The sequence below is a fragment of the Sorex araneus genome, chromosome 3, assembly GCF_027595985.1.
Source record: "Sorex araneus isolate mSorAra2 chromosome 3, mSorAra2.pri, whole genome shotgun sequence".
In the NCBI taxonomy this organism is placed as follows: Eukaryota; Metazoa; Chordata; class Mammalia; order Eulipotyphla; family Soricidae; genus Sorex; species Sorex araneus.
In genome coordinates, this window is record NC_073304.1 from 188,389,447 (window position 1) to 188,533,625 (window position 144,179).

Here is a 144,179-nt window from a genome sequence, read left to right on the forward strand (position 1 = left end):
ACCTGCCTTTCTGAGGCTTCTGAGGCCTCACTCCCAGCATTTCCCTGGGCTATGTCTTTCTTCTTATATTCTTATATATTTTCTGTCTTTTAGTGTTTTTTAGTTTTTTATCCACTCAGGCTTACATACACACACACACACACACACACACACACACATACACACTTTTAACCATTGTCATATATGTGATTCAAGGAAGGAAAAAATATAATGGAAGTACTTGCTTAATCTATTATCATGAAAACTACATCCTTGATTATGAATATCAAATCTTTGATAATCTTAGATGACTAAAAGCACCCAGTCTTGGTTTCCAAATGTTAATTTGGAGAAAGAGGACGTGGATTCTATTCTAGAAGTACAATATACTTGTGAGCGAGTAACTCCCCCTCAAAATCTCAATTTAGGACTGGAGAAATAGTATAGGAGGTAAGACTGTTGCCTTGCATGTAGTCAATCCCTGTTCAATTTTCCAGGACTGCAGATGATTCCCTGAGCACTACCAGGGGTCACCCCAAGCATGTAGCCAAAAATATTCCCTGAGGGGCTGGAGAGATAGCACAGCGGATAGGGCGTTTGCCTTGCACGCGGCCGACCCGGGTTCAAATCCCAGCATCCCATATGGTCCCCTGAGCATGGCCAGGGGTAATTCCTGAGTGCAGAGCCAGGAGTAACCCCTGTGCATCGCCAGGTGTGACCCAAAAAGCAAAAAAAAAAAAATATATTCCCTAAGCATGGCTGGGTGTGTCCCAGAAACAACAAAAGCAGGGAGAAACTCAGTTTATTCACTTTTATTTTAATTTTGATTTGGAAGCCACACTTGGTGGAACTCAGAGGACCATATGCAGTGCTAGGAATCAAACCTGAATCAGCCGTGTGCAAGGCAAACACCTTATGCATTGTACAATCACACCAATCCCTCAACTTACTCATTGTTATTTTTTTTAACTCAATCACCATGAGATACACAGTTACAAAGTTGTTTATGATTGGTTTCAGTCATACAATGTTCCAACACCCATACCTTCACCAGTGTACATTTCCCACCACCGATGTCCTAGTTTCCCTCTGCCCCCCACCCCCCATCCCCATCCTGCATCTATGGGAGACACTTTTCTTTTCTCTCTCTCTCTCTCTCCCTCCTTCCCTCCCTTTCTCTCTCTCCCTCCCTCCCTTCCTCTCTCTCTCTCCCTCCCTCTCTTCCTCTCTCTCTCTTCCTCCTTCCCTCCCTCTCTCTCCCTCCCTCCCTTCCTCTCTCTCTCCCTCCCTCTCTTCCTCTCTCTCTTACTCCTTCCCTCCCTCTCTTCCTCTCTCTCTCTTCCTCCTTCCCTCCCTCTCTCTCTCTCCCTCCCTCCCTTCCTCTCTCTCTCTTTCTCTCTCTCTCCCCCCTCCCTTTTCGGCACTATGGTTTGAAATATAGGCATTGAAAAGTATTATGCATATCATGTATATCCCTTTATCTCCTTTGAGTACTTTGAGTATTCAAATCTTGTCTAGAGTGATCATTTCCAATTATCATTATTGTTGTGGTTTCTTTGTCCTAACGGCCCTTCTCCCTCCATTAATGACAAACCTCCAATTGTGGACCAGTCATCCTGACCTTCCTTTCTACTGTCCTTGGTATTAGTCTCATACTGGGTTTTTTTTTGGTTTTTTTTTTTTTTTTGCTTTTTGGGTCACACCCGGCGATGCACAGGGGTCACTCCTGGCTCATGCATTCAGGAATCACCCCTGGCCGTGCTCAGGGGACCATATGGGATGCTGGGATTTGAACCTGGGTCAGCCGCGTGCAAGGCAAACGCCCTACCTGCTGTGCTATCGCTCCAGCCCCTCATACTGTTTTTTAATATCCCGCAAATGAGTACAGTCATTCTATGTCTTTCCCTGTACCTTTGACTCATTTCACTCAGCACAATACTCTTCATATTCATTCATTTATAAGCAAATTTTATGACTTCATTTTTCCTGGGGGCTGTATAGCATTCTATTGTGTAGATGTACCATAGTTTCTTTATCCATTCATCTGTTCTCGGACACTCAGGTTGTTTCCAGATTCTTGCTATTGTAAATAGTACTGCAATGAACATAGAAGTGCAGGTGGCTTTTCTGCAGTGTGTATTTAGACCCTTAGAGTTTATTCTCAGGAGTGGTATTGCTGAGTCATATGGACGCTCAATTTCTAGTTTTTTGAGGAATGCCATATTGTTTTCCAAAAAGGCTGGAACAGTTTGCTTTCCCACCAATAATAAATGAAACTCTCTTTCTCCCCTGCATCAGTGCCAGCAGTCATTTTTAAAAATATTTGAAACCAGTGTCTAGTGTTGTGACCCCCATCTTGAATCTACCTGGAGTCTAATATTATAACATGTGCTATTGCTGTTTGTCTGAGACAAGTGGGGAACTGTAACTCCCTCCCCAAGTTCTGTAGCTCACCAGCTAAAGTTAATCATTAAACCAATAGCAATATTTTTCTTCTAAGCAAAAACCTCCTTCCTATTTTATATTTTGGACATCATGCTATAACATAGAATACCCTCTCCCCACTTTTCATTCTCCTGAGAGCAATAGAGAAGGGATGTTACGTCAAGGAGAGGGAAGATTTCCTCCCCTAGATCCACTAATATAGCCTGCTCAGACAAGGAAAGATAAAGTTTTCTCTTCAGTCTAATGCTGGAACTGGAACAGGTGGTAAAGCCTTTCTCTGCATGAGATGGGGGCAAGGGTGAAAGGTTCAGAGAGAGAGAGCAAGCAAAATATTTTGGATTCTCCAATACACTAAGCAGCATCTTAGTCTAAAGTTCACTATATTACCCATCTCTATGTAATGAATTATGTCCCAAATGTAGGCATAACTTTAATCTTCAACTTAAAATAGCATTCATTAACTCACAGTTTCTGTAAATCAGGAATCCAGGCAACAACTAGGTCCTCCCACTTGAGCACTTTGATGAGGCTGTATCTAGGAAGCTCGCCATTGTCCTTTGATCCAAAGGTTGGAGTCTGGGAAAACCCAGTGCCAGGCTTGCTCACGAATTATCTCCCTGGCTAGTGAGTGGCCAGAGGCTACCCTCATTTCTTGCTATGGGACCTCTCCATAAGGCATCTCACATCATGGCAGCTTGGTTTATCAGAATAAGAAAGAGTAAGGGAGAAGATAGAGACTGGGGAGACAGCTCAAAGAGGAAGACCACATGTCTTGTTTGAGAAAGACCCCCAATGAAGTCATGGCACTGCCAGGTATAGTCCTGGTGGCACCAGGTGGCACTGCCCCACTAGCACAAGTAATCATCAGATCTATACTGCTAGGACTGGGTATAGTGCCCATAAGCACAACTTGAAAAAAAGAAAGAGAGTAAGACTAAAGTATATGCTTTGTAATCTGATATTAGAAGATTCCCTCACTTCTACTGCATTGTATTTAGACATGTTAGAAGCAAGTCACTAAGTTCAGCCCCCATCTAGGAGAGGAGATTAGATGGAGATATGATACCAGAAAGTAGAGATCACTTTTGTAATTTCTTTCATATCCTAATTGAGCATCTCCTAGAGTCAGTTATCATCAATAGTCACCCTATGGCTTCATGGAATTGTAACATAGCCCTCTGCAACCTTAGCAATGCTTCTGCAGACTTATAGGATCCCATAATAGAAACTGCCAGCATCACTGCTAAGGCTGAGGGTTTGTTTTCTGTAGTCACGTCCCTTACAACTGTGGCCACAACTTTTATACAAAGGACAACTAGCCTGAGTCCCCACATTCTACTTGACAGGGAGTCAGTAGGGCAAGAAAACCCTGGATGATATCCTAATCAGATTGCCCACTCCATGGGTTCACCTAGGGAACCTGCTCTTAGCTTCATCCATCATTCCCCATTCTGCCCAGACTTCCCCCGTTTCATAGCCATATTAACCTCCATCAGATAATTAAGGGCTTGGCTTTTCTTAAGAGACCTTAAATGTCACCTTTCTGCCACCCAATACATCTTTGAATGACACCGACTCTAATGAGATGTTCAAATATAGAAAACTGAACGACTCCTTGCTTTCGTCCTGACATTTATTCAACTGAAGTGATCAGACTGCACCACTACATTACTTATAATTTCCACCTGACCTTGGGTGACGAAGTGTAATCTTTAAGGAAACTATCCATTTAATCTCTCTTGCCTTATTAGCATTTAATTATATGACAAATTTCCAGTTGTACAAAGGATGTTAGGATTACAACTCCATTTTTCCTTCAAATAGCCTAGTAGTCAAGGGTGGTAGGATATCCTGACACCACCGAATTCTGATTGAAAAATATCCTGGACGTGGCTTGGTCTTGTGGCCCTTGACACACTGGACAGGGCTCATCCCAACCACAGCTTCTCAGGTTCCTCTGCCTGGAAAAGGGACTGAGACTCTATCTCTCTGTCTCTCCCTCCCTCCCCCCCCCTCTCTCTCTCTCACACACACACACACACACACACACACACATGCACTTTTGAGTCAGGCCAAGACATAGACCAGAAATAGAATGTGTGACATGCGGAATGTCACCACACCATCTACTGGGAGCTAATGCAGTGAATCCTCCATGGGGACTGTTGCATGCAGAGTTACCAATGCAAACTAATAGGTAAAAGTAATTGAGACATCCTCACCTATTATCTTTCCCTTAAAAAGTAGCTCTATCGGGGCTGGAGCTATAGCACAGCGGGTAGGGCGTTTGCCTTGCACGCGGCCGACCCAGGTTCGATTTCCAGCATCCCATATGGTCCCCTGAGCACCGCCAGGAGTGATTCCTGAGTGCAGAATCAGGAGTCATCCCTGAGCATTGCCAGGTGTGACCCAAAAAGAAAAAAAAAACAACCAAAAAAGTAGCTCTCATTTTCAACAGAAGTTCCCCCGCTTTGACCCCTCTGGCCTATCCTAATCCTATAAATCATAGTGAATCCTGCATAGGTTCCCCATGCTTTGGATGTGGGGAAAGAGACAGACAGTGCAAGCAGTGTAAACATCAGACTGAGACATGAAATATTCATTTTTAGAACTCTGTTACTCACTACCCATGGTGAGAATTTGGCTTTTTTCTCCATGAGAGGCAATGTAGCTGACATTGGGGTTTACCTGATGCCCTTGTCTCCCTGGTGAGAGCTTACTGGGTTAACCTAACTCAAGCCAAGTTAATAATCAGACTTTCTCAGTTTAGCAGACTTGTATCTGAAGGATACTAGCCTGTCATACCTTCTTTGTGTGAGCGAACATGGAATCTATGGAACATTGCACAGGCACACAGAGAGACCAGTGAATGATGTTATGTGTAGAGAGACAGAGAACCTACAAGTAAATATCCCAACAGAGAGCTGAGATGGGAGTTGTTAATACTAATGTTAAGAAGACAAGCAAACCCCAAGACAACAATTGTGCTCCAAATCAAATCAGTATTTCATTTGTCTGAGGTTATTTTCCAGTCATTTTTCATATGCTAATTTCCTTTTTCCCTATGTGAACTAAAGTAATATATGATTATTTTTTATTTTTTCCATTTAGTATTATGTTATGAATATTTTCCCATTTTATCATAGTTTTAATATTTTTCCCGAATTCCTTTGCTCTTATCACTTGACTATTTAGGTCCCTTATATAGAATGCACAGTGACAGTCTGGTATTATCCATTCACACCACTGTCTAAATTTCTATAACCATATAAAAAGATGTATGTGCATGTCTATATCTAGCTAAAATAGATATGAATATAATAACGTGTAGAATCAGCATTCATTTAGCAAAAACATGACCATATAATGCACATATTTTATGTAAATTACTTTCCACTTTATGGTTCATTGATTTGTTCCTTTGGAAACAGAAATTTCCAAAATGGGGTGCTCATACCTCACCAGAATGAGGAAAAAAATGATCAAAGTTATACCTGTTTATTTTTAATCCCCTCTCTATAACATTTTTATTTTGTGTTTGCTTATATTAGCACTGCTAGCACTGTTGTCCCATTGTTCATTGATTTGCTCAAATGGGCACCAGTAATGTCTCCATTGTGAGACTTGTTACTGTTTTTGGCATATCGAATATGCCACGGGTAGTTTGCCAGGCTCTGCCATCATAAGGGCGGGATACTCTTGATAGCTTGCCGGGCTTTCCGAGAGGGACAAAGGAATCGAACCTGGGTCGTCCACGTGCAAGGCAAATGCCCTACCCGCTGTGCTATACTTAGAAATCTACAGAATTAGGGAATTATTTATTCACATTCCTTATGGGTATACAAACTATTTCTAGTTGGGGTTATCTCTAGCAATGCTGCAACAAACACAACTTTACATAGTCATTTATGTATGAATATTTTTTTAGATCTGTAGGGGACAGGCTCCTCCAAACAAAAAATTATGGTTGATTCAAAGTTATGATATATTATAATATATGTGTAGTTTTAATTCTCATAAGGATTAGTGGCCTACACTCCAAAAAATTATTAGTATTTTATTTTCCCACCAGCAATGTATGAAATGCTTATTTCCCTTGAACCTTGGGAGCTATTACTCTTTTCAACTTTTGCAAGTCCAGTAAATGAATTGAAAAATGAAACCCACTCTTTAAGGCTACTTCTTACATAAATGAAGGCTTTGCACAAATGACCTGCAAGCTCCTTGTCCATGATCATGTAATGACATGTAACTCAAGTGTCCATGATCTTCTAATTATCTGTTTTCAAACTTTACCTGCTACCTGTTAAATATGGCTTTAGTACCTCTTAACTTGGTGTCCCATCAATGGCCAAGAACCAGAGACTATAAAACAAAGCTCTTGGAAGCTCTTATTGTCTAGTTCTCCCCCTCGGAGAACCTGGCAATCTATGAAGAGTACCCTGCCCTCACGCTGTATACTCTTGCAAGCTCCCCGTGGCATATTCGATATACCAAAAACAGTAACAATGATGGGTCTCATTCCCATGACCCTGAAAGATCCTAATGTGGCACCATTGGGAAGGATGAGTAAAGAGAGGCTTCTAAAATCTCAGGGCTAGAACGAATGGAGACATTACTGGCACCAACTCGAGCAAATTTATGAACAACGGGATGACAGTGATTCGGTGATATTTTGTGTCTGTGAATCTGAGAGACATCTGTGGTACAAGAAACCAACAAATGAAGGGCAGGAAGAAAGAAAGATGAACGCAATCTAGATGATATTCTTGCCATTACTTTTCAGCTTGTAAAATATCATTGAGTCCAAGATCCTGTGATTTCATCCAGAACAAATAATAAAAAGCCGTGTGTAATATTTGCAGGATGAGCATATTCATAGTAAATATTTTAAGCTCAATGGCTATACAAAATGCATTTCCTTGCTTTTCACTTTTCAAATGGCTTTGTATTAAAAGTGCTACTTCAATAAATATTCATGGAGAAATTCATTGATGTGTTCTACCACTTATAGCAACAACTTAAAGGTCCTGGGAAAAAAGTATGTATGATGGTTATTTCACCCTCTAAGGAGAGATAAGTGGTTAAAAAAAGAAAAAGCATGATATGCATGTCTTCCTTCCTTCCTTCCTTCCTTCCTTCCTTCCTTCCTTCCTTCCTTCCTTCCTTCCTTCCTTCCTTCCTTCCTTTCTTTCTTTCTTTCTTTCTTTCTTTCTTCGTTCCTATCTTTCTTTCCCTCTTTCTCTCTTTCTCCCTTTCTCTCTCTCTTTCTCTCTTTCTTTCTTTCCCACACTCAGCTGCAGCCAGGGCTTACTCCTGTAATAAAAGCACATTCCTGCCTTTCTCTATCCAGCTCTGGCTCCATGGATTGTGCAGAGCAAAACAACAAGAAGGGCTAGGGAGGAGATCTTGCCTGGCCTTTGTGCCTGAAATATTCCACATGTTCTTCCACCACAATCCTGTGGAACAGCTAACAATTCTCCCATTTTACAGGTGAGGAAACCAGACTTCATAAAAGGTAAGTGATATTCCTTCAAGATTACACAGCTAGTTGAATGTTGAAACAAGAACTCAGATTTCAGTGCATTTGACTCCAGTTTACCCTGTTATTAGGCCACCTGTATGCTTTGGTTTCTTAGGTTCACTAGACGTAAGGGAGTCTTGGGACCATGGAGACTGGGAAGAAGCTGTTGTGGCATCTCAGCCTCTTCTGCTTCTTAATTCCTGGCCAGTGCAAATGAACCTGTGATGTCATCCTTTCTGGCCTCTTAGCCTGTGTCAGGAAGCAAACTTACATGTGCTAAGAACTGAAAATCTGGCTGCATATTCCTGCCAACTTTACCAGAGTTCATGGTAAACTTACTTCCTTTTATAATGGGAGGTCTTACCCTGCACAGTGATCAAATCCCTTTGCTTCCTTGTTTAAGATAGAATGAACTTCTACAGAGAAGGGGTTGTCTATTATTACTTCTCCAACAATCCACTCAATGGCTGTCTCCAAGTTATGGCAACAATGACACCACCACCAATAGTTATAGTAACTAATAATCACAGTGAGTTTAAAACATGATTTTAGAGGTTGGAATTTGGCTTATTGGTAGAGCACATGCCTCATCTTGGCACTGAAAAAAGTTATTTTATAGAATCCCTGATAACATCTCTTAAGGAAAATGATATATTTAATCCTATTTTACAGATAAGGAAATGTAGGTATAGAGAAATTGTGTAAAATAATGAAACTTGGATTTATTATATTTAAAAAAAATTAGGGCAGAAGCGATAGCACAGCGGATAGGGCATGTGCCTTGCGCATGGCCAACCTGGGTTCAATTCCTCCGCCCCTCTCGGAGATCCTGGCAAGCTACCAAGAGTGTACCACCTGCACGGCAGAGCCTGGCAAGCTGCCTGTGGCATATTTGATATGCCAAAGAGTAACAACAAGTCTCACAATGGAGATGTTACTGGTGCCCGCTCCAGCGAATCAATGAGAAATGGGATGACAGTGACAGTGATACAGTGAAAAAAAATTAGGCAATGATTTTTCAATACTGTCAATAGTGTTTCAGGAATAAAAAATAATGTCATACAACACCTATTACCAGAGTGTCAGTGTCCATCAACCACTGACTCTAGGACCCCTCTCATTCCTTCAGCCTTCTTCAAACTAAAAAACCTAGTCTTAAAGCCTAATTCTCAGGGTCTTTAACTATTGGTTATTATTTACTCCCTTTATTCATAATCACACATAAGTGAGATCATTCAGCATTTGTCCTCCTCCCTTTGACTCACTTTGCTTAGTATGACACCCTCTAGTTCCTTCCAAGTTGCAACTAGCTGTAGAATTTTAACTTTCTTTATAGCTAAGTAGTGTTCATATATATATATATATATATGCATATATATCACAATTTCTTTGTCCACTCCACTGTTCTTGTGTTCTTGGGTTGTTTCCACATCTTGGCTATTATTAAGAGTGATACAATAAATGAAGGAGCGCAAATATCTTGTTTAGTATTTCTGTACTCAAAGTAGATGACAAGAATTTGAATCATATGAAAGATCAATTCTTAGTTTTTTGAGACATCTCATACTGTTTCTCATAGAGGCTGAGCCATATTTTATATATATATAAATACATATATATTTAGAAAGAGAGAGAGATCCTGTATATCTTGTTATTGAGGAAGTACCTGTTCAGCTTTCTCCCCATATTTTAAAGGGAATTTTGTTCTTTGTTGCTGTTTAGTTTTATGAGTGTTATATAGTTCTTGGATATTAGCACTTTGTCAGATGTATGATGAAAAAATTTGTATCCTCTTAGTAGAGTGTCTTTATATGTCAGCCATTGTTTCTTTTGTACTACAGAAACGACCTAGTTTGATGTAATCTCGTTTGTTTATTTTGCTTCTTTTTTTCTTAGCCAGTGTCATTAAATCACTCAAGATGCCTCAGAAATAAGTATCATGGAGAATGCTATCTATGTTTTCCTCAAAATATGTATGAATTCTTCTGTAAAATTGAGGTATTTGATCCACTTTGAAATAACCTTCATGTATGGTGTGAGATAGGGATCCAGGGTTAACTTCTTTTTTTTTTAGCTTGTAGCTAGTCAATTTTCACAATAACACCTGTTGAAAAGAATTTCCTTTCTCTACCTCACATACCTAGTTCCTTTGTCATAGATTAACTATCCTTGTACCCAAAGATTTATCTCTAAAAATCTCAGTTCTATCCCATTGGTCTTTTTACCAGTTCTGCACAGTTTTGATTACTATAGCTTAATACTATAATATAAAGTCAGGGAATGAGAAGCCTCCCATATTCTTTGACCTCAGGATAGCTTTGGCTATTTGGGGAGTTTCATTATTTAATATAACTTTAAATAGTGTTTGATCCAAGTCCCTAAAACAATTCCATGGGGATTTTCATGACAATGCATTGAGTCTATACAGTGTTTTGGGAAAGATGAAAGATGGTCATTTTAGCTAATTTTTTAATTCATGAAAGTGGAATATATTTTCAACTTGTTGTCTTACATGTACTTTAACAGTGGGTTATAGTTTTGTTTGCATTAATCTTTTATTTCTTTTGTGTTATTTGGGTTTGTTTTTGTTTTTGGGGGGCCACACTTGTTTGTGCGCAGGGCTTGCTCCTGCCTCTGTTCTCAGAATCCTAATAGTGTTCAGGGGAACACTATCTGTGCCAGGATCAAATCCAGGTCAGCTGGGTCAGCTACATACAAGGGAGGTGCCTTATTGCTATACTATCCCTCTCCCATTAATCCCCTATGTTCAGTTGATTCCAGGTATTTGAGTTTTGAGAGTTCAATCATAAACGGGATTGTGTTTTTTCTTTCTTTTTAATTTCATTGCTTGCATGTATCCAATTTCTGCATATTGATTTTGTGGACTGCCACTTTATTATATAAATTGATTATTTAAGAAATTCTTTGTTGGAATGTTTGGTGTTTTCTATGTATATTATCATGTCATCTGCAAATAGTGACACTTTGAGTTCCTTGCCAATTTAAATCCACTTAGTGCCTCTTTATTGCCTAACTGTTGTGGCAAAGAGTTCTAACCCTATGTTGAATAATGATAATGAGTGTGGATACCCCTGTCTTATATGTGATCTTAAAGTAAAGCTACCTTGTTTTTCTCCATTGGTTATGGTGTTGTCTATAACTTTGTGGCATATGGCCTTTAGTGTGTTGATGAAAGTTTCTTCTATCCCCATCTGGATCAGAGTATTTTTTAAATCATAAATTGGCATTGGATCTTGTACAAAGATTTCTCTGCATCTATTGATATCATATTATTTTTAACCTTTCCTATATTAATGTAGTATATCATATTAATTGACTTGCATATTGAACTACACTGGCATTTCTGAGATAAATCCCACTTGATTGTAATGTATGATCATTCTAATGTTTTGTTAAATTTGATTTTCAAAGCTCTTGTTGAGGATTATTGTATCTATATTAATGAAAGATATTAGCCTGTAATTTGCTTTTATTTTTCTTTTTTGCATCACATCTGACAATGCTCAGGGGTCACTCCTGGCTCTGCACTCAGGAATTACACCTGGCAGTGGTCAGGGTACCATATGTGGTTTCGGAGATGTAATCCAGGTTGGCCACATGAAAGGTTAATGTCCTACCTGTTGTACTGTTCCTCTGGCCCCTTTCTTTCTTTCTTTCTTTCTTTCTTTCTTTCTTTCTTTCTTTCTTTCTTTCTTTCTTTCTTTCTTTCTTTCTTTCTTTCTTTCTTTCTCTCTCTCTTTCTTTCTCTCTTTCTTTCTTTCTTTCTTTCTTTCTCTCTTTTTTCTCTCTTTCTTTCTTTCTTTCTTTTTCTCTTTCTCTCTTTCTTTCTCTCTCTCTTTCATTTCTTTCTTTCTTTCTTTCTTTCTTTCTTTCTTTCTTTCTTTCTTTCTTTCTTTCTCTCTCTCTCTCTTTGTCTTTCTTTCTCTTTCTCTCTCTGTCTTTCTCTCTCTTTCTTTCATTCTCTTTCTTTCTCTCTCCCTTCCTTCCTTCCTTTCTCTCTCTCTCTTTCTTTCTTTCTCTCTTCCTTCCTTTCTTTCTTTCTCTTTCTTTCTTTCTTTCTTCTTCTTCTTCCTTCCTTCCTTCCTTCCTTCCTTCCTTCCTTCCTTCCTTCCTTTCTTTCTTTCTTTCTTTCTTTCTTTCTTTCTTTCTTCCTTTCTTTCTTTCTTTTTTTCTTTCTTTTTCTTCCTTGTAAAGTAACATCTCTGCTTTTGTTTTCAGGATAGTGTTGGCTCCATAGAAGCTATTTGGCATAATTCCTGTTTTTCTGGCCTTCTGGAAGTGCCCATGAAGAAAAGGGGATATGCCTTTTTTGAAGGCTTGGGAGAACTCACCAGCGAATTCTTCCTAAATGGGTCTGGGCTTTTGTTGGTGGGGAAACTTGATCTCTGTGTTAGTAATTGGTCTTTCCAGGAACTGGGGTTGAATCCAGGGTCCCTTGAACCAATTGAATCCAGAGCTGACCACTCTGACCCACTGGATTCATTTCATGCTCATTAAATGTTTGCTGAAGAAAACACATTAAAAAGTAAATGAAGGGGACAGAGACTTCATACAGAGATAGGATGCTTATCTTTCATCTCGGGTTTAATTCCTAGCACACATATAGTCCCTCAATCCCATCAGACGATTCCTGATCACAGAATCAGGAAAAAGCCCTGAGCACTGCTGAGTGCGGCCCAGAAACCTACCCAAAACAAAACAATAAAGAAGTGAATGCTCAATGAGAGTAAGTCACACAAATGAAATTGGGCGTCCGCACTAAAGTCACCTCTTCCCACTTAGGAAAATCCTATTAATATATCTGTGACACCCTGAGGACACAGAGAAGAATGTTCTGAACAACACTGGGAACCAGCAACTTAGGGCTGCTCCTAGGCAAACAGAGATAATGGTATAGGTTCATTCTTTCCTCCTCACATGATCCTCCAGAGATAAACACTAATTCCAAGGCAGCAGCACAATAACAGGGATGAGCAGTACTACCAAGAATTTTTGGAGGGAAGGTGAGATGTAAGAAAAGAAAAGAAGGGCAGATGGAGAACAGGCTCTAGCAGCATGGATGCCAGGCAATAGCTGCAACTTTGCTTGTGGGAACCACAGGTGCTGGTGGAAAGGAAGTCATTAGTGCAGGAGTGTGGGAAGAATTTCCAGTATCTCAACACCAGAGAAATCTTGGGTGCTGGACAAGCACATGGAAGACCTGTTTAGCTCAGGGAGAATCCACATTCATCTGGGACTCAGCCAGGAGAAAATGTGTAGACTGAGATTTAGATCTCTTGCCAATTGACAGCTACCCAGTCCTACATGTTGCTCAGAATGAGGAGGGGGCAAGGGGAAGAGCTAAGTCATTTCCCATCCTTCATTTTCCGTTTCCTCTTTCTTTCCTCTTTCAAAGGGAGAATTCTGGAGACAAAGAAGTACACAGACATGTAGTAGCTCATGCACAAATGCACACAAGCACACACATACTTGAAAGGGTTTGCCAGGCTTCCAAGCACTTCAGAGCACAAGTGCTGGTCTTGTTTCTGGAAAGAAACCAGTAAGTCCTAAAGGCTGGTGAGCTGCATTTCTCCCTCTGAGAAACTGCCAATTGTCTCTTCCATCTCCATTTTCATCCCTGATGGTTTGCTGGCCTTGCACCAGCATAGACAAGTGGACGCTGCGGCCAATCAGTCAGGGGCCAGAAATCAGATTTTTATGGCCAGAGGAGCAAGCAAGAAGGAAAGAAGAAGATATTTCATATGGAAGATTTTTATTTATATTTAGTAAGATTGAAGTAATTTCCTAAGGTATTTTTGAAAACTTGTGAAGCACTTTACTCTCTAAATTCAAGTCGGGGGTCTAGGGTATTTTAGGTGTCCAAAAGCCCGGTTATCTTTCTATGACAGCTAAAAACCAGCACCAATGGAAAGTATTGTCTCTACTAGAACTACCAAGGATGAGTGTGGAGTCCTAGTCAATTAAAGTGACCCCACCATCAATCCAACTAACATTCAATTAGCCAGCCTCTTTGGGTGACTCACTCATATAGCTTCTACTCATTACCACTTTCTATGAGTCCTTCTTATTCTGGAAACCAGGTCCTCTGAAAGACCTGAGTTTCCCCTTAATTATCTATGGAAAGGAAGGGATACTAATTATAAGAATCAACCTGTTCTAATTCAAATGCAAAACAGAGACTAAAGCCTCTCAGGTGTGAAAACTCTTTTGGCTTGAAGACAGTGCAATAGTGTAGGCCTGGCCAGGTCAGATTCTCAAGAAGGACCTGCTGATTCAGGAATACTTATGCCACCTACTTTAATGCCCTTGATGAATGTGGCATTTTCTGTCTTTGAATATTTTTCATTTAGGTTTAGTGATGGAAGTAAGGCTGAGCAGTTATATAAGAATTTTTTTTTGGTGGCAAGTTTATGGGTATATTTTGAAGGAAGCAAACATATGCCTATTAAACATGGAGAGAATTGTCAGTGAATTTTAAAATGACTAATAAAAATGAAATTATCATTGCTCATTGTTTTTTATAGATCATAATATGTTGGGAATTTTTTTCTGATGGAAATATCCAACAAACTCCTCTTCTCAACACAGGTTTACAATTACGTATTTAGTACACAGTAATCCATGCAACTGGGTTCTTGCCTATCTTAATTCATTTTCATAAATGTAATTGGCCCAATGAAAGAGCTTACAAAATAATTCTGCAAAGTGGTAAAAGATTCAATATACACTGGTTTTACTCTTTTCAAAAACTGCAAGCTTTGGATAGGAGTTTTTAAGAACACCATCAGAATTCTTCCCAGATTTCCTTATTTATTACTCAACTGGTTGTTTAGGTCCAATTTTATTCAACATATTAAGTAAACATTGGGTTAAATTACCTTTATCACCTGTTGTCCCATTGCTCATTGATTTGCTCAAGTGGGTGCCAGTAACATCTCCATTAGTCCCTGTTGCATGCTAGTATAGCCCAGTGGCGTCTGCTTGCTCCACAAACACGAAGAGCATCAAACCATTCATTCAGGGTCTTGATAAAGTAGTCTCATAGGTGAGCGGCCAGGCATTCTTTTGATGTCCTGTGGAATCCAGTCGGTAATGACTCTAGTCCAATGGTCATCTCCAAATCGCATTACATGTCTGGCCCATCTAAAGAAGTTGTTAAGAGGACAAAGAACCCCCGGATCCAGGCACATCTTTTCAACTTCACCATTCTTTCTGCACTAACATACACCTCAGAGACCTGGGCCCTACGGAAACAGGATGAGAACGCTATTCGGGTCTCCCAAAGAAGAATTGAAAGAGCTATCCTTGGAGTATCATGTTTCACTAAAGTAAGAGAAGGAATCCAGAGTTCTGACCTCCTTCAAAGATCAAGGATCAGGGATGCTGCCTCGGTTGCCAAGGTGTCTAAAACTGGGTTAAATATAAAAAGTTTAAACAAATGTTGCACTGCAAGAAAGTGGTGATCGGGTATGGAAATGTATGAGTAACAACAATGTAGGATAGAAGAATGTTCTCCAATATATGCAGAGAAAAGGCTAGAGGAGTTGAGGCAAAAAGCTTGCTCCCTGCATGGAAATCAGTAAGACTGAAAGGAAGAAGTTGCATTTGAGTGAAATTCTGAACCATGAATAATACAGCAGCTATGGAGGCGCCATTAAAAAAGTTAAGACACCACAGTAGGTGCATTCAGACTAAAATAAGACAATTTTAGGAGAATGCAGACAAGTAAAGGGTGAGAGAGGGAGAGAGAGAGAAAGAGAGAGAAGCTAGAGAGAATCTGAGCATCCTTTCTGTATATGTAATAACTATTAACTTGATTTAATCAATACAGTGTGTCTACCATTGAGAGACCCTATTCTAGGACTTCCATGGAAATCAGAAGATTTTGGTTCAAGACCAAAGACCTCAGAAATGTTGTTGTAGCCAATACTGGCTTGAGTTCATACCACATTATTATTAGTAGGTAAAGGGTCTCACTGTTCAAATGAATCCAGGAGTTCACCGTCCAACAAATTCCAATCATAGCATGTATTATTAGCATGAGGCTAGTCATTTCTAAGGCAAAGATTTTTTTATTTTTTAATTCTTTAATTAGTGAGTCACCATAAGGGTACAGATACAGATTTACACATTTTCGAGCTTGTTTTTCCCTCATACAATGTTCACAAACCCATCCCTCCACCAGTGCCCATTCTCCACCACCAATAAACCCAGTATCCCTCCCACCCCCAATCCCATCTCCTCCCCAACCCACCCTGCCTCTGTGGCAAGGTATTCCCTTTTGATCTCTCTCTCCAATTGGGTGTTGTGGTTTGCAATAGAGATATTGAGTGACCATTGTGTTCAGATTCTAGTCTACTTTCAGCAAGCATCTCCCTTCCCGTGCAGGATCTCCAACCACATTTTACTTGGTGTTCCCTTCTCTATCTGAGCTGCCTTTTTCCCCAGCATGTGAGACCAGCTTCCAAGCCATGGAGCCAACCTACGGGTACTTATTTCTACTATTCTTGGATATTAGTCTCCTACTCTGTTACTTTATATTCCACAGATAAGTGCAATCTTTCTATGTCTGTCTCTTTCTTTCTGACTCATTTCATATAGCATGATACTTTCCATGTTGATCCACTTATATATAAAGTTCATGACTTTATTTTTTCTAACAGCTTCATAGTATTCCATTGTATAGATATACCAGAGTTTCTTTAACCAGTCATCTGTTCTCAGGCACTCGGGTTTTTTCCAGATTCTGGCTATTGTAAACAGTGCCACGATGAACATATAAGTGCAGATTTCGACTATGCTTTTTGCAGGCTATAAAATCAATACCCAAAAATCCATGGCCTTCCTATATTCAAACAATGAGACAGAGGAAAGGGACATGAAAAAAGCAATCCCATTCACAATTGTGCCCCAGAAAATCAAGTACCTTGGAATCAGCTTAACTAAGGAAGTAAAAGACCTCTACAAAGAAAACTATAAGACACTACTCCATGAAATAAAAGAGGACATGAGGAAATGAAAACATATCCCCTGCTCATGGTTAGGGAGAATCAACATTGTCAAAATGGCAATACTCCCCAAAGCATTATACAGATTCAACATGATCCCTATAAGGATACCCATAACATTCTTCAATGAAATGGATCAAGCAATCCTGAAATTCATATGGAACAACAAATGCCCACAGAGTGCTAAAACAATTCTTGGGAAAAAGACGATGGGAGGCATCACCCTCCCCAACCTCAAACTTTATTACAAAGCGGTAACAATTAAAACAGCATGGTACTGGAACAAAGGCAGAGCCTCAGACCAATGGAACAGGGTGGAGTAACCCTACACACAACCCCAAATGTATGATCATCTTATCTTTGATAAGGGAGCAAGAGATGTGAAGTGGAGCAAGGAAAGCCTCTTTAACAAATGGTGCTGGCACAACTGGACAACCACATGCAAAAGAATGGGCTTAGACCTTGACCTGACACCATGCACAAAAGTCAGATCAAAATGGTTTAAAGACCTCAACATCAGACCACAAACCATAAGGTACATTGAAGACAAGGTTGGCAAAACCCTCCATGATATTGAAGCTAAAGGTATCTTCAAAGATGACACACAACTGACCAACCAAGAGGAAACAGAGATCAACAGATGGGACTACACTAAACTAAGAAGCTTCTGCACTGCAAAAGATACAGTGACCAGAATACAAAGACAATCTATAGAATGGGAAAGGGTATTCACCCAATACCCATCAGATAAGGGGTTGATATCAAGGGTATATAAGGCACTGGTTGAACTCTACAAGAAGAAAACATCCACCCCATCAGAAAATGGGGCAAAGAAATGAACAGAAACTTTCCCAAGGAAGAGATACGAATGGCCAAAAAGCACATGAAAAAGTGCTCTACATCACTAATCATCAGGGAGATGCAGATCAAAACAACCATGAGATACCACCTCACACCACAGAGACTGGCACATAACCAACAGAACAAAAGCAACCGCTGTTGGAGAGGATGTGGGGAGAAAGGGACCTTTCTACACTGCTGGTGGGAATGCCAACTGGTTCAGCCCTTTTGGAAAACAATACAGACGCTTCTCAAAAAATTAGAAATTGAGCTCCCATTTGACCCAACAATACCGCTTCTGGGAATATACCCCGGATAAGGCAAAGATTTTTTATACTATTTACTGCCAAGTACTCCTTTTCTTTGTCTCCATTACCAACATTTCCTCGCTGGAAATATAAATGAGTCAGTAAAAAAAAAGAATAAATATAAATATTTAGTGTTATGGAAGGGAAATGCAAATGAGAATCACAAAGCAATGGAAAAGGGAGCTTTAGGGAAGAAAAAAAGTGATAGTGTTACACACTGTATAGATTAATAGGAGTACTTGCAAGTGTCAATTATATTTGTCCTGGAGATAATCATCAATGACTTGGTGAGGTGAGAGGCATGTCACATAAAGGGTATAAAGGGAAAAGAAGAAACCAGGTGAGACACTAGACTGAGGAATGAGAGGGCAGCATGAAGAATGAGCCACATATCTGATTCAGCGAGAGTTAAATGCCTTTTATCTGCACTTCCACTTGGTTCTTTGAGTTTTCACTTTTATCAACAGATATGTTATATATGACTAATTTTTTTAGCTATATGTAGCACTGTAGCACTGTCATCCCGTTGTTCATCGATTTGTTCAAGCGAGCACCAGTAATGTCTCCATTGTGAGACTTGTATCTGTGACAATTTTAATTGGATGATCTTTAGTGCTCCTTATATTGTGAAAATTGGAAACAGTCAACTGTGGTATTTCTCACCTCTTCCATGGGACTAAAATTCCAATTTACTATTCAAGTAATGTATTGTAAAGTCTTCCCCTTCTCAGTCTACTCACATTTCTCTCTGCTCCCAACTTCAGTTTATTCTGCTTGTATCAATTATTTTTCCCTATAGCTTCCTTTGTGGGAACTGACTGGTTCCAACGTTTTGTTGCTTTGTAATGAATTTCGCTTTCATGCCCTTCACATTGTCCTATGATCATTTCCACTCCCTGACTTTTGATTTATTTGAGTCAGTAAAATGTTAGTGAATATGACCCAGTCAGGGTCTTGAAATGGTGTAATGCAACTGAGTTTACATGTATACAGTCCATGGATACTCAAGTAATCAACCTGAGTAGATTAATTACCAAGTAGTTATTGTCACTTTAAATTGGGTTCCAATTTAAAGAAGAAACAAGTTGAAGTAGACCTAAGTGTTCCCTAGAGATTGAAGCCATGCTTGGTGACATGTAGCCTGAGACAGAGACATCCAAGCACATAGTTTTACTTTATGTTACAATTAAGATTTGCCAAATTGTAACTAATTTAAATATCTTTGATTATGAGAAGAAATACAATTTCAGTCACTCGGTTTTGGGGAGTTTTATTATGCAGCATTGCAACCGCAGTAACTGACTACACAACCTTACCTGTTTAAGTCCTCCATATTTACTATGGAGGATAGCAAATATGGAGGACTTGAATAGGATAAGCCCAACACCAACTGTTATATAAGCTCAATTATCATTATCAACAAGAATGCCTTCTCCTTCTGGATTTTTTTTCAATACTTCTTCCAGGAGATTTATTTATTTATTTATTCATTTACAAACTCTAAAAATGGAGACTTGTGCTAATCCTTAGCAAGGGCAATGCTAGGGGAACCATGAAAGGGTAGCTATAAATTAGAAGCAGATACATTCCATTTCTTTGAATTAGACAGACATGTGAGTAAATAATTGCATCCCAGGGTACCATATTTTTTATCCTAAAGCAAACCAAGTGGAGATAAAATAATTATTCTTGAAATGCCTTCATTTATACTAAAAAGCAATTATCTGTAGATATTTTTAAAATATAAAATCTATAGTAATTATGTTTGCCTTTTGCTTCTTTACATATCACATGAGGCAGTAGAGAAGTGAAATGCAAGACAGTCTTACCATATGTCAATATCAAATACATTTTTCTTTAAAGTGTGTTTTGTGTATATCCTTATGGAAGATGGGGAATGAAATATACTTGTAAACAGACAGAAATGATTCATGGATCATGATTGCTTTTCATAATCTGCATCAATTATATACAGCAATGGGATTTGGTTAAATACATTTACAACTTGTTAAAAACACTCCTTGAAACAATTCAAACCTTGTTAAGTCCTGGTGTGCTGAACAAAGCATAGCTAGACTAGAAGTTGAAAGAATTTATTCCTTATACCAAATCCACCCTGACCTTAGATAAGAAGAATTACATGCAAGGATGAGACTCTGATCGTTATGTGGAGAACAGGGAAGCCAGCTATGAGTACAGATTTTAATCATGTTGTCAATAAGGCATCCAAACAAATTAATACAATGTCAGGTAGTGGAGATATAAGAATACATGTAAAACAACAAAAACAGGCTCTATAACTAGTTGCTTGTGATTTCATAGGATATGACAATTAAACATGCATCTCCAGTTATTCCATGTCCTATATAAAATATTATCTTGCTATAAATCTAAATAAAATTGTTATATAAAAATCATCTTTCTTAAAAAATAAACATCTCCATGTTCAATCTTCTAATACATTAACCATAATAATAATAATAATAATAACAAAAATATGTAGTCAAACTACAAACTATATACTACATACTACAAACTACATACAGTGGAACTAAATAAGTTAGTACATTTGAAGGCAAACACAGCTAGTTCTTATGCAATACCCATAATCCCCATTGTTTTACTAACAACAACTGATTTTTGAGAGTAGATATGCATCCTGAAGAAAGACTCACCTTACTGTACTCCTTTTCAAATATGGTGGTCTCAGTTCTGGCCAATGAAAAAACAGTATTTCTTGGTAAGAATATATCTTCTTTTTTTTTTCCTTTTTGGGTCACACCGGCAATGCACAGGGAAATCTCCTGTCTGCATTCAGGAATTACTCCTGACAGTGCTCAGGGGACCATATGGGATGCTGGGAATCGAACCCGGGTCAGTCACGTGCAAGGCAAATGCCCTATCCACTGTGCTATCGCTCCAGCTCCAGAACATATCTTCTTGAATAAAAGGACAAAGCTTCATGAGAAATTCACGATTCATCTTCTTGCGAGACACATATATAAAATGTCATCTGTGAGACCATGAGAACTTGAGACTATGAGGATTAAACTATATGCTTGGATTGATAGAACAAAAAACCAAGAAGAACTTCAGATTCAAATGACAAATGGGCACCAGCATAAATCTTAATCTACTTCTAAACTCGTCATAGGAAGAATTGCTCTTGCCTAAACTACTTTCTTATGTAACTTTTCTCTTTGGGACTTCTATTCTATACAGGTAGATATATTTCTAATATAGAAGGAGTGCTCAGAATGAATAAAGTATTCCACAAATATCATCAATATGGCTGTTGTTATGACCATGCAGTGTGATGGTTAGATAATGAGGGAAACCTGGGAAAGCTCTCAGACTACTTAGGAGACATTGTGACTCACAACAAATCGAAAATTTCTATAGAAAGAGACATCAGTGTAGAGACCAGAAGGTAAGATAGGAGTATTTCCACCTCACATTTTGATAAATATTGTCAAGTGTCTCCTCTTCTTATCCTCACCATTCTCCCTTTCTGTAGAACTTCATTTTGTACATACCACAAGACTGAACAAACAACCTGCTTCTTTTTATTTTGTCCAGATCATCTTCCACACTTGTTTCTAAAGAATTATTTTAAGGGGCTGGAGCGACAGCACAGCAGTTAGGAAGTTTGCCTTGCACGCAACTGACCTGGGTTCGATTCACAGCATCCCATATGGTCCCCCGCGCACCGCCAGGAGTATTTCTTGAGTGCATGAGCCAGTAGTCAGGAGTAACCCCTGTGCATCCCCGGGTATGACCCAAAAAGGAAAAAAAAAGAATTATTTTAAAACCCGTTTTTGTCACATCACACCTCCTACTGGAAATGGCCAGAGAGAAGCCCTTCATGTACACAAAGCTTCTCAAGGTTTCCATCAAAAGTTTTCCTGAACAATAAATATGTGCCTCCATAGAAGTCACAGCAAGGCTTACAAAGATTAAAAAATATATTTGAACTTTCCAAATTCAATCTTGATTAGTCATATAATTTCTGCATTTTTGTTATGTAATATATTTTTGTGGATTTTATTTTTTTTCAAATTCCTAATAAGCCTAGTTCACATCATAGGAAGATGCATTGTCTTCAATCAGTGGTTCCAAACACCCCTCTGTGCAATGTTCTCCACGTTTGAGGATATGCCAGAGATCTTCTTCTGGACATTAAGGTACTTCTAAGTAAGCACAGTGGTAAAGCATCTACCTTTAATAGATGATTAAAGGTATCTAGTATCTGACCAAATTACAAGTCTGTCAAAGGATATATTCCATCAAAGTAAATATTCATCACTGAATATTTTTTCCATTCATCACTGTGTAGCAATTTACCTAAAATTATGAAGCCCTAAAACAATCATTTAATTTTATTCCCAATTTTATAGGTCAGAAATTTTGTATCTGCTCCACTGGAAAGTTCTTGCTGAAGTCTCTCATGCAATTTTCAGTTCAGATATAAGCTGAACTCAGCTGAACTGGAAAGTCCAAAATAGTGGATCCACATGGCTAGCAAGCAATTCATGCTAGCTCTTAACAGGTGTTCATGTGGTGCTGCTGACTGGAGCACCTATCGATGTGTGATCTCTCTAGTCAGATTTCCCAAGATGGCTGACTTCTCTGTGAGCAAATATCTCACAAGACCAGGTATATGCTGCATTAGGTCCCACAAGTCCAGTGGGCTCACATCTAGTGACAATCTATTTATTGCAAGTAAGTCATAGAACAGCAGAGTCTCCACCCCCGCGCCAGGCTGTCCTCTCCTGCCCCTCCCCATCCCAAGCAGAGCCCCAGCAGCCAAAAACCTCCGGAACGTAGCCACAGCCATGCTCAAGGCCACTCTCCACATGCCTGGACTAGCCTCATGTATGAAGGAAGAGGCAGAGAAACCCAGGTACGTGGGACCCAGGGCTGATATCTCCAAGCCTTCTTGGAGCGAATGGGGCCACGCAAACTCCAATAGTCTAGCCCACTGATGTGCCTAAAGCAGCACACTTGTGTTTGATTTTAACATACTTGCTTGTATTCTCTTATATACATTCTCCATCCTTCTCAGAGAGCCCAGCAAGCTCCCAAGAGTATCCTGCCCTCACAGCAGAGCCTGGCAAGGTCCCCATGGCGTAGTCCATATGCCAAATACAGTAATAGTTACGGGTCTCATTCCCCTGATCTTTAAAGAGCCTCTAATATGGCACCATTTGGAAGGACAAGTAAGGAGAAGCTGCTAAAATCTCGGGGCTGGGATGAATGGAGATGTTGCTGGCGCCTGCTCAAGCAAATCAATGAACAACGGGATGACAGTGATACAGTGATACAGTGAAGTCATAGAACATAGAATTCAAATAGTGAAAAGTTGGGTTCTACTTCTTAATAGTGTCACACTAAATAAGGTAAGTGGGATATACACTATTGTCACATTCAACTTTGAAAAACACTGTCATAGTAAGTATCTCCACATTTAACCCAATTTATGGTGAATGAATAAATTAGGATCATATGCTCTTGGGATGAAGACCATACGGCACATTTTTTGGCAAGATTTCTCTATATTTTTCTTTATAAACCTTCCTTCAATTGGTATCCTCTTTGTTTCTTCTTACTTGGTAAGTGATGCAGAAAGAACAATAGAGGAAGGAAAATAGGGAGGATGAGAGGGAAGGAAAAAAGGGAGTGGAGATGTCAACTTCTTGGAAATGTGAAAAATAAATTCTCCTCCCCTGATATTTCCCACTCCCACTGCCCTTAGTTATTCTGAAATAGAATTACATGATTTGGATTCATTTTGAACATGGACTAATGGTTTGTAAAAGAAATATAAATCAAACTATTTTTATCCCCCCGTCCTTCAATGCCTCAGACTCCTTCCCTTCCCCTTAGGACAGAGGGGGCGTTGGCCCAGCTCATCTCTTAAGAGTCTCTCCTGCTGTTAAACCCTGTTATTTCATATTAGCCACCCCCACCCTTCCCAGCATGGTATTGGCCTCCCAGGGAGAGGCAGCCTGTCATTCAGGGAACTCTCCTTCTCCAAAATCTAATATCCCCTCATCTCCCATTATGAGTTCAGTTATGGGAGCCTTCATAGCAGGTGTCATTAAATAGACATTAAGACCCAACAGGGCATGTTTTACGGGACCATTACCATATGCCTGATGTTTGCTGTGACAAATGGAGATCCAACCAACCACGCCATGTGATAATGGTCTGGGAAACACCCCCTGGGGTGAGATAATGTGATTAGGAGATGAGGCTCTTATTGTTTAATGCCATCTATCCCTTCGGAAGGGTACTGATTTCTCTTTGCTGACTCAGCCCTGACATTAGACATGACTTGTTTTCCTGGGTCTCTCAGGCACTCACACCAGGAGAGATGGATATCACTTTCTGGCCAGTGTAAACCAGTCTGAATGTATGAGTTTGTCTCATAATTTAAAGTCAAATGACTGTGCTGCCTCAATTTCCTCCAAACTGATTGGTCATTGGGAGTCAAAGATCAAGCAGTAAAAGTGAAATGAACTCATTTATCCTTCTGTTTATCTAAAAAGAAGTCAGTTCTATCCAGGAGTAGAGAACTCACCTTTGTTTAAATATTCCGTCATCACAGGTGACCAGGCATGGCTAACATACTCTATGAGCTGGAACCCTCTATGACCTGCAGGCAGCCTGGCATAAATTGGGCATGGGCACAAGCTTTGAATTCTGATGTCTCTGTGTTTGAACCCAGGTCTGCCATTTAATTTCAGAAGGATTATATGGAATAACTCACAGGAAGTACTGAGCACAAGAAGGGTCTAATTTATAAACAATTTTGCTATCTTTCCTCCGTTTCTTTTCAATTTGAAAGTCCCATGCTTGATTTTTCATTTAAGAATTTGGAAAGAGAGGGTCTAATATCTGCTTGAGTCTATTTGAGATAGGGAAGAGAAATCCCAAGGTCAGGGTCCATCCGTTGATGAGTGTTGCCACATCATACCCACATTCTCCAGAATCTCTACTGTCTGCTCCTCAAGACTGCACCTCAATGATAGAGCATTGCTGGGAACAGTTCTCAAATCTACTAACCTGCTGCTAGCAAATCCCTCACTCCCCGACTAATCCGCACTGACCCCAGCAGAGCCTAGTGATGTGTCTAGCAGTTGCCCTGCCTGACTGGAAGCCCTACACCCTGAATAGACATTTATTTAATACTTTTCCCCATCCCAACCCGCCCCCGGCTCCAATGGCCGCATAGGTCTGTTTCCTTGACACCTTACACACCCTGCCCTCATATCCTCTTCACCATATTCTCTCCTTCTTTATCCTCATTCCTCCATTACCTCTACCGAGCCCTCTCCCTGGGAAGCTTCTTCTAAGCTAACCAACAAATTCAGATTAATCTCACCCCAAAGGTTCCCTTCTCAGTGCCTTCCATTCTGCATGAAGGCAGGAAAATCTACCTTTTGCCCTTCTCTTCCTCCTCTGTTCTTTGACATCTGAGTCCCACTGCTGCTGCTCCTACTCTAAATTGCTTCTTCAATCATGTGCTCCAGTGTCTAATCAGCAAATCATCTAACTGCCTTTTCTGCTACTACAACTTAGCAATGTCTGAGAGCTTCCAGCACCTCCTCTGCCTGCAGATTTGTGAATACCCATGACTGGTCCTTTTTCTACCTGCCTTCACAGACCACCTCTGTTTCCTTCACCAGCTCCTTCTTTTTTAGGCACCGCCTCAAAGTCCTATTTTTTACAGTTTTTCCTTTCTGTCTTTAAATTCCCTCTTATCACTTGTAGTAGCCCCCAGGAATATATTCCAAAATCCCCAGTAGTTTCTGAAATCACAGAACTGTAGACATATTACATTTCTCTAATACATGTTTACTCATTATAAAGCTTAATTAATAAATTTGGCATGCAAGAGATTAATATAAACAAATAATAGAATATAATTATTTGATAAAAATGTATATGTGGACTTTATCAAAATATCTTACTGCACAACATTCTTCTTTTTAATTTTTAAAAAATTTTTAAAATTATTTTTAGATTGTTCACATAATTTATTACATTGAATATTTCAACTCCAATCTCACTGCCATTACACCTTTCCACCACCCTTATTTTGAATTTTTCCACCACCACCTAAGCCTCCTTCAAAGGTATATACTAAATAATTAATTTTGTATTGATAGTTTGTTTTGAATGATTGACTGAAAATGATCCAAAAAGGTTTCCTTAAAGAAAAGTGTGTGACGTCCAAAAGAACAACCACTGTTGGAGAGGATGTGGGGAGAAAGGGACCCTCCTACACTGCTGGTAGGAATGCCAACTGGTTCAACCCTTCTGGAAAACAATATGGTCTCTCCTCAAAAAATTAGAAATCGAGCTCCCATTTGACCCAGCAATACCACCTCTGGGAATATACTCCGGAGAGGCAAAAAGATATAGCCAAAATGACATCTGTACATGTATGTTCATCGCAGCACTATTTACTATAGCCAAAATCTGGGAAAAAGACGAATGCCCAAGAACAGATGACTGGCTAAAGAAACTTTGGTACATCTACACAATGGAATACTATGCAGCTGTCAGAAGAGATGAAGTCATGAACTTTGTATACAAGTGGATCAACATGGAAAGTATCATGCTAAATGAAATGAGTCAAAAAGAGAGAGACAGACATAGAAGAATTGCACTCATCTGCGGAATATAAAACAACAGAATGGAGGCCTAACACCCAAGAATAACATAAATAAGTACCAGACTTGCTCCATGGCTTGGAGACCAGCCTCACATGCTGGGGGAAAGGGCAGCTCAGATAGAGAAGGAAATACCAAGCAAAAATGTGGTGGGAGGACCCGTTCAGGATGGGAGAGGCGTGCACAGAGCAGACTATAGACCGAACACATTGGCCACCCAAGACCTCCATTACTAACCACAATGCCCAAAGGGAGAGAAGGAACAGAGGGGAATGCTCTGCCAACAATGAGGAGTGGGGAGGGGATTGGGATGGGAGAGGTTGGGAGGGATGATGGGGTCATCAGTGGAGAACAGGTACTGATGGAAGGATAGATACTCAAATTGTATATGACTGAAACACAAGCATGATAATATGTAAGCCTGTATTTGTACCCCCACGGTGATTCATTAATAAAAAAATTAAAATTTAAAAACAAAAAAATAATAAAAATTAAAATTTGGAATATTTTTACTATTGTACCTTGAAAAATTTTCCACATAAACAAGATTTCTGGAAAATAAATACACTGTCAATCAGTTTTAAAGATTAAAAAAAAATTGTGTGAAAATTGTTGTAGCTCACCTTGGAGCCATTAAGCCCCTATATGAGATCACTTACATGTTGGTATAAGTTAAGCTCTGTGTGCTTATATATATATCACTGTATCACTGTATCACTGTCATCCCGTTGTTCATCGATTTGCTTGAGTGAGCACCAGCAATGTCTCCATTCATCCCAGCTCTGAAATCTTAATAGCCTCTCCTATTCATCTTTCTCAATGATTGGAGGCTCTTTCAGGGTCAGGGAAATGAAACCTGCTATTGTTACTGTATTTGGCATATCGAATACGCCACAGGAAGTTTGCTAGGCTTTTCCGTCCGGACAGGATATTCTCGGTAGCTTGTCAGGCTCTCCAAGAGGGATGGAGAATGTATGTCAGAGAATACAAGCAAGTATGTTAAAACCAAACACATGTGTGCTTCTTTAGGCACATCAGTGGGTGAGACTATAAAAGGTCATTCAACCGCATTCGCTCCTGAGAGCTTTATTTTATATAGTCTCTGGATCTTGGCCGTAGATGGGATTACATGGTGCCAGGGGCAGTTTGTGGGTGTGACAGCCAAGCTAATAGAGAATGGGGGATCTGGGTGGAGGAGGCCCAATCCCCATCTGAGCAGGCTTGGAGATCTCAGCCCTGGGTCCTGCATGCTTGGGTTCCTCTGCTGGTTCCTTCATACAGGGTCATCCAAGCGTGTGGAGAGTGGCCTTGAGCATGGCTGTGACTGGATTCTGGAAATTTTTGGCTACTGGAACTCTACTTGGGGCAGGGAGGGAAACTCAACCCTCCCCCCTTTGAGGGGCCCCAATGAAGAAAGCCTGGTGTGGGGGTAGGAGATTCTGCATCACTCTCTTCCGGGAGCTTTGTTTTATATAGTCTCTGGATCTTGGCCATTGATGGCCATATATAATATATATTATATAATATGTACCATATATAATATATTATAATATTGATAATTTATGACACACACACTGACACAATGTCATCCTATTGCTCATCAGTTTGATCGAGTGAGCACCAATAACATCTCCATTGTGAGACAAGTTGTTACTGTTTTTGGCATATTGAATACGCCACGGGTAGCTTTCTAGGCTTTGCCGTGTGGACGGGATACTCTCGGTAGCTTGCTGGGCTCTCCGAGAGGGATGGAGGAACCGAACCTGGGTCGGCTCTGTGCAAGGCAAACGTCCTACCCGCTGTGATATTGTCCAGTCCAATTTATGACAATATATAATATTTATAATATATATTATATGTAACATTATATAATATATACATATCGATCAAGGTCAGTTGCCTTTTACCTTATACCTCTTCAAATGTGGTGTGGTACTCTTGGTATATCAGTTGCATAAAGTACGAGATGTGGCACAACCATTCCAGGAATTCTAAAATTTTAAATAGGGTGCTAAAGCTGAAGTTATATTTTTAACTGGATGATGATTTGGGGGTCCAGAGGCATTTCTGCAGTGAGTTGCTTTCTCCTGAGATTTATTTGTGAGTCTCTGGATTATGGCCATTAATGAGATTATATGGTGTCCAGTGGCAGTTCATGGGCATATTTCTACACAGTGAAATGGGAGGAGAGAGCCAATTCCAATTTCTGCGAGGCTGGACATTTCAGTCACAAAACCCACATACGTGGGTTTTTCAGTGGATTCATTCTCATGAGTAAGGGGCTTGTCCCAAGCTGTGAATATAGGCTGTGATCATGGCAGCGATTGGGTTCTGAACATTTGCGGCTGCTGGGGTTCTGTTGGGCCAGGATAAGGGACACACCTGCCCCCCTCTGAGGTATCCGGATGAAGTCATCCTGGTGTGGGGTGAGGAGACATCTCTGCAATGTATTGCTCTCTTCTGAGATTTATTGGTGAGTCCCCTGCATAACACTATTTTGCAGATCATTACATCACTGGTAACTGAAAACAGAGAGAAATACTACAAATAATATGACACTATCTGTACTGAACCCTATTCCTATGGCCTTAACCATTTTTGCTCCAATCTCTTTCTCCAACTCTTTTTTTCATGGTCCAGGGAAGGGTGCCAGATGGCTTCTAGACCTTTCCCATTTTTCCATTTCTTTCCAATGTTCTTCCACTAAGGCTGTTGAAAATGGCCTCCCACCTCAGATGCAGCGGGCATGCCCTCTCTGCCCACTCCAGATGAAACCCTGGCAGCCACGAGCTTCCAGAAGCAAAACCCAGGTATGCAGGTTCAGGGACTATGACTTCAGGCCACATGGCGACAGCAGAGATGGGCCGGCCCTTTCCTTCTCCCTGCCCGCTTGGGGTCCTGGCTGTCACTCCCACAATCTGCCCCTGGGAGCCATCTCAGTGCATCAACGGCCTTGATCCAGAGACTCCCAAATGAATTTCAAAATGTATTAGCTCACTACAGAGATGTCTCTGGACCCCAACCATTTACAATTTTAGAATTCCAGGAGCACACAGCCACTTTCACGGCCACACTACCTCTAATGGTATTCATAATAAGCAATAGAAAATAAATTATCTAGCATCTGCCCCTGGCAGGCAGGCTTGAAAGGTGGTGGGAAAATGAAATAATGATGGTGGGAAGATGTAATGGTGGTGGGATTAGTTTTAAATATTGAGTGTAATCAATTAATGTGAACAACCTTATGAAAATAAAATTTAAAAAATAAAAAAAATCTTACAAAGAATGAATTAAAAGACATTTCTTGTCCTTAGTTACTTCACAAGTTTATTCAATCACAATTATTCTGGCTAGAATCTTCTTCAGAGACAGAATATGCCTTCAGTCTTGCAGGCTCTAAAGATCTAGCTTCATGACAGGTTTTTCAGTTTTATCTTGACTTTTTCTTTCTGGAACTTTACGTGTCCAGTCTTAACACTCACCCAGGTCCTCAAAAAACCCAAGTCTGCTCATCTCTGGTTATGTCCAATGTCCTTTCCTTAGCAAAGACTGCCAGGTCTCCCAGACTAAATCTGATCCCCTCCATCATATGCCATGGCACCAGGCTTCTTCCTTTATTGCATCTGTCATGGCTTCAGCATGTGTGCTTCGGTTTACTCACATAGAGCCATCTCCCCTACTTGACTGTACACAAAGTCAGGACGCTCTATAAGGTCAGGAGTAAGGTCATGTTCTTGCTGGACCCCCACCACGTAACCCCAGGCCTGGGACACAGTGAGCATCCAACAGATAACATTGAACTTCAAAGGCAAGAAAGATAGTATAACTGAGTGCACCAAATATCAGTACCAACAAACAAAACTGAACTGAACATAGTTATTTGGCTCAGTCCAGAATCTACACCAATATTCTGTTCCATGATCAAATCTAAGACATCGCTTTTAATTCAGAGAGGTTATTTTTGAAATCTTAATTGTCAAAACCAACTCCACTACACCTAGAAGCTTGGGATTGATCTTTATTATATTTCATCTTATTTTCACCCACTTCCACCTCACTCCCACTCCCAGTTCCCATACAGCAAACTCTTATCCAAAGGAGAGGTTCCACTGGACCTTGAACACTTCATACAGCACCAAGAAGTTGGAGGAGTGTAGTTGATTCCAATACATCCTCTACCCTAAGTCATAAAACAACAAAAATGTCCTGCTTTTGCCAAATTTGGGTGACAAAGTCATCCCTGGGTGAGCACTGCTGCCAAAGGTGTAGTGAAAAAACAGATTTTGAGTCTCTTGAAGGAGCAGCCTCTTTATAGCTGGATATAGACCTAGTCTTTAAGTCTGAAACTGTAGAGCTGTCAGGCAAGTGACCTTTAGTAAGGTTTTCAGAGACCTTCCTGTCTTGGGAGAAGGCAGGCAGTACATTAAGCAAATGGATGTTTAGTGTGGGATAACATGCCTGGAACCCCAACTCTACCTCTGAACTGTTCCATATCGGTAAATGGGAATTACATTCAACTTCACAGTGTGACAGCAGACATTAAGTGTTATAGGTGCTAACAGGTCTTAGAGGTAAGGAGATTCACAGAGCGTTCAGCACAGAGTCATTATTCAGTCAATAGAGGTTATTACTACCTGCTCTATTATTCTGACCCCAGTCAGGGATACTTGACCCATAAAGGGTTACAAGACAAAAGCAACTAATTATTAATGACTGCATAGACCCCAGATCAAATCAGAGGATCTTTGATGGCCACTGTCAGATAAAACACACACACACACAAACACACACACACACACACACACAGGAGGAGGATGGAAGCCTGATGTGTAGTGTAATTTAAAGGAGTGTCTTCACCAAGGCAGAAGAAAATTGTAAGAGATTTACATTAATATGACAAAGGTTCCCAAAAGCAGCAGCTCTCCCAAGGCCCTGAAATGATATTTGCTATTGGAAGATGAAGTTGAATTGAAAAGAGAGAGACCACAAGCACAGATTGTCACTTCATTTAATCCACCCATGGCTAATGTCCAAAAGGCTGAAGTGAGTACTTATCCATATGGGTATTCCCAAGATTGTACAGTCTGCTTCTGCTATATCCCTTAGCTGCCAAAGGTGTGTGGAAGGTGCGAAAGAAAAGACCAAGACATTGGTGTTAGGAGGCCTGAGTTTTCAATAAATTTCTACAACTAGCTGTGTGGTTCTATAACTACAACTATGGCCTAAGTAAGTGACTCCTTACGAGGCACTTCTCTCATCTGTTGAAGAGGAAATAAAATATATTAATTTTTTTAATTCCTCCAGAGAGGAATAGAAAGAGCTATGCTTGGAGTATCATGTTTCACTCAAGTGAGAGAAGGAATCCGGAGTTCCGACCTCCATCAACAATCAAGAATCAGGGATGCTGTCTTGTTTGGCAAGGTGTCAAAAATCAGATGGGCTGATTATCCTCAACGGGGAAAAACTAAGGGCCTTTCCTCTGAGATCAGGCACAAGACAAGGATGCCCACTCTCACCACTCCTCTTCAATATAGTACTGGAAGTACTTGCGATAGCTATTAGACAAGAAAAAGAGATTAAGGGCATCCAGATAGGAAGGGAAGAAATCAAACTCTCACTATTTGCAGACGACATGATACTATATCTAGAGAAGCCTAAAACCTCTACTAAGAAACTCTTAGAAACAATAGACTTATACAGTAAAGTTGCAGGCTACAAAATCAATACCCAAAAATCCATGGCCTTCATATATGCAAACAATGAGGCAGAGGAAAGGGACATGAAAAAAGCAATCCCATTCACAATCGTGCCCCAGAAAATCAGGTACCTCGGAATCAGCTTAACCAAGGAAGTAAAAGACCTTTACAAAGAAAACTACATAACGCTACTCCATGAAATCAAAGAGGACATGAGGAAATGGAAACATATACCCTGCTCGTGGATAGGGAGAATCAATGTTGTCAAAATGGCAATACTCCCTAAAGCATTATACAGATTCAATGCGATCCCTATAAGTATACCCATGACATTCTTCAAAGAAATGGATCAAGCAATCCTAAAATTCATATGGAATAACAAACGTCCAAGGATAGCTAAAACAATTCTTGGGAAAAAGATGATGGGAGGCATCACCATCCCCAACCTCAAACTTTACTACCAAGCAGTAACAATTAAAACAGCATGGTACTGGAACAAAGGCAGAGCCGTAGACCAATGGAACAGGGTGGAATATCCCTACACACAACCCCAAATGTATGACCATCTAATCTTTGATAAGGGAGCAAGAGATGTGAAGTGGAGCAAGGAAAGCCTCTTTAACAAATGGTGCTGGCACAACTGGACAACCACATGCAAAAAAATGGGTTTAGACCTTGACCTGACACCATGCACAAAAGTCAGATCAAAATGGATTAAAGACCTCAACATTAGACCACAAACCATAAGGTACATTGAAGACAAGGTCGGCGAAACCCTCCACGATATTGAAGATAAAGGTATCTTCAAAGGTGACACGGAACTAAGCAATCTAGTAAAAACAGAGATCAACAAATGGGACTACATTAAACTAAAAAGCTTCTGCACCGCAAGAGATACAGTGACCAGAATACAAAGACCATCCACAGAATGGGAAAGGATATTTACACAATACCCATCAGATAAGGGGTTGATATCAATGGTATATAAAGCACTGGTTGAACTCTACAAGAAGAAAACATCCAACCCCATCAAAAAATGGGGCGAAGAAATGAACAGAAACTTTACCAAGGAAGAAATACGAATGGCCAAAAGGCACATGAAAAAGTGCTCTGCATCACTAATCATCAGAGAGATGCAGATCAAAACAACTTTGAGATACCACCTCACACCACAGAGACTAGCACACATCCAAAAGAACAAAAGCAACCGCTGTTGGAGAGGATGTGGGGAGAAAGGGACCCTTCTTCACTGCTGGTGGGAATGCCGACTGGTTCAGCCCTTCTGGAAAACAATTTGGACGACTCTCAAAAAATTAGATATTGAATTCCCATTTGACCCAGCAATACCACTGCTGGGAATATATCCCAGAAAGGCAAAAAAGTACAATGGAAACAACATCTGCACATGTATGTTCATCGCAGCACTGTTTACAATAGCCAGAATCTGGAAAAAACCCGAATGCCCCAGAACGGATGACTGGTTGAGGAAACTTTGGTACATCTATACAATGGAATACTATGCAGCTGTTAGAAAAAAGGAGGTCAAGAATTTTGTATTCAAGTGGATGGGCATGAAAAGTTTCATGCTGAGTGAAATGAGTCAGAAAGAGAGAGACAGACATAGAAAGATTGCACTCATCTATGGTATATAGAATAACAGAGTGGGAGACTAACACCCAAGAACTGTAGAAATAAGTACCAGGAGGTTGACTCCATGGCTTCGAGGCTGGCCTCACGTTCCGGGGAAAGGTCAACTCAGAGAAGCGATCACCAACTACATTGTAGTCGAAGGCCATGTGGGGGAAGGGAGTTGCGGGCTGAATGAGGGCTAGAGACTGAGCACAGCGGCCACTCAACACCTTTATTGCAAACCACAACAGCTAATTAGAGAGAGAAAACAGAAGGGAATGCCTTGCCACAGTGGCAGGGTGGGGTGGGGGGGAGATGGGATTGGGGAGGGTGGGAGGGACACTGGGTTTACGAGTGGTGGAGAATGGGCACTGGTGAAGTGATGGGTTCCCAAACTTTGTATGAGGGAAGTATAAGCACAAAAGTGTATAAATCTGTAACTGTACCCTCACGGTGATTCTCTAATTAAAAATAAATAAATTTAAAAAAAAAAAAGAAATTTCAGGATTGGGGCTGGAGTGATAGCATAGCAGGTAGGGTGTTTGCCTTGCACGTGCCGACCCAGCATGCCATATGGTCCCCTGAGCACTGCCAGGAGTAATTTCTGAGTGTATGAACCAGGAATAACCCCTGTGCATCGTCAGGTGTGAAAAAAAATCAATCAGGGTTTTGAAGACATTATGGTATAAACAAAAAATGCATATATATTTATTATTATAAATCAAATATCACAATGCTGAAGTTCTGTTGTTTGTCTTCTTGATTATAAATTTAAATCTTCTATTCCTCTAAAAATTTGTCTTGACATTTTCTTGAGCTTAATTGTTTTCATTGTATGGCATAACTTTTCAGATATTTTTCTTTTTTATATGGTGACTTTGCATGTAAAGTGTATTTCTTCTACACTATATGAAGTCAATGCTGTTTTGAAAGGTCTGACAATATTGTCGTATTTGAGCCAGAGAGATATTCCAATGAGCTAACTGCATGTTTTCCATGAAGGAAGACAAGGTTGGATCCCCAGCATTGCATGGTATCCAGAGCAGAACCAGAAGCAATTCCAAGCACTGAACCAAGAATAGCCTCAGAGTGCTGCTAGATATTCTTCCAAAAGAAAAATAAAACTAAAATTATTAACATGAAAAAAAAAATCAGATGGGCTGGACATGTAATGCAATTTAAAGATGACTGCTGGACTAGAGCTGTTACCGACTGGATTCCACGGGACGTCAAAAGACCTTTTGGGTGCCCACCTACGAGATGGTCAGACTTCTTTGTCAAGACCCTGAATAAACAGTTTGAGGCTCTTCTTGTTCCTGGAGCGAGCAGATACCATTGGGCTACACTAGCATACGACAGGGACAAATGGAGACATTACTGGCACCCGCTTGAGCAAATTGAAGATCAACAGGATGACAAGTGATACAAGTGATACAAATGATATATATAAAAAGCAGAGCCCCGGCAGTTGAAGACCTCCAGAACCCAGCCACAGCCATGCTCAAGGGCACTCTCCACACGTTCGAACAAGCCTCACACATGAAGGAACCAGCAGAGGAACCCAGGTGTGTGGGACCCGGGACCGAGATCTCCAAGGCTGCTTGGATCAGGACTGGGTCTCTTCTACCCAGATACCCCATTTTCCAGTTGCTAGGAAGTCACACCCAGAAACTGCCCCCGGCGCCATGTAATCCTATCAACGGCCAACATTCAGAGACTATAAAACCATGCTCTCCCCAGAAGTTCTTTGATGGCCTTAATGCAGCCGTGCGACCTCTGATAGCCTAGTTCTCCCTCTTGGAGTACCTAGCAAGCCACCAAGAGTTTACTGCCCGCATGGGAGATCCTGGCAAGCTCCCCATGACATATTCATATGCCAAATACAGTAACAATGATGGGTCTCATTCCCTTAACCCTGAAGACCCTCTAATGTGGCACCATTGGGAAGGATGAGTAAAGAGAGGCTCTAAAATGTCAGGGCTAGATTGAATGGAGACGTTACTGGGCCCACTCGAGCAAATCATTGATCAATGGGATGACAGTATATACAAATCTCTCAGAGAGCTAGGCAAGCTACAGAGAGTATCCTGCCAGCACGGGCAGAGTCTGGCAAGCTACCCATGGCATATTCGATATGCCAAAAACAGTAACAATCAGTCTCATTTCCCTGACCTGAAAGAGCCTTCAATTGTTGGGAAAGATGAGTAGGGAAAGGCTGCTAAAATCTCAGGGCTGAGAGGAAAAGAGACATCACTGGTGCCTGCTCAAGTAAATTGACAAACAATGGGATGACAGTGACAGTGAATTTTTTTTTTAAGTACACAAGGGGTAGAGAGATAGTATAAGGCTTAAGGCAATTTCCTTGCATGTTAACAATCTTGGTTCAAATTCTGGCTCAGCATATCGCCTCCCAAGCAACAAAGGAGTGATCCCTGAGCAGAGTCAGGAGTAAGCCATGAGCACAGTTGGGTCTGGCCCCCAAATCATACGGTAATAAAACAATAACAACAAAGTACTTGAAATACCTGTCGCTGGCAATGAGACTGTGTGCTGTCATTTGCCTAGTGTGTCTCACTTTGCTCTCCAAAGCCTACTGCCACCCTTTCATCCTCAGATTTGGTTTCACACTGTGGTCTCCTTTACAAGTGTTACAGATTCATCTTGAAAGAAAGAAGAAACTTTAATCTGACTTGTAGCTTCTGATGTGAAGGGAGCACATTTCACAAAGAGCTAAGTCACCGTGTAGCTGTTTGGCCACACAGGACTTTATGGCAGTGTCGCAGGACTTTATGGCAGTGTCAAAGCACCTTTATGAGAACAATGGCAGCAGGTTCAACAGGAACAGTCACCATTTGTTATTTACTCCAGAGCTCAAAGTCAAATTGTAAGATTAAAATCCTCAAGAAAGCAATCTGGGGAAGGTATCCGTTCCTTTTGTAGAAGAAATAAAGGCATTGTCCATGGCCAAGCAGTTCAAAAAGACCACCCTCTATGGCTTTTCACATGCTACATGGAATAAGAGGACTAAATCTAAGATGGTGATTCTTTCACTGGTGAAGGAATAGTGGCACTTTGGTGGTGGATGTGATGTGGTAACATTGTACCTCTAGAACATTAACTCATTAACTCATACTCTGGTAACATTAACTCATACTCTGGTAAGCAAAAGGTACCTCAAAAAAGTTTAAAACAAATAGCAAATTGCCCGCAGTAAATAAGTATTTCCATTGTTTTCTGCCTTAGTACAGTAAGATTTTGTTCAAGTAACCCATTGCTGAAACGTTTTACAATGCCTTCTTGTTCTTAGTGCCTTTACATTTTTACTTTAAGCAACAGCAGATTGCAAATTTGAAAAAGCTGTATTATCACTTTTTAATAGAACAGGGTAGTTTTCTTTTTGTTAAATGTGTATTTTAGTTGTTTTCTTCATGGGAGAATGAAGGTTCTCTATGAACACATTTTAAGTCACACTTTCTGATTACACTATTAAAACTGAGCCCTATAGTGAAAAAGATGAAGATATTTACGTTGTAGACAAATACTAGTGCACAAGACAGCCATGATGTGGTCATGGTCCTTCCAGGTCTCCTAGACCCAGCCGAGAGCATCCAGAACAACATAAACCCACTCACACCCCTGCTATCTGCTATGAAGTCTCCATACAGGAGCGAAGGAGCTCACGTACTAGCAGTATACCCAGTGCAGCTGCACTAGGTCCTGAGCACCCTTAGACCTTCCTCCCACCCTGAGGCTGCTTCTTTCATTGTGCTGTCCTGCATCTCTGTGACCTGATTCCGTTTCCAGCAGCCTCTGAGTCAGCCACAATGCCTTGCTGAAGTCCTAGAGCTGGGTACGCAAGGTCAATCACACATGACCCAAGAGAGCAGGACTGTGCACAAGAAGCTCGGGCATGATTCCTACACAGATTTTTCTTTACCCTGAGCTCCCCAAGCTCAGAACCTAAGAAGCAACTTTTGTGTGAGCATTGTATTAAAGCATATGATTGATGCTAGAGAGCATACAGGGTATTCTGTCGTCATTGGAACAAATCACAAGAAACATAGTGGTTTAAAACTACTTCCATCTGTTCTCTTCAAATTTGAAGATCAGAGCTCCAAAGTCAATTTCACTGTGTCAAAATCAAGGACTCAACACAGCCCTTTCTATCCACTGTCCCTCCGCCCCCATCCATCTAGGAGAATTCATTTTCTGGACTTTTCCAGCTTCTAGAGCTGCATTCCTTTTTAACTTGGCTGAGGATCATTTCCATCCTCTCTGTGTTTTCTTATATCATCAAAATTCCCTTGAGATTGCATCTAGGCCTATCTGGATAATCCAGGCAAACTACCCATCTCAAGGTCCTTAACTCAATCCATCTGCAATGCTTCTTTGCCTAAAAAAAAAATTCACAGGTTCCAGGATTAGGATCTTGGAATATTTGGGGATTGTTAAGAGGAGGAGAGAGGGCTACAAAAGAGGGGTGCATGGTCTATTTGGTCATCCCCACAGAAGGCTGGTGAGACACTGAGGAGCTGTATAAGCTGTATCTCAGGACTCTATGGACTGTATCAGAAAAGAGGGGACCATGAAAAGAGATCAGTTCACCCCACAATGCATGCATATGTTCCCACTTCTAGATACTGCTCGAATCAATACCTACCTATGCTACACTCAGCTGGGAAGGAGATAATGTGGGTGTGGGCTGGGGTGAGACCTTGTTAAACTGTACAGCTCAAAGATTACAGGCTTTGAGCACCAGAGCAGAGGCTACAACAGGACAGAGGGGAAATTCAAGAGTTTTTAAAGAGATACACGTGCTCTGGCATGGTGTATCACAAAAAGTCAGAATTTAGGGAGTGGAGCTCATGCAAATGTAAGCGGGTTAGCTACCAGCTACCCCACAGAACACACAGCAACACCCCCCCAACCAGAGTCTGTTTCCCTTGCCTCCTACTTCTTACACTTTCAGGGACTCTTAAAGGAATGGCCGGTGGTGACCATTCCTATAGCCAGAGGAGATCCCTGCTCCATTCTGTGCATGGGGTGATTATCGTAACACTTTAGGAAATATACACTATAGGGGTATTGTTTTATGGTAGAGACTTATCTGCCAGTATTCATTGTTTTAACCCTATTCACATTATTTTGTCATTTGAAGAAAGGATGTTGTTTTGTCTTGTTTTGACTTTTTGTTTGTAATTTGCATGAATGTTTCCTTTCGGTTGGCCAGAAGCCATTCAGTTTGCAGAACCCAAATGAGATTTAAACCCAGATGTGACCATTGCAAAACCCAAGCTATACAAATCATCAACTTGAATACCCAGCTTCTTCCCAGATTTCACAAAGATAATAGGGTAATATTCTCCCTGTTCTTTGATCCCAGGCATCCAAAAATTAACAGTGAAGTTCTGGGAGCCTCATAGAAGAGTTGGAGGCACAGAAGTTGGAAGTAGGGAACTCCCCATGGTCAAGAGCAGTGGGCTGGAGGTAGTGGGGGTGGAAGGGTCTTGCAGGCAGCACTGGGGCACTAGGAGCCATTGATTTGTGTGTGGGGAGATTCTGGAAGGAATCCAGTAAGTGCATTTAAGAAGAGCAAAGTGTAAGAAACTGTGTCTACTGTGAGTTTGGCTAAATGTTAAATGTACCTGCCTTAGAGATGGGAAGCCCAAGACAACTGCTAATCTTTCCTCCAAGGCTCAGGACCAAGGGGAAGGTTCAGACCTAAATGATAACTTCCTTCTGCCCTGCTTCTCTTGATTCATGTACCCTTCTTAGGTAGATTCATTTGCACTTCTTTTCCATCCTGCTTTTGTCTCATAATTCTTCTGGGCCTGGATCATGAGTCTGCTCTCCTCTGACTTTGGCAAGCCTCTTCGAGGATTCTGTATAATTATTCTTCCCACTTCCATCTTCTAGAACATCTGCAGAGGCAATCCTTCTGACCTGCAGTCTGGGCCTCACTCTGTAACAAGAAGACGAAGGTACTTTTAGCAAATTCAGCATGAAAAACTTTCTGCTTCCCCTCGACAGGCTAAGCCTCAACCCAAACTTGATCACTCTGTCTGAGAGTTCTATTCTAGACTGAGCCCAATACTCATGCTCACCTCTGCCCATAATGTACCTTCACCCCAGACTGAGTTCTTAGCTTTACACTCTGGTTGAGCTTCAGACAGGGTCCCCCACCTAAGTAGTTCATCAAAGCAAATAATTAGTTTTAATATTTTTTTAAAAATACAAAGTAAGTGGAAATTAGAGTGGGTTGGTTTATCAGTAGCATCGGTGTCATAAGCCTTGTCACTTGCCAGCTAAGCCTGAGAAGTTGTAAGAGATTGTTTGCTGGTCCTTGTTTCCCCTTCTCACCACGAATGCTTGTGCTTAGGGCTCTACAGCCCGGTGCCTAGGTGTCCTTTGCAAACTGTGGAATTGCACGTGGCTTCACAATCAGGGCTTCTAGGACACTGATCTTTATGCCCCTCCCTTGCCTAAGTAGGCAGTCCTTTTCCCAACACTAGAGGTGCAGGCCCTCTGGACCTCCCACAAACCTCAGGCTGCCAACAGGATGTTTAAACAAGGCTTTTGCGAGCCCTGGCCCCTCTGCCATCCCCGACCTAGATTCATTTCAGCTCCCTGAAAAGAGAGCGTCTGCACAGCTCACTCTGTGTAGTCTGACAAATGTGTCTCTTTATTAGGGTGAACCCAGTCCTCAGAGGCAGCAGAGGCAGTCACATGCTGGAAAGGTTGCCATGGAAATGATTCACTTTCGCTGAATTATTCATTTCTGCAGTCCACCTAGAGGGTTTCCCCAGCTGTGACAGACGCTGGACAGAGGCAGCAGCCAAGGACGCCACCACACCAGCAGCTCTTCCCAGAGCCTTGACCCAAGGGCAGGACAGTGAGCAAAGAATGTGGGTGAAAGATCCTGGCTGTCCCCTCCACCGCATCCTTAAGTTTCAGGGGACAGAGAAGCCACAGTGGTATGAAGACCCCCACAACAGACTGCCAGGGCTCATATCTCCTCCCACACCCAATTTCATAGCTGGAAAGGGGGGAGCAGAACATTGTCCACCTCGCAGGGTTCTAATTACGCTTTTGACTTATATAGGTAGAAGAAAACTAAAAGTTAGTTTGGTTGTTGCTTATAAATTGACTTAAAAATTTCTAAGTTTTCTTCCAAATTACCAGATAATGGGCCTCAGTTTTCCCAACCTGTAAAATGATGATGCCAGAGATGAATTAATTTCCATAGTCTCCCAGTCTTCATATTCCCGTGACTATAATCATCATCATCATTCCATTGATCGTCGAATTTCTTGAGTGGTCTCAGTAACGTCTCCATTTGTCCTAGCCCTGAGATTTTAGAAGCCTCTATTTACTCATCCTTCTCAACGATGCTGCATTGGAGGCTCTTTCAGGGTCAGGTGAATGAGACCCAGCTTGTTACTGTTTTTGGCATATTAATACACCATGGGGACCTTGTGAGGCTCTCCCATGTGGGCAGGAAACTCTCCGTTGTTTGCCAGGTTCTCCCAGAGGAGAAATAGGCTATAAAATATCCTTAAGCTCGCTTCCAGGAGCTTGCTTTTAAGTCTCTGGATGCTGGCCGTGGATGGGATTACACAGTGCCAGGGGCAGTCCCTGGATGTGACCGCCTAGCTACTGGGAAATGGGAAATCTGGGCGGAGGCGGCCCAGTCCCAATCTGAGCAGGCTTGGAGGTCTCAGCCCTGGGTCCCACACACCTGGGTTCCTCTGCCGGTACCTTCATGCGTGAGGCTTGTCCAAAAGTGTGGAGAGGGGCCTTGAGCATGGCTGTGGCTAAGTTCCAGAGGTCTTCAACCACTGGGAGCTCTGCTCGGGATGGGGAGGGAAGCTGGAGCCCATCCCCTCCGAGGGGCCCCAGGAAAGACAGCCAGGCACACAGGCAAGAAACTGTCTGCCCCATGATTATAATAAAATGACAATTTTATTTATTTGTTGCTTGACTTGGTATATTGTACAGAGTCGGGAATTTCACAACAATCATTTCCTCAGTAGACTTTGTCCTTTTCCCTGCAGCGGTGGTCAAGGTGTGAAGTGAATATGTGCTGAAAACCTAAACTGGCTCAGGTTCAATGTGGAAGTCAAGAAAACATTGGTTGTGAGTTTCACTGCCTTCCAGCTGGAGGTGGTTTAATCCCTGGGAGTCTGTTGTGTCATCAACAGCAACCTACCACTGACCGCCACAGTGCAGGGATCAAAAGTCAGGCCTTGCACATAAGAGTCTTGTGTTCTGCCACTAAGTCACATCATCCCCTAGATCTAAAATCCCCACCACCAATCTCCAACCCACCAGACTTATCCAAACAACTGATTCTTGGTAGAAACAATGTGATCTTGGGGGTTGGGTGTTCTAACTTGAGACTATTTTTAAGTGGCTACCTCAACAGATGTACATGTGGGGGTGTTCTCACAGAACTATTAGAAATCTACGAAATACCTAGCCATCAACAGTGACTGCATGCACTGCTAGTTTCTCTCCCACCATTTACCACCTAGACTGATGAGAGAGTTCAATACACGCTAACTCACTAGCCATGACACATAAGGCACAAGTGTTGAGTGAAAGAAGACATAAACAGCAAGTATAATAAAACTTCATTTGAGTGAGCCTTATAAACATAACTGCACGTCTGGGCGAACCTGGCTTTACATCAAGCTGACTTGAACCCTCATCCCCAAATGAAAGAACCCCCAATCCTAGTATTTTCATGAATCCCTAAAGGCCTTTTTTCACATGTTCACATCTGGATACCCATTCCTTCCTCACCACCAATCCTTTATGGCCCAGGTGATTTTATGCCACAACAACTCAATAGATTCAAGGATCTTCCTCATGCTACCCCAACAAAACCCTCACACCAACACTGTGTATGCAGTTGGTGTGTATAGTCAACCCTTGGTCTTGTAGTCAAAGACCTGTTGCAGGTTTTTTCATAGCTACAAAACAAGGTCCTGAAATCCAGCAATTGGGCTCCCTTTTTCTCAAAAATACCTTGACTGCTCCATGGGGGGACTGGGGGGTGTGTTATAGCCCCCTACTGGTTCATGCTTCTCTTCTTTATTTTTCTTTCTATTTTTAGTCCTATTGCTCTTTCTAGTTTTTGATTGGCCCCGGGAGCCCCAAGCTCCTTTCACTTTATGAGGCAATAAAATTCAGTCCTGTGCTGCCCTTGCCCTCAAATTTGGATCTAGGGCGCTTTTTCAAGATCCAGAACCATCAGGAAAACTCAGGAGCAGGAACAACTCACCATGGACTAAATAAAAACTTCCTTCACCTCCTATTCCCTTTTCTCACCTACCCATCCCCTCCCCTAACACAAGCATGAGCACGCAAATGCAAAGACCAGGATGTGAATATAGGTCATTTCTGGGTAATGATATTATTGGTGATACTTTCGTGCGTGTCTTTTATTCTTTATATTTTTGCATTACTTTAATTTCCAAAAATGAGTCTATATTGGCTTCATAAAAGGAGCAAAGAGCAGAGAAATAAAATTTTATTTTTGCTAGGGGGAAACAATATCCTCAGTGTCACAGACAATTCACATACTCACTACTGTCTTCACCCAGTCAATATGCACACCTCGTTCTTGACCTTTGAGCCACTTTTCTCAGCATCATCCTACTTGTTCAAGACTGTGACATTACAGTGGGTGGCCAGCGGCCACCGGTCAGGAGTCCAGCACTTGTGAAGAAACTGCCCCACCTGAGTTCACAAACATCTGAACAACCATAGAAAGTTCCATGAACCAGGCAGCTTGCATCCTTTTTGTGAGCACCAGCCTTTCCCCATTTTTTGCAGAAATACTTGAATTAATATTAAATAATTGGATTTTACAGGAGCAAGACGATATGAGGTAGCACCTAGTGATCCAAGCCCTGGAGAAGAGGAACAGAGAAAGAGGGGCCAGGAGAGGTATTCAGAGCTGACCTCTCCCTGGCACTCCTTTAGCTCACACACATGGCATGACTGCCTTAACCATGTCCTGTAGGTGAAATGTCACAAGTGTTCACTGGCTGAAGCAACAGGAAAATGGCAACTCTGCGTTTGTTACCAAAATTCTCTTAAAGGAGAAAGTCTCCCCAGGATCAAGAAGGAAGGATGTAATTAGGTGTGTTCATGATTAGGTGTGAGGTTTGAGATGGTTAAGGTTTCAGTCTCTTCTCTACACCATTCTGACCTGGTTTTTGCCCGAAGGCCCCCATCCGAGGGCAATGTGAGTCACGTGGCAGATAAGGGAGCTCTGACTTCTGGGGTGCCTAAACTCAGTCACTCACAGCAGACACTCCAGACCTTTATATCAAATTGACATATGACCCTTCCCTCTTTTTAAAATCCTTGTTTATCTGATCTTGGGGAATCAATCAAGTGGCAAAGCATATACCTATCATATGCGAGACCTTGAGATCTAGCCCAGCCCCGCACCCTCTTCAAGTGCTGCCAAGTGAGGGCCCAGGAACCTTGAACAAGACCAAGATGATCCTGTATGATCCTGTCGAGGCTCCAAGTATGATCTTGATGGGCTCCAAATACCACACATCCAAGCTCTGCCAGAAATGAGTACCACTGGTTATGATCCTTATTAAAGCAAGGCCCTATTCATCTATTAACCAGCTATTGTGGCAATAATGTGGTATTACGAATAATCCACAAACAGTATGCACCAGCAAATTTTTTCTTGTCCCTGACAGCTGGTGCTATGCTGGGCTTGATGCTAAAAATGCCTTGGTTGAGGTGTTTGAGGAGTCACCTCACTCTTCTGAGACCAATGGTTAACTGGAACACATTGCCTCTCAGGGCAAGTGGTAGGAGAGCAAACTACCAAGACAAGGCATACCAATGCCTAAAGTTAGGCTGTCAGGGAAACTAGCCTTCAGGCCAAGCTCTCCATCAACCAGAGAGGAACATGCGTTTCACCTCATCTGCTGAGAACTACTGTGAGGTCTCATTACAAGGAATAAAGTTGTTTGAGGAGTGGGAGGTTTGTTCGATTTTGGTTTTGGCTTTGATTTGGGGGCCACACCTGCACTACTAGGAGACTATTTTAAATTCAGTGCTCGGGGTTGCTGCCAGTAGTGCAAATTTTATATTGAGTAGCCAAAACAAACAAGAAAAAAAAAAGAGTAGGAGCGGCTTTTCTTAAATGATGTTCAAGGAACTACATGTTTCTGGGGATGTGCTACAGCCCACTGAGCTATCTTTCTTGCCCAAATAGTTTAGCTGGTGTTGTTGTTTGGGGCCACAACCAGCAGTAGTTGAGGGCTACTTCTAATTCTTTACTCAGGGATATATATGGTTCTGGAGGACAAAACCCAGACCTCCCATGTGAAAGGCTTGTGCTCAGTCCATTTATCTTTCTCCCTCCTTCCAGAGGTTACAATTTTAGTGGTAGGAATAAAGGAATGGAAAAATTGCAATCAAGGTACATAGCTGACTGAGAGGTAAAATCAGGCTCAAACTCAGCTCCTTCTAATGCCAAAGCTCAGAGTAACCTCCACTTCCCCCACATGTGCGGACTGAGCTTGAAGTTTGCAAGTGTTGGTAGCACAATTGGAGAAATTCAGGGGAGTTAAAAATCCTGGATCCTGGGGCTGTAGTGATAGCACAGCGGGTAGGGCATTTGCCTTGCATGCGGCCAACCTGGGTTCGATTCCCAGCATCCCATATGGTCCCCTGAGCACCACCAGATTCCTGAGTGCAGAGCCAGGAGTAGCCCCTGTGCATCGCCAGGTGTGACCCCCCCAAAAAAATCCTGGGTCTTACATACTTAATGAATCTTGCTGAGCAATTCATTGCAATGGGAAGATTGCTGATATGACCCCCAGGGATCCCGTGGGTGAGAACCAGTGGAGGTCATCAAAGAAATTCAGTGGTGCTTATCACCTGGCATTGAAACTATCCACTCTCTCCCAACCAACTTCTGGGTGCCAGAATGCTCCACCCCCAACATCTGGGACAATGCACCCTTAAATTTGTATTTGGGGGCAGCATATTCTACAATATTAAATTCAGTGTACCCCAACATTTGGAACATTAGTGAAGGACAACATTAGTAATATCTGGAACTTTCTCAAGTTCCAAACACTCTCAGGTCCACCTGAGAGACACCAGAAAGATCCAGAATCTAGGGTAGGATCTGTTGTCCTGAGGTCTGATGTTGACTTGCTAATTTCTGGGTGCAAATTCCTGACCTGTGAGATGTGATGAGGGATAAAGGTGGGCTATTGTGCAGGACTGTTTTAGTCTGCAGATTGCCAGGTGCCAGGCTGCCAGTCCACGATGCTGTTTTCTAGGCTATTTGCTGTATGCTGTGAGTGCCTATCGCTCCTTTGTCTCTCCATCTTCATCTCTCCTGGGCACTCAGTGTCCACATCACCAAATCTTCAGTTCTATGTGAAGACAATCAGGAGTAGCGATGGCTTTGGGGAGGGCCCTGACCATCCCTCACTGTCCCCCAGATGCGAGGCAGAGCTGAACCTGAACAGTTCAGTCTGAATGATAGTCACCCACCCAGTTCTGCAGCTTCCCATCAAAGACCTCACATCTGTCAGGCTGGAGAGCCCACAAGCATCCCAGAGCCTCTGTGAGCATGGAAAGTAGGATGACTGACTTCCCAGAGGACAGGAGTAGCTCTTAGGGCTCTGGGTGGAGACACAAACCAGCAACAGCCTTCCCCAGGAACCAGTTTAAATGCAGACTCTATCTGGATTACTGGCTGGACTCTGCGTTTAACATTTCACAGCTCTGTGCATGACTGTGTGGAGCTCTGATGTCCCAGACACACTTCTCCGCCCTCACCACTCAGGTTCTCTTTCCATTTTTCCCACAGGCTGACTGCAGCACTGCCTTCATCTCAGCAGCCTTGTCTCTTTGCTGGAGGGTTGCCCCCAGGCTGCTCGAGGCCCTTTGCCTATGGCACAGACAGCCAGATGGGCCTGGAAATTTACATCCTCCCAAGGGCATCCCTTAACCCAGAGGTTCCAGAACTTTCACAGTTCATGGAGCCTTGATGTCTCAGTAATTTTTTCATGACATTTACTCTGAGCCAAAAGAAAAATACCTATCCATTTATTTAGTTCCATTTCCTAAAGTAGCAAGGCCCAAACAATCTAACAAGTATTTATATCCTAATCATTTAGCAGTTGTTTGGAAACAGAATACATAGGAAATAAGACCAAAAATAATATTAAGAATAATATTCTTGCTCCATTCACAAATAACCACAATACCTTACTCATGCAAAACAACACATTATGCCTGCACTACTTCTTGATTCTTAGAGTCAGATCAGACACCACCATCCCCATTTTCCAGTCCACACTGATATTTGCATAGTACTTGCTTTTTATCACGGTTGCCACTCAATTCCCAGTTTGGCAAAGATATGACATCATCCACAGCAATGTAGGGCAAGCTAATGTCGAAAGTGTAAACTATGCTGTGTGGTGTCTGACAGCTATAGCTGTGTTGGTTTTAAAAATTAAAATACCTGCAGCATGCAGGGTAGCTTGTCACATGGGTTGATGACTAGGACCTAACCTTTGACTGGGGGCATTAAGAGTTGACATACCCCAGCAACGGTGCTCTACTGCTTGACTGAGCCAAAGTTATTCTCTATGGGATTTCCAGAGAGATTCCTATTTCCCCTTCCCTTCTCTTTCCTTCCCAGGTTCACTGCTCTGCTCTGAGTACTTCCTTGCTAAGGACATTTCTTCTATGGAGACCTGTCTCAGGTCCTGCTGATGGAGAGTCTGACCTAAGGAAAAGGGAAACCGGAAGTGAGGTGGGGGTGAGGGTCAGTGAGGAGGCAATGTAGGGGAGAATGTGGGGATTTCACTTGGGCTTGAGTGGGGAGTCTCAAGGACTGCAAGGTTCAGAAGACCAAGCCAAGAAGCAGGAAAGAAGTAGAATGAACAGCCTTGGTTACCAACCAGACTGGGCAGCTGAGAAAAATATCAGACTTTCTGAGTTTTCTCCTGTATGGAGAGGCCCTAAAGCGCCAGCAGGACTCCAGAGTTCAGACATTCCGAGTGAAGGAAGCAAAGCTGACTTTTTCTGATGGGCTGAGTTCAACCCCTAAAATTCCAGTTCTAAAAAAAAAAAAAAGAAGAAAGTGGAGCAGGCAAACTTCTCCACCCACTTTTTTCAAAGGTTCTGTTTAAATGTGCACTTGAAGTGCTGTTTCCAGCTTCATTAACCCCCTAATAATTACACTAATTACTGCACGCTCTGCATGAGGATATGCTCTGAAGCCCTAGCTCCCGCTCGGTTTCACGAGCAGACAATGTGTTCTTCCAGCGGAGTACACCCTGAAATGTTTTAGGCAAACAGAGGAGGCACCTGTTGGAAGTCAGCTCCGGGGGTGGTAAAGCTTAAGCAGATGGCAAGGGCTGGCAGCAACAGACCCCAGGCCCTCAAAACAGGGTCCATGGAGCTGTGGTTCCCCTGAGGCCCTGGGAGGGATGAGAGTACCATCTGCCCAGAGCCCACTGGGGACAGGTGCTTTGCCAGCTGCGTTCCCACCTAGCACCTCAGAGCCTTGTCTCATGGCTGTGGGCTGCCTCTGGAGCTGCACCAGGAAAGGTCGAGCAGAGGCTCTGTACTCCCGGTAGGGACACCACACTGAGGCTCTCATGGGCTAGAGATTCTGCTTCTTCCCTGGATCTGGGCCAAAGTCATATTTTAAGCAAGATTTTGCTCCTGCCAGTCACCTACAGCTGGGGGAAATCTGGAGAAGACGGGAAATTTTAATAAGAGGCTTTAAAAGGGGTCTGCACTGAGGCTGGCACAGAGGTCTGCTCCTGGAGACTGTCCCCCACCCCCTGCCACCACCTACAAAACACTCTGGAAGCATGGTGGGGAAAGAACCACTCTGGAAGCGTGGTGGGGAAAGCACCTGCAAGCAGGACTGATGCTAACTGGGAAGGAGACCCCTGGTAGAGTGGAGCAGAGATTAGGAGATGCTGCCCCACCGGGTAGACACAACCTGTCAGGGCAGTAAATGGCAGGATGCTCTAGGACAAAGGGAACAGCGTCCCCCGCCTGTGAATAGATCAGGAGCCGACTGCAGCTTCCACTTCTTTGTGTGGACACAGATATATGGGATAAAAGTGCACGACTGCAGGGGCAACTCACCAAGGATGGCCCATGGACTCAGGTGGAAACAAATAGCTCTTTTCAGAAGCCTAAAAGGGGGAGAGCAACTCATAAAGCAAACTCAGCTGGGACATCACAATGCAGGAAGAGTTGGCAAGAGGATGGAGTATGATACTTGGACCAGGAGCCACTGAAGCAAAGGTGAAAAGGAGGGTCTTCTGCAGAAGGAGCAGCAATGAGTGTGTGTGTGGGGGGGGGGGCATGTGCCAGGAGGGTGGGTATTTGGGAAAGCTCTTCTCATTCCACTTCAGTACTGCCACCTCTTGTTGTAGATTGAGACCAAGTTCATCTACCTTACCAGAACTTAATGTCCCATGGCTGGGGCCCTACCTACAGAAGCCCCCCTCACGTTGAGCCCCAAACTGTGGGTCCCAAACCCAATCCCAGGAAACTGCACTCAGCCTGGCCTGCAGGGAAGAGAGGCTCATGGCCATATCCATTCCAGAATATGTTTCACCTTCAGTCCCCAACTTTCTGTTCACACAGGACCCAGCCTTCAAACTGTTGAGGAATGGTCCGAAGCACTCTAGAAACTTTTGGCAAATTTCAGAACTGCAATCTATAGCTCAGCAAAAAGGTGGACTATTGGAGAGGGAGGACGGAGGAGTCCAGCTGGCTGCCTCGCCCATCATAATGCCCTGGATGATGAATCTGACACCAGGAAAAAAGAAATAAATCTGCCAGCATGTTTCCCCTTGAGGACGGGCAACGACAAAATTGTAATGAATGAGAATGTTTCTGGGTTATGTGTTGGAAAATTAGTGCGAGCTTGCATTAATTGAAATTCAGTTCTTTATGTATATCAATTCCCTTTTATCCTTCTGGGATTTGCAGCAGCCACAAAGACGCTGAGCAACAGATTAATCCAAGTGTTTGTCAGCGGCAATGATAAATTGAGGTTTAAAAGCCTACATTGAGATAAATTACTATTAAAACGCAGGCCTCCCCTCTCTTGTTATGTCTGTAGAAGCAAGAATTTGTTAAACTCCTGAATTGCCTTTCATTATGCTCACTTTAGACTTTGGAGGATGGATCTCAGTCAACAAAGGGTATTTCTTTACCTTAAGTAACTGTTAACTCCAGCATTGCTCTCCTCCCTCCCTCGCCCTCTCTGCACACCCTTGAGCCAGTGAACACCTTTCTCTGTCATGACCTCAAATACTATGTCACCTTATTGACCCTAGTACCTGCGCCTGTACCAAGCATCTGTGTCCTGAGTTCTGCAGCCAAGGGCACAGCCCAAGACCTTGGACTCTTCTCAGCTAAGTCTGTGCATGGAATCTTCCCAAACTGGCTATCAACCTCAATCCATACAGAAAACATATCTCCAGAGTTCTCCCTCAGTCAGTCCTTCCTCCATCAGTTTCCCTAGTCCCACTCTACCCACTTCCCTGATCCAGATGCTCACTTCTGGGTGGTTATAACTGCTCCTTCGGGGTCTCTGTCCTGGGGTTGCCTTTCAACTGCCTCCCAGTCTCCAAATCCATGCTCATCCTGTCACACCTCCCACCTACAACCACCTCCCCCCAAAATAAAACAACACACAAGGACTGTCCAAGCTTTAAGGTCACCTGAGCAACTGTGAGTAAGCCAACAGGCTGATCATTTAGTCAATACAATATCACTCCCCACCCTGGCTCCCAGCATGTGAGTCTTTGTTTAAGCTGACAGACACATTAAGGACAGTTGAAGGCACATCAAAATGTACTAGGTACATTAAGAGCAGAGGCTGGGATATTTATTTAGCCAATTGACAAGCACCTTTAAAGTATAGGATACAGCCATGATAATTTCCTATTCTATTCTTGCCTTGAATATCTCAACTACCCTAAACTTATTTATTTTTTTTTCCCTGGGAGCACATCTGCTACTCTTATGTTTTAATTAGCCAAACTAGTTCTACCCAACCTTAAGGTTTTCATTAGGGGTATAATTTTCTGCAACACTTGTCTGCCTCATCTTTCTTGCTGCAAGGCCTCTAGGATGCCCCACAATGATTAGCATGAACTCTAAACTTTGAGGTCTATATAATCTAGCCCCCGGGCTCCTGCAGAATCATATCCCACCATCAGTCTTGCAAAATCCTTGATGATTTTAGGACACAGCACACTGTTTCTTACATCTTGACTTTGTACCTTCACCTGAGACTATCATCTCCGCCCTTCTCTAGAAGCAGGCTTCATACTCCAAGGCATGGAGATTTGGTTTCATTTTTATTTTTATTTTTGTTTTATTTTATTTTTTGCAGCATGGCACACTGGCTTGTATGCTTATTGGTACTTTCCTAATTAGTACTGTCCTTATTAGTATTTTTATGCAACTGTGAATCCTGAGCTGAGTCTGTTTAAGGAATGATAGTGAGCTGACTGTTGACTGATAGCAGAAAGACTTTCAAGCCACAGAAAGAGAAGGCCATCCTCCTGGACATTTGCAATCTCATGGGTGGCCATATCATGAGATCTGAGAATATCCCCACATCCCATCCGTCCTGTCTCCACCCCAGCAGACATTCTCAGGCTTCTCCTTCTCTCCCTTCAAAAACTACAGGATTCCCCAAACAAACAGCATCAGGAGTACATTGTAATAGTACCTCACTGCTTTGGTGGTGAAGGAGACAGCTCAAAGAGAAATGAATTCATATTAGTTTATTCCCAAGATCAACATCCTGAAAGCTTTCTTCATTAAAATTGTGGTGCTGCAAACACGTCCTTGTAAATTTAGACAAGGAAACGCCTCTCAGAGGGATAAGAAATTGTTTGGAGACGACGGCGTTATCTGCCTTGTCGAATCTGATTTTTCAGCCTCTGTTCCTCTCCCTGTCTCCTTCTTTTTTTCTTCCTCTCTCTCCCATCCCCAGCCTCCCGCCCTCCTCTCTGATACATGCTACCTCAATCCCAGCTGCAATTTCCCAAGTAACAATGAAAGACATGGCCTTATAAGCAATCAGCCACTGCAATTTGGGGGTGAATATTCAATTAGTTCCAGGCCACGGACTTCTGATCAATATTGCCTTCTCAAAGCAAAAACAGTATAACCAACCCCCTTATTAAGCAATTCTAAGCCTGGTGCAGATCCCCATGAATGGCAGCTAATCTGTGCTTTAATTAATACGTGCCCCTTGGTTCACTAGAGCTATGGTCTACCCAGGGAAGGTTTACACTCCGCACATTCTCATCTTGCCCCATGATGTTGGTGGGAATGAGGCAATTGTGTGAGGTTGGGATGAAGTCAAAAACCCATGGGCCAGAGTAGTATTGTATTTAGGGCCTTTGTTTTGCACTCCCTGACCTGGGTTTGACCCCCAAGATCCCATATGATCTCCCTAGCTCCATCAAGAGTAATCTCTGAGCACAAAATCAGGAGTAAGCTTTGAGCAGCAGGGCCAGGTATGGCCCAAACACCAAAGAGGAAAATGAGTAGTTCAGTTTAACCCAGTCCTTTGATTTTCAGTTCTAAGAGTTTAGAAATAGAACAAACTCCACCAGTATGAAGGGAATCATGCAGGCACACACATAACACATTCACATCCTGCTTCCTTTTAACGACTAATCATTGCTTTCATACCACCAGCAACAGGTAACTCACTACCTTACAACATTTCATGCTTCTCTCTAGCCAGCTATGAGTATGAGCGGTTGCCTTCCAAGACTAGTTCTGCCTCTATCAGTCCTCATTTGTTCCTCAGGGTCCCCAAGCTTCTTCTGCCTCTAACTATGACAACCATTCCCTGAACTGTCATCTCCAGTGATTCCCTTTGGTTCCTGATATGATCCCGTAACAATTGGCATTAGAAGTCTCTATGGCATACCAGCAATTACAACCACTGAGCATTTACTATGTGTTAGTTCCATGCTATTATTCCTTGTTTCACAGTCAGGAAACTCATACAATGTGACTTAGACCTAACTTCTTGTCTAAGGCCAGGTCTTTTGTCTAACAAGGTTTGTCTACTCCTCTTGAAATACCCAGAGGCCACCTCCTGAGCAAGCCTTCCCAATTCTATCTGGGCAATGTGACCATCCCACCGAAGGCTTCCATCAACCTTGCTTTGTGCTACTGTGTCTGCCCTCATTTCTGGGAATTTACTTGTTTGTTCATCTTTGTATGTCTGCTTCATGCTAGCTATGCCTCACCCATTTCCAGAACAGCCACAGCATAGAGCCCTGATCTTAGATTGTCCTGATATCACTGAAGCAATGAGTAGCCTCTACTCCTCTGGAGACGGCTGTGGTCCAAGCCAAAATGCCTACAGATATCAAAGAAGGGGCCAGAGAGATGGCACAAAGGGTTGGAGCACATGCTTTCCATATGTGAGGTCAGGGTGAGATCCTTGACATAAGATTCTGAGTGCCATTGAGTGTGGCCCCAAGACAGATGAATGGAAATATGGGAATCAGAGTAGGAGCTGAGTTTAAGTCTGTAGGACTTTACCCAGACATAATTCAGAGAAATACAGAAGAAAAGGGAATGTAGGGAGGGAGGAAGAGCATGCTGCCAAAGAAGCAGGATGCTTGAGGCATCTGCCTAGCTCTGCCAGAATATGTTAAGTGGTTTTGGTCAGAGTTTACTCCTCTATAGTCTTTGGCTTCTCCCAGTGTCTTTGAAACCCTCCCTGCAGTCAGTCTGAAGATGGGCCTTTGATTAAGGCCTTCCAAACTGTGGCCAGCCTGGCCCACACCTCTGCATCAGCCCTCAATCCCATCATTCACACTCCTAGGCATTGCCAGCCCAAGGCCCTCCCTCAATTTCTCCATCTGACACATAAGGGAGGCCTAGAGTAACAGAAAGAGCAACAGTAACAGCAGCAACCTGGACCTGAGCCTCTCCACCTGCACTAAACACTCTTCTAGGTCTTGGTAGTCCAGTTCCAGAAAGCAGGAAGACCTTGGGGACCTTTCCTGGGAGTCCTTTGGTACTGTCAGGCTATGGTTACCCAACAGCCTGTACCAAAAAGAATGCCTCAGAGGAACCCTGCTCTGTTCTCATCTTAGTCCTGGAGGCGAGGGAGAGAAGAGACAGCAAGGGGCCAGATCAAGGGTGTCAGGAACAGAGATGGTATCAAGGACTGATAGAGTCAAATATCCAAACCACAGAAACAACACCGAAATCAAGAGACCCAAACCTTGGCAGGTGCCTCTAAGTATGGCAGGCTGAAGGGTGAAGGGGGAAATAAGAGAGGGAACATGGGAACACTGATGGAGGGAAGTTGATACTGGTGGTGGGATTGATGCTACAATATTGTATGTCTAAAATTTAACTATAAAAAACTTTGTAAGTCACACAACTTTATGAAAAATGTTTTTAAACATGTTATAGGATTTCAGAATATATATTTATCAATTCCATAAGAATGTCTGAGGGTAAGAATGTGATTGTCTTATATATATGTACCACAAATGCATATATATAATGAATGAATGATGAATTTGACTTAATTAACAAAAGCTTCATAACTCCCCAAGATTATAACTGATAAAAGAGAAACTGCAAATAAAGAGCAAGGAGTATTGAAAAACAAAACAATAAAATGGAAATTTCTTAAATTGTGTTCAAACACTTTCTGAGGTATTGTATTTAGTAGTTTTCAATTGAAATATAATAGTGCACTAGTTGTGATCCATAAAATAGATGAAGGACATTCTTTTTCTCATAGCATAAAAAAATGGCGCATTTATCAACACTTAAAATGAAATATGTTTAGAGAATAATAATAGGATTTAATAAAGTCCTCTTTCTCTGAGAAAAAAGAAGAAAGTAGTCAACTTACTTTTAATATAATCTCTTTCTACTTAAATGGAAAACTTAAATGGAAAAACCCTAGAGATCAAGGCAAAGGTTTACCAATATTATTAATTTAACTATCACCAATGGAGCGATAGCATAGCGGGTAGGGCGTTTGCCTTGCACGCAGCTGACCCAGGTTCTATTCCTCCATCCCTCTCAAAGATCCTAGCAAGCTACCAAGAGTATCCTGCCCGCACAGCAGAGCCTGGCAAGCTACCAGTGGCGAATTTGATATGCCAAAAACAGTAACAAGTCTCACAATGGAGATGTTACCAGTGCCCGCTCGAGCAAATCAACGAACAACGGGATAACAGTGATACTAATCACCAATATGTATTTTGTGTGTTTTTATTGCAGAAAGAGAACTGAACAAACCCATTGACATTTCAACTGCTGATACCTGAAAATAAAAATTTTCTTTCCCAATTAAAAAAAAAACACCTGTGGATCATGACCCAATATGGATTCCCGTAACTAAATGCAGTTGTCATTTAAAAATAAACATATTTGGACCCTCTGTGCCTAAAGACTTTGATTCCAGAGACATAACACATTCGGGCATCCAGCACAGCTTCTTACAGCAATGCACTGGGACTGTGAGCTGGGCTACAACTCCGTGCTGCCTGGGGATGGATCTTTCCTCCCCACCCTGTCTTCCTGCACGGAAAATGGCGGCAGCAGCAACATCCACATGGCAGGAGTCATCTTCTAAGACTCCTTAACCCAGAGGTATACGGTTTTTACACTTGGGGCTCCTAGGGAATCATGGGAAGTGGGTGTAACCGGCATGCCCTCGGCCCAGATAAATTCGGAGCTGCTGAGAGTGAAACGGACCCTCTGTGCCTAAAGACTTTGATTCCAGAGACTTCTTACAGCAATGCACTGGGACTGTGAGCTGGGCTATGCAATTTCTGGCAGAATTTTCCCTGGACTTTATACAGAAATCCAAAACCGTGCAGACGCGGTTATAGACTTAACATCTATAATTGTCAGCAATGTGAAATGGTTCCTTTTTAACAGGTCTGACTTGGGGGGAACTCCAAATAATAACTGAGTTTTTGTTGAAATATTGAAGGTTATTAAAGTAGCAGCCATTTTTCTGGACTGTGAACTAAGCAACAGTCCCACGCTGGCTGAGAAGAGAAAATATCCCTCTTTCCCAGTTGTTTCCCATTTTCAGGGAGAAACGCAGCATGGCATCCACCATACTATGAGGCGAAGGAAGGGGGATGAGGGAAAAAAAAAAGGAAAAGGGAAAAGGGAAAAAAAAAGAGAGAGTTATGTACTTGGAGCAGTGGGGCTACATATCTCTTCATTCTCAGCAATGGAAAACTAATTATCAAATGCTTCCTTGGTAGTAGGGCTGTCTTTCTTGGGGGCAAACTCAACAACAATAGTGAGTTTTGTGTTGAATATGGAACGTAATCAAGGTAAAAAGAAAATGAAGTGAAATTCATCAGTTATGCAGTTGGGGGTGGGAGGGCGGGGCGGGGGATACACGGGTTTATGGTGGTGGAATATGGGCACTGGTGAAGGGATGGGTGTTTGAATATTGTATAACTGAGACATAAACCTGAGAACTTTGTAGCTTTCCACATGGTGATTCAATAAAAATTAAAAAAAAATTTTTTAAAGTTTACTCCACTTAAAATAGTACCCCAAAATATTAAATACCTAGGAATCACCTTAACAAAGGAGGTAAAAGGCCTATATTGAAAAACCTATGTCATTTATGAAAGAAATAGATACTTTTAAATAAAAAAACATATTAATTATTATAAATAATTTTTTCATGTGTCATTCCAATTTCTTATTTGAGGAAGTTTCTGTTTATTTCTTTTCACCATTTTTAAATGGAGTTAGATGTTTTTATCTTGTAAAGTTCTACCACTAACTTAATGTACTTTGGATATTAACCCCTTGTCAGATGGGTATTGGGTAAATAACTTCCCATTCTGTGGATTATCTTTGTATCTTGGTCATTGCTTCCTTTCTTTATTTTTTTTATTGAATCACCGTGAGATACAGTTACAAAGCTTTCATGTTTGAGTTTCAGTCATACAATGACCAAACACCCAAACCTCCACCAATGCACATTTTTCATTACCAATGTCCTCAGTATTTCCCCTTCCCAAACTTCCCTGTGCTTCTATGGCAGATAATTTCCCCTATCCTCTCTCTCTAATTTGGAGCATTATGGTTTGTAATGTAGATATTGAGAGGTAAAATAGATACTGTAATACAGATACTTTTGGTCCTTTATCTACTTTCAGCACACATCTCCTATCCCGAGCAATCCCTACAACTATCATTGACTTAGTGATCCCTTCTCTATTCCAGCTGCCCTCTCCCCCAAATTATGAGGCAGGCTTCCAACTATGGAGCAATATTCCTGGCCCTGGCCTCTACTGTCCTTGGGTGTCAGTCTCATATTATGTTATTTTATATTCCACAAATTAGTGCCATCATTCTATATATGTCCTTTTCTTTCTGACTCATTTCACTTAGCATGATACTCTCCATGCGCATCCACTTATAACCAAATTTTATTACTTCATATTTCCTAACAGCTGCATAGTATTCCATTGTGTAGATATACCAAAGTTTCTTTAACCAGTTGTCTGTTCTTGGGCAATCCGGTTGTTTCCAGATTCTAGCTATTGGGAACAGTGCTGCACTGAACATACGGGTGCAGATGTCATTTCTACTCTGCTCTTTTGCACCCTTGGCATATATTTCCAAAAGTGGTATTGCAGGGTCATATGGAAGCTCAATTTCTAGTTGTTGAAGGAATGTCCATATTGTTTTCCAAAAAGACTGGACCAGTTGGCATTCCCACCTACATGTCACTGTTTCTTTTGAGGTGCAGAAGCTTCTTAGTTTAATGCAGTCCTATTGTTAATTCTGGGCTTAACAATCACTGTATCACTATACCACTGTCATTCCATTGTTGTTTGATTTGCTCGAGTGGGCGCCAGTAATGTCTTCATTGTGAGACTTGTTGTTACTGTTTTGGGCAAATCGAATACGTCACGGGTAGCTTGCCAGGCTCTGCCATGCAGGCAGGATACTCTTAGTAGCTTGTTGGGCTCTCCGAGAGGGACGGAAAAATCACACCCGGGTCAGCAAGGCAAATGCACTACCTGCTGTGTTATCACTGCAGCTTAACAATAGTACTGCATTAAACTAAGAAGTTCCGGCACCTCAAAAGAAACAGTGACATGTTAGTGGGAATGCCAACTGGTGCAGCCTTTTTGGAAAACAATATGGACATTCCTTCAAAAACTAGAATTTGAGCTCTCATTTGACTCAGCAATAGCACTTCTGGGAATGTACCCTGGGGGCCCAAAAACACACAGCAAAAATGCCATCTGCTCTTCTATGTTCATTGCAGCACTTTTCACATTAGCCAGAACCTGGAAACAACCCAAGTACCTGAAACAACCTAAGTGCCCGAGAACAGATGACTAGATAAAGAATCTATGGTACATCTACACAATAGAATACTACGCAGCTGTTAGGAAGAATGAAGTAATGAAATTTGCTTATAAATGGATGGACATGAAGAGTATCATGCTGTAAAATGGGTCAGAAGAAAAGGAAAGGGACAGATATAAAATGACTGCAATTATTTGTGGGATATAAAAAAATGAGACTAATATTCAAGATCTGAATAACAGGGGCCAGGAAGACAGGTCAGTGGTCAGAAGCTTGTCACAAGTATGTGGGGACAAAGGGCAGTTAGGATAGAGAAGAGACCAGTAAATAATAGTTAGAAATGGTCACTCTGGACAAGAACTGATTGCTGAAAATAGGTAAAAGGATATACATGATGACCTTTCAGTATCTGTATTGCAAACCATAATTCCCAAAATGAAAGAGAAAGAGAGGTAGGGAGAGAGAAAGAGAGAGAGAGAGAGAGAGAGAGAGAGAGAGAGAGAGAGAGAGAACAAGACAGAGAAGAAAAGTGCCTGAGCGGGGTGGGGGTGGGTCTGGAGGAAAACTAGGGACATTGATCATAGGAAATGTATACTAGTGAAGGAACAGACGTTAATTGACTTATATTACTGAAATCCAATCATGAACAAGTTTGTAACTATCTCTCACTGGAAAAAATAAATAAAATAAAAATTAACTTATGCATTATTAGTAGTAAATACTTGACTTACATATTATATAATATATACTACACATAGAAAATATAAAAATATAATATGTTTGCATATTTATACGCTTGGACTGGAGCATATAAATATATAAATAATAGCACAGTGAGTAGGGCATTTGCCTTGTACGTGGCTGACCCGGGTTTGATTCCTCCGTCCCTCTCAGAGAGCCCAGCAAGCAACCGAAAGTATCCTGCCTGCATGGCAGAGCCTGGAAAGCTACCTGGCGTATTCTATATGCCAAAAACAGTAATAAGTCTCATAATGGAGACATTACTAGTGCCCGCTTGAGCAAATCGATGAACAATGGGACAACAGTGCTACAGTGCTACAGTGCATTTATATGCTTGAGTTTCTTAAAAAATTTTTCAGGTGAAGAGAGGTTGTAAGTCGAATAGGGTTGATAAGTAGCCAATGGGGGTGGAATGCTAGTACAGTGGGTCAAGAGTTTGCCTTGCATGTATCCCATATGGTCTCCTCAGCCTGGCAGGAGCGATCCCTAAGCACAGAGTCAGGAGTAAACATTTATCACTGCCAGATGTGCCCCACAAACAAACAACAACAGCAACAAAAAAACAAAGAAGGCTTTTTCTAAAACACATAACCATACCAATAGGACCAAAGCTAACCCTTTCTCTCAGCTGATAATCCTGCCTTCAACTTTACCAAGAAAACAGAAGCAACCAGGCACAAGTGCGTTATTTATACTCCTTGCCAAATCATCCACCTCACCTGCCAAACTCTGAAAGGTGTACATCTCTTTACCTCCCCTGGTTGTTGTATGACCATGCTTAATGACAGGAACAGAAATGAACTCGGCTAGTATATGGAAGAGTGATGAGAAAATCTCTGAAATCCATGTGACACAAGATCTAGCCCTGAGGAGGACTGTATGGTGGTAAGTGTAGTAGTAACACTCCACGAATAGCACCAGAATTTACCAGCATGCACAGACTCGGGGCTGGAGTATTTTCTGGCCACTTCTCAGTGACCTTTGCTTATGAGGAAACAGAGCTCAGAGAAATTAAGTCAGTAAGTCAGGAGGTGACCTAACTCCAGAATGACACACTTAATCACCCTATTGCTAACTAACAGTGCTCCCAAGTTGGCACCCATGGCACTATTAAGAACTGAGGTCTCCTGATGCCTGGTAAGCATTTTGTTTCTTTTTAACCCTTGCTCTTTCCCACCTCATTTCTCTTCGATATTAGTTATCATTAGCATCCAACACCAAATACAGGGCATCCCATAGAGTCTAAGACCAGACTAAAGAATTAGCACATGTCATTATTCTAGTCCCTGGGCAAAAGACCAAACGCAGTGTAATGTGCCATATGCAAAGAATCCTGTGCAGGTAACTTACATGGAGATAATTCATGTGGAGTACCAGCTAGATGGGTGTGAAGTACCTTGAGTGCCATTGAAAACAGAAGCTCTAGCCTCTCAGATGGGTTCAGTGATCCCTGCTGCCTGGAATTATGCCATTGGGTATGTATGTCTGCCCGTATCAAGAATGGCCTATGTAATCAATAGAACATATAGAAGTGACAGCTTCCAAAGCTAGCTCAGAAACCATATTATTGCCTCTGCCTTTATCTCTTGACTTACTCTCTGGGTTTAAGGACACTTAAGTAGCCCTTGACAATACCCACCTGGAGAACAACAAATGCCTTCTGTCCCTGCCAGCATCTCCTGCCTGCTGGCCCCCTGCCAGCCATCTAGGGCAGGGGTGGGGGGTTCACCTCAAATACAGAATCTCAGCCCAGTCAGGCCTTCAGCTGATGATGCTCCAAGTCAAATCTGCCCAGCCCAGCTAGTCCCAAAGCCTAATTCACAGAATGTCACAGATCAGAAATGCCTGTTGTTGTAAATCAGTATTGCCTAGAGCAGATGATACTACCCAGATTCAAGGCACTGAAAAAATCTAGGGGACAGTAGTAGCCTTGGATGCAATTGGCAGGACACTTTGTTTGCTTAAAGGAGGTCGATTTCCTGAGACATTGTTTTTTTTCCAGAAAAGGGGGAGGCAGGCCAAATCAATTTTGGAGCCTCTAATAAGCCATCAGTTCTGGGGTAACCAGCTGCACAGCAGCTGGCAACTCATTCAGGGGGATACTCTTCCACACTGTACCCCTAGATTTATTTCTTTATAAACAGATTTTAGTGGCATTTGTGTTCTGAAGCTTGCTCATCTGAGCACATGCTTGTAGGAACGATAATTTTCTTCTGCATTATCTTGCCTGCAGGGAAGGGAACTCATTCAGTGGCTGAAGCCTGAGGGTCCCACCTGCAGAGGCCCATATTCATGCCAAAGCAAAGCAGCTGCACATGTATGATGAAGGAAATTTAGGACTCATCTTGGGCCTGGGATAAAATAACTGAATCCCAGCAAGCTAGAGCCTGACAATAGTAGGTTCCCAGTGTAGTGGGGGGAAGGGAAAGATGAGGAGGTATGACTAGAATAAACATGAACAAACACATTAACACAAGGTGGGAGGCAGAATTTCATAGACCCTCTACGAATTCAGGTTCTTTGCCAGGATGCATTGGGTCTTCTATGGAGGAAAACATTGCAATAGCTGTGGCCTGACTTTAAGTGAGCTTTGCTCAGCTGCTCCCAGCAGGACAGCTGGAGTGGGTGGCACTTCTTGGGCCCCTGTCACACGTTAGAGAAGTGCCTTCCAGGTATAGGCCCCAACAAGATGTTCTGGTTTCCGAGACCTCCCAGACTTGGATTCCAGACAATTCTTCCCTTGCCTCACATTCGTCAAATCCTGTGCAGCATTTTGCCAAGTACAACAAGTGTATATTTTTAAGGGGAAATTAATGCATATGTTTCTGATTCATCTGATGTGGAAACTATCAAAATATTGTGTCTAACATAAAGTAACATCCAGAAAAGACTTGGGGAGAGTTTTGCCAGATTTTTACATCTCTTTTCATGGGATTACTGTTACTGGCCCCTGCCCCAGAAGATCATAGTCCAGTAGGCAATATTGTGACCCAGAAGAATTTTTGCTCTGATATGGTAACCCCTAGGACTGGAGCGATAGCACAGCGGGTAGGGCGTTTGCCTTGCATGCAGCCAACCCGGGTTCGATTCCTCCATCCGTCTTGGAGAGCCCAGAAAGCTACCTAGAGTATCCCGCCAGCACAGCAGAGCCTGGCAAGTTACCCATGGCATATTCAATATGCCAAAAACAGTAACAACAAGTCTCGCAATGGAGACATTACTGGTGTCCACTCGAGCAAATTGATGAGCAACGGGATGACAGTGGGAGTGATACAGTGATTTCATGGTATTAGGTTCCAGTCTCACTGCCTGAGTCTCACCAGTTAGCACAAATACCAACTCCTCCATGAAGTCCCAAGAGGAACAGAGGAATCAAACCCAGGTCAGCCATGTGCAAGGTAAATGCCCTACCCACTATGCTTTCACTCCAGTTTTAGGGGTTACCATATCAGAGCTGCCTACTGGACAGCTTCTGGGGCAGGGGCCAGTAACCCCTTACTGCACTCTGCCAAGATATACCTGCCAAGGCTTATGAGGTAGTTAAGGATGATGAAGACATACAAGGAAAATAGAGGGGGACAGAGGGGAGATTTTCAGGATCCTGAACCATAGGGAGACCTGGTTCTGATACCTCACACCCCAGAATTTCCCATTCTTAGTCACCTACTAGGTGCTGCCAGGGGAGCAAACCAGAGTTCATATAGTGAGACCCTAAGCTTCCCTGACCGAGTCCTGAATCCATTGATTCTCCCAACAGGAGGGAGTTGTGCTGACCTTTACCTGTTCAGAGAAGGCCCTAATGCATGCAGTAGACTCGGCATGCCAACTGACTCATGGCCATGTGGCCCCTGAGTAAGTCGGCACACATCCATGGACCAACAACCCACCTACAGCTGAGGCTGATGTCTCCCCTGGACTTTACTTCTCATAGGGGCTGCAGTCTGTTCTCAGACACCCCTGAAATGTGTCATGATTCAGTTGATCAGGTTGCAGTCCCTGTCCTGCTACTGGACCAACAAGGAATCTGCACCACTCTCCCAAGCTCACATTTCTGTTCACCCAGCTGCTGTAAATTAGAATGGTCTGGTGTCTGCTCCTCCAAACCATTGGCACTCCTGCTTCTCCTGTGGGGCTCTGAGGGAAGCACAAGTTACCATCCTGTGCAGGAAGGATGGGATATATTCAGCTCATGTTACCCAACAGCCAGGTAAGATCTGACTATCATTCTCTGGGTCTCCCCTAGCACTTTCCTCCTTTATGCCTGTCCAGCCCTTGAAGGCCCAGTCTAGCCCCTGCAGCAGACTCACCAGTGAGTCTGATACTGAGAAGCTGCTCCTATCTCTGGCAACCACACCCCATCTCTAGAAACCTGTGGTTCCTGTAGGCATAAATGGTGCTGGTGCTGGCCACAGTGACCCTTTCTTTCCTTCTGTGGAGGCGCCTTCCTGTTATTCCTCTAAAAGCAAAAACACTAGGGTCATTTCCTTAGTGATCAGGGCCCCATGCCAGGGTGGCCCTTCAATCATGCATATTCACAAAGGGCAATGCCAAAGTCCCGTGTGTGCTTCCAACATCCATGAGGGTGTGTGTTCCGATGGAGTTCTTAAGTCTCCAGTTCTGGGATCCCAGGTGTCAAGAGTACTTGTGAGTGCAAAGGGACAATGACCTTCCAACATCCTCTCAGGAAACAGAAATGTTGTTTCAAACATCCCAGCAGGAGTTATTAGGAGCCACAGATGAGAGAGCAGGGAGAGAACATTCAGAAAGGTGTTGACTTTGTCAGCTGCCACCTTGGAAACAACCATAAGGAAATCAGGGAGTGAACTTCCTGTTTTAAAAGACTAAGGAATGATACACAAGCAAAAACATTTTGCGACTCCTGCTGCACTCTGTAAATAACAGACTCACAAACGGGACCCCATGTGGGACTTTTTCTCCATGTGAGGCTGTGAGGTGGGTGGACAGGATGTACATGTTTAAAATGGAAAACATAGGAAAAATAGAGACTCTTAATCATCACATACAGCCAACCCACTCTTTACTCCTCCACAGTCGCACAGCATCACACACTCAAGACTTCTGCTTTCCTCACTTCACGGTATAATTATTTCTGCCCTTATGAACTGTTTCTGAAAAATACCAGTGGCTACCTAGTCCATGGGCCACAGGGTGTTTTGTGCAGTTTTTCTCAAGACTTGTTCTTTTCCAGTGCTTGAAATGAATCTTCATGCAAAAAGTATCTGGCTCTCTGATTACTTCTTTTATCCAAGCCCTAAAGTGGAATCACTGATTTTGACCACTTTAAGGCTTCCAATTCCTATTTCTGAATGTTGCTCCAAATGTTGCTGTCAGTACATGCTCCTCCCAGCAACAGACAAGATATCCATCCGCCCTACAGCATACTAGCACTGAGCATTTTCCTTTGTTTGCCATTTTGACTGAAAATAAAATAGCAAACCTCAGTTTTTTTTTTCGAGTTTCCTGATTATGCCGAGGATACTCCAAAACAATGGGAACATGCAAAGTCTGCCAGACTGGCATCAGGAGAGTCATTGTCACACCTCTCATTGGCTGGCATGCAGGTCAGCTGTGCTTCTGTCATGAGTTCCCATATTCTGAACCCTGGGGTTAGAAGAGTCCCAGACTGGGGCTAATAGCACAGTGGGTAGGGCTTTTGCCTTGCACGCAGCTGACCTGGGTTCGATTCCCAGCATCCTGTATGGTCCTCCAAGCAGCGCCAGGAGTGATTCCTGAGTGCAGAGCCAGGAGTCAGCCCTGAGCATCACCAGGTGTGACCCAAAAAGCCAAAAGAAAAAAGAAAAAAAAAGAGTCCCAGACTGTGCTGACCATGGCCAGTCCATCTCATGTGGATTCTTCCTATGAAAACTAGGAGCTAAAGCAGAAAGCTAGATCACAGCTCTCTGTAGATAGGCAGAACCCCAACGGAAGTAGAGGAAAAAACAAAGTTAAACAGGTGTATGTTCTCCATCCTACTGTGCTGCCCCCAATGCACAGTTTATTTTCTGCTGGAAGGTGCAAGACAGTGCAGGAACAACCTTCCATCATGGAAACTGGAGGAGAGGGGGAGGGAGGTTTGACCCTATTCCTCACTTTGAACTTTCTGCCCCTGTGGGGGCTGTTTGCACTTGGAAATAATTCACACCCAACATGATGCACCTTTTACCAGCATCCATTCTCTTGAATTCTACCCTTTACTCATGGAATTAAGCCCTGGTTACTGTTCTCTGTGAGTGTCCGGGCACAAGAAAAGAGAGTATGTGTAGACTGAGTAATTTGAAAGCAACCTGAAAAAGAACATGTTTTACAAAGATTTGGGCGAGAGAACTGGTATTTAGTAGAAAGTTTTCCAAGGTGGGGAGTGAGGGAGTAGGGGAAGAATAAAATGGGGATGGGGCAATATTGGGGCAACAACGGTGGAGGAAGAGACCCTCTGGTGGAGGGTCTGATTCTTGAATGTTGTATGCATAAAAACCTATAATTAATAATATTGTAGATTATGGCTCCCAAAACTAAAAAAAAATTTTTTTTGTATTATGTTAAGTGAAATGAGTCAGAAAGAGAGAGACAGACATAGAAAGATCACACTCATCTGTGGAATATAAAGTAACAGAGTGGGAGACTAACACCCAAGAGTAGTAGAGATAAGAACCGGGAGGTCTGCCCCACAGCTTGGAAACTGGCCTCACATGTTGGGTGGAAAGGCAGCTGTGATAGAGAAGGGAACACCAAGTATAGGATGTCAGGAGGACCCATTTGGGGGGTTGAAAGATGCATGCCGAAAGTAGACCATAGTTTGAACATGAAGGCCACTCAATACCTCTATTGCAAACTACAACACCTAAAAGGAGAGAGAACAAAAGGGAATGCCCTGCTGCAGAGGCAGGGTGGGGTGGGGGTGGTGGGAGGGATGCTGAGAACATTGGTGGAGGAGAATGGGCACTGGTGGAGGGATGGGTAAATGATCACTGTATGGCTGAAATGCAAAAACGAAGGTTCATAAGTTTGTAACTGTACATCACAGTGATTCACTAATAAAAAATTTTTAAATAAAATAAAATAATTTTAAGGCTCTGGGGAGATAGTGCAGCTCGTAAGACATTTGCCTCGCAAGTGGCTAACTGGGTTCTATCCTGGGTACTCCATATGATGTACCAAGCCCAGCCAGGAGTGAGCCCTGAGCACAGAGCCAGAAGTAAGCTCGGAGCATGACCAGCTTTGGTCCCCAAACAAACAAAAACTTTAAACCAGAGATGTAGGCAAGGCACCAGGAAATGACAGCAGGAGAATGAAGTTCTCTGGGCTACTAGAGGAATGTGGTCTCCTTGGGTAGACATACTGCTGAGCCATCATATCCCCTCTGGTGTCAGGCCCTTGTTGGTGGCATCAGTGTCTGTCTTCTAGCCAATGAAATATGGCAAGGCAGTGTGATACAAGTCTCTCAGTTATGTGATCATGTCCCAGCATATAAGACTCTGTCTTAGAATATAAGACTGTATTAAGACTGTCGTGTAAACTGCTGATAAAGAAGGAGAGGGCTACGTGAAAGGGACTGGGGTGGCCCCTAGTCCCAAGGGTGGGAGTTGGAACTTAGTCATACAACTGTAGGATAATGTTCTCACTCTGTCTGAGTGAACTAAGATGGAGCTAAGAGCTTTCTTCATTTGATCTCTAATGAGAATGTGGTCCACTAGAAATGCAGACTGCTGCCATGTGAGACCCTGAGCACTAAAGCCAGTTAGAATTAGAAGGAAGGAAGGAAGGAAGGAAGGAAGGAAGGAAGGAAGGAAGGAAGGAAGGAAGGAAGGAAGGAAGGAAGGAAGGAAGGAAGGATGAAGGAAGAAAGGATGGAGGAAGAAAGGAAGGAGGAAGGAAGGAAGGAAGGAAGGAAGGAAGGAAGGAAGGAAGGAAGGAAGGAAGGAAGGAAGGAAGGAAGGAAGGAAGGAAGGAAGGAAGGAAGGAAGGAAGGAAGGAAGGAAGGACAAGGAGCAGAAAGATAGTACAGAGGGTAAGGTGCTTGCCTTGCATACAGCTGACCTGGATTTGATCCCCAGCTTCCCATATAGTTCCCCAACAACTGGCAGGGGTTATCCCTGAGCATAGAACCAGGAGTAACACTTGAGCATTTCCAGGTGTGGCCCAAAAACAAAACAAAGGAAAAAAAGAGAAAGATCTGTGGACAGCTGCATTCATGGGAGTAGATCTGAGCCTGTGGAATCTGGGCTGCAGAGCACATCTATTTCTCAATTCTTATCTTTTAGGTGTGGTAGGCAAGGGTCTGTCCAGGACATGCAGCTAGCCACATCTACCATTGGGGAAAATCTGAAAAATGAGTCTAGTAGAGCAGGCACGGTGCTTGCCTTGCACACAGCTGACCGAGATTCAATCCTCAGTACCCCTTATGATCCCCTGAGCTCCATCAAAACCAAAACCAACCAAACATAGAAGTGTCCCATGTTTGGAGAGAAGTATGGTTGGTGGCTTGGGCATTTAGGGATAAGGTTGGAGACTGAAAAGAGGAAAATGTTAAGGCATAGATTATAAATCATACAATTCTAGAACTATAAAAGACTGTTAGTTTCTTATTTTGATTTTTAACTTGGAAAATATCTTTTTTTGGTCACTAACAGTTAGGAATGCATTAATATATAATTACCAATGCATTTTATATCCATACAGGCTCATTGCAGCTGAAGCCCAAGTCCTCTGTGGCAACATTCATAATCACTTTTCAGAAATGTAACCATTATTGTTTGGTGGAGATTCTTCCAGAACCATATGACTATTTGTAGGTTTACACATAGATACTTCCATGCTTGTAAAATGTATGACATTGCTTATTCCTTCTTTCGATTTAAATTATAGCATAGCACATATAATTTTCTGCTATTTGCCTTCCTCTCCCCAAATATATATCTTGGAGACTTTTCTCTGATAGTAAATAGTATGGTAGTCATCTCTTGGTTAGTTTAATAATTCTTCCACTTGTGGGCATTGAGATCATTTCTAGATCCTAACAATTATAAACAACATGCAGTTTGCAACACTGTATCTACCTCTGTTCTTATGAGCATGTGACTTCTAGTTCTATCTGAGTTTGTTTTCAAGTGGCACAATGCTGAAGTCAGTTTTAGAGGAAAGAGTCAAAGAAACAGCACTGCAAAGTCATTTTGCGTTATCTTCTCCCATCCATGCGCACCCAAGCCCTCCTAGCACACAGTCCATGAATCACAGCCCTGGTGTCTGCTCTGCAGGAATGGGGGTTGGGGACCAGCAAGGCTGTGCAGCTCTGGCAACGGGAACACAGGGGCGTGAGGGGCAGCCTGGTGGTCATGGCAATTTTCTTCACGTGTGGGGGTATGGTGGGTTCCACAACCACAGGTTTCTGCCCGCCTCCACCTCCCCCTCTGACTCGGTCTCCCCAAGTTCCTCTTCTCTCCTAGCCCCACATGACACTGTGATCTTGTGCATCATTATTTCCTCCAGAGCATCAGCAGCTTTTGTTGTTGGAAATGTTGGGATTTGGCTTTAATCAGAGCCCTTTTTGAATGCTCGCCCCCTCTTTTTGTACTTCATTGTCCTCCAGGGGAGAAATTTATGGCAGCATCATTTTTATACAAACCTCCCAGACATGCTGGGATTTTACAATTCACAAAACCAACTGACTGGGGTTTCTGCTCACCCACCAGGAGTCACAAAAGACAAGGGGAAGGAAAATAGGTAAGTATGTAAAAGTATTAAACACAAAACTTAAATTTAAAACTGGCAATAGAGAAAGACAAGTAAAAATAATAGCCACCTGCCTTTCAGCTACTACTTTAAGTCCTAGTTAGCTTCTATCCCTGCTATGTAACTTGGAGTCAGTAGTTACCAGCTTCGAGCCCCAGCTTCACCATCTGTGCAACAGGGGGATTGGAGATTATATCCACTCTATCACTGTCCCGTTGTTCATCGATTTGCTCGAGCAGGCACCATTAACGTCTCCATTGTGAGACTTTGCTACTATTTTTTGGCATATCAAATACACCACGGGTAGCTTGCCAGGCTCTGCCATGCGGGCAAGATACTCTTGGTAGCTTGCCAGGCTCTCCAAGAGGGACAGAGGAGTCGAACCCTGGAGACCATTTATTTCCTTACGCCATAGTAATGAATAACCCAGATGTGTATCTCAGACCACCAGCTACTGCCATCCTCCCTTCAAAAGCAGACAATCCTTTCTCAAAGCATTTCCAACTTTAAGCCTCCTAGGCCTGCTAGTTTACAAGCCAGACTTTCAACTTTTTCTTTCCGACCCTCCCCTGTCCCACCCATAATACCCCATCATGGTCACCAATAAATAGTCCATACTTGAAGCTTTCTTAATACTTCAATTTTGAAAATATTATTCCTTCTAGCTAGAGTGTCTTCACCACCTCCTTTTCCTTTACCTAGTCTGGCTCCTATCTTACCCTCAAAACCCAGTTCAAATAGCCAAGTCTCAGGGGGGTGCCCAGTATAATCAGTCTGCCCATTCTTTGGGCATCCCTGGAGATCTTCCAGGCCCAGAATTTTCCACTAGGTTGGAGGAAGTATTACTCCAACCCAGACCAGGTCATCTCTGTGCTCCAGCACTGGGTGCAGTGTAGTAGAGAGAGGGCATCTAGATCAAGCTGGCTGTATTGCTAGGATAGACAGGGAAGGCCAGGATCCATCTAAATGGGGCTACAGAACTGATTCTAACTCTGGCCCCACATTGCTGCCAGATACAGTGGGAAAGGCAGTCTTGAGATTGCTTGGCTCAGGCTTCAAATGATAGTATCAACACCTCCGTGAATGTGCACTAGGCAAGTCACTTAATCACCATTTTCACTGTGAGATAAAAATGAGTTGACCTAGCAGTTTTGCTGAAGAAATATATAATAGAATTATATAGTATCCAGCATATGATAAGTATTCAGTAAATGCTAGCTATTGGGGCTATCCATGGGTCTACATGTTTAAGCACTCCTCTCCTTCCATCCATCATCCATCCATCCATCACCTTTTCTTCCTTATATATCTCTCTTTCCTTCCTACCTTCCTTCCTTTCTTCCATTCATCCATCATCTTTCCTTCCATACATCCAATTTCCATTCATTCTTCCTTCCATCCAACCTTCTTTCCATCCATCCATCCAAATACACATTTCTTCATCAGTCCATTCCACAACAAACTAGTTTTGTTTTTTTTACTGAACACTTTCTGTGCTTTGGGCACAGTGTTATATAAGAGATGTGCCTGAGTAAGCAAGACAAGATGACTCATGTCTTCCCTGTCTCTCCTGCTCCAATACTTTGTGGCAATTCACCACAATAAGCCCAATCAGATTAGCATCTTCAATCTCTGTCCAGTGGGAAATGATTGCAAAGAATGATACAAATACACAAAAAGATGAACAAATACACAAACACTGTCCAAGCTTTAGGGTCATCTGGGCAGTCTTCAGTGAATTCATAGGCTTGCCATTTATTTAATACAATATCATTCCCCTACCAAGGCTCCCAAAACAGAAGACATTGTTTAAGTGGACAGTGACATTAGGACAGCTAGTAAGCATATAAAAATTCAATGCATACATTAAAAGCTGAAGTGATAGCACAGCGGGTAGGACATTTGCCTTGCATGCGGCCTACCTGGGTTCGATTCCTCTGTACCTCTCGGAGAGCCCAGCAAGCTACCGAGACTATCCCGCCTGCATGGCAGAGCCTGCAAGCTCCTCATGGCATATTCAATATGCCCAAAACAGTAACAACAAATCTCACAATGGGGACATTACTGGTACCCACTCGAGCAAATCGCTGAACAATGGGACAACAGTGCTACAGTGCTACATTAAAAGCAAAGGTAGGGATATTTCACATAGCCAATCAGCAGGAACCCCTAAAGTATAAAGTCATGACAATTGCCAACTCTGATCAGGATGCCTTACCTGTGTAAGGAGCTGGGGAGGGGGACTATCGACAGTGGTGTCCTCTGGAGGCAACTGAGTCCCATGATCACACTCATGCACATGATACACAGCCCTAAATATTTCTTCCAAATAGCTTAATGGTGCAAGAGTCAGAGCTAGGGCATTCAGAGGTAATTAGCACCTAGATCTGGGGTGTTTCAGTAATTCAGGGAAGCCCCCAGATGGTTCATAGGACCCCTCCATCCAGGCCGGACCTCATGTCCCGGGGGCTTAGGCTTCAGTCAGTGACTCAGAGATGGGGCTCACAAGGGACTGCAAGAGAGTGAGTTACCCAGCACGGATGAGAACCAAAGGTCCTGAGCGCTTCTCTGGTGCACACCCCTCCATGTCCTTTTGACCCCATTTTCAGGGGCACACCCTCTCAACCTGGTTCTGAGTGTAAAAGACCAAGCGCCTGCTCCCATTCTGGCACTGCTGCTGGACAGTTACCACCACCCCAACCACATGGAGCCTGCAGGTCCACCGCACTGATTCATCACAAGTTTCTTCCCTGCAGCCCAAGGACCCTCTTTTCTGACATGTCAGCAGCTCCTTGGGAGTACCACTGGCACCCAGGCATCCTTTGCCTCTCCCAGCCAGCGGAGGCCTCCCCCTTTCACATGCTTTTTATTCTCTCCAAAGGTGACTTGATGACACTGTTCAGTGAAGACCCACCTCAAGCTTCAGTTATTTGTGATTTAATGAGGAGCCTTTTAATTATAACATCTGTTGTTTTAATTACCAAAGGAATTATAATGAGGCTCCCGGAGGAAGCTGCTGCCAGAGCAGAAGCTGGAGAAGAATTCTCAACATCAGAGGCCCCACCGGGGTCCTTGGCACAGTGACTGCCACGAAGCATGACCCATCACGGAGAGCACTTCATCTTCATTTTAATTAAGCTTTAGGGGTGAGGCAGGCATCCTCCACATCCAAGGGAGCTGAACGGCCCAGATCTGTGAAGAACCCATGTGTGAACGAGTCTTTGGTTCTTAGATTTGAGGAAGCAAATGACAGTGCAGCCATTGTGCCAATGCTGGTAGAGCATGCATCTGTCAGCCAGCAATGGGGAAGTGGGGAAAGGCTCCCTAGAGCCTGGCTGAGGACCCTTGACCAGATGAACTGACCTCTTTGGATTTCGGTTGAAATGAAAGTGACATCATTCCTTTCTGTCTCACAAATTATAGTGATTCATGCCTGCCATCCAATTCTGGGTAAAGAATCGGTAAAACATGTTCACACCCACCAGTGAGGAAGAAATAGACATATTGGAAGAAGAACACCACAGGAACAGAAGAACGAAGACTGAAAAGATGAAGGCAATGTTCCGCAGAGCTCCCAATGGTAGAGAAAGCAGAGCGATCGTGCCTATTTTCCAGCTTTTTCCCCTCCAACAGTAATACTCTTTGCAGCTCCTCTCCAGAATGAGGGCGATTCATTTGCCCCAATAAATCTTGATAGGACTTGTGACTTGCTGTATTTGACAGGATATAGTATAAGAATTGTGCCTGTTTCATCATTTGCATCACATTCTGCAGGTGTCCCTGCAGAGAGACCTGGCATCTTTCTGCATGCTCTCTTGTTCTCCACTGTGACTATGTGAACAGAATGGGAGTCACATGTATAGCCACATGCTCCTTATGTCCCCAGCCAAGCCCATTTTAGATTGGCTAACAGTCCACCCATTTCAGGGCTGTGGGGAATCCCAGCCAAGATCAGCAGAACCATCTTGCCTATTGACCCCAGACACAAGAGCAATAAGTGTGACAATTGGAGACTCCTGAGCTTACCACATAGAGAAGCACAAACTACCTGCAGCTAGAACAGAAGGATAGTTGGGTCTAGTCCAGCGTTTTTCAGCCATTTATACCTGTGGGCTGTCCTGCATACCAGTCCATGGCCCAGCCTTATCAGCAAGGAGGTAGACTCATGATTCAACCTTTCTGTTCCTATTGCCAGCACCAGTTATGAAATAGTAGTTGAAGAACCCAGGTTTAGTCTAATCCAGAGGTTCTCCATCTTTCCTTCTTATTTAAGTCACCTGGGATGCTTAAAAATGTTTAATATTTTTCTTAGATTCCCAATAACTTATTTGAGAGCTAGACCATCACCATGACAATATCAGGATAATCTCTGAGGGTGGGACCCAGGCTGTAGTATCATTTTTAAGTCTATTCAGATGATTCTAGTGTGCAATCAACTTTGAGGGCCACAGGTCTCAGTAGTAGATTTCAACCACTATTTTTCAGACCAGGGCACAGGCATAAAAATGGGGAAAATACTGGTCTACCACAGTGGTTATTAATTGCTGATCCTGGAGAGGATAGGTGTCATCGCTCAGGTGTAAAAAGTTTGAACATCACTGGAGAGTCTGAGTGACCTCTTCAGTAAGACAGTCCTTTGCCCTTGGGTGGAGGCAGAAAATTTACTGCCTGCCCATGACTCCAACAGGCTTTATTTGGTTACATTTTTATGGACCTTGGGAGAAATGTAGGGAAGGGGACAAAATGGATGACGATGATGAGATGGTGGTGACAGTGACACCAAGAGTCTCCACAAAGGCCTTCTAGTTTGATGTTCTGATCTCTCTTCTGGTTAGAGGACCAAACAGTGAGGAAACTTCCTGGACAGACTCTACGGAACAAAAGGACTTTTCGACCCCTTCCCTATCACCCCGCTGAAAATTTCCCAGTGACACTAGCATCCTTTTGCCTCAGATCATGTTGTACCTTCTCTCGGGGATATTCTCTCCCAACTTACCTATCTGGAAAACTGGTGTTCATCCTTCAAGACTCAGTTTAAATGCTGCCTTTTCCAAGAAGTTTTCCTGATTGGACTTGAGGAGTATAGATTCTTTATCTCCACTGCTGCCACTGCCCCTCATGTGTCCCCTAAATGCAGCACCCCTCCACCTCAGTCAGCATCTGGGTCAGCGTCCTCCCCCATGAGATCATTGGGACTACTAAGAGTATATCTTTCTACAGAGTATTCAAGCCCCTGCCCCCACCCCATGGACCCAGATCACATACTGCTTCCTAACCTGTATTGAGTTAGCTCACCCCTGATCTCCCAAGCACAGATGGGATGGGCAGCAGTGCACAGGAGAGGCTTCAGATATAAACGTCAGGGCCACTGTAGTCTGGAACATGGATTACACGTGTATGTCAGTTAGTTCAGCAGCCCTGACTCATCAAATGGCCCCTATATTTTTCTAAGAATTATCTTTTTTTTTAACAGAAAATAGTTATTTTCACAGAGGAAGCAGACAGGTCTCACTCGACAGGATATTGACTTCCTGTAACACATTTTATTAAGACTCATCAGAACTGGCGTTTGCTGCATCCTCTAAGGGACCTCTATGTTCAGGAGGCAGAGTGATGGGGGAAATTAAATGCAGCCGCTACAACCTTTGAAGATTTTTAAACAGCAGGGCCAGCAATTCTATCACATACTTTGTTAGAGAGAGCCAAATATGCTTCCATTCTTACTAGCCACCCAAGTAGGAAAAGGTCTTTTTTCTAATTAGTCAACTAGGTAAATGCTTTTCCACCAGTCTCTAGTGGAGAGAATGATGACATGGCCCGAGAGTGAATTGATGGAAGCTACGCTTTCAATGGATTACAATATTTTAACATATTTTCCAATATTTTAACATGTATGGATGTATGCACACACAGTGTTCTGATCCCAAGGATTAGGGGAAATTTACAGGAATGAAAATATAAAATAAGGGGAAATCTTGGTGATGATGATTTGGGAAATGAGAACCTGTAAGTGTTTTCTTCCCTGGAGAAAATTTCCTTCTCCAGGCTAACCCTCCTACCCAGTCTCCATTTGTTAACTGCTCCACCCCACTGTATTCAGCAAGAGCCCGCTCAGAAGCTTTGGATTGCTGCCTGCCATGTCTGAAAATAAGTCCACTCTTTGGGGCAGCACTGATGAATCTGACTTGAATCTGTCACCCCACTTTCTGACATTCTTTTTCTATCTGCCATGCATTGGCTGACCTCTTGGGAATACTAGTGCTTGTCATCAGCATTATCACTCTCACTTCATTTTTACTGAGCACCACACTCTGCAAGGCCTGGACCAGAAGTTTTGCATCCATTACTTATCTCACCTTCACGTGCTATGAGGTAGATTCTGAGAATCCTCAGCCTCAGCGTGAGGAAATTGAACCCAGATTGGTTAAGAGACCTGATTTAAATGACAAACTAACAATGTCCCTGCCTCTCTGCCTTGGTGGATGCTCTCTGTTATCAGGAGATTCTGGTCCCCTGACCATCTCCTGCATAGAAAACTGGTGTCTGGTTTCTGACACCTTCTCCATTAGATTTACGGTTCTGGGAATCACAACAGAACAAATTCCACTTGGTTGAGTTTCCTTGGTTATAATGCAGTAAAAGAAGTCTTAGCATAATGAAATGCTCTTCTGAATTTTAATTCTGCTCTGTAAGTCAACAGCTCCCTGTTGAGAGCTTGTGCTGTCCCGGGCCCTGTGCCCTGTGCTGTGGGGATATAAATGACATCAGAGAAGTACTCTGCAGAATTCTGCTCAGACTGCACATGACCATTCATGTGAAATGAAAAGAAAAAAGAAAAGAAAAGAAAAGAAAAGAAAAGAAAAGAAAAGAAAAGAAAAGAAAGAAAAGAAAAGAAAGAAAGGAAAAGAAAAGAAAAGAAAGAAAAGAAAAGAAAGAAAAGAAAAGAAAGGAAAAAAGAAAATAAAAAATCTATCAGAGGAGCAGAAGATAGTACATCAGATAAGGTGATTGTCTCGCACACAACTGACCCAGGCTCAACCCCCAATCCCTATATGGTCCTCTGAGCCCTGCCAGGAATTATCTCTGAGCACAGAGCCAGGAGTAAATTCTGAGGATTGGTGGGTGTGGCCCAAAACCAAAACCAAAATCTGTCTAGAACCAGAAATATGACTCGAAGGGATGGAATGCATACCTGGCACATGCAAGACCCTAGATTCAATCCCTGGTACTTCATGGACCCCCAAGCATCCCAAGGTATAACTCCAGAGGTCCCCACCACTACAGAGTTTCAAGTGCTAAAACACTGTGTTCAAACACAGAGCCATCTGGCCCTCCAGGGCTGAGTGTCCAGGGACTTATGCCCCCAACCCACCCCAACATGACTGGGTAAGACACCTATTTAAACAAAGCTGCCCATGGACAATTTCTCTTTTCAGTATGAGTATTATTTGCCTCTTCAGTCTTTTTTTCTGGTCAATCTCATCAGGATTTGTTAAATATCAGCTTTTTCAAGGAACTCACTTTGAGTTCTGTTGATGTCTATTTTTGTGCATGTTTAATTGTTTGCTTTATTGTTCATTCATTTCTGTCATTACCTTTATTATTTCCTTCTTCTAGTTTCTCTTATTCTGTTTTTCTAGAGTCTTAAGTTGATTTCTTAGGTTGAGGGTTATTGGCAGCTGTTCTCATTTCCTAATAATTGCTTTCAATTATCCCTCTAAGAACCAGCTAAACTATGTCAGAAAAGCTGGGCTATGTAGCACTTTCCTTCTTTTAAATTCATGAAACTGCTGATTTCTGTTATGCCTTTCGTTTTTAACCCACGGATAATTCAGAGTTGTGTTCTTAGCTTCCAAACAAATACTTAACCCACCTCTTTGTTGTTGCTTACTAATGTCATCATCTGCTGGAAAGAGAACATTTCAGTAATGAAGAGACTTTGCTATTTATGGAGGCTTGTGATCTAGTTTAGTGTTTCTCAAACTTTTTCTGACAGTGCCTCTGCTCCTGACCTTGTTTCCTTCCTGTTGGCCCTCTAGTTTTGTGCTGTGGCCCCAGTTTTTGCGGTTTCCACCTGTGACCTCCTTGGAATTTCTCAGTTGAGAAAACTGCTCTAATACTGTTCTAATACTAAAACTGCTCTAATGCTCTTTCTCCACAAGTATTCTCTACTTTAAATGTGATTAAATCATATCTCACTATATGATCACACATGATGTTCTATCTACCAGCTTTTGAGAAAGATTCCCCTCTGTTTGCTGATTTGTTAACCTTTCTCTGCGATAATTTCAGTTTTAGTTTTATATATTTCAGATCTGATAATATTAGAGTCCACACATAAACATCTGTCCATTTGGGGCTTGGGGTGGACCTTGGGGTCTCAGTGCTCATGGTACTCCAAAAGCAACCCTCTTATGGGGACTCAGTGAGCAGGGCCAGAACCTGCAGTGTGGTGCTGCTCAGGCCCAGCAGTGCTCAGGAGCCACCCAGACCACAGGCAGAGGTGCTCTGGAACCTCCAGGGCTAAAACAGAAGTGTTTGGGGGGCATGGGGCAGTATCCAGGATACACACTGCACATTCAATGTATGCTCCCCTGGCCACTGAACTATTTCCTCAGCTCCAAATGCTTGTACTGATACTTGACTACCTTAGAACATTAAGTTCAAAGCATCTAATAGTGGACTGGAGCGATAGCACAGCAGGTAGGGCATTTGCATACGGCCGACCCGAGTTCAATTCCTCCATTCCTCTCAGAGAGCCCAGCAAGCTACTGAGACTATCTCGCTTGTATGGCAGAGCCTGGCAAGCTACCCTTTGTGTATTCGATATGCCAAAAACAGTAACAAGTCTCATAATGGAGTCATTACTGGTGCCCGCTCGAGCAAATCAATGAACAATGGGATGACAGTGACAGTTACAGACAGTGATTTTATCTTATTCATTTTTATTTAATTAAAAAACTGTGATTTACAAAGTTATTGATAGGTGGGTTTTAGGCATATAATAATATTTTGTTGCGTTTTTATTTTTAGATTTTTATTCTTAAATACCATCTGCTTGTTTTTTTTTTTTTTGAATGTTTTAACTTCCCTGCGGCCGACCCGGGTTCAGTTCCTCTGCCCCTCTCGGACAGTCTGGCAAGCTACCGAGAGTATTTCGCCTGCAGGGTAGAGCCTGGCAAGCTACCTGTGGCATATTCAATATGCCAAAAACAGTAACAAGTCTCACAATGGAGATGTTACTGGTGCCTGCTCGAACAAATTGGTTTATTTAATGCATATAATGTACTGGTAGAACTTTATAGAAATAAAACAAGCAACCCTATAAAAAAAATGGGCAGAAGAGATAAACAAAAATTTCCTCTAGGAAGACATACAGATGGCCAAAAGGTATGTGAAAATGATGCTTTTCATCACTTATCATCAGGGAAATGTCATTCAAAACAACAATGAGATATCTCACAATGAGATATTTCAGTGAAACTGGCACAAATCAAAAGAAAAAAAATCAACCAGTGTTGGAGAGATTGTGGGGGGAAAGGAACCCTTATCCATTACTAGTGCAAATGTAGACTGGTTCAGCATTTTCAGAATACAGTGGACACATCAAAAATGGACACTTCTCAAAAAAACTAGGTGTTGGCTTCCATATGACCCAGCAATGTCACTTCTTGGCATCTATTCCAAGGGCCCCAAAACTCTATTCAGAAAGATATTTTTCACTGCTACTATCATCATTGCATTATTATTCATAATAGTCCAAATCTGGAAATAATCCATGTCTGAGAACAGATTGACTAGAAAAAAAACAATCATCCATGTACATAATGGAATACTACTTGGGAAGAGGAGGAGGAGGAGGAGGAAGAAGAAAGAAGAAAAGAAGAAGAGGAGGAGGAGGAGGAGGAGGAAGAAGAAGAAGAAGAAGAAGAAGAAGAAGAAGAAGAAGAAGAAGAAGAAGAAGAAGAAGAAGAAGAAGAAGAAGAAGAAGAAGAAGAAGAAGAAGAAGAGGAGGAGGAGGAGGAGGAGGGAGGAGGAGGAGGAGGGAGGAGGAGGGAGGAGGAGAAAGAAGAAGAAGGAGGGGAGAAGAAGAAGGAGGAGGAGAAGAAAAAGAAAGAAGAAGAAAGAAAGAGAAAGAAAGAAAAAAAGAAAGAAAGAAAGAAAGAAAGAAAGAAAGAAAGAAAGAAAGAAAGAAAGAAAGAAAGAAAGAAAGAAAGAAAGAAAGAAAGAAAGAAAGAAAGAAAGAAGAAGAAATCATATGGTTTTTTGCTATGTGGATGGATCTGGAGAGTACCACACTGAGTGAAGGTGAAGTTAGAAGGCGAGGGATAGATGCAAAATGAATTCACAGTGGGGGATTAACAATAGAAATTGAGAAGTGGTCTTTGGCAGAAAACTGAAGAATGTTTGTTGGGGAGAATGTTGTGGGAGGAATTAGGAGGGGGCATTGTAGTGGAAATAGGAGGGAGAAGGTACTAGAACAGTAGTGGCAGTGGGCAACGGTGGAGAGAAGCAGACACTCTGGTGGAGGATGTGGTAGTGGAATGTTTTAATTACACAACCACATTATTAACAGTATTGTAGGGGCTAGAGAGATAGTACAATGAATAAGGCACTTGCCTTGCATCCAGTCAATCCAAATTCAATCCTTAGAACACCGTATTGTCCTCTGAATGATGCCAAGAATTGTCCCTGAGTGCAGATCCAGGAGTAATCCCTGAGCACTCCCAGGTGTGGTCCCCCCAAAAAAAAATTCAAAGAGCTTTGTAAACCATGGTGCTTAAACTTTTTAAAAAATCTGTAAAAAGTAATACATTTGCATTTGTCGTAATTGATAATTATTTATCACTTTTCTGCTCTCTTGTTGGTTTTCTACTTTCCTAGCTTGTTATCTCTCTCCTATACAAATGTTCATAAATGCTTCTTAACATGCATTGCATAATGGTCAAACTTCCACTCACCATTTAATACTATTAATTCAGAAACAAGCAGCATTCTTAGAATTGAATTTATTTTTTTCCTTTATTTTCCTTTCTCAATTTTGCATTCACTCAGCCAACTATTTTGTTGCTAATGCAAATATTAATGTTCTAGTGCATGGGAGTGTGTATGTTCTATTTTTAGCTTACAGATATTTAAATTATTGCAAACACACATGCATTTGGGAGTCTATAGATAACTATCCAGCCTCTTTCTCACTTCACCTGCATGGTAACACCTAGAATTTTCACTTTAAATTGTCAGCCCAGCACCACTGACTTAGCCCTCCTGAACAAAGGTGTGTAACCAGGGAGAAGGCTGGGAAGAAACTAACTAAGAAGTTCCTTCTACTCTCCAGAAATAGAAATTAGGTTAAATCATTTTTTTAAAAAAGAAAGTTTCCTTCGCCTGCACAGCTGGGTTTGTTAACTGACAATGTCACCACCCTAGCAATAGGTGTGACCTCTTTTCAAGATGAGTGCAAAGAAGGAACTGTTAGAGAGACTGCTCCACACTCAGCCCCCCCTTAAGCCCCCCAAAACTCCTAGCTAAACCCAATATCTACTATTGAACACCAGATGTCAATTTAATACAAGAAGACTGTGTCAATAATGAATAAACATCACACACATAACACTCCATGTTCAAACAGACAAAATATGAACCCCAGTCAAACCACAAAAGCATCAAATAGCTTAGTTGATCGAAATTTGGCTGTGTTTCCATTGATCAGTGATCAATTTCAGCCTCTCTCTGTTTCCCTGGCTTCACAGAAAAGAATGGATAAGAAAATATATTAGAGGGCCAGAGAGATAGTACAGTGGGTAGGATGCTTACATTGCACAGGTTCTCCAAGCAGCTTGGGTTCCATCTCTGTTTTCCTGTATGGTCTCTGAGCCTGCCAGGAGTAATCCTTGAGCACAGCCCCAAAGCAAGCTCTTATCACTGCAGGATGTGGCCTAAAACAAATAAACAAATAACAACAAAATTAGAGAACTACCTGTGCAGTTCTAATAAATGCCTGACAATGTTTGGCCCAGAGCACAGCTGTGTTCCTGGGATCTTGTCCTGAGTCTCCTCACACAGGCCCAAACCCCTAAATTGTTTTTGCCTCTCACTTAGCGGGGTGCTTCCTGCATGGGAATGCCTGTGGTAGGTATTCTCCCCATGGTCACAAGTGTTAAACTCATGTGCTTAAGATGTGCTTCTTGGAGGGGTGGGTGGTCTGAGACCTGGAGAAGATGGGGGCATGGCCTTGGTTTGACCATAGTCAGAGAGCCAAAGTTATCAAAGAATCCTTGAATTAAGCTTAATTCACAAAATGAACCTGTGAAGTGTGTGACCAGGGCAGAGATGAAGTAGGGCTACACTCCTGTGTCCTCCTCAGGAGTTCATGTTCTCTTGGAGCACATAATCAGGTTCTCCAAGCAGCTACCTGACAGCACTAGAGGGTCCTCCTATTGTGAGGAAGTCCTATGATACCCCCCTTTAGAGAAGAGAAGACCACCCAATGGCAATATTATTCCTGCTCTTTCCTTCAGTCAAAAAAATGCCAGATTGATCCTCCAAGCAGGTTAAGTTCCAAATAAAATCAGGTGGTGGTCTGCCCTGTTGTGGTCAAGGCATGGGGTGGGTTTATTTTAAGACTCTAAAGCCTTTTCTCAGACCTGGAAGAGGCTAATGGGGATGAAGACAATGACTTCAGGGTGATATTTTGTCATGGTCAGATGACCTTCTGTCCCTCAGAACTCACCACCTTCCCTGACTCCTTCCCACACACTGTAACTCTCTGATAAGCAGCTAGACTGGGCCTTGACTGTAAGATCTGGATTTCAAGCAAAAGAGACTAACTTAATCCGTCTGTGTCCCTATTGAAAACTGTCAAAGAAGTATTTAGTATAGTACTCCTCACATCAAAGAAATTAAATGGACTGAGCAAAATAATAGTCTGACTTTTTGTCAAAATAATAAGGCTCTCTCTCTCTCGCACACACACACACAGACACGTGTGCTCACGAACTCCTATTCTCTCAGACTTGTGGAAATGGAAACAGGAAATCCATCTTCTTCTCCATAACATCTGGCAAATCACAGCTACACTGCACTCTGTTTTCACTTAGCTGCTGACTGTCTTTTAGAAGTTAAATGTGTGGTTCATCACTGAGACTATAAAGTCACATCCCACAACCAGAATAAGGGATTACAAAATTTCTACTAGGTAAGAAGGGAGATGAGTGGCGCTAATCATCCTGTGCTTTCAACCTGGACTGTTTAGTCCTTCTCTTATATCATTCACCCATGTCCCCTATGTGGAGCTTTCCCTGGCCTTTCCAGGTAGATATTACCATGTGATTCAACTGTGTCTGTGCTCAGATAGTGACAAGCTCATATAGATAGCAGTCGTCTTTTTGCCTACATTACCACTTATGGCTTGCTTTAGTTTCAAGTAGCAGCGTCCTTAAATAATTATAGCCTAAATGAAACAGAAATTTGTTTAGCCTACACACAAAATCCTAGGGCTAGAAGGACATTCAAGAGTCATATGGAATCCCAGCTATTCTGTAAATGACTTTATTTACCCCTAGAGTATGGTGTTTCTGTTATTGGTACAAGATGATAGTTAAACCTCAGCTATTATATCACTTCCAATGCTGCATAATGAAGCTGGCAAGGATGAGGGCAAGAATGGGGGGAAGGGAGGAATTTGGCCATGTAGGCTGATCATTTTATGGAGAATTTTTGGGAACAGCTACGGGAAATTTTCACTTCAATTACTTTGACCGAAAGTTAGTCATGAAATAATAAAACTTAGAGCAGAAATCAACAAGCTGAATTCCTCACCACCAGCCCACCCCCCCCCCAAAAAAAAAGAATTCCAAACATCATGAAACCAAGAGCTGGTTCTTTGAAAAAGTAAAAGATTGATAAACTACTAGCTAGACTCACAGAGAAAGAAAGAGAACCCTAATAAACCAAATCAGAAATGAAAATGGGTACGTCACAACAGAAACCAAAGAAATTCAAAAGATCATCAGAGTTACTTTGAAAGTCTGTATGCCACAAAACAAGAGAACCTAGAATAAATGGATAAATTCCTGGATTCCTATAACCTCCCAAGACTGAACCAAGATGATATGGCAAACCTGATTAGGCCTATCAGTATCAAGGAAATTGAAATAGTAATCAAAAGCTTTCCCAAAAACAAAATCCCAGGTCCAGATGAATTCACTAGTGAATTCTTCCAAATGTTTAAAGAGGACCTATTGCCAATCCTTTTCCAGCTTTTCCAGGAAATTGAAGAAACAGAAACACTCCCAGTTTTTATGAGGCACATATTGTCATAATACCATAAGCAGACACCACATAAAGGAAAATTACAGGCTGGCATCCCTGATGAACATGGATGCAAAAATCCTCAACAAAATATAGCAAATATAATTCAATGACTCAGCAAAAAGGTCACACACCATGGTCAAGTGGGATTCATCCCAGGGATGCAAGGATGGCTTAACATCCACAAGTCAAGCAACATAATTCATAATAACAATAAAAGAAAAGATTAAAACCATATAATCATATCAATAGATGCAGAGAAAGCATTTGACAAGATTCAGCACCCATTTATGATGAAAAGTCTGACCAAAATGTGAATTGAAGGAACTTTCCTCAATATACTCAAAGCCATGTACCACAAGCCCATGACAAGTATTATTCTCAATGGGGAAAAGTTAAAAACCTTCCCTCTAAGATCAGGAACAAGAGAAGGATGCTCACTCTCACCACTTCTCTTCAACATAATACTGGAGTACTTGCCATAGCAGTTAGGCAAGAAAAAGATATTAAGGGTGTCCAGATAGAAAAGAAAGAAGTTAACCTCTCATTATTTGCAGATAACATAATACTATACTTGGAGAACCCCAAAGCCTCTACCAAAAAGCTCCTAGAAACAATAGATTTGTATAGTAAAGTGGCAGGTTACAAAATCAATATTCATAAGTCCATGGCTTTCCTATAATGCAAATAATAAGAGAGAAGAAAATGATATGAAAAAAAGTAATCCCATTCACAATCATGCCTCACAAAATCAAGTACCTTGGAATCAGCTTAACTAAGGAGGTAAAGGACCCTTACAAAGAAAATTACAAAACGCTACTTCAAGAAATAAAAGAGGACACAAGGAAATGGAAACACATTCCCTGCTCATGGATTGGGAGAATTAAAGTTGTCAAAATACAATACTCCCCAAGGCATTATACACATTCAATGTGATTCCTATAAGGATACCCAGGACATTCTTCAAAGAAATTGATCAAACACTCCTGACATTCATATGGAACAATAAGCCCCCACGAATAGCTAAAGCAATTCTTGGGGAAAAAAGACATCACATTCCCAACCTCAAACTCTACTACAAAACAGTAATTGACTTCATGTTTTCTGACAGCTACATAGTATTCCATTGTGTAGATGTACCAGAGTTTCTTTAACCAGTCATCTGTTTTGGGGCACTCTGGTTTTTTCCAGATTCTGGCTATTGTAAACAGTGCTGCAATGAACATAGAAATACATATGCCATCTCTACTATACCGTTTTGCCTCTCCGGGATATATTCCCAGGAGTGGAAATACTAAATTACAGAAACCCAAAACTGAGAGGCCTATAAGTGTGGTCACTCAACCTCATACCTCTTCATCCTCAGCAATGGAAAACAAATTATCTAATGCTTCCTTTTCAGCAGGTCTGACTTTAGGGGAGAGACTCTCCAAACAATAATAGTGAGTTTTGTTGAAATATTGTATGCAATCAAAGTGAAAGTAAAGTGAAATTTATTAGTTTCACAGGCGGGGGGGGGCTTAGGGTGGGGGGGCTAGGGGCGTGGGGGGGGTTAGGGGTGTGAGGGGGTGGGGTGGAGCTATACTGGGATTCTTGGTGGCGGAATATGAGCACTGGTGAAGGGATGGGTATTCGAGCATTGTATAACTGAGATTTAAACCTGAAAACTTTGTAACTTTCCACATGGTGACTCAATAAAAAATTTAAAAAAAAACAGTAATTGAAACAGCATGGTATTGGAACAAAGACAGATCTGCAGACCAATGGAATAGGGTTGAATATCTTTACACACATCCCCAAATATATCATTATCTAATCTTTAGTAAGAGAGCAAGAAATGTGAGGTGGATCAAGGAGAGGCTCTTTAACAAATGGTGCTGGCAAAACTTGATAGCTACATGCAAAAAAATGGGTTCGGACCTCTACCTAACACCATGCAAAAAAGTCAGATCCAAATGGATTAAAGACCTCAACATCAGACCGGAATCCATAAGGTACATTGAAGAAAAGGTTGGCAAAACCCTCATGACATTAAAGCTAAAGGTATCTTCAAAGACAAAACGCCCCTAACCAACCGAGTGGAAACAGAGATAAACAAATAGGACTACCTTAAACTAAGAAGCTTCTGCACCTCAAGAGTAACAGTGACCAGGGGGCTAGAGTGATAGCACGGCAGGTAGGGCGTTTGCCTTGCATGCAGTCAACCCGGGTTCGATTCCCAGCATCCCATATGGTCCCCTGAGCACTGCCAGGAGTGATTCCTGAGTTCATGAGCCAGGAGTAACCCCTGTGCAATGCCAGGTGTGACCCAAAAAGCCAAAAAAAAATAGTAACAGTGACCATAATCCAAAGACAGTTTACAGATCGGAAAAGGATATTCACCCAATACCCTTCTGATAAGCGGTTAATATCAAGGACATACAAGGCACTGATTGAACTCTACAAGAAGAAAACATCCAATCCCATCAGAAAATGGGGCGATGAAATTAACAGAAAATTTCTCAAAGAAGAGATCCAAATGGCCAAAAGGCACACAAAAAATGCTCTTCATCACGAATCATCTGGGCTATGCATATCAAAACAACAATGAGATTATCATCTCACACCACAGAGACTGGCACACATCCAAATAAAAGCAACCAGTGTTGGCATGGATGTGGGAAGAAAGGGATTCTCCTGTTGGTGGGAGTGCCGACTGGTCCAGTCATTTTGGAATACAATATCACATTTCCAAAAAACTAGAAATTGAGCTCTCATTTGACTTAGCAATACCATTCCTGGGAATATATCCTGGGGTCCCAAGAACACACAGCAGAAACACCACCTGCACTCCTATGTTCATTGCAGCACTATTCTTCATGGATATGGATAAAAAAAAAAAAACTATGGCACATGTACACAGTGGAATATTATGCAGCTGTCAGGAAAAATGAAGTCATAGAATTTGCCTATACATGGATGGACATGTAGAATATCATGCTAAGTTAGATGAGTCAGGAAAGGGACAGGTATAGAATGACTGCATTCATTTGTGATATATATATATATATATATATATATACGTATGTCTTCAATATATATATGAAGACTAATATCCATGGCCAGGGAAAACAGGAGTTAGGAGGACTGTTCAATGGTTGGAACTAACCATAAATGTCAGGGATTGGATAGATAAGAGACCAGTATAACAATAATAGCTGGACAAGATCAGAAAGTTAAAAATTAGGTAAAGGATATTCTTGATAACCTTTTAGTACCAATATTGCAAACCACAATGCCCAAAGAGAGAGAGAGAGAGAGAGAGAGAGAGAGAGAGAAGAAAAGCGCCTGCCAAGAGTCAGGTGGGGGAGGGGTGATAGGAGGGAACCTGGGGACGATGGTGCTGGGAAATGTACACTGGTGGAGGGATGAGTATTGGAATACTGTATGACTAAACTCCAATCATGAATAGCTTTGGAAACTAACAAACCAAAAGTCATATGACCATGCCTAACCCTCCAGAAATACTGGTGTACCTTCAGCCTGATCTTTATCATCAAGAAGTCAGATTGTGTTTTTTGCTCTCAATTTATTTAATTTACTTGAGGTGAGGAAACACTATACTCAATACTTCTTTGGGAGTTTTTGGCAGGAAGAGAGATGAACTGGTTTAATCTTGGTTTTGTTCCGGCTGGTATTGAGCCTAACTAAAATCATCAACTAGTATAGAAGAAGAGATCAAGGGTTATGAGGTCCACCATCAACCTGGCCATATCCACCTACATACCCCGCCCTCTCTTATTCTGGCTACAGGATTCAGGTTTTGTGGGGCACTACTCTTCTTTCTTTGGACACAGTCTTGGTGTGCAATCTGCCAAAAAGCCCTGTTAAGGCCCAGGGATATACCCATGATCCAAATTAAATGCGGGGCCTGAGAAATGGTATAGTAGCAGGGCATTTGCCTTGCACACAGCCCACCCAGTCCCACCCTGGCATCCACATATGGTCCCCAAGTATTTCCAGGAGTTATCCTTGAGCACAGAGCCAAGAGTAATGGGTTTTGACCGAAAAAACAAACAAAAAGCTAAACCAATGAGATCTCTTCTAAGATAATGTCACCAAATGACAGTTATATCCAACACAGAAAATGACTCAAATATTTTATTCTCAATACTATAGTTAAAAAAAAACTATCTGTTTTCTACTGTTACTGATCCATGAAACCACTTACTTGCCTGAACTTTCCAAAGCTTGGTGTTGAATTTTAACCTTTAATTTAGTGATCTGCCCCCATATCCTTTCAGTTAACATCTTTCTTCTTGCTTGACTGCCCAAAGTTCGTTTTTGTGGCTGGCAACTAGAAAACCCTGATTGATAGTTCTGTTATATCATTTATTATACTGTTCACACATCTGTATGTTTAACCGAACAAACTCTCTAAAGTAGAGAGCACATCCGTTCATTTCTGTGCAGCTGCCCCAAAGATCAACTCTGTCCCATTAGGAACCTAGAAAATGTTAGGTGAATCAGTGAATGAAAGATTTTAGGTGATTCAATGGACATATTACATGAACTTTAGAAAGCCACCAACTTCTCTGCCTCATTATCCTCAGCGGAACTCAAAATCAGCAAGCATTAGGTCATGATAGAGGGGGAAATGATTCAGTGATACCTGACCTCCCACCTCTCTCTCTCATCACTGCCAGAACAGAAGGAGCTCAACGAGTTTTTCCGGAGAGGAGGCTCCACTATGAAAGTCATAACCTCCATTGATTCTGCATTCACTTCACAAGAAAGTTTTTCTTAAAAGTATCATGTCAAGGTGTTAAACTCATACTCTCTTCAATTTCCTGTGACTTTATTTTACTCCAACTGGACTCATTTTCATCACATTTACCTTTAATGACTCATCCCCACCTGGGACTCATGGCCACGGGAACACTGTCTTTGCAAAGCCTGTAGGAACTCCGTGGGCAGCTGTGTGAGGACTGTAGAATCCACAGCCATACTGAAGTTCACCAAAGCCAGAGCTCAAGACACAACCTTCACCACTATGGTCACCCCCTGCCCCAACTCTCTCTCCCAGGAAATTTCTGCTGTGGCTGAGAGATGCAGCCATCACTCTGGGCTGCTCACAGGAACAGAGAATATATAAAGGGTGAGAGTTGGGTCTGTCTTCTTAGAGGAAGAGGAGGTTACTGGGAGAAATAGCATGCCAAGTTCCACAGTGCAGAGACAGAAAATCTGGGCTCCTGAGTGAACCTGTTTTAGAGTTTGTTCTGCAATGGATCTGTGGACCCCTGAACCAAATACCCTCTTTTTCCCTGAGTTGTTCTGACTTGTAGACTAGCTACCAAACACTAATGGACAATTACTCTATGTCAGGCCTTGCCCTCCTCCTAGGAGACTCTTATCTCAACTTTCTCACTGGTCTCCTAGCTCCCATTCTATGCTGGCACCACCCCCAGTGATCTCTCACCTTTCACCACCCCCTGGCCTCAGAAGCTAGTGCCCAGGTGTGCAGTACAGTCAGCCCAGACCGCAGAAGGTTGCTTCCCTAGACAAGGCATGCTTGTGAGCTGGCCCAAGGCTGGTGTCTGGGCACTAAGACAGAACGGTCCTTCCTGAGATGACAAGAGAAGTTGCACTGCTTAAGCTCATATGCCAACAAAGTGGTGCCTCCTAAGTAATTTATTTGATTTCAGAAACTCAGAATATTGCTTTTTTTGAGAGCTTACTTTTGACTCTGTAGTCAGGAATCACTCCTGGCAGGCTTGGGGACCATATGGGGTGCCAGGATCGAACCCAAGTTGGCAGTGTGCAAGACAAACACCTTCCGCACTATACCAACACTCCAGCCCTAAGGGACTCAGAATTTAGGGGCATTCAACTTTATACTGCAGTTCTCTACTTTTATTGTTGTTAGCAACATGAACTATGCAGCTATCCCTAGCTCTCCAGGACTCCCTGAAAGCAAAGACATGAGGCTTTTCTCAACTTGCCTCCCAGACCCCACATTGGGTAATAGTAATGCCACACCAACCACCAAGGCCTCCGCTAAGTTCTTCCTCCCACAGGAGTCCCTGCAGAGAGGTTTGAGGCCTTTGTTCTTAGGGTAACCCTCAACTGTCTTCGCCTTCAGGAAACTTGCAGAAATAAATCTACTGGCCAAAAGAGTAGCTTTAGTGTGGTCCACTGCAGCCAAGAACCAGCTTCAGAGTCCTGCCACCCCAGAACACTCCAGGTTTCCTTTGGCTGAAGCCTTTTGACATTTTCAATGGTTAAAATAAATTTGATTTGCAGAAGCCATGAAGGAGCAGGGGTGATGTGATTTCCAAAATGCACTGTGTTATTGGATATGATAAAAAACTGAATGAGTCAGTAAATGTAGCAGTTTAGTAACTGCTTAAAAAAATCAATACCAGGCAGTCTAGTGGAAGAGAAGGTTATAATGGATGGTGGAGAGAAGGGAAGATCCAGGCCTAAACCGAGGCACACACAGCCCGCATGATTCCATGGCCCCTCATTCCTTTACGGACACTTGTAGACACCTAAATCCATTCCTTACACCCCATGTTCACAAGACCATAAGGTGGCATAGAGAGAGAGACACAGAAAAGCACAGACATGTACATACAACCTACAGGCAGCTCTTACCCAGGCTGTGTCCACCACCAATAATACTAATAATCACTGTCTTTTAATAAACAGTGGGCCTGTGCCAGACAACACAAGCCTATCTTTTATTAATGTTATTACACTTTTACAGCTTTAAGGAGATTTAACTTTTATTTCTTTTCTTGATGTGATAAAATTTTTATTAAAAGAAATAATTTTCCCATAATTATTTTGATACAATTTTTCACTGTTTCCACTATTGACTACAAAGCCATAGGGTAATATTTGCTATGATACACATGTGTAGTTTGGGAGATACTAGGCAACATGGTTTACAATGTTGTCAATGGCAGAGTCTCATGAATACAACATTCCAGCAACACACCCATAGTGTTTGCATCCCTCCACCATTGTCTCATGTCTCCTCCCAGCATCTTAAAAACACCATCTCCTACTGAGGTAAGCTTCCTACTGAAAATCAATTCTCCATATGTGTTGCCTTCGGACATTTGTTATTCTCCTACTATATTTCTTTGTATCCACAGATGAAAGAGACCATTCTGCATCTGTCCCTCTCTTTCTAGCTTCACTCAGCATGATTTTCTCCAGATCCATACACATAGCAACAAATTTTGTGATTTCTTCTTTTCTTATCACTGAGTAGTATACATTGTGTATAATATGTACCATTGTTTCTTGACCCAGCCATCTGTTGTTGGACACTTGGGTGGTTTCCAAATTTTATCTTCTGTGAATAGTGCTACATTGATTATAGCAGTGCATATATCTTTCTAAGTAGAGTTTTGGGGTAGATGCCAAGAGGTGGAATTGGTGGATCATATAGAAGTTCAATTACTAGTTTTATGTAAGTGTCCATATTGTTTTACAAAAGGACTGGACCCGTCTACATTCCCACCAGCTAGAAATGAGGGTTCCCACATCCACGCCAACATTGGTTGGTTCTGTTCTTTGTTATACATACCAATCTCACTAAATATAACATCTCATTGTTGCTTTGATTTACATTTACTGGTAAGTGATTCGGCCCCTTTCCTTCCAATTTGTTGTTTACATGATAATAGGTGGTCACACACTCTTGTGATACATGGGATGCCAAACTGCAGAGTCAGGGGGCAAAGCTAGTATTGTAAGTAAGGAACTTGCCTGTCTTGCATATAATTGACCCAGGTTCAATCCCCAGAACTAAACATGGTCCCCTAAATCCCTCCAGAAGTGATCCCTTAGTACAGTCAGATATGGCTTTAAGACCAAAATTAAATAATTTTTTTAAAATCCAAATTACAGAGTCTCTGAGATGGTGGGGATTCAAGAGATCAAGCTCACAACCTCACACTTGTGAGGCTGACATTCTACCTCTGAGCTATCCTGGAACTTCTAGAATTTTATACAAATGGAGTCACATACAATTCTCTCTCTGTATCTCTCTGTCTCTGTCTCTCTGTCTCTGTCTCTATCTGTCTCTGTCTCTATCTGCCTCTCTCTCTCTTTTTCTCTCTCTTTGGGGCTATACCTGGATGTGTTCAGGGCTTATTCCTGGTGTTGCTCATAAGACTGGATAAGGTTCCAGAGATTGGGTTTCTTGCAAGCAAGACAAGCTCCTTGAATCTTGAGCACTGTATTATCTTCCTAGCCCAAAACGTTCTCTATTTTGTCATAGAAATAAAGTTTATTATGGCCTTACTGGACAGCCTTGGCCCTAAGAGGAGACAGACATGAACATACTCCTGCTTGTACTGTGGACATTGTCAGTACAAGAATCATATGTCCTCTTACCTCCAGCACAGGGACACCTGTAACTAGTTTTCAGCAAAGCAACATAGTCTCTTGCTCCTGCAAAAGCCAACAGAACAAGGGTTTATTCTCTAAAGCTTCACTCATTCAATACTCTTTTTGCAATGCTGACCCAAGAAGGAAAACCTCAGTCATTGTCAGGTGATTAGAGATTCACCCTCAAAGGAAAGAATGGAGAAAAAGCAAGAAGATGGGAGAAGAGGTTGGATGAATGTGTGAGAAAGAGGCAGAGATCAAGGACTACACTGAGTAAAAGGAGGTCATTAGGTGAACAGAGAGGTGGGGTTTGCCTTTCAGAGTGACAGTAAAGATGATTGCCAGTTACAGGAGGGTAAGGGAAGTAGTAGGGGGAGACCCAGCAGCCTTCCTTGGCGTAAGGCAGAGCCTAGCGCTGGCCATCAGCTTTCATGGAGCTCAGAGTCCAGCTCACACCTCTAGTCTGGGAACCCCTGAGTGTCAACCTGGAATCATTCTGGAGTTTAAAACAATTCTGAGTCTGGAGTCTGACTCCCAAAACTTTATTTAGTATTTTTGTTGGGGTTATCACTCAGGAAGGAGTCATTGGACAAATCAGTGTTTAAAAGTTCCCCAAGTAGCTTTATACACTTCAGCCCAGTTTGAACACTACTGTCATCCATCAATTACCTCCGATCTTCAGGCATATACTTCCCTGAGTTACCTAGGATAATAAGAAAGCCCAGAGTGGTGTCTGGAAACATAGCTGGATAGGGCCCTTCTCTCTGAACTCCCTGAAAATGACCTAACAGGCATTTCACAAGATAACCCCTGCTGACTAGAAATCAATTTATTGTTAGAGGAGGACCAGGACCTTCATCAGAAGTAAATTCCATTGTCATGGAATTAACTGAAAATTGGTAGAAGTAGCAGTTACTGCTCAGTGATAATGACTTTCTTATCAATATCAGATATATTTAAAGCAGGATTTAGTGGTAATTCAATATCAGGATAATTAGAGATCAATTAGACACATGAAATATTATTTACATTGGCTGTTGGGTTTTGAATTGCCAGAATTTCCACTGCCTCCTTCCATAGCCATAGCTATTTCTCATAAGCAGAAGCTTATCTAAGGTACTGACAGGTATTGGAGGGGATGAATTTTCGCTAAAAGCAGAGTGCATTAAGTTCATTTCAACTCTACACTGTGGTTGCAGAATCAGACTCCAGTCTAATGATTATTTCAACTGAGCCAAGTTATGAGGGACTGATGCAAAACCTCACTTTAATTACCCTTTACTTTTAATTCATGTTATAACTACCTTGATGCCCACACATACGAACCATAAAATTTGAATGACATTAGAACTTTCTTGCCTTGGAGTCCTTGTGTGGTGGGATGAGGTGCACTCTTGTCATCTCAACCCACCAGTACTTCAGTCACTTAACTTTTCACCTTTCGTAAGCACGTCATTGTAGGTGAGAATTTTGTGAGCAACATAGATCCATGCTTGGTTTCTGAACTCAATCCGCTGTTTCTGACTTTGAATCAGAAAAATTAATCTGCCTTCTTGGAAACTATGGGCACCCTTGTCTTGTTTCTTTTTACTTTGTGGTTACTATTTATGTATTTTGTTGGGATTTGCTTTTCCCCAATTTATTTTACTCAAAGAACTTCCTCTTCCTCTGTGCCCCTCTCCATCCCTATTCTATTGCTTTATGAAAAAAAAGGTGATTTTCCACCCCTTCAAGGTGATCAAAGTAGGGTTCCCTCTTAGTTAGGACCCCTGGCTGTTCTCCTCCTCCTGGTCTCCTATCCTCCTTCTTCTATCTCTACCTCTCTCTTGGTCTCTCCTTCTTTTTCTCAATCCCTCCCACTTTACCATTACTCCATTTCACTCTTCCTACTTCTCTTTTTCTCATTCCCTCTCTGTCTTTCTCCCTCTCTTTCCCTCTCTCTCTCCCCTCTTCCTCCTTACCCCTCTTTTCCTCTCACACTTCTCTTCCTTTCTCTTTTCCTCCCACCCTGCTTGCATTCTCTCCCTCCCTCCCTCCCTCCCTCCCTCTCATAGCCCTCTCCATCCTTCTTCACTTTCTCTCTCTTCTCACTGCCAGTTCCAGCTGTCACAGATTCATCTTGTCAGATTCATAGGCCTTTTCTTCTCTGGGCTGGCAGCACTATCTTGGGGACCTGTGCTAAGAGGACACCTCTCTGCTCCTACGGAAACCAAGTGCAGTGTAACCTTCTTCCAGACCTGACACCCACAATCAAATCAGCTTCAAATGACCAAAATCAAATGAACGATGACATGACACATTTTAAATTTTAAAAACAATCTGCAGATTGGTCACTGTCCAAATTTATTTCATAAGTTGTTTCTTGGGAAATTAGTTTGCTTCCCACCAAAGCATAGGCTGCCCATCTTGCTCTGGAGCGTGCACCAAGAGGCAGATGGCAAGAAGGGAGGTAGAAAAAGATGTTTATCTTTTCAGAATGTGCCCTGTCTCCATTAGGCTCACTCGGCTTCCCTTGGGTGCTGTGAACTGCATGTGTATACACACAGGTGTGCATGAAAATATATCTGATGCTCACACCTATGCCATTCGTCTCTCAGGTCGACCTGTGCCAGCCCATAATGCAAGCGTCAACAATTGCTCATGAGATATGCTCAGTATGGCACAGCTTCCCCAGAATGTGGACACTAGTGTCTGGCTTGAGAACACTGGTGACAGGGAAAAAAGTTGAAGTGCTGTCCCCAGGAGAAGGCCAAAGTGAAGGTTAGGCAGTATAGACCTCATCTACAAGAAATCTGTGCACCTTGGCCTGGAGGCAGGAAGTTGGGGGGGATGTGAGGGGTTAGCCTCACCTGAAGAAGATCAAACCCAAAGATGTATATTCATTATGAGCATTGGTGTAGTGACACCCTGGAAAGAGTGTAGATGCCTATATAGGTCTCCTAGGAACTTTCAGTTCCACAAGAAACTTTCAGTTCTGCAAAGAACTAGGCTTCTGCCAAGTAAAGGTCACCTCGTGTCTGAGGAGACAGGGACAGAGTAGTGAGGCAAGAAAAGGCTTCCTGAATTAAAAGGGAGCAAGTCACACCCAGGCGTTGTCTGATGGGGATGTTGATAGGAAGCCTCTGATTTCCTAAGGAGAGATGGAATAATTCCAAGGTTCCATCTACCTAGTCACCCTATTCTTAGGGTGTTTGCTATAATGAAGGAAGAGGTCCTGCTACCATTCATTTCCACTGAACATCTGTAAAACTTGCACATTTTTTAAAGGAATATGGGAAGCCTGGTGTATTTAATTTTTAAGTAGCAACATTGAGGCTTGAGAGAATTCTTATGGTAGGGCTCTATTCTGCATGTGGCTGACCTGAATCCGATTCACAGCATTCCTTATGGTCCCCTGAGTACCTTCAGGAGTAATTCCTTAGTGTAGAGTCTGGAAAAACTACTAAATATTTCCAGGTGTGGCCCCAAAACAAAGAAACAACAAAAAAAGAACACTTTTATAGTTGCCGCTGAGAAGCCTGTGTTCACCTTTAGAGAGTAAACATTCTTTATATAAGGAAATTGCCATGATGTGCCTTTTAGTTACACAAGTACTCTCTGGTTGTTCTTGGAGATACCATGAAATCGCCATTAACTTGAATACAAATCACGGCAGCCTAGAACATCAGGGTTCTGCTTGCCACTTCACTTGGGAAATGATAACCCCTGCCCAGTTTCTGGTGACTCAATGAGATTCTCTACCTCCTGCCCCATGTATAAGGGGCAGGCAGCAGGGAAGTTATGGACATTCTGAGAAAAAAACAAGAAAGATACTTTCTTATAAACTATGCTGCATCATGGTGGTCCCTGGGGAAAGCTGTTTTTTTTTTTCCTGAGTTGTTCTTTCCAAGAGAGAAAGACTGTTCTCAGAAAGAACTGCTGACTTACCAGCTCTACCTGTGGCTGCAGGAAAGCTCAAGAAAAGGACCCAGTGTCCTTGGAATCAAGCCTTGTGAGCTGAATTGACCCAAACTCTCTGCTCCAACATATCTGAGGCTTCTGTGAAGAGGGCAAGTATTCCACTGACGATCATGCTGAGAAATAGCCAGGCCCAGACTGGAGTGGGAGAACAGTGAGAACAGTGAGGGACCTCTCTCTCTCTGCTCTCTCTCTCTCTCTCTCTCTCTCTCTCTCTCTCTCTCTCTCTCTCCTATCTCTGTCTCTGTCTCTCTGAGTTGAGCTGAGCTGAGCTGACCTGGATCACACAGAGTTTTCAGGATATGACGCAGTCAGGGCCTGGTTAGGTGGGCAGGAAGGGCTCTGAATACCTGACATCTGAGTGCAGTCCACAGAGGGCAGATACCATTCTTTTCTGAAATATTCTCCTTTTCTTTGAACATGGAGCTTTTAGGTGACCCTGCCTATAAGCTGATGCTTCTTCTAGTTTAGCTATAGAAAAATATGAGGATCTAGTCTCTGTGTGTATATGGGATAACAAAAGAATGGCGTACAGGGACTAGTTGAGGGGTCCCTGATGAAAGGCAGCAATTTTTAACACAACAAAAGCCCACCGCCATCAGAGACAAGAAAGCAGATGGACAATTGGGACCTTGTGGCACTTGTGAACTGAGTCATGGGGTCTGCTAGACATAGACGGTACTGGCAAGTCGGAGTTTGCAGTTGACAGTAATTGCTTTGCTCGTTGTGGCCTGACTTTCTCTTACTTCTCCAGAGCCATGAAGTTAACTCTGAGACCAGACTCAGAGGCATACACTGATTTCCTTAGGCTCACCTAGGGAGTAAGCAGACATGAGTTTGTATTATGTGATTCAAATCCCAGCTCTTTCTGGTGGACCATAACTCCTTTTCCGTGGGCTAAGGTTAAGGTAGATCCAGACAATATCTACCACAGAAGATGGGGTGAAAGCAACACAATGAGAAACTGCAGGGGCCAGGGCACAAGGTGAGAGACAAGTTTTGAAAGGGACATTATGAGCACGGAGAGGGCAGAGGAGAGGTGTGGGTACTGTTCCTCCCTGGTCCAGGGCTCACTCCATCAGGGCTCCTTTCTCATGGCACCAAGTAAACATCAGTGTCCGTGTGGGACTGTGAACTGTGAAGGGTGGGAGTGGCCCCTGGGTTCTGGGCTTTCCCTCATCACAGAAAAGGGCCATCACACTAGGGGGTACAATAGGACACAAGCCCCAGAGCCCACAGGTTCTGGAGGGCAGGAAGAGGGGTCTGTGGCATGGGGAGTGTGTGTGTGTGTGTGGGAACGCCACTCCATCTAGGAAATTCTGCCATTTTAAGCTCCAGGGACTGGTGTTAGCCTGCAGAAGATGGGGGTCACCGGAGCAGGGGTTATGATGAAGAGGAAGTAGGTGACAGCTGCAGGGCCATGAGCTCGACCTGTGTCCATGGCCAACGGAGACCATCTAGCGAGGAGCTAACAGGACAGTAGTTGCTCCGGAGCTGTCCCACCCAGAGTGTCCCCAGGAGCCTGTAGGGAAGGCAAGCCGATATAAATCACAGCTAACCTGTACTGATCACTGGCTCCTTAAATCAAGAACCTGGCAGATTTTCTGGGCAAGAATCAATCTTCCTGTCCCCACAGTAAATACCATAATCCTTTTTCCAGGGTGGTTTAGAGAATGTAACTGCCACACTCATGATTTATTCGAAAATATTCTGCCAGGTTATGTGAATGAATGGGGCAGTCAGCGTGCTTTAAACGGGAGGTCAGAACGCTTTCAGGGGTGGCACAGGCTCCACTCCCGCCAGCTGCTGGCTTCCACACCTGCTCACAAATGAGTCACCTGAGGCTGGTCACCTGGACAAGGAGGTATTGGGCAACTGAGGATAAGCAAACTGCTCCTGGCTGGGCAATAGGAAACAGAGCAAGGTGGCCAAGATGGCCATAGTTGACTCATGCCCTCTGGTCTTCTTTCTATGGAAGTTAACTCTGGCTTTCTCTTTTTAATATCTTCTATACTTTTTTTTATTTTATCTCAACAGCTGCTCCTCCCAGACAGGAGTATAAAATGAGGCCCCAATAGCCATGCCACTGGACTCTGGGCCAGGCCGTTTTCACTCGGGCACCCCAAGAGGAGGGCAGATTAGAACCCTCCCCACTCCAAGGGACCCAGCCCTGGCAGCCGACCTCCACTACCCAACTGCCACCATGCTCCAGGCCACTTTCTGGACCGTGTAGCCACTTCACAGCTGCACGACACATTATAAGGCACTTCCTACCCATTTTTCATAATTGCCATACCATATTTGATGGACTTCAGACAGTAGGCAACAAATCATAGAGAGTAACATATATATGTATATATAGGTATATATGTATATATATCTTGGAGAACCCAGCAAGCTACCAAGAGTATCTTGCCCATATGGGCAGAGCATGGCAAGCTACCCATGGCATATTCCATATGCCAAAAACAGTCACAATAGGTCTCATTCCCCTGACCCTGAAAGAGCCTCCAATCATTTGGAAAGATGAGTAAGGAGATGCTGCTAAAATCTCAGGGCTAGGAGGAATAGAGACGTTACTGGTGCCCTCTTGAGTAAATTGACAAACAATGGGATGACAGTGACAGTGATGATTTTTTATTTTAGCAAAATTATTTTGTTTGTTTTGGGGGCTAGGTCTTACTTCTGGCTTTATGCTTAGGGATCACTTCTGGGGAGCTCAAGATATGTAGTGCCAGGGAGAGAGACCAAGTCAATAACATGCAAGGCAAGGCAAGTGCTTTACTGGCTATATTACCTCTCGGACCCCACTTCTATGATTTTTAAATTACTCTGCTAACACCAAAATACATTCCTTGTATGCATGATTCCAACAGTTCAGGAGTTTTTAGGAAAAAAATATAAAATCTTCCTTAGCCCCTTTCAGGCTGGAGTGATAGCACAGTGGGTAGTGCGTTTGCCTTGCATGCAGCCAACCCAGGTTCGATTCCCAGCATCCCATATGGATCCCCAAGCACCACCAGGAGCAATTCTTGAGTGCAGAACAGGAGTAACCCCTGTGCATTGCCGAGTGTGACCCAAAATACAAAAAAAAAAAATCTTCCTTAGCCCCTTTCCCTACCCCCTGACAGTCCTTTTTTCCTCCAGAGAAGGAAAACCTACCATTTTCCAGGGAAGTTCCCAGCACCACAAGCCTGAACAACTCCACATCCTCAGGCCTGAGCATCAAACCACCAGTACAGTTGGCCAAATATCAGAGTGACTCCTGGAACCCTTGAGCACTGTTTGGGAGGCCCCCCTTCCAAATAAATTACAACAGATTCCTTACAATTAAATACACCTTGATACATATGTTTTGAGTTTTCTTTTATGATGGAGTCTAGGTAGAATTTCCTGGTTAGTGTTTTGAAAGATTCTGTCAAATTGCCCTACAGACATACAAACACACGTGACTCAGATCAGATCTGCACTTTGACCCATGGATCCCTAATCTGTGCTTGGGAATCATGTGAACTTCTTCCAAGCACAGTCCACTCATTTCTTGTCCAGTTTTTGGTGAGGCTTTCCATTTTCTTATGGAATTAGGGAATTCAGTTTTTTGTCTTCAGATCATTTTGCAAGTATCTCATTTCACTTTGGTGTGTCTTCCTCAGTCTGATCCTTTGCAATTTTTTCAAGAATGCCAAATTGAATTACTTTTGATGATGGGGAAAATATTAGCATATGATTTTAATCATATGGGAAGGAAAGTTTTCCCCATAAGACAAGGCAAGTGCCTTACCAGCTATACTATCTCTTTAAAACTTCCCTTCCCATATGATTAGAATCATATACTGTTTTCCTGAATTTTCTTCCAATGTGTTTCTGTTTCCCACTCCTCACTCCAGCAACTCTCTGGCCTGGTGGCTTACATTCTCCACAGGTGAGCCTATCCACACATGACTGCGTGGGCAGCTCAGGACTCTTCACTTGTCTCCAGATATTTCTTGGGGATCCCCACGTGCAGACCACCAGTCAGCTTGACATCAAAAGGCCACAGATGGACCTTAATCTCATCCAAGTATCAAGTCACAGTCCCAAGCACTGCCAGGTGTAGCTCCGCAGGCCCCCAAGTGCTATAAGGTAGAACCCTGGTGGCTCCCTGAAATACCATCAAAATGATCCTGATGACCCCTGCACTCCCCACTACCTCCCCAGACAAGCAGGCGAAAGAAGTGCCACAATTGAACTAATCCAAACTTGCCTTCGGGATCTTTACTCCAAACCTTGACTTCCTTCCTAAAGAACTGCCGGGTTACACTGCTACACTCCCCTATCCCTCTCACTCAGTGTCCACCCCCTGCCAAGCACTGATGGAGGTCCCATACCCCAACTCCTTAAGCCCTGTAGACTGCTTTTTCTGTCCTCACCACTCCCACTGAAACAATTTCATTCCTTACTAGGGCTTCTACGTGAGATATCCCCATCCCACTTCCTGTTTTTGGTTATTGGGCCACCCCCAGTGGTGCTTGGGGATTACTCCTGACTCAGTGCTTATTTCAAGCAGCACTCTGGTGACTATGCAGACCAAGGATTCTTCTGCATGGGAAGTATGTGTCCAGCCTCTTGAACTCTCTCCCAGTCCTGCATTAGCCTTTAATTCAGCTCCACTCTGACTTGTTCTAATCCTTTTGCAGACATCAGTAGGTGGACCTCTTGAAGGCACATATTGATCATGTCTCCTCCTCTCAAAACTATTAGAAGTAAAAACAAAATCCTTGATACAATGAGAGCAGCAGGGTGCAGCCCTGCCTACATGTCTGGACTCAATCTTATTCTCTGTACACCAGTTATGCCCATTCTTTTCTCTTCCTTCAATCACAGGTCATTTGCACATGCTGATTTCTCTATTTGTTATGCCCCTTCTTCTTCCACATCTGCTTTCCACTTTCCTTTTCAGTTTCAGTGTCCTTGCTTTTCTCAATTCAAATCTCACCTCCATGACTCCCCAGAAGAATCTAGGCACTGAAAAAATATTTTTTCATAGCATTAAGCAAGAATATTTCCTAATACTTATCCAATGGTTCAGCTTCTTTGGTGCACATCTGTCTCCCCCAGGGCAGGAGCTAGATATTAGACTCAGCACAATAAATGTGCTCAGTAAACCTTTGTTAAGTGGATTATTCACTAGAGGTCTCCAGTGCCCCTGCCTGCTGTCTGGACACCAGCAGCAAGGCAAGTCCAGGAATTCCCCTTCCTCAGTGTTGCAGCAAAGGGAAGAAGACTCATCTTTCTTTGCTAAGAGCCAGGCAGTTCTCAGATGCATCTCTCAGGGACACTGAGGAGACAGTGAGGAGGAAAAGAATGCATGGGAAGAGGCAGGATGGTTGGTTTCTTCAGAGAAATGTTGGAACAGAGTAATGCAGCTTTGGGATTCAGCTCATCTCCCATGCCAGGAGGAAATCAGCAGAGGAAATTGTGAGTGCATAGCTGTCAGAGCAGATAAGGAAGGAAGAAAGCAGCTGGCCAAGGTGCTGACAGTGTGAGCTGCAGAGGCAGCAGTGTCCCCACGGTAATTCAGTTGCTGCACTAGCCTTTAACTCAGCTCCACTCTGACTTGTGCTAATCCTTTCTCTAGGCATCAATAGATGGACCAGCAGCACTCAGGCAGCACTCAGGTGACTCTGTTTCTGAGGCAATCCCAAGAGTCCCATTGCCTGATGGGAAGGAAAGATCTCTTTTCCCACTCTTGAACGTTAAGATTCAAAGACTCCCAACATAAGGTGAAATGTCTGCTGAGTCCATCACATGAGCTGGAGACCAATTCAAACATCTCAAGTTTCTAGCTTAGAATGAGTAGGATAAATGGAACAATCAGTGAAGGAAAGAAAGGAGAGGATAACAACAGACTAAACACAGGTAAGCATGATTTTTTACTTCTTTGGGGATTGAACCCAGAGCCTCCCCCAGATGAAGCATGCACTCCTCTGCTAAGCTACACCCCATCCTTTCTTTTTTATTATTATTAGTTTATTTTTAATTAGAGAGTCATCGTGAGGGTACAGTTACAGATCCATACATCTTTGTGCTCATGTTTCCCCCATACAAAGTTCGATAACCCATCCCTTCACCAGTGCCCATTCTCCACCACCAGTAAACCCAACATCCCTCCCCCCCTCCCCAGCCCCGTCTCCCCCCACCCCACCCTGCCACTATGGCAGGGAATTCCCTTTTGTTCTCTCTCTCTGATTAGGTGTTGTGGTTTGCAATAAAGGTGTTGAGTGGCCATTGTGTTCAGTCTCTAGTCTGTATTCGGCCCGCATCACCCTTCCCCCACATGACCTCCAACCACATTTTACTTGGTGGTCCCTTCCCTGAGTTACCCAGAATGAGAGACCAGCCTCCAAGCCATGGAAACAACATCCCATCCTTTCTAATCACTTCTGGAACACTCATTTGTTGAGTTGCTTTTCTGGCAAGGATCTATTCAAGCTAGAGCTATAGCTAGGATCAGGTCAGACTTCCTGCCTAGGGATAAGACAGGTCATAAATAAATAAGTAAACAGATACATAATTCTACATGCCCGATAGCAGTGAGATTTAGGAAGACAGACAAATTGAAAACAACATTAACTGGGAGCCTGTCACAAGTTACAATACCCTGCAGCAATGGACTAATTTCTGAAAAGTAATAAATTATCACAAGATGAAAGAGATCATGTGAAAAATCCCTATAACCATTGAACTCTAACTAAAAGACTCCATGAAACAAATCTGTAGGCCCAGATGGCTTTATAGGAGAATTTTACCAAGCATACACATGCACACGCACATGAGCACATGTATGCACGCACACGCACATACATACACACACACACACACCACATCCTTAAATTTTATACAATTGCTTCATAAAATTCAGGAAGTGGAAACATTATTTCAGGGAAGATTTATGAAAACAAAAAGAGGATGCAAAAAGAAAAGTATACAGGTCAGTCCTGGAAAATAGCTCAGAGGATTAAAGCATTAGCCCTATAAGACCTGTGAGGCCTGAGTTCAGATGCAATCCTGAGAGTCCCACAGTCTGATGGAAAGGAAAGATCTCTTTTCCCACTCTTGAACATTAAGATACAAAGACTCCCAACAAAATATTAGCAAAATAAATTCAATTAAATATAAATGGTTTTTCATGTATCATTACCAAATGTAATTTATTCCAGGTATGCTAAATTGGTTAAACATTTTTAAAAATCAATTAATGTCATCCACCATATCAACAAACTTTAAAAAAGCATTTGATCATATCCACTAATGCAGAAAAGACAGTTGACACTGTTCAACACCAATTCATGATTTTTCAGGCAACTAGAAAGTTAGGAATAGAAGAGAATTATCTTAAGTTGATAAAAGCAGCTACAAAAAAAAAGGCAGCTAGCATCATACTGAATGGTTAATGAGATTGTTTTCTCCCTAAGATTAGGAACAAGGAAGAATGTTCTCACTCTTATCTGACATAGCACTAGAAGGCCTGGTTTCTGCAATAAGTAACTTAAGTATATAAAAGCACATGAAAAGAGGAAATAAATGTCTTCTATTTGCAGATGACATGATAATCTGTTTAAATTCCCAATGAATCAACAAAATTACTTCAGTTACTCCTAAAGCTTAATAAAAAGGCGGGTGGTCCAATAAGTTTTCAGGATACAAGATCAATTCACAAAAGTCAATTTCAGCTCAGCAGTAGAGTACTTGTCTTGAATGTTTGGGGTCCTGGGTTCAATCTCCAGCACCACAGACACAAAAATCAATGACTTTTCCTTTACTAATATTAATCCTTTAGGCACTGAAAAGCATAATACGACATATAACCACTTCAACAACATTTTTTTTAAATCTACGTATATAGAGGGGGGCGAGTGAGAGCCCTCCCTGTCCCAAGGGACCCAGCCCCAGCAGTCGACCTCCACCGCCGCCACACTCCAGGCCGCTTTCCACATGCCAAGCCTCACACGTGAGCGAAGTCCCATGGAACCCAGGTAATGCAGAACTTTGTGATCTTGGACTCTAGGCTCAATGGGACCCAGGACCAGAGATCCTCTGCCTGCTTCCCCCAATCTCCAGTGACCCAGGGGTCACACCCATAAGCCACCTCCTGCCAGCGCCAGATAATCTCCTCATCAGCCACCCTCCAGAACTCACGGCTGCTCCTCCCAGAAAGGAGCATAAAATGAGGCTCCCATAACCATGCCACCGGACTCTGCACCAGGGGTATCCCAGAGGGGGGCAGGTGAGAGCCCTCCCTGCCCCAAGGAACCCAGCCCCGGCAGCCCACCTCCACTACCCCACCTCCGCCACACACACTCCAGGCCACTTTCCACACACTTGGGCTGGGCTTCACGCATGAGTGAACATATTCCTGGACACATCATCGTAAAGGGAAATATACATATATGCCTCTCAGAGAGCCCAGTGAGCTGCCGAGAGTATCCCACCAGCACAGAAGAGCCTGGCAAGCTCCCTGTGGCATATTTGATATACCAAATACAGTAACAATAACAGATCTCATTTCCCTGACCCTGAAAAGAGCCTCCAATCATTGGGAAAAATGAGTAAGGAGATGCTGCTAAAGTCTCAGGATTGGGACGAATGGAGACATTACTGGCACCTGCTCAAGTAAATTGATAAACAACGGGATGACAGCGATACAGTGATACAGTGATATTTAATATATACCTAGGTATAATTTAAAAATTACAAAAACACAGTAAAAAACATTAAGGAATAGTTAAGTAGATGGATGGGCACACTGATTTTGTGGATTAGAATAATGATCATTGATTTTATATAATTTGTAATAAAATCTCAGCAAGATTTCCATTTCTATAATACACAAGCTTACTATAGAATCTGTATAGAAAGTCATGGGCCCCAGAATGAATGAAACAATCTAGATGATGAATAATGTTCGTAGTAAGACAATAAGTCACCCATTGATGTGAATGTAAAGTCACCCATTTACACTGCCAATTGATGTAGCACTGTAGCACTGTCAATTTGTTTGAGTGGGCACCAGTAACATCTCCATTGTGAGACTTGTTACTGTTTTTGGCATATCAAATACACCACAGGAAGCTTGTCAGGCTCTGCTATGTGGGCAGGATACCTTTGGTAGCTTGCCGAGTTCTCTGAGAGGGAGAACTAGACAATAAGAGGTCACATGGCCAGCCACAAATGCAGTCATGCACTTCTGGGAGCTTTTTTTTTATAGTCTCTGGATCTTGGCCGCTGATGGGATTACACAGCTTCGGGGGAAGTTTGTGGGTGTGACTGCCTAGCTACTGGAAAATGGGGGATCTGGGTGGAGGAGGCCCAGTCCCAATCCTAGCAGACTTGGAGATCTCAGCCCCGGGTCCCGCACACCTGAGTTCCTCTGCTGGTTCCTTCATGCATGACGCTTGCCCAAGCATGTGGAAAGTAGCCTTCAACATGGTTTTAGCTGGGTTCTGGAGGTTTTCGGCTGCCAGCGCTCTGCTCAGGGCAGGGAGGGAAATTCAACCCGTCCCCCTCCGAGGGGCCCTGGTGAAGACAGCCAGGCACAGGGGCAGGAGAGTCTTCTATTTATGCATTTTAGAAATGAAACATTTTATAAATAGAGAAAAAAACAGTGATTGCCAATGGTTTGAAAAGGGCAATGCATAGATTTTGGCTCAAATAAGATTAGTGCCTTGCCTGTAATGGTGAACAAATGAATCCATACATGCAATAAAATTGTACACAGCAAGCCATTTATATGCACACACATTCGTTACTAAATCTTAAGAGACCTGGACACAATTGATGGGCTACATCAATGCCAATATCCTAGTTATGATATTGTAATAGTTTTTCAAAATGTTACCATTGGGAGAAAGGACAAAAGTATACAGGCTCTTTATTGCTAACCAGAACTGCCCATGAATCTATAATGAGTTTAAAATATAAAATGTAAGGCCAGAGAGATAAGCTCAACAGGATGAGTACATGCTTTACATGTGAGAACTTCAGGTTTGATTCCTCAGTGCTTAATGTTTCCCTGAGCACCCCCAGGAGTGATTATTGAGCAGGCTCTGAGCATTGCCAGGTGTGCGCACCCCAAAAAAATATTTACAAAAATAATTAAACATGCACCTTCCATACCTTGGTATTTACACAAGAAAATGCAAAATTGTGTTTTGACAATTGCATGTGAATGCTAAGAGCATCTTTATTTGTAATATCCCTAAATTGGGAACAACCCATGTATCCATCAACAAGTAAATGGATAAACAAAGTGTATCCGATCAGTTTAGTATTACTCACAAAAGGAATGAATACATGATACAACATCAATATATTGATCAAATTAAAGAATTAAATTATAGAATCCAGAGGGAAGAAGCACATTCACTATAGGATTCTATTAGCTAAGACTCAGAAAAAGTTTTCTAACCTAAAACAAAATCAGTGGCTGGCTGGGAATCACACCTGAGTCTGAGGAAACTTCTGGGTATTGGTATATTCATTATCCTTGTGCTGAGAGCTTCATAGTATGTGTGCATTTCAAGACACAATTTTGTATACTTCCAACATCCTGTTTGTCGTGTTTCGATAAAGTTGGACATAGAAAGAATAAATGGGCAAGTGTATACAAATATACATTCAAAGAACACAAGAATAGATGTGTGAATTTTCCAGTAAAGGAGTAGGCAATAATGAAATGAGTGATGAATAGACTAAAAGTCAATGAAAAACAAAGCCAGGGGTAATAGTGCTGACTGCGCAGAGACTGAGTGTGCATGCAGAGGACTTGTAGATCCTCTCTTGACCCAAGTCTTCAGACTCAGACACTGCCGCAGGTTTCTCTGGAGTTCCTAGATGTGAGACAAATCTAGTCTGAAGCCCAGGACCTTCAATTAGCTTTCCACAAGTTTCTGGATTGACTGGCATTTCCAGAGCACATTGTCAGGATACTCCAAACTACCCTTTAAAGTTCAAAATCCATAGCAGCCTATAAATCAGAGTGGGCTGAGGCATGGAGGTGGGAAAGTAGTGAGCTCCCTTGGCATTGGACAGCCGTTGCAGAAGTGGCTGACATGGACTTGGTATGAATATCCTCTAGAATATCCCTACACACACACACACACACACACACACACACACACACACACACACACACACACACACACACACACACACTGTCCTGAGCTTAGAGGCAGAGCGCAGTTCGTGAGGTACAGACAACTTAGAAACATGCTCAGTATAGGAGTCATGGCACCAAACCAAAGGAAGAAAGGGGAGAGGAGGTGAAAGGGAGGCACTGGGGCTGAGGGAAGGTAAGGAGGGGAGAAGGGAGCCTTACTAAAGAGACTTGGTGAAAAGCAATCACTGGGAGACAGGAAGAAGACTCTCAGAAAGGACAAGCAGGACAGAGGAGACCCCTGTTTCAGAAACCATGTCACCTGGAGACCTGCCAGGCAGGAGGAGGTGTGGGCTTTGCCTCAGCAGCCCACCTCCACCTAAGTCTTGGAAGGATCCCAGAATGAGCACAGCATAGCCTGAGAAGTGATTCCAGGGTTCATCGAATTCCAGGCTTGGCCCTGAGGAAGATTTCTCTAAGAATTAAACCAACCCAGAACACCAGTCTCTTCCAGCAGCTTTCTCTCTGCTGGTTAGATTCCCCATTTCCACCTCTGTGGGCTGGGTGGATGAAGAAGACACAAGGGTTTATGCTGGTTGGCAACTGGATTTCCTTTATCAGCTCCTAGAGTAGCCAGAGGATCTGAGAATGCTGAGCCTCAGGGCTCCTCAGTCTTGGGAAGGCTGCTGCTGAGGGTGGGAGTGTCTGAGTGAGGGGATCCCTGGGACCAGCTGAACCATTGAGTGCAAGTCTGTGTTTCCCAGAAGAGCCCCTGATTGGCCCAGCCTATCTTTGAAATTTGCCTAGTCTCCTCAGCTTGGCCTTGGATGGTAGCAGCCAGGGGGCACAGGGCAGCCCAGGGCCCTTAATGTGGACATTGGGTAATGGCGGGCATCCAGCCTATCTACAATGTGCTGCTGCAGGAGTACAGATGAAATTAAATCTTTTCCCACTAGGATGGTTTCTCCGGAGTGGGAGCCTAATTCAGGGAGAGTTTTGTCAGCGGAGGAAAGTCGCCATTCAGTGCAGGGACTCAGAACCCCGGGAGGCAGCAGGACCTGCGGGAGACCAGCACAGGCCCTTCCCTTTCCAGAGCCAGGGCACTTCTTTGCTAGCACCTCCCCCACCACCTTCCTTGAACCCCACACCACCAGTGCCTACTGTTCCGGGGGAGAAAGTCCAAGTGTCCAGGACATTGAAAGACCAACCACAGCCCTTCCCACCTGCCAAAATTTTGTAGTGGTGAAAATCTGTGGAACCGTGAATAATCTCCCTGAAGAAGGGCCACCTCCAAGTGTGAAATGGACCCCCTCACCGCTAACCCCACCCTCCCAACACACACACACACACACACACACACACACACACACACACACACACGGCTGAGGCCTCAGTATCTCAATCTTGTGGAAGGCCCTAGTGGGAGGAGGATGAAGGTCATGTGTCCATGGCTGCTGCTGTCACACTCCTAAGGGAAATAAGAACAAAAGCTATAATGGAGCAGCATGATTCCATGGACTCAAGCCACAACTCCACGACTTCCTCTCTATGCTGTGCACATTCCTCACCCTCTCTGAGCTTTTGGCTCAAATGCAAAACAATGTAAGAGAGTCAAACCTACCTCTGGGGTTGGCATGAGGATTGAGTGACGGAGGGCATTAGGCACACTGGTCCATGGGATATAGGTGCTAATTTCAAAAAGAGAGACATATCTGGGGGTCCCGGGGAGCACCAAGAAGACATTCAGGAATGTAGGTGACTGAGGACAGAGGGAACTGTGGTTCAAGGGTTGAGATCTGAACAAAGACCACACCCAGGGCCAGGCTGTGCAGGGACAGGAGAGCCTAGCGGGTCTTTGGGGGAGCAGGGAGGAAGACAACCATGTCACGTCCCACGGGACTTGTTCAACGTGGGTAACCGGGAGAGGGTGCAAGAGTGAAAAGGAGACAGACGCAAGGAGAAAGAGACAGACACAGACAGACACAAGAATGGGAGCAAGCTCCAACTTTATTTCTCTTAAGCTAGTCTTTTATAATTGATTATATGAGGAAGTGGGCAGAATGGGAGAATAGCAAAGAATGCAATTGTTAAACAAAACTGGATGTGGGCCCTGGTGGCAGTTTCCCTGGGCATTGTTCTGCAACCTTTCCCAAGAAGCGGTTGTTCCTAGTTACAGGTCAGTTTGTACTGACATATTGGTGCCCAGGCATAAGTTTCTGGCCGTTCCCAGGCATGGGTTTCTGGCTGTTCCCAGGCATTGGTTCCCGGAACAACCAGATTAGATACTTGGTGTCTAGTGTGAGCAGCCCTGGGCGGCAGTAGGGGGTGGGGTGGGGAAGGGGCAGATCTGGGTGTGGGGAGAGGACACTCGGCTTGAGCCTGCAGTCCCCACAAGGTACCAACCTAAGCTCTTGGCTCTGTGGAGCTCAGCAGAGCGTCTCGGCAGCCAGCGGACTGTGATAACCCGCCCTCCTCTCCCTGCTCCCTCCAACAGGCACCTTCCCTGCTCCACATTGCAGGATTTTCCTCCCTCCCCTCCCCACGGGGTCCCCTCCCCCCACTCCCCTGAAGGCCTCTGGGGTGGGCCTTGAGTGCAATTTTTTTTTATAGTTCCCATTTATCCTACCAGGAAAATCAGCCCTCAGCCACCACAATGCCCAGCATGAATCATAATGTCCATAGTGGTGGAAACCAGCAAGTCAGCAGTTACAGGGGCCCCAGGGTTTTCATTCTCAGAGATTTTTCAATTTTATTAAAATCAATAAAGGTTTTATTACAGTATAAATGAAGTGAGGGTCCCTTGCTTCTGGGATACAAACCACATTGGCTTTGTGGCAGGCACGAGGGCCCCGAGCCCAGAAGACGGCCTCTCCTCTGACGGCAAAGGAATGCGCTTTAGCACTTAGGGTGGGTGCTGGCCATCAGGTCTAAAAAGAGAGATACCCCCTCCCTCCAAATAAGCTGTCCCCTGGGAAATTTTCAGCAATATCCCACACCCTGGTCTCTGTTCTCACAACTCTTCAGAAAACCTATAAAAATCATGACACCACTGGGCACGTGTGAAATTTCCTGTGAAGAAGACCAGGGCTGGAGTCAATTTAGGCATTAAGATGGGTTGCAGCTAAGAGTGGCCTGTTGGAGCGTGCACATCACACGGGTGCAAGCACTCTGTAAATGCAGAAGGCCGCTTCTGTAAAAACTGAAGTGTTATGCACCTGGTGTTGCTTATTCCTTTATCCTTACTACTCTTCCTAACAGTGGGTGCTCATTAGTATAGACAGAAATTTGGGACCATAGTTCATGGTTGAGGCTCGAGGGTAGTCTCCACAGAAACCATCACAGAGCATCGCCATCAAGGCATGCAAGGAGAAGGGACCAGAGATATTGTGCAGTCGGTCGGGCACTTGCCTTGCAAGCAGCCAATCCAAGTTTGATCCCTGGCACTCCATATCACATCTTGAACACCTCTAGGAGTGACTCCTGAGCACTGTTGGGTATGCCCCCCCCCAAATAAAGGACATGAAAAGAGAGAATAACCAAGATCTAAAAGGAAGTCGACAGTGACTGTGCACTGATGCATGCTTGAGCAACTCTCAAAATAGGAGTGTATAGCCTGAGACCCCAGTGCATGCCTGCATGGGCTAGTGAAGAGTGGGGTAAGTTCTCAAGACAGGACCCCACAGGTTCTAGAGATCTGGGTTCTCAGAGCCCACTAATACCGTAGAATAGCTGCGGACTCACAGCATCAGTTCCCAGACCCCATCCTGACCTGGGGCTTAGAGGGGTTGAGGTTTGGGCAGAAGCTCTAAATCAGGCCCCCAACAGCTTCTGTACTGGCCTGAGGGTAGGACAGGCTCTGGCTTGGGACTGATAGTCTGTCACCAAGTTGTGTGTGTGGGAAGTGCAATAAGGATTTGTCTGGGAGGCAAGCTGACCGAGATGCTGGGGCTGCAGTGGCTGCAGGCTGGAAAACAGTGTACAGGCTCCTGGAAGCTGTGGGCCTGGCTGACCTCATCCAGGAGCTACAAACACCTCTAGTTCCAAAGAAGCAAAGCAGGCTCAGAAACAAAGAGCTAAGCATGCAGGCAGACCTGAAAAAAAATTTGGCCAGGGAAACTTCTGTGACTGGGAAAGAGCCTTCAAAGTAGACTCTACAAGCCTGGGGATGTCTTTTAAATTAAAATGACAGTTATAGTCAAGGCAGTGAAATCCCTAACGCTAACAAAGTACTTTCATTTTCTCCCACCAGGGAGACTCCCACCAGGCCTTGTCCAAAGAGACGCACATTTATCCTTCATTGCAATTATAATATGTGTACAATTTTATAGGCAGGTGGGAAATTCTTGTCTACTTAATAACATTTTTCATGTTTCAACACAGCTTTTATCATCAGATTTAATCGATGCATAAAATAAAGTAATATAGATACTCCACTAATGTACTCAATAACTCTCCTTATACTGGGAATAGAGTTTGGTTACACTTTTATTTTTTTAATGCATTTTAGGTGCTATAGTTTACAAAACTATTAATGGTAAGGCTTCAAGCATACAACGTTCCAGCACCACACACCTTACCAAAATCTCTGCTTCCCTCCACCATTGTCACAGTTCCCCACTCCATCTTATTCCCTCCCCAGCACCCCAGTAGTAAACTTCCTACTTTTTAAAGGAAGTTTTATTATTGAATAATGCCATATCAAACATCTTCAAAAAGATCATTGTTTTACACCCTAAACTAACAGAGATAAAGCACATGCTTTCTGATTTATTGCATTCTGTTCACTTAAAGATGCTACTGTTTACTTTACCACAGTAGCCAGGCTTGAGTCTACAACCCATACTCCAACTCCCTCACTCCAATCTCACCTTGGTGGCTTGTTAAAAGTGCGTATGGGGAAGGGGAATAAGGGGAAGGAGACATGGTTTTTGCTAGCTTTGTAAGTATAGCATTGGAAAAACTGCTTTAATTTTAATTATTCAGATCACTAGCAAAGCTAAGCATTTTTCCCAGGTATTTGTCAACATATAAAATTTTCCTCCTCAAATAACTGCTTAGAAGTGTGGCCTGCATATCTATTGAGTTATAATAATTGTTAATTTATACATTTTACTGAGCTTTCAATGTGGCACTACTCTCAACCTTTTCTGTACAATAGTTGGTGCAATGCCCTTGACTCATCTAGAGTTTTCTCATCTCATTGCATTTTTTTTCTGTTGGTTATTTTTTAATGGGGGCTATACTTAGCAGTTCTCAGGGCTTACTCGTAGCTCTGCATTCAGGATAAACTCCTGACTGGGCTCAGGGACCATATGGGGTACTGTAAAGGGGATTTAATCTGGGTCAGATATGCACAAGGCAAGTACTTTACTTGCTGTACTATCTCTCTAGCCTTTCATTTCTTTTTTTCTTTTAATGAAGAGAAAAAATTTTGTTGGTGTTTTTGTCAGACAGGATTTTTCTTTGTGATTTCTTTATGGCTTCAAAACTTAGTATGATTCCTATTCAATATAATACTGAAGTATTTGCCATAGCAGTTAGGCAAGAAAAAGATATCAAGAGCATCCAGATAGGAAAAGAAGAAATCAAGCTGTAACTATTTGCTGATGATATGAAAATCTGAAAGACTCTACAAAAAGCTCCTAGAAGCAATAGACTTGTATAGTAAAGTGGCAAGTTATAAAATCAACACCCAAAACTCTGTGGCTTTCTTATACACAAATAATGAAGGAGATGAAAGTGATATTTAAAATAAACCAAAATAAACCAATCCTGTTCACAATTGTATCTCAGAAAATCAAATACCTCAGAATCAGCTTAACTAAAGAGGTGAAGAACTTATACAAAGAACACTACAAAGCACTACTTCAAAAAATAAAAAAAGACACGAGGAAATGGAGACACATCTCCTGCTCCTAGATTGGGAGGATTAACATTGTTAAAGTGGCAATACTCCCCAAAGCATTATACAGATTCAAAGCAGTCCCTACAAGGATACCCATGACATTTTTTAAAAGGAATAAATCAAACACTCCTGAAATTCATACAGAACAATAACCCCCACAAATAGCTTAAGCAACCCTTGGAGAAAATAAGATGGAAGGCATCACCAACTTCAAACTGTACTACAAAGTGGTAGTAATTAAAACAGCATGATATTAGAGTAAATACAAACCTGCAGATCAATGGAATAGAGTTGACTATCCTGACACAGACCCTCAAGTATATGATCTTTTCACTGTATCACTGTCATCACTGTCATCCCGTTGTTCATCGATTTGCTTGAGCAGGTGCCAGTAACATCTCCATTCGTCCCAGCCCAGAGATTTTAGCAGCCTCTCCTTACTCATCCTTCTCAATGGTGCCATACTGGAGGCTCTTTTAGGGTCAGAGGAATGAGACCCGTTAATGTTACTGTTTTTGCCATATCGAATATGCCACAGGGAGCTTTCCAAGCTCTGCCATTTGGGCGGGATACTCTTGGTAGCTTACCGGGTTCTCCAAGAGGGACGGAGAATGTATATAAGAGAATGCAAGCAAGAATGTTAAAACCAAACACATGTGTGCTGCTTTAGGTACATCAGTGGCCTAGATTATAAGAAGTTGCATGGCCGCAAATGCAGCCGCATGCTTCAGGGAACTTTGTTTTATAGTCATTTTACATGAGCATTTAATCTTTGATAAAAGAGCAAGAAATATGAAGTGAAGCAAGGAAAACCTCACAAGTGGTGCTGCAATAACTGGGCAGCTACATGTGAAAAACAAATGAACTCAGACCTCTAACACTAAGCACAAAAGTCAGAAAAAAATGGATTAAAGACCTATAGATTCAGACCTGAATCTATAAGGTACTTGGAGGAAAGCATAGGCAGATCCTCCATGACATTAAAGCTAATGGCATCTTCAAAGATGGAAAACCACTGACCAAGCAAGTTGAAGCAAAGAGAAGCATACGGGACTACATTAAGGAGGAGGAGGAGGAGGAGGAGGAGGAGGAGGGGAAGAAAAAAATGGTGGTGGAAAATGTACACTTGGTGAAGAAACAGTTATTGGAACATTGTATGACTGAAACCCAATCATGAACAACTTTGTAACTGTGTATCTCACAGTGATTCAATTAAAAAAACTCTGAGTGTTTTCTTCATAAAGATTTTATTCTGTACTAGCATTTCTATTTTCAAAAGATAATTTGTACATTAACCTAACCTTCTTCAGCCTATTTTGGTATGAGGAGAACTCTAAATTCCAATTCTTCAGTGTTACCCAGCTGCTCAGCATAATTCATTTTTAATTATTTCAAAATCACTCGTTAGCAAATTATTATAAAATCTAATGAAATAGGCATTATGACCTGCCCTGGGCTGGTTTTGTTGCTTACTTTTCTAAGAATGTGCTTTGAAATTTTCATCGGTTTGTCTTTCCAGAATCTGTTGAGGTAAGAAGAAATACTATTTAGTTTGGTAGGGGCTGAGTTATGTTTATAAAGTAACCTAAGATGATTCGTTTCATAATGTCACACAGGCTCATGTTGGAATATAGTGTTTGTCACCCCGTCCCACCCCATAAGCTTGCAATTTTCCTTATGAATGTCAGGCATATATTTTGCTTCTTCCTAAACATCTTAAATCACTTGTTTCTTATATAAATGAATTTTTGTATTAAATATTCTGGCTACTACTAGTGTTCACTTAGACCATCAATTCTTTTTAATTTTTTATTTTTATAAAGTTGTTCACAATAATTTATAACATTTACTATTGCCAATACCAGCACCCTTACACCTTCCCACCACCACATTTTAAATGTTTTCACCCTGACCCCCAAAGCCGACCCCCAAAGCAAGACCTAAATAATTTAATAACCTAAATAATACAAAAATAATTTTATATTGCCTGTTATGAATAATCTGCTAAAAATGATATAAAAACTTTCTTAGAGGAAAAATGTGTGAAGATTGTTGTATTTCACCCTGGAGCCATTAAGCCCTTATCTTGGTATATCAGTGGTAATGTTACTCCAGGAATTCTATGGTGATATAGCTGAAGTTAATTTAAATTTGCTGAACTGAGTGGTGACTTTGGGATCCGGAGTCATCTCTGCAGCATGTGGCTTTCATGTTGCTCTCTTCTGAGATATTTATTTCTGAGTCTGTGGATGGTGGTCATTAATGAGCTCGTATGGTGCCAGAGGTAGCTTATCGGTATGACTGCCAGGCTATGGGATGCACAAGGAGGTGGAGGGAGGTCACCCAGTCCCCACTAATTTGAGCCTGGAGATTTCATAGACCAACAATTCTTATGTATATAGTTTGCATTCATCCTCCTTCTTCTAACTCTCATGTGTTCTTGCTAGTTTTGTTCATAAAGTTTCTTGTGTTCTCTTTCCCCCCAGTTTTGTGTTTTTATTTTTTAAATCTTGGCTTCCTAATTAAATAGAACGTCCAACCAAGAGCAAGTTGAACTACTTTAAATCTTTCCAGGCACTTGGCGGGGTGTAAATTAAGTTGTTAAGTAGTTAGTGTGATGATAATAGAAATTCTTTTTTTCCCCTCCTAATTTAGAAGATATTTTACCAGTGCTGATTTAGGTTTAAAATAAATCAACTTCATCCTATTGATGAGTCCTTTCACTACTGTTACAAGCTTTCTTACTTTTAATTATAATTTTAATAATTTGACTTGCAAAAATATTTGGGGTTAATTATTAAGATGATTTTATGCCTGTTATTTTGGTCCTCATTTTCGCCCTTCCTCCTTCGGAAACTGAACGTGAAGGGAACAAGGAAATTTACCTGGTTGAATTTCAGCCCAAGTCTTCCATGTCTGGTTCCCATAGGATTTGACCAGCCAGCATTTAGTAAGGTCTGTTTATGTTCCAAAGACCTGCCTTTATGGGGGGGTAAGGAGGGAAGAGGAGAGTTGCGGCTTCAGATTCTATAGTGAGATAAAGCAGTGGCAAGCATCAGCAACAGTTCTTAGATTAAGAAAAACTCTAAGGATGGGAGGCTTCTCTGAAAACGACTGAAAGCCCTCTTTGAAAAGAAACTCAAATACTTTTGACTACAGAAGCTAAGGACAAGTACAACGGCCAACAGAAAGACGGCATGCTGACAACCCTTTCCCCATCTCCTTCCCCGCAACTTTGCCAGCAGTCTGGGCACCCGCTCTGGGAGCCCGAGGTCACAGACTGGGCGGCTGCGCACCGTCCAACACGTCGGAGCTTCGGGATGCAGCCGCTCCAGCCGCGCTCTCCCGGGGCTCTTCCTGCAGCGCTGGGGGAGACTTTTGTTCCGCTCCAATTAGCCAGAACAGTGCCTGCTTCACCCGCAGTCTAGCTGAAAGCCGGGGCCCTGCACTGCACGGCGATGCTTCCTGGGTAAACCTCATTCAACTGTCTGCAAGCAGCCACTGGGGGAGCTGACTCACCTTCCTCCTCCCACCAACCCATGGGCTAGGAGTTCCCAATGCAGTCCGCAAACTTCCCCGGAACTTAATGTCAAGTCTGTTGAGAGCGGGAGACAGGCCGTTGCTATTAGCCGCGATTTTACAGATTTTACAGGTGGAACTCACTCTCTCCTCCCTCATATATCTTTATGTAAAGTTCTTTAAATAAAGCGATTCTACTTCACTATTCCACCTCTCCCTCTCTCTATTGCCCCTCATAACAAAACTTTCAAGATCTGCTTATTCCCACTGCCTTTACATCCAGCTCATCTTTAACTGGCTGGCCTGGATCCCATCCCACCACCACTGACATTGGTTTGTCCTCGATTCTGAGGCCACAATGGCCCACAAGTTAAGTTACCTTTTTATCCTTTTCTTTTTCTTTCTTTCTCTCTCTTCCTTTCTTTCTCTCTTTTTCTTCCTTCCTTCCTTTCTTTCTTTCTTTCTTTCTTTCTAATTGAATCACCTTAAGCGTTCATGTTTGAGTTTCAGTTATACAATGATTGAATAGCCATCCTTCTACCGGTGCACGTTTTCCACCACCAATATCCCCATCCCAACCCTCCCCCTGCCTCTATGGCAGACATTTCCCCCATACACTCTCTCCACTTTGAGCCATTATGGTTGCAATATATATACTGAGAGGTCATCATGTTTGGTCTTTTATCTACTTTCAGCACACATATCCCATCCTGAACAATCCCTCCAACCATCATTGACTTAGTGATCCCTTCTCTATTCCAACTGCCTTCTCCCCCAGCTCATGAGGCAGGCGGTTCAACTACAGAGCAGTATTCCTGGCCCTTGTGTCTACTGTCCTTGGGTGTCAGTATCACAGTATTTTATTTTATATTCCACAAATGAGTGCCATCATTCTATGTCTGTCCCTCTCTTTCTGACTCATTTCACTTAGCATGATACTCTACATGCCCATCCACTTATAAGCAAATATCATGACTTCATCTTTCCTAACAGATACATAGTATTTCATTGTATAGATGTACCAAAATTTCTTTAACCATTCATCTGTTCTCAGGCACTCTGGTGGTTTCCGGATTCTAGCTATTGTGAACAGTGCTATAATGAACATACAGGTGCAGACGTCATTTCTACTGTGCTTTTTTGCACCTATTCCCAGAAGTGGTATTGCAGGGTCATATAGAAGCTCAATTTCTAGTTTTTGAAGGAATACCCATATTGTTTTCCAAAAAGGCTGGACCAGTTGGCATTCCCACCAACAATGAAAGAGAGTCCCTTTCTCCCCACATCCATGCCAGCACTGGTTGTTCTTGTTCTTTTGATGTGTGCCAGTCTCTGTGGTGTGAGATGATAACTCATTGTTGTTTTGATTTCCATCTCCCACCCACAAGTTACCTTAACCACACTTCTCTTCTCCCACAGCCCCTGACCCCTGAAATTCTTCCTGCTCCCAACTCCGAGGAAACTGCAAACAAGTGGAATATAACCCCAAGTACCCCGAATATGCCCTGTTATCAGTTTTTCTGGGGATCTCTGATCACAGCAGGACAGTTTCCTGTCAGACCCCTTGGTTATCCCCTGACCCACCAAAAAAATAATTTGTTTATCTACTCTGATGTTAGCCTCTGAAAACCTTTCTTCTTTGAGATGCAGATTCCTGAGATGAGAGCAATCTCCACAATGCAATCATTTTTGACATCCTAGCAACACGTCTCACAATGGAGACGTTTCTGGTGCCCGCTCGAGCAAATCGATGAACAATGGGATGACAGTGCTATAGTGCAGTGCTATAGTCACCAGTGGACATTCAGTGTCCAATCCATGGACACTCTGGTTGGAACCACTCTCCCCCATTGCTTTCTACTTCACCTGGTCCTTCTACTACATTTGTCCCTTGGCTGACTTTTCCTCCCCTTTCAGAGTCTGATCCATTCACACCTATTCTAGGTCTTCTCATCACTCCATCTGCTTTCTCTCCTCAAGTGGCCCTGTTCATGTCCAGGGATTTAGTTGATGTCTCTGTGTTGCTGCTTCTAAAGACCAGTCACCCTGCTGAGCTCCCAATTCACATTCCTGCATAGAACTGGCACTTCCATTTAAATGTCTAAATAGCAACACCAAATTTGACTATCCAATCCCAAACTAGTACTGCACCCCTTCCATCAGACCCTTCTCCATATTATAAACATGCTCAGTGCACTTCATTACCAAACCAGATGCTCACCTGAGAGTCCCTTCACCTCTCTGTCTTTTCACATGGTAATTATAATAAGGTCTTATGTGCACACACCTCTCTGTCTCTCCCTGCTGCCACCACTCTCACAAGAAGTTTCAGTTTCTCCTGGGTCTTCCTGCTATCACGCAGATCTTTATCAACCCATCCTCTACTTCTCTTCCAGGAAAAGAGGAGAAAAATGTGAAAATAGAGACTGAATTCTCCTTAAAATGTGAGCAACATCCTATCACACTCAGGATCAAATCACAACTCCTTCCTGGGGCCATGAGGTCTTCTGATCTAGTTGTTATACTTCATCAAGGGGTGCCACCTCCTGCTCCTTCATTGCTTCTCCTTCCCTGATTGCTGGATAACATTGGTTTGTCCTTTCTTTTCTGCACCCCCTCCACCACAGGGTGCTTAAGTTTATTGAGTTACACCTGTCACAGTGCTCCCAAGGCACTCCCATTCCTCTGTGTTTATATTTAACTTCTTTTTTGTGCTCTGATCCCCCTATCTGTTAATCACTAGATCTTAAAATCAGACCCTGTGACTTGTAAAGTGAGATTCTTCTGAGGACTCTGGATTTTGCATTTATAAGTGAAATATTGCTTTTCTTTTCCCTTATGTCCTTTGCATAGTTTTCTTTACAGACATAGGAAGACAGTTAATGCTATGCTTTTGTAATTTAGGAGTTAATTTACTCTGAATAATATTTACTCCTGGTCATCTGTCATATTTACTCAACTTAAGCCTCAGTTGCCCTTAGTTCCTAACACTCCAAAAGGAGGATCTTGGTGAGGGACTTGGATGGACCTAGGGCAGGCTGTAAGCTACCCAAGCATCAAAAAAGGCAAGCTATAAGCTACATTGGCATCAAAAAAGGGACAGACAGGCCTAGACCCATAAAACATATAATAAGTTAAGAGCACGGTCATGGACAAACTCTGTCATGACTCCAAAATAAGTAACTGGACAGAAAAGACTAACCTGGTCTGAGGACTGTAGTCTGGGAAAGATAGTGAGATTTCCCCAGGAGAGCCACCTTTAAGCTTAATATATCTCTTACTGTGTCCATACAAAATGACTAGAAATATTATTAAGGAGTAAGTTTAAAAGGGGGATTGATTTAGCTCAATGGAATAATGTCTGTGTTGTAGCATGCGTTTGATTGGAGACCAGAGGTCTGAAATCAAGGTTTTGCCTGGTTTTACTCTGCCTAGAGACCAACCCTCGGAAAGAAATCCTTTCCCTGCCTCTTTCAGCTTCTGGTGTTTATGGCAGCTCTTGATTTTAAGTCACATACTTCAGTGTTGATTGGCTTCCACCTCCACACTGCCTTTCTTCCCCACATCTCTCAAAACTCACTATGTCACTCTTAGCGTAGAAATGACTGTATTTAGGGCCCTCCCTGAAAATTCAGGAAGTGCTCCTCCCTCTTATCAGCACTAATTTAGTCAAATATTTTGCTGCAGATTCTCTTGCCCCCGTGCCTGGCTATCTTTACTGGGGCTCCTCGGAGCGGGACAGGTTGAGTTTCCCTCCCCTCCCTAAGCAGAGCCCTGGCAGCCAAAGACCTCTGGAAGCCAGCCATAGCCATGCTCAAGGTCCTCTCTCCTTCAGATGAGCCTCACGCATGAAGGAACTGGCAGAGAAACCCAGGTGTGCGGGACGTGGGGCTGAGATCTCCAAGCTTGCTCTAATCGGGACTGGGCCTCCACCCATTTTTCCAGTACCTTGGCAGTCACACCCACAAACTGCCCCTGTCACTGTGTAATCTCATCACCGGCCAAGATCCAGAGACTATAAAACAATGCTCCAGAAGCACGTGGCTGCATTTGCAGCACACAACCTCTTATAGCCTAGTTCTCCCTCTCAGAGAACCTGGCAAGGTACTGAGAGCTTCCTGACCACAAGGCATAGTGTATTCAATATGCCAAATACAGTAACAATGATGGGTCTCATTCCCCTTACCCTAATGTGGCACCGCTGGGAAGAATGAGTAAAGAGAGGCTGCTAAAATCTCAGGACTAGAACAAATGGAGACGTTACTTGTGCCTGCTCGAGCAAATCATTGATCAACCGGATTATAGTGATACACCGAAGTTTAAGAGGAGTGATAGCACAGTGGGTAGGGCGTTTGCCTTGCATGTGGCCAATCCAGGTTAGATTCCTCCGTCCCTCTCAGAGAGCCAAGCAAGCTACCAAGAGTATCTCGCCCACACAGCAGAGTCTGGCAAACTACCCATGACTTATTCGATATACCAAAAACTGTGACAACAAGTCTCACAATGGAGACATTACTGGTGCCCGCTCAAGCAAATCAATGAACAACGGGATGACAGTGCTACAGTACTACATTTATGATGATTGTTTAAATGGATACTGGCTAAGGAAAGGGGAAAGCAATACATCTTAGATGGAATTCCACCCTTGGGCAGATCTCCTAACAGGATGAGATTTTGTCCTAGAAAATCCTCCCCTGAAGGAAGGGCTTGACATCTGTTGACTATGCAACCACACACACCTATGTGTAATTGCTACCCCCACCCTTGATGATTTCTCTACAACTCTGTGGGACTGGAATAAATGACGACTAATTACCAACCAGCCACAGTTCCTTTCTTCATTTGCCCGTTGACTTGGGCCGGCCAGGGTGGGGAAATGGTTCTTGGCCACCAAACACAAGTGTCACACATCACATTTTTAACTCACACCTGATCTGTAGTATCTCTTGCTGTGGCAGGGCACTGTCATGAAGAATTCTTCCAGGCTCTGCACTGACTCTCCCTCTCCTAGGGGGGTCCTTCTCTGTTCCTTCACTGGTCTCTACTCTTTCCTCTGCACTCTTTGGTTGCCCTCTCAGGGAAACAGCCATCTGCCCATATGACTATCTCTCTGATAGGCCTCAGCTCAGCACCTTGCAGACTTCATGATATAAATGAACATCTGTAATGTATTTGCATTAGGAAGATGTTTAGTTGTTTATTCTGTCTCTCCTGGGAACTTCTAAAAGGGCATGAACCAGGCCTTCCAGGAACCTATCTATCATTCGGTAAGTAGTTATTGAATGGAAATGAAGGGGCACAGACAATCCCCTCTTCACTGCTTTATATGACTATCCAATCTATAAAGACTTTTCACCCTGCCTTCCCAAACTTCTGTTTAACTGAAATCAAGCCCCACAGGCTCGTTTCAACTGTCAATCTCAAGATAGCTTCAAATCTTTCCCATTGACCCTCTGTCCCCATCATTAGATCACAACCCATGGGTGGGTCTTCAGAAACAGCCATTCCCATAGTTATGATCAGCTGCACATACCAATGCCATACATAAATTATCCACTGCGGGGTTCATTCCTGCACCCCGGTGCCCTGCTACAGAAAGTAATGGAGAATTGGGGGGAAACCTAGCTTTCAGCTAAAGACCCAACCTTTGAATTAAAGACCTTTTTTGTGTACAGGAGAGAGAGAAAATGTGCTGGAGATGAAGGAGTAAAAATGAAGTCAGTATTGGTGGGAAACTGAAATGGAATTGGCAGAGCTCTTCCCTGGCCACTGTGACTGCTTCCTGGAGGTTAGGAAGGAAGGTGGGGGGCCTGTGAGTTCATGGACCATCAGGACGGACTATAGCCCACAACAGAGCCAAAAGTCAGAAAGCCTATCCCCAGAGGAAGGCAAATTCTGAGTAGACTGGGTCCTGAAGACCTCCCCCAAGAGCCAAGTGAGGTGAAGACTTCACAATAATCTTACTTCTACCCAACTTCATCCACTGCTCCCAACCTCTTACATGCCTCATTAAATCTACACTGCTTTCTTCCTGTCCAATCCAATCACTGAATAGTTCAACTCAGGATAAGTAGTTCGATTCTCTAGATTGCCCTCTCACCCTCTCTGAGCATAGTTCAACCTCCCCAGGCCCACCCAAAGGGAAAATAATGGCTTTCTTGCCTGAGCAGGGGGTGGGAGTGAGGGTGGGGATTTCCCACCCCAAGTTTTTTGCTGGTAGCTTCTGTTGATTGTGTTGTGATTGTCATTCCATCATCTGGTGCTGAGGAGAAAGGTCCATGATGTCTTCTGTTGTCACATATCCCGTCTCAGCTCTCACTGCCTGTGTTTTCTCTGTGTTGTAGCTCAACTTCATAACTACAAAACTATCTCTATGGTGTGAATCATTGTCCCGAGCTTTGGAACTGCTCATCAGTCTGTGTACTTTCATTTTCAGATACTGAGGCACCCAAAGCTCAGATTCCTAACTCAAGGGCAATAGAAATGGTAGGACTCCTTCTTGTAACTGGATGGATCACAAAGACATTAAAAACGAAGTCCAGAAGGTCTGGTTCTTTGCAGGAAGCTTGTCACAATGAGGAAGAGGAAGAGGGGAGGGAGAGAGGTTAGGAAAGTGGAGGGATCATTATGACAATGATAGTGGGAGGTGATCACTCTGGGCAAAAACTGGATGCTGAAAGGAGGTAAAGTGATATGCATGATACCTTTTAGTAACAGTATTGCAAGCCTCACTGCCTAAAGGGAAAAAGAGAGGAAAAGTGTCTGTTTGAGGCAAGCTGGGAGGAAAACCAGGGACATTGATGGAGGAAAATGGATACCGGTGAAGGGATGGATGCTTAAACATTGTACAACTGAAACTCAATCATAAATAACTTTGTAACTTTGCATATCAAGGCGATTCCGTTAGAAAAGAGAACCGGGTGGATCAATGAGTATTTTATGTGGAAAGATTCACCTTTCATGATAGCCTGGATAATCTGTATTGTGACCAGAGAGTTTCTATGGGAAGATATTCTCTGCCAGGATAGCTAGCATACACATCCGCACCAGGCAGAGTCTGCAATTACACTTATTTCTAGAAATAAACAGTATTCCTGTTTGCTTGACTGCCTGTGCAACAAAGAAAGGTTAGAGAATTTGGATAACTACTTAATTTCAACCTCTCTACCACCCCATTAACTTCACAAAGGGGAGAGATGCTACCAATCCTATCCTCCCCTGGATCCCTAGTAATAGAACAGTTAAGTTGTTGATGTCAGGAGTCCCATATACTGTTACTATTGGAACAAATGGATGACCACTTTGAGGAGGGGTGGAGGGAGGCTCTTGTGCCAGATTTTATAGTGTCAAAGGACCCTGGGGTAATTCAAAGCACAGCACAGATGCTCCCTAAAGGACATTCAGTGGAGGAAGCAAGTTTCTGTGAGCCTGCAGCAGTGAGGACCAGCAGGAGAGCCTGCCTGTCAAGACTTACCAGGCAGGGTTGAGAAGACAGAGCCTGAAGGTAAGGGTTTTTGGATGGTTTTTTTTGTCTTTTGAGGACATATCTGATGATACTCAGGGTATCAGAGTTACCTCAGAGTAATTCTGTTTGTGAATTACTCCTGGATGTGCTCAGGGCTGGAGCGATAGCACAGCACGTAGGGCATTTGTGGTGCACGTGTCCAACCCGGGTTCTATTCCTCCATCCCTCTCGGAGAGCCTGGCAAACTACTGAGAATATCCCGCCCACATGGCAGAGCCTGGCAAGCTACCCAGGGTGTATTCGATATGCCAAAAACAGTAATAACAAGTCTCACAATGGAGACGTTACTGGTGCCCGCTTGAGCAAATCGATGAACAAAAGGACAACAGTGCTATAGTGCTATAGTGCTCAGGTGACCATGTGGGATGTCAGCCATCAAACCCGGGTCAGCTGTGTGCAAGGCAAGCACTTTACCCACTGTACTATCACTGTAGTCAGGCCTGGTTAGTACTTGGATGAAAGACAGAGCTTGAGAAGGAGAGAACAGGTTCTTCTCCCTGAAGGGCACTGGGAGTGTGGGAACTAGATCTCCAGTTACTGGCTCCAGTCCTGCTTGGCTCCTTGCAGGACTTCATCCTTCCTGGAGACATTAGCAAACAAATAAATAGAGGTGCCAAGGTCAGAGCATGGATGGCAGGGAGGGAGGGGGGGGTCAATTCCAGACTAGGGTAATTCTGGGCAGAACCAATTCCTGTCTCTCCTGGGAAGAATTTCCTTGTTTCCGCAGCAGCTCCATCCTGCTTAATGTGAACATTTAGCCATTCTAATTAATGAGCAAACATTCTTTGCAAAACAATGTTTAAACACCTTAGGATTAATTTAATCAAATATTTAATTGCCCTGTAATTAATTATCTAAGCTTAATGAATTGAGCCTTCATTCTGGGAGTTGGGTTTATACCAATGACTTTGAAAATAAATAGGTGGGGGATCTTTTAGAATAAGGCTCCCTGTTGCCATATGGAACTTGGGAAAGAGGGGAACCCCTGTGACCTGTGAAGTTCTCTTGCTCTCTGTCTCCACTAAGCAACCTGAGCCCAGATTTCTCAGACTGAAGAAGAGCAATCTTCACTTGGAGAAGCTGGTGGATTCGGGACAGTATCCAGGAGTACAGAGGTCTCAGGCTGAGAAGGAGGAACAAGCTGGAGATGGCAAGACACCCCCATGATCTGAGCCCTGTGCCTCTAGCAAGCACTCTCTTCTGCAAGACTCTATATCTTCATCTGTGGAAGATACAGAGTTCCTAACCTGCCAATCTCCCTCAGCTCTGGGCAGTTCTAAGAAAATTTTATGAAGGGTTTTGTGCACACGTGAAGAAGATCCTGTGTTCTCTTGTATGCACCTCTCCTTCTCCACTGTCCTCAGAGTCCTCTAAACGTGGAACTCAGAGGATATAGTGGGTGGAGTTATGACCCAGTCAGAGGATTTGTTCCCTGCCAGAGGAAGTGTGGAGAGCGGAAGTGTGGAGAGCCTGCCAGCAGAGAGCATCCAAGTGGTTGATGTCATCCTTTATTCTGGGATTTACGGACCCACTTTCAAGTGTCTAGGACTCCATAACTGAGCAGAGAGGCCCTAATTCTCTGTCCTGACTTTCTTCTAGGGTGTTAAACAGAAGACCAGATCAGCTATGGGCTCCGGATGATACCTGCCAAGAAACCAGAGCAACTGAGGTTCCCCAAGAATGAATATCTAGTAAAAGCTCATAATAATCAAGTCTGATGTGCAAGATTCTGGTCTGAGACTTAACAAACACGTGGCGATAATTTAAGTTCTTGTAGCAAGACTTGTCTTTGGGGAGCAGGGTCTAGATCATTGGCCTCATGATTCCTCCTCTGTATTATAAATAAGGGAATGGAGAAACATATGGGTTAACTAGCACTGTAGCACTGTCATCTCATTGTTCATCAATTTGCTTGAGCAGGCACCCGTAATATCTCCATTGTGAGACTTGTTGTTACTGTTTTTGGCATATCGAATATGCCATGGGGAGCTTGCCAGGCTCTGCCATGTGGGCAGAATACTTCGGTAGCTTGCTGGGCTCTTCGAGAGGGATGGAGGAATCAAACCCAGGTTGGCTGTGTGCAAGGCAAACACCCTACCCGCTGTGCTATTGCTCCGGTTGGTGGGTTAAGTACCCTGCCCAAAATCTCAGAGCAAGTTAGAGATAAGACCCAGATTTGGCTGCAGAGGTCTCTTCTAAATCCTTGACATCCCATCTCCTAAGAGATGAAGCTTCTCACGGGGTCAGATGAGGCAAACTGCTGGCTGAGGGACATGTGCAGGCAGATGAGGTCAGACAAGTGGGTAACATTACTGCTTCTCTGACAGGACCCCACCCCCAACTGTGGGAGGATGAACCAGCTTCTCGGAGTGGATTTGTGGAACCACCAGATGGAGAGTCAGAGAGTTGCCCCAACTCTCTTCATGAACTGGCTGAGTGTCCATTTGTCTCTGAGCCAAGGAATATGTCAGAAGCCAGATTTCTAACTTCTCAGTGCTGCTTTCTTCTAACCTCATGTGGCATCTGCTAGGAGGGATTTAGCCCCTGTGCAGGCACAACCTCTGACTCAACATCTGAGCCTTCAGCTGCACAGTACAGAGGATTGATTAACTCCAGCCTGACTTGGGAGCTGCCAGGCCCAGTGCTTTCCCCAGAGTTATTTATGCCACCCCATTAGCTCAGGAGAGGCAGGATTCATAGAGCTATCAGAGCCTAAGAACTCAGTGAAATTAATATAGCTATGACTGAAATACACACCAAGCCTGGACCACCTCCATTAACAGGGAAGGAAGGAGACTCCCAGGCTAGAGAGGAAAGGTTTCTTGTTATAGGGGAGGAGGGCTAAACACCCATCCCCATGGCCTTCATGCTGGTCTTGCTCTTGGCATCTTGATAAGCCACTGGCCTCTCCCAGCATCTGGATTCACCCCATCCAGTCGATCATCCTCTATGAAGTTTCAGGACCTGGGACAGAGCAAAAGGCAAGGGAGGTTCCCTGAGTGGATCTTTTATTGACAAGGATGGAGTCATACTTTCACTTTTGGATGTTTTTTTTTTAATTGAATCACTGTGAGATACAATTACAAAGCTCTTGTGTTTGAGTTTGTCATACAATGATCGAATACCCATCCCTCCACTGTGCACATTTTCCACCACCAATGTCCCCAGTATTGACCCCCCTCCATCGTAACTCTCCCCCTGCCTCCATGGCAGACAATTTCCCCCATACTCTCTCTACTTTGGGGCATTATGATTTGTAATATAGATACTGAGAGGCCAACACATTTGGTCCTTATCTACTTTCAGCACACATCTCCCATCCTGAACGATCTCTCCAACCATCATTGACGTAGTGATCACTTCTCTACTCCAGCTGCCTTCTCCCCCAGCTCATGAGGCAGGCTTCAAACCTATGGAGCAATATTCATGGCCCTTGTCTCTACTGTCCTTGGGTGTCAGTCTCATATTATGATATTTTGTATTCCACAAATGAGTGCAATCATTCTATGTCTGTCCCTCTCTTTCTGACTCATTTCACTAAGCACAATACTTTCCATCACCATCCACTAGTAAATAAATTTCATGACTTCATCTTTCCTACAAGATGCATAGTATTCCACTGTGTAGATGTGCCAAAGTTTCTTTAACCATTTGTCTGTTCTCAGGCACTCTGGTGGTTTCCACGTTCTGGCTATTGTGAACAATACTATAATGAACATACAGGTGCAGATGTAGTTTCTACTGTGCTTTTTTGCACCCTTGGGATATATTCCCAGAAGTGGTATTGCAAGGTCATATGGAAGCTCAACTTCTAGTTTTTGAAGGAATTCCCATACTGTTTTACTAAAAGGCTGGACATTCCCACCAACAATGAAAGAGAGTCCCTTTCTCCCCACATCCATGCCAGCACTGGTTGTTCTTGTTCTTTTTGATGTATGCCACTCTCTGTGGTGTGAGATGATATCTCATTATTGTTTTGATCTGCATCTTCTTGGTGATTAGCAATGTAGAGCAATTTTTCATGTGCCTTTTGGGCATTTGTATTTCTGCGCTTTGAAACCCTTTCCTGTTAAGTACCCTGATAATAGAATCAAATGATGCTTTGTTTAAGATTGAACCCTAGGAGTCATCATAGACAAATACAGGAAACAACTCCAGTAGAAAGGTTGTGGGTAAAAGCCACCAGACATCTACACCTCAGAATACTATGCAACTATAAAAGGACTGGGGACTGCCCCATGGCTACTGAGGAGTAATATTCAGAATGCATTTTTAAGTTAAAAAAGAAATAAAAAGAGGAAGACAGCACAGTGTTAAGCAAACTATATATGACCAGAAAGTAAATCTGATTTATGTAAGAAAGCGATAAAAATGAATGCATTTGTCCACTTCCTTTTTTATGAACGTAAAGATAAACTATAAAACATTCTAAAGTGCATCTGGGGGAAAGTGAATTGATGAATGAGACAGGGGAACAAAGAAAAAGTCAGTTTTAAAAACAATACATCTTGTTTTATCATTTTTGCTTAGAATCATGTAAATATTTCACACAATTATACCAGACATGATCAGACATAATTAAATCTTGGAAGTGAACCCCAAGAATAGAAGGCATAAGTAAACATATGTCTGTATGTTCAGTTAGTAAAATATCACCCAGAAAGGGAGTAGCCCGAAGATTTTGTTTGGAGCACAGTGATGTAGCTGCCTTCTCTGAGAGGCATGGAGCCTGCAGAGGAAGAGAAATGCAAGCAAGTAGCAAACCAAAGTCTTTTCAGTATTTGTACTGTTGGTGGCAGGATTGGTATTGTTATAAAATCACTTGTTGTTGGGGCTGGAGCAATAATACAATGGTAGGGTACTTGCCTTGCAAGTGCCCAAGCTGGGTTTGATCCCCGGAATTCATATGTTCCCCAAGCACTGCCAGGAGTGATACATGAGTGCTGAGCCAGGAATAAGTCCTTAGCACAGAGACAGGTGTGACTCTCAAACAACAAACAAACATAAAAAACACAAGAGAGAGAGAAAGATAGAGAGACAGAGAGAGAGAAAGTGAAAGAAATGTGATACATAAAAGTGATCAAATGAAGAACTCATTCTAGAGTCTGGATATTCCATCCAGGTCTGAAGCTTGGGAAATTCTGCATCACTCCTGTTTGTTTCCTATCTCTAGGGGCAAACCCTATCCTGAATTGCTTATTGTTCAGGTTCATTTATTTTCTCTATTTTGTCACTTCAGGCAGGTGGGTAAACCTACCCCCAATTATTCCATCTTGGAAACTGAATTAAATTTTGTATTTAACGTTAATCAGCTTCATTAGAAAGCTATACATGACTAGCCGGCCATATTGGGAAGTTCATATCACACCATCCAACTAAAGAGAGAGATAACAGAGTAGCTTCTATTTAAGACCAGAACCCAGTTCTCCCCACCACCACCATCATTCTCATTTAGAGGCAAGGCAGAAGAGAAGGTCCCAGAGAAGGTCAAGAGCTGTGCTTCAATGTTGCCAGAGCCCTGTCTCAGTGTATAGGATATCCAATCCAGTTTGTATGATTTTACTCGAGCACTTTTGCCATAACCACTGTCACAGACCAGGTGCTTAGATACAGGAATTCTCTTTCTTTATCTTTCTAGAACTAGTCTCTAGAACTACTAGAGACTGCTTGTAATTCTCCCTACCTCCCCCACCCCCGTCTCTCTGTCTCTTCTAATAGAAAAGAGAAATCTACTCTTGACAATCTTTCTACAGCTAGAAGTATAAAACAAAGATATCTGTAGGTTTAGTTCCTTATAAGCTATAAAGAAAAACCTGCTCCAGACCTTTCTTTTGGAGTTATTTTCCTCTTCTCTTTTTCTTTCTCTGTTCTCTTCTTCCCCTCTTCCCCCTTCCTCTTTCTTTCCTTCTTTGCTTCTAGCTTGCTTGCTTGCTTGCTTGCTTTCTCACTCCTTTCTCTCCTTCTTTTTCACTCTTTTTTATTTGTCTTTCTTTTTGTCTTTTTTTTCTTCTTTTCCTTCCTTCTTTCTCTTTCTTTTACGCCATCTTCTCCTTTCCTCACTATTCTTTCTCTTTCTTTATTCTTTCTTTCTTTTTTCTTTCTTTCCTTCTCTTTCTTTCTTTTTCCTTTCTTTCCTTCTTTCTTTCTTTCTTTCTTTCTTTCTTCCTTCCTTCCTTTCTTTCTTCCTTTCCTTCTTTCTTTCTTTCTTTCTTCCTTCCATCCTTTCTTTCTTTTTTCCTTCTCTCTCCCTCTTTCTCTCTCTCTCTTTTTCTCTCCCTCCTTTTTGGGCCACACCCAGTTGTGCTCAGGACTTCTGGCTCTGCATGCAGAGTCACTCCTAGCAATGTTCAGGAGACCACATGAGGTACGAGAACAATCCAGGGTCAGTCTTATGCAAGCCAAGACCTCTGCATTAACGGTGAGAGTGTGAATCAGTGCAGTCTTCTTCAAGGGCAATGAATCAGTTTCTAAAGAATTTTAAATGACTTGACTGTTTTCCATTCACCTTCTGGTCTCCTGCTCATGGCCCATAGTGTGTTCATTCCTGTGGATGAACACTTTGGCTGGTTTCTAGCCTTATGCTTTTTCAGACAGTAAGAAACATGCTTGTACGGGACTCCCTGTATACACATACAGATACACATGCACAATCATCTCCAGAATAGATGCCCAGAAGTTGTGTTGCAAGGTGTAAAGGCCACCCTGTAGGGTGGAGCACAAGGAAAAAGCAATAGTGTTTCTCCCTCATACTCTGCTTAGATGGAATATCCAGATATGGTCAATCCCTGTGGCTCTAGTTCCTTTCAGATGGTGCTGTTTCTGCGAGGTATCCTGGCTCCTGCTCCCTAGTGACATCACCTTCTCCCAAATTGCTTATGGCTTCAGAATAATGGCAGGGTGCCTTCCCTTTCCTCTAGCTCTTTCAACTCTTCCTCCCTACATCTTTGCAGTTTATTCTCTGTATTTTCATCCCTCTAGTAACATCCATATGCCAAGGACTGTATTTTCTTGGTGACCCTTGACTGATGCTAAGATCACAGCAGGGGATCTGAACTTTGGTCTCGAATTAGAGTGCCAAGGATTGGAGGCAGGGGAGATTCAAGATTTCATTTCTAACACAAAGCCGTCACACTAACTACTGTGTGGAGGTTAACTTGGAAGAGCACAGGAGCAAAAATGGGGCTTCTTCAGCAGAGTCAGGTGCAGGGGCTTGCGGAAGGAAGAGGTAGAAGGTGGTTGGAGAGGAACCCTCTGCGCCTAAAGACTTTGATTCCAGAGATGTAACACATTCAGGCATCCAGCGCAGCATCCGATAACAATGCACTGGGACTGCGAACTGGGCTACAACTCTGTGCTGCCGGGGGTGGATTTTTTTCCTCCCCACCCTGTCTTCCTGCATGGAAAGCGGCAGCCTGGCGGCACCCACATGGCGCCATCTTCTGTGACTCCAAACCCAGAGGTATTCGGTTTTTACTTTTGGGGCTCCCAGGAACTTATGGGAAGGGGGCGTAACCGGCATGCCCTCGGCCCAGATAAATCCAGAGCCGCTGAGCGCGAATTGGGCCCTCTGCGCCTAAAGACTTTGATTCCAGAGATGTAACACATTCGGGCATCCAGCGCAGCATCCGATAGCAATGCACTGGGACTGCGAACTGGGCTACAACTCTGTGCTGCCGGGGGTGGATTTTTTTCCTCCCCACCCTGTCTTCCTGCACGGAAACCGGCGGCCTGGCGGCACCCACGTGGCAGGCACCATCTTCTGTGACTCCAAACCCAGAGGTATTCGGTTTTTACTTTTGGGGCTCCCAGGAACTCATGGGAAGGGGGCGTAACCGGCACGCCCTCGGCCCAGATAAATCCGGGCCCTCTGCGCCTAAAGACTTTGAATTCAGAGACTTCTTACAGCAATGCACTGGGACTGTGAGCTGGGCTATGTAATTTCTGGCAGAATTTTCCCTGGACTTTATACAGAAATCCAAAACCGCGCGGACGCTGCCGCATCCGTGCGACTTAACATTTATAATTGTCAGCAATGTGAAACAGTTCCTTTTGAACAGGTCTGACTTGGGGGGAAAACTCCAAATAATAACAGCAAGTTTTTGTTGAAATTTTGAAGGTTTTTAATGTAGCAGCCACCTCTCTGCACTGTGAACTAAGCAAAAGCCCCACGCTGGCCGACACGGCGTGGCGTACACCATACTATGAGGCGCGGGATGGGGGATGAGGGGGAAAAAAGAAAAAAAAGGGAAAAGGAAAAAGGAAAAAAAGAGAGAGAGAGAGAGTTATGTACTTGTAGCAGTGGGGCTACATATCTCTTCATTTCCAGCAATGAAAAACTAATTATCAAATGTAGTAGGTCTGTCTCTCTTGGTTGGAAACTCCAACAACTATAGTGAGTTTTGTGTTGAATTATGGAATGTAATCAAGGTAAAGAAAAATTGGAGTGAAATTCATAAGTTATACAGTAGGGGGTAGGGGGTGGGGTGGGGGGTATACTGGGGTTTCTGGTGGTGGAATATGGGCACTGGTGAAGGGATGGGTGTTTGAATATTGTATAACTGACATATAAACCTGAGAACTTTGTAACTTTCCACATGGTGATTTAATAAAAAGTTTTTTAAAAAAATAGAAGGTGGTTGGAGAGAAATGTAGGGGACCACATCATGTGCTTCAGTGTAGATGTGAAGATTAGAGAAGACAGATGTAAAGAATGTAGCTGAATCCTGGCTTCACTAACTGGATGCTGCTGCTGCCATTTACTGCAGTGGAAAGTTGAGGGTTCCTTAACTACTGAGAACTGGGATGATAAACTTTTCTTCTCTTAGCACCTGTTTCATGTGATTTGCTCTTCTCTGTGAAAGCAATGCACCAAAGGTGCTTTTGGAAACCTCACAAAACTTTCCTTCAAAGGACCAAAGGTCACCAAAAGGAGCGAGGACCATGGCAAGGGCATTCTCTTGATGCCCTTCTCTGCCCATCCCAGAGCTTAGCTGCAGGGGAGTAAAATGAACTCCACTCACCCTTTCATGCTGTCTTTGTCAGGTCCTGGACTGGTGTAGGGGGGTGGGGGAATTATGTTCCCTCTAACTCTAAGCCATCAAATTTAATATCCAGAGACAGAACTGGTAGAAATATACCCTAGTCTCGCACATTGTTGGACTTGTATTTCTGAAGGCTCACACCGGGTGGGACTATTACATCATGTTGACAATATAAATTAGACTGATTAGGGGCTGACAACATCATTAGGAATGATATACTATTTAGTAGCTGGCATTATTGCCTGTTAAATTTATACATGACAAACTGCTTTCTATCTTACCCACTGACATTTTGGCACCAATCCAAAATCATAGGAAATGTCTCAGTGTGGCCCATAGGCCAGTCATTAATTGCCCCTGAGGGGGTCTCAGCCCTTCCAGATCCAGTGACAGATTGGTCTTTGGTGAAAATGTGATGAGGAAAAAACTTATGCTTCTCCCCCTGGGAACCCAGAGCTCTCTCCTACCTCCCCACTCCCTGGAGAGAATATTCAACTTTGCATTAAAATGTCTTTCCTTTTAGGCCAAAGGCAACACAATGTTAGAACTGATCCTCACTATTGGGTTGGTGAGGATGGGGGGTTGAAAGAAAGGAACATTGGGAACCTGGAGGGGGGAGGTGGATATACTGGTGATGGGAGCGGTATTGGAATTATGTGTATTCTAAATCACAGAACCTTGACAAAAAATAAGATTTTAAAATTAAAATAAACTGTTATTGTGCAAGTGGGTGTGATTTTGCTATGCAATGGTGTTATAATGAGAATATAATGAAACTGGAAGTTATGCATCAGTCACTGAGTCTTCCCTCTTAGATACTCTCAACTTCAACTGCCCTTAATTCCAAAAAGTCTGAGACCTTATTATTCTCACTTTTTTTTGGAGGGGGAGAATCACATCTGGCTGTGCTTACTCCTGGCTCTCACTCAGGGGTAACTCCTGATAATGCTTAGGGGACCAGATGGAGTGTTGGGAATTGAACCTGAGTTGGTTGTGTGCAAGGCAAGCACCTTAACCAGCTACACTATCATTCCATCTCCTGCTGTCAACTTTTGAGGTGTTAAGCATCTGTAACACATGAACTCCTTGGGCAAAAACACAGTAAGTTTCACAGTAAAAAAAACAGTAAGTTTCCCAGTATTGTATATTAGAGAGATATGATCAAAGTTTGGAACTGACCAAAGATGGGAGAGGATTTTTTAAAAATCTTTGAGATTAAAAAAATCTGTTCTTTTAGTTTAGCTTCATTTCTTCTTCCTAAGCCTCCATTTTCTCATTACTTGACCTGGACTTTTTCTGTGCATTGAATGAGCCTGTGGATAAGAAAGCACTTTATCTTAGTCGGTTACTGCTATATAAAAACCAGCCACAAAAATCTTCATGTCCTGGAGCAATAAGTACATATTTCCTCTACCCCACCATAGGTGAACTGAGGTGGACTGAGCCAGGCTGGGCTGCACTGAACACTTCTACTGGTCTGGGGGTTTTATTAGAATTAGTTCATTGTATGTTTTCTCTTGAGCCCAGGTAAAAGGAAAGCATCTATTTTGACTTCTTCTCAAGCTGATGGTAGAGGTGGAAGAGGGCAGTCCAGATGCAAAAACATTTCAAGTGCTTATTTGTTTTAAACTTATTAATATTCTTAATAATGTGACTCACAGCGAGTCACAGGACCAGGTCCAAAGCTAAGAAGTAAGGAAGTGAACTCCATAGAGGTGAGAAAGAGTGAGTAAGTCTTTATAATAAGCATTTGACTCACAACCCTCATGTATAGTACAAATGTGAGAAAGTACTCTTTCCTAGCATTATTTTCTTGATCTTGCCATGGATTGAGGAGTCAAGCGTTTGGGTCTTTCTCTACTGTCTTGACATCACAGTGAACACATTAGTTTGGCTGTAGTTAACAAACAAAACTTGGTCATGTCCATTGGAATTTATTTCCAGAGATGCATTGAGTGCATTGAGTGCATTGATGCATCTAACTGCTTGCTATCTATGCCCATGATAGACTAGAAAATTACCAACTCCGGCACTTGCAAAAGGTTAGGTACTAGAAAATATTTCTTCCTTGCTCAATTAGTCTCACTCAATTTCCTTGGGTTAGGAGCCACATCACAACTATGAACCACATTTTCTCTCTGGACAGACCTTTACAGGAAGTCTAAAGCTTTCATAGATGTAATCTCCCTTTTATCTTAAAAGCTGCTGTTAATCATGCCCACTTTACAGCTAAGGAATCTGAGGCTCAGGGAGCCTCTGATTTTGTGCCTCTGATGACACAAATAAGAATGGGGAAACCTGTGATTTGAACCTCACATTCCTGATTTTAGAGCTCATGGACATCACCCCCCAACACCCTCCCCATTTCGTGGCTGATTCCTGACAACCAGGTTCTGGCTGTGTCTGACTCCATGCTCTCCTCTCAGGTAAAGTCAGTGCATGGGACAGCTTGTCTACCTCATCCACCATGATTTAATTTCAGCCATTTATGTGAACAGAAATTACTCACTAAAATTTAATTTGGTAAATTTCAGTCTTTGTAAGCAGTTAATTCAATGAAAATGTGGTCCTGGCAGTCAGCACTTACTCCAACTATTTCTGTATGGCCAGCCCCCTGGATAACAAAGCATACTCCAACCAGCCTAGGCTGTTTTAAATTCACATTCCTTCATTATTATGTCAAGGAAAGTCATTATGTGGCTGAAGAAAATGCTTCCTGTCTAGAAAAAATAAAAAGCAATCCTGTGCAACAGATTAGCATTTTCTGTCTGATATTAAATGGGGAGCTTTTTAAGGAGCATGATTTCTGAATTATGTGGCTTGATGATTATTTAACTGCATTGGCGGATAATAACTATTTATCTAGCCTAGAGCAACAAAGTTCAACAGACCTGTCCTTATGTCCTGTCACCCCACCCCACCCCGCCCCAAAGGCTTGTTTAAGTCAAGAATCAGACTTCTGAAAACCTCTGGAGAGAGGGTATATAGGGGTGAGTTTCTCAGTTAATTACAACATGCACACAGTTGCCTGTATTGACCAGAAATTAGTGAACTTCCTGCAACTGGGGTTTGTGTGTGAAAGAAAGGGTGGTGAATGGGGAGGCAGGGAGGGAGAGAAACAGAGACACAAAGGGGAGGTTGAAGATAGACTTTGGCTAAATTAAGGATGTTAGCAAGGGCATGGTAAGCTTCTCTGGGAGGAGGAAAGGGGCAATTCACTGATAAAGCCTAAAGCACTTAGGGTTGATATCCAACAGATAGAGTTAAGGTGGGGGAATCACATATGAATCCCCAAATGCCATATTTCTTGGTTTTCTAGCATTTGACACAGGTGCAGGGGACTTTAGAAAGCTCCATAGCCAAGACCACTTCAGTTTGGAGACCCCTAGAGAAAACACAGGAAAGCTAGAGCAATCAGAGAGGCCTGCATAGAGTAGTGAGGTTGAGATGCTAGAGCCCTCAGAAAACGCTTGGGGAAGCGAGACCCAAAGGCTATGAATCAATTGAGCTGGTGATGTGGAACTGGAAGTTTGTGACTCAGACCAGAAGGGAAAGGGTTGAGGACCATCTGGGAGGTAAGAAGGAGCTGAGAAATCCAGAGAATTTGAGTAAGTGCAGTCTTAAAGGGTAAGAAAGTTAAGAGCCAGAGTGAGAAAGGATAACACCAGTCCCAGGATAGCGCAGCACCTGGCTGCCTCCTTGCTGAAGAACTGCCAGCCATGGAGACCTACCTCCGTTTTTAGAAATGAAGGAAGCAGCTGTGAGTTCTAACAGGAGAGAAAGGTGGGACTGAAGTTTCAGAAACTGACACTCTGATTTGAAGTCCTGACTGCCCCATCCTAGAAGCAAGGTCTTGAGCAAGGCTGAATCTCTCAACTTTATATAATCAGGTTAGCTGCAGGAGCAGGAAGAAAACTGGGAATATTGGTGGAGGATAGTAAGACACTAGAAGGGATTGGTGTTGAAACATCGAACACCTGAAACTCAATCACAAATATCTTTGTAACTTTGTAATTCACAGTGATTCAATAAAAAATAAATTAGAAAAAATCAGACTTTGTATTTTTTGGTTTTGTTTTTCTTTTTCAGGAATCTCTCTGACCAAAGAGGAAACTCAATAGGACAGAGTGCATGCTTTAAATATAGAGGTTTGGGTTTGATTCCTGGCACCAAGTGGTCTCTGAGCATTGCTGGGCATGCCTCAGATCATCAAGCTAGAAGTACCCCTGAACACTGCCAGATGAGGTCCCAAGTGCAAAATAAATAACTAGCCTCTCTACCCTCCAAAGGCTGTTGTGAAGATTCTATGGGGTCAATAGCTTAAGCAGGTTGTAAACACTCAGGTGCCCTGTACATGTGGGGCAGCACAGCACTGTGGAGTCTCTGAGTAACAGGGGCTGCTTCTGAGGCTCAGGGTTTGGCTCAGGCCTTGACCTCACCATTAAACTGGAGCAAACTCTGTTCTTCAATTTAGAGGTGTAAAAGGTTGGCCGTAGTCTTAGAAATGGCTTAGAAATCAGAGACTAATTCTAGAATTAGTCTAGAATTAATTAATTCTAGAACGAATTAATTCTAGAATAAATGCTAGAATTCTCTCCTATTTAGTATGTAGTGGTAGACCTGTGTTGACCAGCACAGACCTACAGCCTGTCCCAAGGTTGCTGACCAGTCATTCTCCCACACACACAGCTGCCACCTTCCCTTGACTCTTGTCCTCAGGCTTCCTTCACATCTTTTGGTAAAGTCATATGTTAAAGATAATACTATTTTAGTGACTCTTCCAGAAAGCAGCCACTTATCAGCCTGTGATTTCTGGACTTATACTTTCAGCCCTGATCCTTCCCTAAATTCCAAACTAATATAGCAAAGGAGTCTCTCTTGTTTGCTCTGATTCTTTTGCACCAAAGCCAACAAGTTCTCAGGGGCCCAGATCTGTTTTCAGAGATGACTCACAGAGGTACTGAGGTACCATCTGATAAAACTGGGGGGCCCTGCATGTAAAGCATGTGCTCAGTGCATTGAGCTGACTCTCTGGTCTCAGACAGATCTGAGGTTAACTCAGTGTCACCATGCAAGTAAAAGGACATACTACATAGGTGTGTCCCAAATAGCATTCCAAGATGTGCCGTTCTCAAACTTATTCTTCTCTAGTCATTTTCCACAACTGCCATTGACTCAGTTTCTGGAGCTCTGCTCCAAGAAGTCATCTGCAATTCTGCCCTCCTTCCCTCACCCCTATGCTCATTCTAAGGGGACAACCTGCAACCCTACTACCCAATCATATCCCTCACGGCCCCCTTTCCATCCAACCCCCAATTGCTGCTGTGCAAAGAGACATTCAATATATACTTAATGAAGCATATTTGAATCTACACTGAGAAGGGAGTTAGGTATGCCTAGGACGAAGAAACTGAAGACAGCTTCTGAGACCAGAACAAAGGAAGAGATTGGGTGAGAAGGTTGATGTTTTGCCTGAAGGTGGGAACCCCCAGGTCAAGGTCATTACCTTCACAGCTCTAACTGGCCATCCCAAGCAGGACCAGCTCTCTCCTGGGCAGCTTGTCTGAAAGTCTCAGAACACACATCTCAGCTAGAAATGCAGCTTCTTACCAGGCACCTACTTTCTCTTTGAGCTTTTCAAAATCCACATAGCTAGAGGGATTTTTTCAAAGTATAAGTCAAGTTTTATCAGTCATCTTAGCCCTTCTGTCGCTTTCCTATGCTATGGAATATCAACCAGAGTCCTGACTGGAAGTCAATTGCATTGGACTTAGGCATGACTAGCATTTAGACATAAAATCAAAGAGCTTCCAGTGACATGGACCATCCATCTTGGAATTCTCAGTGCCTAGCTCAGTGTTTAGAACACACATCTAATGGTGCTTTGAGACTATTGTCACAATGTAGGGATTGCAATTGACCTACGGGACAGCTTCTCCTTCTCCTTCTGTGATATTGTCTGCTTTGTCTTCTGCTATCCTCACAGCTCAATATCTGGTGGAGACATAGGGGAGTAAAGGAGGAGGAATACAGTCAGTTTCTCCTCTGCAAACTGTCAAGAAAGTGTTTTTTGGCTCTAGGAGGGATTGACTGAAGCATGCTACAAGCTAACAGGCAATGTCAGCAGAGATGGGCTGATTATTTACAAGTGTAGCTGATAATTCCTGTTCTTTTCAAGAGAAGATACTTTGTAGATCATTTATATTGTTTGTGATGGCATTTCAGCCCTCAGATAAACCTATTTTTTATCAACTTTTTAAAAATAAAATGGGGCTAGAGAGACATCTAAGAGTTAAGTTGCTTGCCTAGCATGCTGCTGACCTGGTTAGATCCCACACACTACATATGGTTCCCTCCACACCACCAGGACTTACTACTAGCACAAAGCCAGAGATAACCCTGAGCACTGCTGAGTATGGCCAAAAATCAAAACTAAAATAAAATAGAGCCATCCCAGTAAAGCCCTAGAGAACAAGATCCTCTGTGGTCTGGCCCTGCCCCGTCTCTACTCCCATCCTCTCTCACTGATCCATTGGGGCCATAGACTTTCATATGTAGGAAAAACTGAACCACTGACTCCAGGGTTCCTTCTCCTCTGCTCTTCATCCTGAATCTTTGCTTCCAGAGCCTTTGGGCTCTGTGGAGCCAGGCAGGCAATTTCACTCAGGTGAGGCAGCCACAGTGACGACAGCAGGGATAGAGAGGGTAACCTGAAGGCTGCTCAGAGTCCCAACAAGGTGAATGGTGTCCAAATGATGGAAGTAAGGTACCACACATGTTGGCACCCAAGCTAGGTTAGGAGGATGACACCTGAGAGGGACATTCTGGCCTGAGGTGACAGGAACAATCTGAGTAAGGATGTCCACGTTAGTAAGGGCCAGGTGAGGGTTGGGTTAATAGAGCAACCTGAGGAAGAGCCTTTCCACAGTGGAGGATCAGAAGCAAGTATAACTAGCCTGTCAGAGCCCAGTGGGGTTAAGAGCATCTACAAGGCTGTGGACCACAGCTGCAAATGAGAATTCAGAGCACAAGCACAAAAAGCAAGCTCCATAGAGGTAGGAGTATTACTGAGATGGAAAACTGGTCTCACTCAATAGGATTGATGAAGTAACATTAAGGACCTGGGAAGTCAGACATTATGGGTTAAATTGTGCTTTTTGGCAAATTCACATTCTAGAAGCACTGACCCAGAACATGATTGTATTTGGAAACTGAGCTCTTTCTAATGTAGTTTAGCGATGATGAGGCTATTCTGGAGTCAGAATAACCACTTAATTTAGTTTGATTATTGTCCTAACAAGAAGCTAAAGTGTGAATACAGGCACCCTAGAAAGACATCCTACTGAATGAGGAAAAGATTTACACACTGGACAACAGAAAAAGAACTAATACTCAGTATACATAAAGTACTCACAGAGCTCCACCACCACCACACAGGAAAGTATAAAGACAGAAACTAAAATGATGCAGCTGTAAGCCAAGGATCACAAAGATTACTAGCAAATCACCAGAGGCCGAGAGAGAGGCACAAATGTGATACCCTCCCTCCTGGTCAGCCTGGTCAGCAGATAATCAACCTACCTGTTCCTTGATCTTAAACTTTCAGTCTTCATGTGGAACAATGAATTTCTGTTAGCTACCAACTATGGCACTTTGCTACAGTGGTCTTAGGAAAATAATAAACTAGGTTTGCCATTGTTGGGAAAGAGAATTATGATGACAGAGAAGGTGAAAACCAGGGTAAATACCGTGTGGTCGAATTTGAATTGGATGTATCTACAAGATCTCTAGGCTTCTAATAATTAGAGATTGATAAGGAAGTAAATGTAAATATAATGAGTTTGTATAAAAGTATATCAAATATATGTGTGTGAATATGGACACACACATCAATTACCTTAAATACATTGGGTTGGGATATTGTTCAGAGAACTGACATTCTTGCTTTGCATGTAGGAGATCTGTTTTGATCCCTGGTACCACATAGTGCTACCCCAGAGTGCCAAATGTGACTTCAAAATATAGCCTTAAAGCATTGCCTGTTGGGTGTGGTTCCAGCACCCTCCAGCCCCTTCAAAAAGCCCAAGTAGTCAATATAACACAATAATCTTACTGATAAATCTTACTTTGTTTTCCAAGAAATTCTTTATCCAGTGGCACTAAGTAACAATGAATATACCTGTCACTTAGCTATTGGCTTCAAAACATCATTTTCCCCTTTAAAAAACACATTAGAGAAGGTTGATTTCAGAGCTTAGACAGACAAAATGAATCAAGAACATTTTGTAGTGCCTAAAAGCAAGAAAGTGCTCAAAGGATGATGGGGAGATGTCAGAGGACACAAGGGCAATTTGATGAACTCCTACTAGTTAAATAAGATAACACGTGTCTGCTAAATTAGACCACTTGAATCACATTAAATAGAGAGGGAAACCATGAGGTCACATACATATAAATGAATTCGTTGAAAATGTGATGAGATGTGAAAACCATTTTGTATGGCAAAAGAAACTCAGGCCAAAATTAGACACTGTACTGAATGAGAGAAAGATTTGCACACCATACATCAGAAAAAGGGCAATTTTCAGTATATATAAGTACTCAAAAAGCTCCTTAACTACATTAACAAAAAATAAACTCAGCCAAAAAAAATAAGGAAAAGAGATAAACAGACACTTCCTCTAGAAGATATACAGATCAATAGATTAATATATGAAACATAATCATTAATTATTGTCACTTATTATAATGGAAATGAAAATCAAAACAACAATGGGATATTAGCTCACACCACTGAGAGCAGAAATATCAGAAAGACTGGAAACAACCAATGTTGACAGGGATGTGATGAAAAGGAACTCTCATCCATTGTTGACGGGACTATTATCCAGTTCAGTCTCTATGGAGGATAACATTTCTCAAACATGACTCAATGGAAGTTTTAGAATTACTCTGCATTTACTTGGCATGTCTGCAAAGTTGACCTCTGAATATGGGTCTGAATTGTACAAGTTTATCTATAGGCAGATTTAACCACCTGAGAGCATTTGATGAAGGCTACTACAGGGGCTTAAGCTGCGCTGGATTCTAGTGGTGGTGGTGATGTGGTCCTAAAACCAATCCTACGTACTAAATTATGTAGAAATTTTTTTTAATTGCATGGGGGTTGGTATTCTAATCTCCACAGCAGTTCAAGAATAAACTGTAATTTAAGTTTCTAACAATTCCCAAAACTGTCAACTAAAAGAAACCTAAACAGTGAATGAGCAAGTATACCAGAGTATTCTCAGGTTTAAAACTGCTTTTCTCTGATGGTTAAGGGTTATGGATGAAACTCTATAAGCAACAATACTCTAAACCACAGAAAGCATCACTCATAGAAACAGGGACTGTAAGTGATAGCACAGTGGTAGGGCATTTGCCTTGCACTCAGACAACCTGGGTCCAATTCCTCTGGCCCTCTCGGAGAGCCTGGCAAGCTACCTGTGGCGTATTCGATATTCCAAAAACAGTAACAAGTCTCACAATTGAAACGTTACTGATGCCCGCTCGAGCAAATCAATGAGCAACAGGGGATGACATAGAAGTAGACTGGTGGGTGGGAGGCAAATGGGAGTGGGGGACATTGGGGAAGGGAAATGGACTATAGTAGAGATATAGGTGGTGTGACATTGTATGCCTGAAACTCAATCATGATTAACTTGGTAAATTCACCGTGACAAAATTTTAAAAATTATAAAAACTCATTACTCAGTGACTGACTCTTTGGTATCTACCCACATATAAATGGAGAAGTGAGATACACACACACACACACACACACACACACGCAATGTAGTATGAGAAAATATGAAACCAGTTCTCTACAACTTGACTATAACTGGAGGGTAGTTTGTTAAGCAAAATAAGTCAGAGAGACAAAGAAAAATACCTGATGATCTCTGTGAGGTTTGCTCAGACAAAATGGCAACTGGGACCAAATGATGACCAGCTGAAAAGATAGCATCATTCCCAGGATAAGGGATCACCCTGTCCCCAGCGTGGAAGACAGGACATATGGCCCATCTGGTGAAGGAAGCCACCAGCCTGCATTCATGCTTCCTCACATCCATCTCCTACAGATGACAGGCCAGATCAAGATCACCAGTTCCTTTGGTCTTTGTCCTCTTCTCCCTTTTTCCAGCCCAAAGACAATCTAAAAGTCCCCTTAGTTTCTTCCATGGTGCAGCTCTACCGAAACCTTATTCAAGGTTCTTGGAGTTCGCCCAGGAATGCACCCCAATAAACTTCACCTGTTTCCTTCACTTTATTCATCTCTGTCCTCTGTCTGCGCTGGTCAAGGTCCCCAAATCTATCAATCTCACTCACTACCTGCGGTATATAGAGAAAAACAAACAAAAAAATAGACAGTATGAAAAGATGACAAACACATGGTCCTTTATTATAAAACTGATTATAAAACAGGAAAGTAAGATAATGGGGAGCAGTGAATTAGAAGTAATATAAGAACATTCATGAATGCTTTGGTAACTTTGGTAATGGTGACATATAGTCACAGTACATTAAAATCGTAAGCATTGACACTATTATAAATGTGACCTAAACTATGTTAATAAAGCCACACTAATATATGTGACCTAAACTACATAGGAAAATGTACTTGTTGTTTATTATTATTATTTATATAAAATACATAAAATATGTATTTTATCCTATTATTTACTAAAAGAAAATAGGATAAAATACATAATTTTTTAAAATGTCCCTGAAAACAAGTATTTATTACCAAAAAAAAAAGGAGATGAATGACTTTCTAGTGGAGAAGTCTGACAGACACCATCTTAATTAAATGATCAAAGTGATCAGTAATGGGGTGAGTTGAAGTCTCCTGCCATTGGAGAGTCACGAGAAGACAGAAGTGTCACTTCCATGCTGTTCCTGCCAGCAGTAAATTCAATTTTGAGAAAGCACCAGACAGATCCAAAATAACTGTCCTGTAATCTTCAGAAGTGTCAAGGTCTTAAAAGCCAAGGAAAACTGAGATACTTTTTCCAGATCAAAGGGACATGTGAACTCAATGCAGCTTGTGATTCTGAAATAGTTCTTTTTGAATGAAATGCATTACTGGAAGACCTGGAGAAGTTTGAATGAGCTTTCAGGATCAGATGCCTCGATGTATCATTATTAATCTCCAAATTGGATGTTGCATGGCTCTGTGTGGGAAAATATCCCTATTTTAGAAAACATACCTTAAAGTATTAGTAATACTAACCCATCAAGTAAAAACTTTGCTCTCACATGGTTCAAAAAATATTTTTATTCTGTACTTTTGATGCTACTTGGAGACGTTACTGGTGCCCGCTT

General features: G+C 42.8%; 1 long non-coding RNA gene across 1 annotated transcript; it reads right to left on the reverse strand.

Annotated features, from left to right (window-relative positions):
* Positions 1-34,943: 34,943 nt before the first annotated feature.
* Positions 34,944-116,000, reverse strand: LOC129403680 (uncharacterized). Its single transcript, XR_008629377.1, has 4 exons — positions 115,616-116,000; positions 91,741-91,797; positions 80,854-80,975; positions 34,944-40,093 (listed from the first exon to the last, which is right to left on the reverse strand). It is a non-coding gene; the product is annotated as an uncharacterized LOC129403680 (long non-coding RNA).
* Between the last annotated feature and the right edge of the window lie 28,179 nt (positions 116,001-144,179).